The sequence below is a fragment of the Pleurodeles waltl genome, chromosome 1_2 (genome assembly GCF_031143425.1).
Source record: "Pleurodeles waltl isolate 20211129_DDA chromosome 1_2, aPleWal1.hap1.20221129, whole genome shotgun sequence".
Classification (NCBI taxonomy): domain Eukaryota; kingdom Metazoa; phylum Chordata; class Amphibia; order Caudata; family Salamandridae; genus Pleurodeles; species Pleurodeles waltl.
This window is the reverse complement of record NC_090437.1, coordinates 1,190,391,998-1,190,536,176: the sequence shown is the minus strand read 5'-3', so window position 1 is coordinate 1,190,536,176 and position 144,179 is coordinate 1,190,391,998. Positions and strand designations below refer to the sequence as shown.

Genomic DNA, 144,179 nt, shown 5'->3' with positions numbered 1-144,179 from the left:
CTGCAAAAAGAAGAAAAAAAACTGCTTTATTTAAAAGCAGTCACCGACATGGTGGTCTGCTGTCTCCAGCAGGCCACCATCCCTGTGAGTGCCTAGACTTGCTATGGGGTCGCAAACTGCGACCCACCTCATTAATATTCATGAGGTGGGTCTTTGCGACCCCATAGCGAGTCGCAGAAGGTGTCTGAGACACCTTTCTGCATTTACTTTTGCGAGTTCCAAATTGTGAGTCGCTGGGACTCGCAATTTGCAACTCGCAAAAGGAAACCTACCTACATCTGGCCCTTAGCCTTTCTGGCTCTGTGTTAATGGTAAGTACAGTCTGCTGTGATGGCCGGTAAGGAGGCAAACCAGACGATGAGCATAGCGAGCAGCACTACTGCTCACTCTCACTTACACTTTAGTGTGATTGCAGCTCGGTTAGTTTACAGGGTATGCTGAGCAGTGGGTACTGAAAGAGTGAGTCTTTGCAGCGCAAACTCTGAGTTACTCAGGCATTAACACAGACATTTTGATATCAGGGCACACATGGAAAGAAAGAGGAGATACGTGCAACAGGGGAACAGGCATCCAAAATAAGGAAAATGTAAATATAAGAATGCAGCTTAAATTTATTTGTTCACTGTTTTCGGTTTTGAAATGAGGAATATTAGGTTTTCAGTTTTCAATTTTCAGGCTTTCTTGGTAGGTGTTAGCTTTTTTCCACAGTGGGAACTGAATCTGAGGAATACATATATTTACATAGGGCATCAATAGCACTATTGACTGCTCTGTGGTGACCTACTGTGCCTATAGAATTCTTGTGCCTTTGCAGTTCCAATGCCTCATCCCACTTTGGAAGGAGTTACCCATCAAGGATGTCTTCCCCTAACTACCACCTTGATTATGCATCCTAGATCCAGGCGATTGCAAGGAGCCATACATTTCTATTGGACTCCCGGCTGCATTAGATCTTAATGAAGACCCGCATTGAGGTTTCTATTAAACATATCGAGTAAGGGTCGAAATGTCAATGATTTACATATCCTTTCCATGCTAGATTTCAAGTCTGGCTATAAGCAGAAAAGATAAACCCGCACAGTCGGGACTTTGGAGATTTTCTGTAGAAGATGTGCTTTGTGTTTATGGAATTGAATTTCACATAACAATTCTTGACTGATAATTCTGTTTTTATCATTATTCATTCACTCTCTTGACTTCACTGATTCCACTGCATGAGCTCTTTTTGATGTCACTTAGAAGCAGCCTTTCATGTAATTTTGATATAACATGATTCAATATACAAAAGATATGTGAAAAAAGATCCATGTGTGTTTGTACTTGGAATTGAGAGAAAGATGTATTTATTTTTACAGATAAAAAAATGTACATATAAAATTCGTGTTTTTTTTCCCAACTAAACCTGTTGTTCATATATAACGTCCTCTGTGGGAAGCATGCATCTGACATCCTGCAAGGACAGTTCCTACTTTATCATAAAGATTTGCAAACATTTACAGGTAACCATAATTAAAGTGTACATATAATGTTTGCTAACCTCTGCATCAGGGCCGGCTTTAGGACTGGTGGCGCCCTGTGGGACAGTTTATTGTGGCGCCCTCCACCCCATGACCCCCTCCTCGGTTTCACTCACTTCCACCGGGAAAATGTGCCCCTCATCTCTCCATCGCTCCCCTTTCACATACATTCATGTGTTTTAAAGCACTTATAAAGGCTGGCTTTACTAATCCACTCAGCTAGCCACTTAAAATATAGGGGCATATTTAAGAGCCCCTAGCGCCATTCTAACACCACATTAGAGTCTTTTTTTACGCTAATGTGGCGTTAGAAGGCAAAAAACACCGTGCCACTTTGTATCCCTTTGTGCTACATTATGCCTGCGCCAGGAATAATGTATGCAAAGGTGGCATTCCCCCATTAGGGGGGCCAAAAAAATGGCACAAAGAAATCTGACAGATTTTTTTCTGACACTTTTAACGGCTGCTCAGAACAGGCGTTAAAAGAAGGCTTCTGTTGGTTACAATGGGCCTCTGGGTGCCTTGCCCGATTAGCATCAACATTTTTACTCTAAAACTGCAAAGCACAGGACTAGTGTCAAAAATTCTATCACTAGTCCCCTAACTACCACCATGTTGCACCGTATTTTAAATATGAACCACACATGGTGGTGTTAGGGGGTGCTGAGGGGTGCAACAAAATTGGTGCAGCACTGTGTGCAGTGTTACTTTTTTCAAATATGCCCCATAGGGAAGTGCTTAATTTGTAAATAAAAAGGTGCCGGTACCCAAAGCCCTTCTCTAAAACATGCGGCTGCTGCAATTAAATGTGTGAACATGGAATACAGAGGCAGCATAATCCTGAAGCCATAACGGGCCTCTTCAATCCATTTACAGGCACTCCCTGTCCATTCAACTCACTCTTACGGATTTCTGCTTTTTCCCACTGTGATGCTTTTTCATTTTTCTCTTTCTCCGGCTTTCCCATATGTGTCTTTTTCTCACAGTAAAGGCAGAAAAATAAGCGCCGGCCCTAAAAACTAAGCACAAATTGAGCACTGCCATAGGGGCATATTTAAGAGCCCCTTGTGCCATTCTAATGCCACATTGGTATAATTTTTTACACTAATGTGGCGTTAGAAGGCCAAAAACGCTGCACCATATTTACAAAGAGGCACAATGCATGGGTTGCACCACTTTGTAACCCTTTGCGCTACATTATGCCTGCGCCAGACATAATGTATGCAAAAGGGCATCCCCCATTACTAATGGCTAAAAAATGAAGCAAAGAAATCTACCAGATTTCTTTGCATAATTTTTTGCCGGCACTTTTAACGCCTACTCAGAGTAAGCATTAGAAGGAGGCTTCCATTGGTTACAATGAGCCTCTTGGTGCCTTGCAAGATTAGCGTCAACATTTTTTACGGGAATCCTGCAAAGCGCCGGACTAACGTAAAAAATTCTGATGCTAGTCCCCTAACTACCACTATGGTGCACTGTATTTTAAATATGATGCACATATGGTGGCATTAGGGGTGCGCTAAGGGGTGCAACAAAGGTGGCACTGGACTTTGTGCAGCGCTACTTTTCTTAAATATGCCCCATAGTTATGTTTTTTGCAGCAGGCATATTAACCCTCTATGCTACTTTATGTTGAGTCAAAGCTGCCACTAGGCAAAACTCCCATCTCTCTCTCTAGCAGGAACATTATTCACAAGAGGCATCTTGGCATTTTAATTGTTTATTGAAGGCTAAACGCACAATCAACTTTTCAGCAGATGCTTTTAAATCGCAAGTTTCGGAAGGTATTGCTAAACAAAGCACCCCCCAGAGGTCAGCGCGCGGTGCGGTCACACCGCCCAAAAGACGGCCCTGCTCTGCATCATATTTCATGTATGTTAATGTTTGTGATTGGTTACTCCAGCAATGAGTGTAAGTAATGTTCGCGAACATTATAAAACTATCCACACAAAGAAGCCCAGTTGATACATACGTTACACACGTAGGCCGGTAAGCAACTACTTGGAACTTCCCATGTGGGACTAATGGTAAGATGGGTATTGGGTATGTCCCCCTACCTTAGTGGTGTTCAAAGCAAAAAATGGCAAGGGTGCCTCTTGCATCAGTTGCCACCTGTCCGCAATATGCTTCAACTTATCACCAGAGGTTTAAAGCACTACATGTGTATCAACGCCAGATAAAATAATACAGTGCCAAATATGCTAATGGTGTGATGCATCCCATACACCGAAGAACACACAACGTTCCACATATAAGAAATTACTCAATAAATTTGCATTAGATGCTTATTACAAATTTCATGAAACAGCTTGAAAAACAGCATGACAAACTGTAACCCTTATGCATGACTACTAACATTGGGCTCTCACAGACAATGTTTGCTACACATCCTCAAAGTGCTTCAGCAGCTCGCCCAGGGGAGTAAGCTCTTGACCAATGCTCATACCATATCAAAGGTACCCTTAATCAAAGTCTCAATCACATGTGCTTTTAAGTAGATTTTTTTATCTCTCTCATTTTTCCGTTTGTGCCAAGCATGAATGAACATTTACTTTTGTACTACCAGCTAAAATCTATTTTGGGGTGTAGGCAAGCTGTTTCGCTAGATTGAAAATGTCATACACCCGTGTTTCTTATTTCAGAAATGCAAAATTTATGCTCATAAGCCCTTGAGGCATGGGCATTTGGCAGTTGTAGAATACCTAAAGACCAAGGAGGGTTTAGAGCTGCCTACTCCACAGTAGATCACTGTTTTACACTTGGGTGTTGGCAATATAGTAATAACCACAGTTGGTAATCTGTATTGCTGCATTGTTGATTTTAAAGCAGCATTTGATAAGGAGGACAGCTGGATCCTGCGGAATAAATTAGTTAGGCGGAACATCCCTAAGGACCTGCTTACTATGATCTGGAAATTCCATGAAGACAATTGGGTACAGGTTGACCTAGATGGGTCGGGAAACCTAACCAGTTAAATCCTGGCAAGCAATGGCCAAAAAGAGGGTTGTGTCTTTGCACCTTTGCTTTTTAGTTTATGCATCTCTGAGGGGATCAGTTAACTCCTTTCCCACAGGACTGACAGGGTGCACATTCACTGTCTTACGTACACACAAAACGTAGCCATGATGGACTTGACTCCTATTGGACTGAAAAGAAAGCTACAAGCCCTAAATGACTATTGTGTGTCAAGTTCCCTAATGGTTAATGTTGACAATACTAAGACCATGATTTGCTCAAAAAAACAAAGAGGTACTTGTGGTGTCTTAATTCATCACCTTTGGAGCAGGTAAAGGTTTCTAAATATGTATGGATCGCCTTTTCCTGGAATTTACATCGAGGAAACCTTTCACAAAGGTGAGAACTACTGTTGTAAGTACAACAAATGCCCTGAAAAGATTTGATCTGAGGTATGGAGGGCTAGCCACTGATGCGCTACAAAAGGCCATTATAGGAAAACTGGTCCCGCTAGAGAGTCTTTGTTTGAAAATACTTTTATCACTCCTTAAAAATACAATGATGCAGGCAGTGAGATTGGAGCTAAATCTCAAATCCTGGACTATGATTGCTAGAGTGCGGGTTTGTGCTTTGTCCAGAGCCTCAAATATGATCCTACTAGGGATAAGCTACCAATAATGACATTGCAGGAAATAATGCGATCTGAACATAAATTCCCTTACAATGATGTCCACAGTAAGCAAAATTAGTATGTATTTGAGGGAACTGATGCTGATGATCACATCAGGGAGAACCAGCTTAAGAGAGTCCTTCAAGAAAAAACAAAATCAACTCTCTTATTAGTGACAAACGGAATCAGACCTCACAAACTTCTGTTAGTCATACGTTAAAATAATTTGGAGATGCTATGTCTTTTCCACGCCTCAGCCAATTACCGGACAAACAATTAACAAATGTAATTTTGCAGTTCCAGATTGGCATAGACTCGGGATGGAGGATACACAGCCTTGAATGGTTGGTGTCACTTAACAATGCCTACTGTCCCCGTTATTTGAAAATGAAATACACAGTAATATACCTGTTGCTAGATTGTCAGTTATTTTTTGGAGAAAGGTAAAAAATACTATGTCCTTACTTTCTGAGGAATGGTCCGAGGTCCTACTCTGAAGAGTGGGTAACTTTCCTGGGGGTGATGAAATTAGATTGTGTCATTGCTATTGTAAATATATTCTGTTAATTCAAAAAAGAGAATTCTAAATTATATAGGTAATATTGTTTTAGCATTATTTTATGGAGCACTTATGCAGAGCTAATTACCACATCCTCCAACTTAGCTATGATGCACTCTTCAGTCTCTTCATAATCATCTGAATCATTAGAAGCATCATTAACTGCAAGGTGAGATAAGAAATGCACTCTATAATATTTTCCTCCTGCAATGTGGACCACATGAAAGTTGAATTCCAGTAACTTAGCAGTCAACATATACAATCTAGCTGTAGGCTTCTTAATTTTCTTTCCTGATACAATATCCACCAATGGTTTGTGATCAGTTCTTATGCAAAACATTCTGCCACAGAGATAAGGTTTGAATTTCTCTATACCTCAAACACAGGCTAATATCTCTTTTTCTATCAATGAATACCTTGGGCCATATTTATACTTTTTGACGCTAAACTGCGCTAACGCAGTTTAGCGTCAAAAAAATTAGCGCCGGCTAACGCCATTCTGAAGCGCCATGCGGGCGCCGTATTTATTGAATGGCGTTAGCCGGCGCTAGCAGACCGGCGCTGCCTTGTGTGCGTGGAAAAAAACCACGTACACCAGGCAGCGCCGGCGTAGGGGGAAAATGGCGTATGGGCGTCTTAAAATGGGGCAAGTCAGGTTGCGTCGAAAAAATCGTCTTAACCCGACTTACGCCATTTTTTTTCGACGCCCATCCCCCATCAACATGACTCCTATCATTGTAAAGATAGGAGTCATGCCCCCTTGCCCAATGACCATGCCCAGGGGACTTATGTCCCCTGGGCATGGTCATTGGGCATAGTGGCATGTAGGGGGGCACAAATCAGGCCCCCCTATGCCACAAAAAATAAATAAAAAAATACTTACCTGAACTTACCTTAATGTCCATGGGATGGGTCCCTCCGTCCTTGGGTGTCCTCCTGGGGTGGGCAAGGGTGGCAGGGGGGGTCCCTGGGGGCAGGGGAGGGCACTCTGGGCTCATTTTGAGCCCACTTGTCCCTTAACGCCATCCCTGACCCAGGCGTTAAAAAGCGGCGCAAATGCGCCGTTTTTGGCCACGCCCACTCCCGGGCGTCATTTTTGCCCGGGAGTATAAATTCCACGTAAAGGCCTGGGAGTAATTTTTTAAGACGGGAACGCCTCCCTTGCATATCATTAACGCAAGGAAGGGGTTCACGCTAAAAAATAACGCACACTCCGGGCACTTTGGCGCCCGAAGCGTCTAACGCCATAGTATAAATATGGCGTTAGTTGGCGTTAGTTTAGCGTCGAATTTGCGTCGAAAAAAACGACACAAATTCGGCGCAACCAGAGTATAAATACGGCCCCTTGTTTCCACATCTTTCATTCTCCTAGATTCAAAACCTACAGTTACCCCATTCTTACCTTCCATTGAACAGCACCCATAACATATGCACTTGCATCTACAGAAGTGGTTTTCAAACTTTTCAATGTCGAGGCTCCCAGTTGAAAAATAAAAATCATTGAGCCCCCCTCAGAAATTTTCACAATTATTTTATTAAGATGGCAATGTTTAACTATGCCTAGACTTATTCAAACATTGCAGTTAAGTACTTCTTAAAACAAAGCACAGTTATCTGTATAATGCTTATGGCCAGAGCCTGGTACCCCCCGCCCCCGGGATCACTGGAAGCCCTTTTGGGAGGCCTACCCCCCAGTTTGAAGACCCTTGATCTACAGTAACAAATTCTCTCTTTCCTCAACATATGGTAATAAAAACAGAACTGTTACTGTACTACGTTTGATACTTTGAAAACTTTGTTGACATGTGGTGGACCATTCAAAGTTAGAATTATTTTTTTAGCAGAAATCTTAAGCACTTGGTCATTGCTGCAAAATCCTTTATTAACTTGGAATAAAATTCACAAATACCTATGAAAGATCTTAATTGTTCTCTATCCGTTGGGTGAGGGGCATTGATAATGCTATCAATGACACTTGTTTTAGGTTTACCACCATTAGAATTTAACACATGTCCTAAGCACTCTATTTCGTTGATCCAAAAAATACATTTGTCTTTCCGTAAACTGACTTAATTTAATTTTAAAATGGATAAAACTTTTTCTACACACTCATTTGTTCTCTTTGTTTTCTGCAAAAATTAAAATATCGTCTTGAAATAAAACAAAATTGGACACATTCGCAAACATCCTGGTCATAACATTCAGAAAAACAGAAGTGGCTGGGGCCAGTCCAAATAGCATGCATCAAAACTGGAATGTGACATTGGGTGTAACAAACACAGTAAGATGGCATCTCTGTTCATCCAGTTCCACCTGATGATATTCTGCTGGAAGATCCAGCTTCAAGAACCATTTGGATTGGCCTACAGTGTTGATGATATCATCGATTTGTGGTAAAGGAAAAATTTCAATCCAGATGGCATTGTTGACAGACCTCAAATCAATGCATAACCTTAACACTTCAGATTTCTTTATCACTAAAACAATTGGAGAAAGCCACAAAGTAGCATCAACAGGCTCTATTATTCCACCAGGTTGCATTTCCTTTAGGATATTGGAACGCTCCTCACTTTTGCTATGAGGTACATTTTGTAGTTTATGCTTCACAGGCGTAGTCCCTTCTTTGACTTTAATTTTGTGCACATTTCTATTTTTCCTACACTGTTTTGACAAGCTTCTTAGAATTTTTTTTTCAGTCAGTGTCTACTACAGAATTGATTAAAGCTACTGGATGTTTGTGGCCAGGTCTAATCAAAAGATTGCCTGATGCCTGCCTGATGCCACCAGCCTAAAACATTAAGGGCCTGATTTAAGAAACGTAGCACAGCACCCAGTGCAGTGCCACTTTTCTTGCATCCTTAACCGCCCCCTAATGCCACCATGTGTGCACTGTATCTCAGATACGGTGCACCATGGTGGTAGTTAGGGGAACTGGCGTCAAACTTTTTGATGCTAGCTTGGAGCTTTGCAGGATTAGCGTAAAAAATGTTGACGCTAATCATGCAAAGCCCATTGAGGCCCCTTGTAAACAGTGGGGTGCCTTCTTTTAATGCCTGCTCTGAGCAGGCGTTAAAAGTGACAAAATAAATGACGCAAAGAAATCTCTTAGATTCCTTTGCATAATTTCTTCACCCTCCCAATGGGGGAACTCCGCCTTTGCATACATTATGCCTGGCGTAGGCATAATGTAGAGCAAAGGTTACAAAGTGGTGCAATGCATGCATTGCAGCACTTTGTAAATTTGGGGTGGTGATTTTGGCCTTGTTGGGTCATATTAGCGTAAAAAATAATTATGCTAATATGGCGCAAGGTGGCACTAGGGGCTTTTAAATTTGTCCCTAATGTCTTTATGAGCTACATACACTTTGCCTTCAATAGTTTTGTTTCCAATGTTAGATTTGCCCAGAAGTAACCCACCAAATACATTTTGCTGCCCTCAAATACTGTTGCGATAACATCAGGAGGCAGTAAACCTTTGTCTGGCCATCATTCCTTGTATTTATCAATAGATATGATTGTGATTCTTGCCTCAGGATCAACCCATAAAGGAATTAATATGCTGTCATTTCGCAGATCACTGTACTTGTTGCTATGCACACTTCCAGTTTCAATACAGTCTACAGAGATTACCAACTCTTCCACTTTGTTGCACATGTTGTCTTCTTTATCCATAAAAAAACACTTCTTATTCTTACTATTTCATTCCCTCCTCTACACAATTTCCCTAAATGACCAACATTTTTACATTTCCAACATTCTTGAGATACGGCTCCACAGTTCATAAAATTTGACAAATGTGATAATGAACCACATTGATAGCAAATAGGTTTGGTCATACCCTCAGGAAGCATTTTGCCCTGTTAGCTCTAACATTAATCTGTTGTGAACTCAATTGTTTATTGGGGGATGTATGCTGCAGGTATGTATTGTGTAGGTTAACTTGAGTAACGCTAGCTACACAATTTGTAGATTTTTCCTTTTCTATTTGTTTAGAATTCTCAAGTGATGATTCAATAATCTTTGAAATATCTATCACTTCATCAAGAGTAGGATTTTTGCAGGCCAATAACCTTTGTTGATTTTTTAGAGTAGCATCTGGAGACAATTAGGTCCTCAATAAGTTGTGATGCAAAACCTGCAAATTCACAATATCCAGCAACCACCTTTAATGCTGTAACTTAAGTATCAATAGATTCATTAGGAGCCTCAACACGAGTAAAACATGTGTTGTGTCGCACAACGAAGTTGATCTTTCCTTCAAAAATGAATTTCCATTTGTTTGACAGCCACCTCAAACCCATCACATTCCTCATCATCATTGCACCCATATTCTGGTAAATGTTTGAAAACTTTTTGGCCTTCTATGCCTAAATAGTAATAGAATAAATTATGTTTTCTGTCAGGCTTAAATTTCAACACATCAATAGCCCCCAAGTACACATTGAATGATTTGAACCAAATATGCCACTTTAAAGGATGATCACCGAGTTACTGTAAAAATGGAGCTGGTGGAGTGACCGCTTGCATGATGCTAACTTTATATATATATCAACAGAATAATATGATGTTGTAAGTACCCTCAAGAAAAAAATATGGTTTGTGTAAAAATAACAAAGAAGTTTGACCACTTGAGAAAACTTATGAAGAACTACCAATCACTGAAAAGGTAGTAGAGTGGCACACACTGTTGAATCAGCACAAATAGTATGCTAATCACTGTGAAGGACCAGCTAAAGTTTCCATAGTGTGCTGATCACTGACAAGTACCAGTATGAAGTCAGAAGTTGGCAGTGTTAGTCAAGGTTCCTTTGAAATGAGAATGCTTTGGTCCTATGTCTGTTTTGCTGGACGTTTGCTCCAAAGCCCTTCTTTGCTTTTCATTACTCCACAGACTCCAGAGACCTCAAGGCAGCCAGTCTGAAATGGTGTAAGGTGAGGGGAGTGCAGTAATAGCCTCAACTTAAATACCGCACAGAGATACTTTGGCAGAATCCACACAAGTGCTCGTATGCATAGAGCACGTGATACCAACCATGTATTGCCAGAACTTGCACAAGGACAATACAAGGCAATTGTTGTGGAACGGAGGCACATGTATGCTGTTCTAAATTGCAGCTGCAATGTCAAATGAATCCTCCGTAAGTGTGTAAAATTCTTGCACTGCCTGTAATATGCCATTTACAATTATGGTTTCAGTTTCAAATAAAGGCTCAGTGCCAGAACAGGATAGTTGTGCTGCTTTTAGTATGCTGATTGTGGAACACAAGTTTGATTAGATTGCTCCCTCTCCTTTAACATGCAACATGAGGCATAAAATATTGAAAATAATGCTAAAAAGATACAGAAACACAACATCTATAAAGAACTAGTGCTGATGGAACTCTGCAAGAGAAGAGTCTTTAAATGAATGGGCTTTGAATCCTCAAATGTCGAAAATGTGCTAGATAGAGCACAAAAGAGCACCAGTGAGCAATAAACTCAGTTAATTATAGGCAATCCTCAAAAGGGAAAAGTGAAAAGCAAAAAATTCATATCTTGGCAGAATTGTTTTTAAAGTATGGTATTAAACATTCACACACACCTCTTTATCACCCCCAAGAAAATGGCAAAGTAGAGAGATTTATTTAATAGAGTATTAGTAGAGTGTGTGCAGAGTGTCATCAAATCTAAATAGGATTGCGAAGTGGTTATGAGAGACCTGGTGTGGGCTTACAGAACCACTCCTCATACAGTCACTGAAAATGTTCCGTTTGAAAGGTTACGTCTGCCTTATGGCCATTTTAGAAAATTGAAATGGATGGTCAGAGTTCTGATGTCAATGAAGCTTGTGGAAAAGATAGGAAAAGCTAAAAGAATTTGTGATGAATTCAATGTTGCTAGGAGTAAAATTCTTAAATTCTCAAACGATCATCCAAAAAACAAAGTTAAGCTTGCAATAGGTGATATGGTAGGCATCAAATATCCCATTCTTCTAAAAAAAAGGTTCTGCTATGTTTAGAGATCTGGGCACCATCATTGATATCAGAGGAAAAGCAGTTTGTGTTTCAGATGGTCAATGGTGGAACACAAGTAGAGTAGCTAAAATTGACAGAACTAATGAGATGGAATTTGATTCAGAAACTGAAAGCGGCAGTAAGACTATTGGAGCTGGCTGGTTATGAAACGTGATCAAGAATCTGTATTAAGAAGAAGTACTAGAGTATGCATATTACTCAGAACATTTCTGAAATTTAAAAAAAGGGTAAGCTAATATATAAATATTAGTAGTAGTTTGAGTACTTATTTTCTTATCGCAAGATAACCTTACTGTCTTATACTTTTTGTTAGTGTTTTGTTTTTGTGAAAAAAAAGAAAAGAAGGAAGATGTGTGGTATCTACGGCATCTTCTCTTCCTATGGCATCTATGTTTTCCATTGTTTTAGTCTTGGCCATCTCATTGGTCAGGCTGTCATTCTCTTATAGAATGCCTATGTGTGTTTTTCTTTATTGTATGTCAGTTGGGGAAAGGCTCTGGGCCCTTGTGTATCTTGGGATCTGCTGTTCTTATCAAGAAACACTTATGAAAACACTTGGACTGGATTGGATTCTGGCTACTACACTAAATGAATTCCAATATTTAAATGATGTTTTAACCAAATTATTTGTGATTGAAAAATTATCAGTTTTATTATACTGAGTATTTCACATAAAAATTAGATCCATATTTTAAGTACAAAATGGTAATAGAAAGAAGATTCCAAACGTGTAATGAATATGTTTGAAAGATGGTATATGATGTGCTTTTTTAACCAATTGTTACAATAATTGAAATATTCATTATTAGGAGTTGATTTGTATACATTTTACGAATACTTCTATAATCATGAATTTTGTGAGTATATTTATGTAAGACTTTTGGTCTGGAAATATATAGGTATCTCAATTCCATGGTTTTCACTCTCACTCTCAGTACAAGATGACAAATTTATGGCCTCAGCAGTGGGTATATCTTTCTCCCTTTTGGTTTCCAGGTAAGAGGATAAGCCTGTACCCTGTTGGAACTCGATTTATATGGAATGAAGAGTCCATGTTTTACTACACATCAATCGTGGATTTTGATTTGTGAAAGAGTCAGTTTGACCAATTTTGGTTACTTCATTAAGTGATTTGTTTATGACTTTTCCTGGATATTGAGAATATATCTCTTGAAATGGTTGTGTAATAATTTGGAGAGGTTGTGTTAGAGTCAAAGTGATGGAAGAAGATCTTGAATTTTTTACAGCACCTACTTTTGGTTGCTTCCTATACATTTTTGCTTTAAGGTGTTTCCATTTTCTTTGTAACTATTTGTTAGAAGCAGGTATAGTCTCAGTATTGGAGTTATAGGGGGTTTCCTGGATCTTCAATTGACTCCCCTGTCCTCAAATGATATTTCAACTGAATCAAAGTCTGTTTTGTGGGTGTTGCTGCCTTGGGTGCTGCGGCTTGGCAAGCAGATTCTGTTTTTTGGCCATTAGTTGAGTTGCCTGACAGACGTTGCCTGCAATCTTCTATTTATAACCTTTGAAATTTCTAACAATTTTTCCAACAAGGGAATACAATTTTGATTCTCTATACAAATTGGCTAGAATTTGTAGTTAGATTTTTTTTAACCATTTCTTTAACTGCAGCCATCCTGCAATTGATGGCCACTGTAGAAGTTGTGCATTGCTCAGTAAATTCTAATTGGGCATGAAGTTTACAAGACTCTGTTGTAATTTATCCAGAGATTTACACATGACCTTCAAGATGACAGTATCAGTTAATAGATCTTTTATTTTTTTATCTAAAAGAGGGTCACCTGTCTCAAATCTTCATACAATGATTGTCCTGAATTGGACAGATCAAAGTTGTTGAGTATTAAACTCTTCAGTTGTGAAGAGGCCCCCTTGCTGTCCTGCAGCAGACTCTCCACATTTGATATAGGAGAGGAGTCAAAGCACTTTAGGCGCTGGGCAGATTAGATTGGTGGGTTCTGGTTGTATACTTCTTGATATTTTTGTATGGCAACTCAATCGAAGCACAAGCTTGATGATGGTAGCGAAGCAGGTAACTCCAGGGTCGCTGTGGTGGCACCAAGAATCTCCCAAGATCTGACAATTTTCCGATCAAGGCCACTTTTATGTTGCAGTGTGAATCCTGGTGATATTTTTGGTAAAAGTTGGTCTCCTGTTGCTGTTGCTAATACATGAAGAGACGCATTTGTGACCAGAGATGATGTGGCTTGTATTGTACCAGAAGAGCTTTGCAATCCGGGTACTTTCAGTGCCATAGATAACCAGAGTGATCTCTCAGGTGAAATAACTCAGTGATCCTCAAGTATCAAAGCTGTCAAAATGACATTACTGTTACTATAATAGTTCGATAAGTGGAACATCAGCAAGCCTAAAAGTACTGAGTTGGAATGTAGGGGGCATAAGGTCAAAAATAGGCAATAAGGATTGGTTGGTTTTCATAAAACAACACGTCATCTGCTGCTTGCAAGATATGTGGACTTTTGACATCATTGACCTTGATGGATATCTAACATACCGTTTACCTGATAAAAACAACAAAAAGGTAGACCTATAGGAGGTCTGATTACCGGGGTAGGAACTTCGCTGGCTGTTAATGCAGAAGTGGTATATACCAAAACGAATGAGAACATACAAACTGTGGAGCTAAGTAACTAGGAGTGTATATTTTCCCCTGCGAGGGTGGGCCTTAGTTAAAACAGATGTATTGCTATTTAAAGAACAACTTATGGCTCTAAGGTTGGTAGAGCCAAGAAAGATGTCAATAAAAAGTTTAAACGGAGGGCCCTGGACTGCTAAAAATGAATGCACACTACTGTGCAGTGATTTTAATTCCAAAATGCACCCTTTACTGCTGGGTCCTATGCTAAAGGATGAAGACAGTTGATTAAGTATTCCTCCACTTTACAAAGAGCACTGTGTTCATACCAGGAAAGGTGAATCTATCCTTGAAATTCTAGTTGTAGTTGAGGGAGGATTTTGTGCACTGAATGGTAAAACTCTGTCTGACGACCCCCAAAATTTACATTTAGAACAGGTAAAGTGTTATCTACTACATGGCAATTAACATTAAAGCTTGGCATCTGAGAATTGATATGATCCTCTGCTGTTGGATATAGTGAATCTATACTCAAGCTTTTCTGCCTTTCAATCAAAACAACTTGTAGATGGTGTATATGCAATCTTGAAACCAAACAGGAAGGAAATTGTTGGTACCAACCATATATGTGATCAAAAGATTTCAACTTCCAGCATTAAATGGGTGGTACTTTATGGCTATTAACGCTAATTCAGAGATGGGGGAATCAAAACTGAAAATATTTGAAGATCTATTGGCACAGGCAGCTGCAGTAAGAAAAAGCCAAATTCATATATCACATGGTAACTATTTTAAAGATTGCTTAGACTGGCATGATATGGTGTACTTAAAATTAAAAAGGTTAGTGGCATTAGCTTTGAAAGATCAACGGTTGTCCTACAGCAAGCAGCACTTTCATGAAACTCAACATCAGTATAAGCAATTGATAAAACATAAAACGAAAAATTAATCTCGGAGTCTTTGGCAAGCTTTATTTGATGAAATAACTCCAAATTCCAGGAAAATGTTGAAGATTATAAGATGTGGCTGCGAGGGTCTCCCCTAGAAACTAGAGCTGAATATAAGCTCACAAACCTGGATCAATCACTTTGCAACCCTCTATCGGAACGTAGGAGTAAATACAACATTAACAACTAGTGGTTTAGTCAAATAGAACCACTAACAACAGTGGTCTAGTCAAACATAACCAGGTTCTGTCAAAAGGCAATATTCCCTTGAACACGTCAATGTAACGAAAACAAAATAGCGGAAAAGTTGACCTGAAGGTAAATATGATTGAAAACCTAAAATCAGCACATCAAAATAGATCATCCAAAAATAATGCCTGTTACAGCAAACTCCAGTACTTCCCTAATAGTGCCATCAAGTTTTTGTTACCATTATTTAAAATTGGGACTAGCCGATGAAATCACCCAAAAAGAAGTTATTCAAGCGATTCATGCCCAAAAACTCCGCAAAGTTGCTGGACAGGACAAAATTCAAACACATGTCTAACAGAATCACCTATATCTATGGTCAACTGTACTAACCAGGATGTTTAACAACATCTGGTCCTACTAGGAGATACCACTTTCTTGGAGAAAATCCTTAACTGTTCCATTATACAAAAAGGGGCCTAGAGAATCACTGAAGAGTTATCAACCAATTTCACTGCTCGGTGGAGTGGGAAAAATATTTGGGAAATTGTTACTATCTTACTTAGGTCGATGGTTGGAAGAAAACTACCTAATATCTCCACTCCAAGCATGTTTTAGGACAGGCCAGAATAGAGTTGACCAAGTAATCAGATTACATTTAGTCTGTTCAAAATACTAGTTTTTCATCGATCTTCAAACTGTTTTTGACAGTGTTGACCGCATTACACTATGGCAAATCCTAACTGGGAGTTTCTGATAAGCTATTAAAGGTTCTAGCTGCAGTGCACTCTGGAAACACCACCCAGGCTAAATATAGTAGCGGGGTGAACACACTGCCAAAATCACAAAAGAATGGATTGTCAAACAAGGTTGCGCATTAGCAGCAACAATATTTAACTGTTATATAAATGATGCTTTAAAACTACTAACAAACCTTGACTTAGATGCGATAAAAATAAACAAAGAGCCAATACCATTACTGCTGTTTGTGGATGACGCGGTGATAATGGCCCAAACGGAGTTATCGCGACACCGTCTTCTGGCAAGTTTCGAGTAATTTTGTGCCACTAGAAGCCTCACCATCAATGCTGGATAAACCAAGCATACCAAGAAATTAAACTTAGAGCGGCCCTTAAGGATTATAACAAGCCCTTGGATGACGTGACCACCAATGATTACCTGGGAATCTGACGGTATAGCAAATTGCTGTGGGCCCCCCAGTTGTCCAAAAGTAATACTGTGCTGGCTTGATAGGTTCGGCTACACTGGATTATAAAATGAAAGCCATGGCCTCCAACAAATGGTTCTGGGGGCACAGAAAAACCCCATCTATTCAAGAACAATATCTTTAAAAGGCTACCGTATTTGGTTCATGGAATGCCAATGGATGCATTGAGAGGAGATTTGAGCATCGAAAAAAAGGATTACATTGCCTTAGCACTGATAAAATACTGGATCCACAACTGGTGTAGAGAGGAGCTTGGCTCGTAGCCATTATTTGATATTTTGAAGAACCAAAACTACAGCTTTCAATGTTGGGTTGCACATATAGCAAATGTTCTCTATAACATGGATTGGAAGGCCTTTGGCTTCACTCGAAAAAATATTACAAAGGCTAGCCTCTGTTTGATAATAAAAACTTACTGGTCGTGTATAAATCACTTTAAAAAAGCTGCGCAGGTCCACTGATAAAATGTTTATGGTATTTAAAGAAGACCGTGGTTTTGAACCATTCTTGGATGACATTTTCCCAGTGGAAAAAATAGAACTCTTTACTTGAAATTCCGATTGGGCACTTTGCAGGTGGATTCAATAATCAAAAGATGAAAAGATGGCCACCAACGCCTGTTGAGGGAGCAGATTTGTGCCAATGCTCTTTGGGAGGTCCAGAAAAAAATCGTCCATTTTCTGTTGTTGTGTCAGCAGACTTTAAGCATTCAGCAATTTTATTCATGCCTGCCTTTTCTCAAAAATAATATAAGGAAGTGTAATGAAGCCCAAGCATACAGCATGAGAAAAGGCAATAAGAACATTTTCTCTGTCATATCATCTTATATTTGCACTGCTTGGAAGACAAGAGCATGAGATTGGAAAACACTGCACATATTCTTCAAGCAATATTAGAATTTAAAGACATGCACGTATAAAAAGCCTCTATTTAACTTAAAGGTCTTTGTTTAATCAAAACCAGAGATCCCCCAAGCTTTTTACAATGACCCAAGCAAGCAACTGTTCTGAACTTGATTACTTTTGCCATATACTCATGCTGCAAAACAACATATAATATGATTCTAGTGAGAGGTATTTTTTATAGCCTATTTTGGCTGCAAACAATAAAGCTTTGTCTTTGATATAAATATATATAAATATATACATATATTACCTAATGGCGGTCGCCAATAGTTATATTTAGAACCTAGTTTCCATAGGAAAAGCGTTTTCGTTTTGCTAATAACTTTAGCGTTATTTGATGAACCTTCACAACATTTTCTAAACTAATATAACAGTTGGTTCAACTGCTGTCTGGAAAAGTTTCAGAGTGATCAGTCAAGTGGGGGCCAAGAAAAAGGGGGACCCAAAAGGCATTTTTCCCATGCATTTTTCCATAGGGATTTTGAACATCACTACAGCCCGAACTGCTGGGCCGAATTACACCAAGTTTGGCAAAAAGCTAGCTTTTGGTCCAGATAGCGTGCTTTTTAAGTCGAGCGTGCAAGCGCTTTCTGACCTGTTGTAAGCTTTTAACCACGCCCACCTCACGCCCATCACTTTCACTCATTCGTGGCTTGCCATTTTTTTAAAGTCCCTTGATGTCATTGGTAAATGATTTACGTTTGTCCCACCTTGGAGAGGTTTTGGTACCACCTTGCAGACTGACCCTGTTACATGGATAATTTCATGATTGCTGATAAACTTTAGCAAGGGCGAACTACTTTTTTCTATTGTTTCTCCCTTTTGGGCTCATGCTAATGGCGCATTGAGTTTCATACTGCGGGAACTCGTTTTCCGTTCTTGTGGTGACACACAGAGTGGGACGCACGAAAGGGATTTCTTTTCTCCTCTGAAACTTCTGTCTTGTGTTTCTTGGCAGGGGCGTACTCAAGGGAAGGAGGAGGAGGAGGACAGACGCACACACACTGAACTGTGCACTCAAAACTGCCCTTAACCCCTTCTGTGCCGGGGACATAATTGTTACATCCACCAGCACAGTGCTCATGTGCCGAGGATGTAGCCATTACGTCCTCGGCATTGAGCTCAGAGGGAGTGCTAGCGCTCCATCTGTGGGCTTCCCTCCAACCCACCCCCCCCCCAAGGCAGGGATGGAAGGGGAATCCCTTCCCCTTCCACCCCTGTAATGATGTTAGCGTGCAATTGCGAGCTGAGATCATTACAGGGTGCCGATCGCACTGGAAGCCATTTGCTTCCAGTGCGACGAGGGAGAAACAGGTGAGATTCTCCTCCGGCGGGTGGGGGGTTTGGAACAAAGAGGCACCGGGGGAAAGGAAAGGCTTTTCCTTTCCACCGGTGTCTCTTTGAGGATTCCTGCTGCCCGATCGCATTGCGATCGGGCAGCAGGAATGCCCACTAGACACCAGGGATTTTTTAAAATTTATTTATAATGTGTTTTATGTCAGGGAGCGGCCCCTTGGGCAAGGGTCGCTCCTATTTGGGGGGCATGTTTGTTGTGGCCATTTCTGCCCCCTTGGGGGCAGATCGGCCTATTATTTTTAGCTTGATCTACCCCCAAGGGGTCAGCAACCACTAGACGCCAGGGATTTTTTGTTTTTGTTTATTTATATTGTGTTTTGGTGTATGGGAGTGGCCCCTTGGGCAAGGGTCGCTCCCATTTTGGGTGTATGTTACCTGTGGCCATTTCTGCCCTCCTTGGGGGCAGATCAGCCTATTATTTTTAGGCTGATCTGCCCCCAAGGGAGGCAGAAACCACTAGAACTCCAGGAATTTTTTTATATGTTTATTTATGTGGGGGGGCGTCCGCTTGGGCAAGGGTCACCCCCCCCCCCCCCAAGGGGGGCATTGAACTGTTGGCCATTTCTGCCTCCCTTGGGGCAGATAGGCCTATTGTTTTTAGGCCCATCTGCCCTAGACAGGGATAGTGTGTGTGTGTGTTTATGGATGGGGGGCGGCCCCTTGGGCAAGGGTCGCTCCCCCTTTGGGAACACGTGTACCAAGGCCATTTCTGCCCCTGTGGGGGCAGATCGGCCTATTATTTTTAGGATGATCTGCCCCCAAGGGGGGCAGAAACCACTAGAACACCAGTTTTTTTTAATGTGTTTATTTATGTGGGGGGTATCCCCTTGGGCAAGGGGTGCCCCCCCAAGGGAGGCATTGTACTGTTGCCCATTTCTGCCCCCCTTGGGGGCAGATGGGCCTAGGGGGGCAGGAGCCACTTAGACACCAGGGATAGTGTGTGTGTGTGTGTTAGTGGATGGGGGGCGCGGCCCATTGGGCAAGGTTCGTTCCCCTTTGGGAGCATGTGTACCAAGGCCATTTCTGCCCCCCTTGGGGGCAGATCAGCCTAATATTTTTAGGCTGATCTGCCCCCGAGGGGGGCAGAAACCACTAGAACACCAGGGATGTTTTAAATATGTTTATTTATGTGAGGAGGTGTCCCCTTGGGCAAGGGGGTGCCCCCCCCCCCCAAGGGGGGCATTGAACTGTTGGCGGGGCAGATGGGCCAATTGAGCTTTTTAGGCCCATTGCCCCCAAGGGGTGCAGAAGCCACTTAGGCACCAGGGATAGTGTGTGTGTGTGTGTGTGTGTTTTTTGTAATTGTTTTGGGGGGGGGTGGCCCCTTGGGCAAGGGTCGCTCCCCATGGGGACACATTAAAGGTATTTTCTGCCCTCCTTGGGGCAGATAGGCCTATTTTTTAGTAGGCCCATCTGCCCCTATGGCAGAATCCACTTAGGCAGCAATTCCTAAATGCTTGATGGTGGGGTGTTTGTCAACTGACGAAGTATTTACATTTGTGATAAAAAAAAATCTCCTTTTTGTTCTAGTTCAAAGCTTTTGCTTTTTTTGCTGTGGATCCTTGCGGTTGCATGTTTTAGGTAAGTAAAAACAATTTACTCCAAAGGAGTATTGCTGCCATGCATGAATGACATGTTTGTAGGTGGTGTACTAAATGCAGGATTGTGTGTGAAATTGTCCTTAGATCTATGCACAATGATATTTGTGTTGTCTTATTTCTAATTTGCTTTTCTTTCTTTCTTTTTAGTGGGATATCATTGGTGATTGCTGTGTCTGTGCAGAGTAGTTGCTGGTGAGTCAAGCTTTTACTGGCAAGTGAGCGGTATAGTTTTTGAGTTTATGACTCTTACTGATAAAGCTACACTTAATTACTTATCTTACACAGTGCTGGTTGTTGGTGGTGCATTTGTGTCATTGTCTAATCATGATTATGAAACGGACTCTGCATCTGAGGCAGAGGAGGAAGTAAGACATTCTTGCAGTGAAGTTCTGTTGGAGAAGAATCTTCTGATGAGGAAGCCACACTCAGTGCAGATGAAGGGCCTGTTTTAAAAGAGGACACTGATGTGTCATTAGTGCAGCAACTTGGGGCTGAAAGGTTTCCGGTTAGAAGACCTGAACTCTGGGTTGCCCCAAACATGGAGCAGCCAGAGTTGCCTGCCTTTACTGGTCTCCCGGGGTGTAGAGTCAATACAGAGAACTTTTTGCCTGTCAATTTCTTTGAGTTATTTGTGGATAATATGTTTTGGAAGAGATTGTTGAGCAGACTAATTTGTATGCGGAGCAGCATTTGAGGGACAACGCTGCTAGACTTAGGCCACACTCTAGAGCTACCCAGTGGATTCCCACAAATTTGGAGGAGATGAAAAGATTTTTGGGTTTGACTCTCTTGATGGGGTTGATAAGGAAGCCGTCACTGGCTTTTTATTGGTCTACTAGTCCCTTGATGGCAACAGCTATATTTCCTGCAACCATGAGTCGTAATCGGTATTTGCTTCTTCGCAGGATGCTGCATTTTGTTGACAATGCATTAGCCTTGCCACGAGATCACCCTGATTCTGACCGTCTTTTTAAGATTAGGCCTGTACTTGATCATTTTGTAGATCGGTTTTCAGAGGTCTATTTTCCAGGCAAAGAAGTAACTGTGGACGAGTCTTTGGTCCTCTTCAAGGGTTGTTTGGTTTTTAGGCAGTACATTCCTAGCAAGAGGGCACGTTATGGAATTAAATTGCATATGCGGTCTGAAAGTAGTACAGAATATGTGTATAGTTTCAGTGTCTACACTGGTAGGGATTCCTGTATTGGCCCCCCTGGTTGTCCTACCACTTTTGGAGTTACTGAGAAAATTGTGAGGGAACTTGGTAGACGACTGTTCAACAAAGGTCACCATTTGTATGTAGATAACTTTTACACTGGAGTGCAGTTGTTCAAGGAATTGTTTAGAGTGAACACTGTTGCTTGTGGCACAATTCGTTGCAACCGGAAAGGCTATCCAAGTGAGCTTGTCTGTAAAAAGCTTGAGAGGGGACAGTGCAGTGCCTTGCAGAATGATGAGCTGCTAGCTTTGAAATTTTGAAATTTTCAGACAAGAGGGATGTCTACATGCTAAGTACCATCCATGATGAGAGTACTTCCCCCTTGATGGTTTTGGGCCAGGTTGCTGACGTGCGCAAACCTGTGTGCATTTTAGATTATAATAAGCACATGGGAGGTGTAGATAGAGTTGATCAGAGGTTGGAACCTTATACTGCTATTCATAAGTCTTACGTTTGGTATAGGAAGTTAGCAATTCACCTTTTCCACTTAGCAACTTTTAATGCTTTTATTGTGTTTATGGATAGGTCTCCAGAGTCAAGAATCAAATTTGTGAAATTTCAGGAGTCAGTGATAGAGAGCCTTACTGTGGTGGAACAGGCAAGAGTTCCTAGAGAAGCAGTGGTGGAGGATGTGGCTAGATTGAAAGATCGCCACTTTGCTGAGCACATTCCTCCCACGCCCAAAACAGACTTTCCAGCTAAGAAATGTAGAGTGTGTGCTCGAAGAGGTATCCGGAGGGAGACTCAAATGTACTGCCCAGATTGTCCTTCAAAGCCTGGGCTGTGTGTGGGTGGTTGTTTCAAGAATTACCACACCCAGAAGAATTACTGGGAACTACCATGAGTGTAAACTGCCTGTTTTATATTTTGATGTGTTCAGTTTCATGGTTGGCATTGTCGTAGTTTGGACTCTTGCTCTAGGCAAGACTGCTGGTTTAAGGATGACAGTACTTATGTTTGTAGGCGACTATGCCTATCCTACAACAAGTCCCAGCTGTCGTCCCAACCCTTCGGGCTCACTAGCAGCACCTCATAAAAAACCCAAATAGTAAAAGGTGATTTGTGGCAGCCTTTACGCATGGACTCGAGAGTATGACATCTCAGGGAATGTCGTGGTTAAACGGAGATTACCCCTTTCTCACAGATACATCATGTCTCATCCAAACACAGGCAATGACGAAAATGCAGTAAAGTTTAAATGTTTTTTATTTAACACAACTGCAATCTGCGATAAGTTGCATGGGCTGCAATTATTAGGATAATGAACAGTGCAAGAAACAGAATTGTAAAGACAAGAGTCATTATTACAAAGACCCCCACCATCTTGCAATAACATGAAAAGACAAAGTTTGTAATATGTCCTAATACCCTATCATGATAGGCCTAACCTCCTACCTAAAGGAGAGCTGGGTATGTGAAACCTAATCTGCCAATGTCACGTCTATGAGAGGAGCCCCAGCCCTCGTTACCTTGGAATGAGGTCTTTATCTCAGACTCCGTAGGGACACGAAGACTGGGTCAGCGTCAAGATGACGTGCAGCATCGATATCAGCGATGGTGGCGATGCCCTCAGGTCGGAATCCCTCTGATTATCGGTCTAAAATGTGATGTATTTATACAGATCTACTTGGACCCCTGAAGTAGGTGGATTCCCAAACAATAGATAACAGGCATGCTTGGGTCAGCAATTAATATAAACAATTCCCTCGAAAGCATGGAGAGGGAAAGTCCCTAAGTGTGAACACCTACTGTTTGTTTGTCTTTGTCACTTGATCTTGACGCCTTAACGCGGTGGCACTGATAGGCCACTTGTTAGGATTTGCATTAACTATAAACAAGGCAGCCACCTTAGAAGAATTAAATAATTAAATGATCGAAGACAGAGCAAGCTAAGTAGGTTAAAAGTCACTAGGTGACGGGGGCACGAGTCTGCAAGCCAAAGGCTAAGCTAACTCCTGTTATCCCATAAAAACAAACTAGGATTCACTACAGCAATTCTGTCATGTACTTAGAGCTTTTGTATTTGTAGTTTTGTAATTATTTCTAATTAGTTAGTGGTTTCTTTGTTTTAAAAAAAAAAAAAAAAAAGCGATGCCATTGTGTGTGGAGTGGCGCTTGGCTGACAGTGTACATATTGACTTGCTGTTGGCTACTGCAACACACTGCCAGCCAAACGCCAGTCCACACACTCCCATCAGCTGGTGTGATTGTTGAAGCAGGCATGTGGGCGTATGTAAGTGATGGGCCCTTGAGTGGTGCTGCCTGTCGATGCGAGTGTTGTAATGTGCTGGGCCAGTGGCTGGCGGCGTGAATGGTCTTGTGCTTGTCATGTATGAAAGGTGTGTGAATGGACTGTAAAGCGGTTGGTGCCTTGCCGTGACTTTACAGATCCCGCGCTGTGAGTCATTGTTTCAGTTTTTTGGCCTTTCAGTTATTAACAGTGCATTTCATTTTTGTGAAATCTCGTTATTAAAATTTGATACACTGAACCATCACTCACCCTCGTGCCAAATCCAACCAGTATGTGTGGTAAAAATGACAAAACCTGCTCCGTTGTAATCAGGCGTTGCAGCACACCTGTGACACGCTAGGTGTCTCGGGTGGAACCCCGATGATGAAGCATGCCACCAACTTGGTTGGTGGGTGAGGGGTGGGTCTTTTTAACATAACCTAAGTGTTTCTTTTCACAATTTTAGTGTATGGAACATCACATAAGTATGTGGACACACCAAAATGATCTATTGCAAAACTACCTGTGTTTGGGTGGGTGGGGGGCCACCTATGTTTTTGGTCCCGGGTGCGGCCTTCATCTAGGGAAACCTATCACACACAGACATGTTTAAAAAATAAACACCCCAAGGAGATGTGGCTTACCTGGATCCCCCAACATTTTCTTACCCAGACTCCTAGGCAAACCACAAAATTTGCTTAAAAAAATCATATTTTCCTCACTTTCCTTTGTAGGATCACCGCTGCGGCACAAATTTCCTGCCACCGAGCGTTCCCCTCAGCCTCCCAAGTAAAATTATACCTCACTTGCATGGGTCCCCAAAGCAGAGTCAGCCTAAAAGATGTTTAAAAGAAAAATATGTGTTTATCAACTCGCTGTGCTATCCCTTCAATCTCTACAGGTTGTTGGCATTTTTCTGTTGCAGGCACCTGGGCCACCCATACAAGTGAGGTACCACTTTTATTGAGAGACCTGGGGGAACGCTGGGTGGAAGAAAATTTGTGGCTCCTCTCAGATTCCAGAACTTTCTGTCACCAAAATGAGAGGAAAAAGTGTTTTTTTGGCCAAATTTTGAGGTTTGCAGAGGATTCTGGGTAACAGAACCTGGTCAGAGCCCCACAAGTCACCCCATCTTGGATTCCCTATGTGTCTAGTTTTCAAAAATGGGCAGGTTTGCTAGGTTTCCTCAGGTGCCGGCTGAGCTAGAGGCCACAATCTACAGCTAGTCACTTTGCAAAAAACAGCTCTGTTTTCACTGTGAAAATGTGATGTGTCCATTTTGTATTTCCTGTCGCGGGCACTAGGCCTACGCACCCAAGTTCCCGATTTTTATTGGGAGACTTGGGGGAACACAGATTAGCAAAACAAGTGTTATTGCCCCTTGACTTTCTCTACATTTTTTCCTTCCAAATGTAAGACAGTGTGTAAAAAAGACATCTATTTGAGAAATGCCCTGTAATTCACATGCTAGTATGGGCACCCCAGAATTCAGAGACGTGCAAATAATCACTGCTTCTCAACACCTTATCTTGTGGCCATTTTGGAAATACAAAGGTTTTCTTGATACCTATTTTTAACTTTTTACATTTCAGCAAATGAATTGCTGTATGCCCGATATAGAATGAAAACCCATTGCAAGGTGCAGCTCATTTATTGGCTCTGGGTACCTATGGTTCTTAATGAACCTACGAGCCCTATATATCCCCGCAACCAGAAGAGTCCAGCGGACGTAACGGTATATTGCTTTCAAAAATCTGACATTGCAGCAAACAGTTACAGAGTAAAACGTGGAGAAGAATGGCTGTTTTTTTCATCTCAATTTCAATATTCTTTTATTTCAGCTATTATTTTCTGTAGGAAACACTTGTAGGATCTACACAAATGACCCCTTGCTGAATTCAGAATGTTGTCTACTTTTTAGAAATGTTTAGCTTTCTGGGATCCAGCATTGGTTTCTCACCCATTTCTGTCACTAACTGGAAGGAGGCAGAAAGCACAAACAAATAGTAAAAATGGGGTATGTCCCAGTAAAATGTCAAAATTGTGTTGAATAATTGGGTTTTCTAATTCAACTCTGCCTGTTCCTGAAAGCTGGGAAGATGGTGATTTTACCACCACAAACCCTTTGTTGATGCCATTTATTTTCAGGGGGAAAACCACGGGCCTTCTTTTGCAGCCCTTTTCCCCCATTTGTTTGGAAAAAAATGAAATGTTCGCTGTATTTTGGCTAATTTCTTGGTCTCCTTCAGGGGAGCCCACAAAGTCTGGGTACCTCTAGAATCCCTGGGATGTTGGGAAAAAAAGACGCAAATTTGGCTTCGGTAGCTTATGTGAACAAAACGTTATGAGTGCCTAAGCGCGAACTGCCCCAAATAGCCAAAAAAAGGCTCGGGACAGGCAGGGAAAAGGCCTGGCAGCGAAGGGGTTAAAGGAAACTGGTAGGATTGTGTCTTTTTATTACCAGATAAAAAGCAGATAGAGAGGGCTACAAAAATAAAAGAAGCACACTTATATCCCTTGCACTAAAGCAGGTTTGGGGTTATTAGAACAAATCTAAGAAATATAACTTATTGGAGTTTATACATACTTTTCTATTGGAACGTTTCCTTACAAGCATACACAGACGGCAGCTTTTATTATGTATTGGTAAGAGGCTCCTGAAGCTTTCCTTATGCAAAGCAACATTTGTTTTACATATATTTCGCATACTTTTCTGTACGATTAATTATGTTTCAAATAAACTTAACTATATGCACACACATCAAAACAACGTGGCATAACCATCCCACTTGGATACTTAAAGCAATATCAAATTATCAGTAAAATGCGCTTTCCACACAAGTGATCATGCACAGTTTACAGAAGTGTTAGTGGTCGGTAGTAAATCTGCACATATTTTCCCTTATGTCATCATCGAAGTGGTAATTGATGCATCGTTGTTGTAAATCAGGCTGGCGGGAACATCGGGACAGATGGCTAGAGCCCGACAGCTGACAGCAAATTAGCAGGTACATTCATGGCATGCTTTCGACTCCACATTTTCAAAAGGGCTGGCCCCTGGTGTGATGACAAAACAATTTGTTTTTCCGTTCTGTAAATAGACAACGTTCAAAAATATTTATTAATAGGGTTGGAATTGGATTATGCCGTCTATATCCAGGGCCACTGAAATTATGCAGTAAGGTTTTTCGACATGTCAATACTGTTGGGCAAACTTTTCACCTCATTACTACAAGTATAGCACTCAAATACATAAATAAGCAATAGAAAGATGACCACTGAACCATTGTAAAGGGTCTTCCAACAATTTTGAGCTAGAAACTAAGTTTGTTTTGTTAAAATTTGCGGATTATGCAGCAGATGACGGATTATGTGGAAAATGCAGAAAATCCTTAGTTCTGAGGAAAAAGCTGTGGCTGCAGAACCCTATAATTTAAATGGCCCTTTCTATATCAGCCCACAATTCATTCTTGACAACTCTCCATTTTCGTAGGGGCATCTAAACATGCCCAAATGTATCTTTAATTATGTTGATGATATGAATTTCTCAGTATTGATGAGCTGAAAGCGAAATGTATCGTTAGTCTATACATGAATGCGAAGCGGCTTACTCAACTCTTGAGAAAGTGTTTTAAGCCTCAAAAGAGTCATTGAAAACAGTATATAAGTAAGTATCAGTATTATAGAGAACAAGCTTTTAACCATGGCAATCTCATGCCCATCACTTTCACTCATTCATGGCCTTGCCTTTCAAAAATCCATTGATGTAATTGGTAAATGCTTTACATTTGTCCTGCTTTGGGGCGGTTTTGTTACTGCAGACTGACCTCGTTACATGAATTATTACACGATTACCAATATATTTCAGTATGGGCGGATTACTTTTTTCTTTTGTCTCTCCCCATTGTGCAGCGTAGAACAGTGCAAACTCCATCGGCGGTACTGAATGGCTGGTCACATTGTTCACACTATTACCTAATCAGAGTCATTTCTTTTGGCTCTCCCCTTCATGCTCCATAGCTATTTACATTAAAAAAAAAAAAAATCGATAAATGCTTCACCTAATAAAGACAGAAATCCTCACATCCGTACAATTTTCACCACACTCGGAGAAACTAGCCCCGTAATGCTTTTCAAGAATTCTTTTTCAAAACATTTTTGCCCACAATTTAGCCTGTGGTGGTGGGACAATGGGACCACCACCAAAATGTTCATCACAACACACTTTGTTTAAGTCATCCCTGGGTCCCCACACTATGTTAGTGGCGACCCCAAAATACTAACCTCTCCCACCATACAGTGTCTTTTTAGGCCAGAACTTTTGTTTTACAACATAGAGTAGTTTGTGGGCCTTGTTTGTAATATCATTGCAGTAGGTCTGCTAGCCCTGAAAATGTGTAATGCACTATGCCCTCTAGTAGCTAAATCTATGGCTGCAGTGCATTACTTTCTGCCATTCGGTTTTCATGTGGTTATGCCCTCTAAGGGCTTACTATATGGTTACATGACCATGTTTCTTACAAATGCTATTTTTATTGTGGTGTCCTGTAGGGGCTGTTATAAGCTTTACACTCGAATGCCAAAAGTTCAATTCTGGTAAATGTTTTTATTGGTTTTATATGATAATTTTATATGTTTTATTATTCTCTCTTTATTGCAATTATGACCATGATTCAGGCCAACTTAAAATCCTTATTAATTACACTATGACTGTTTGAATGCTCTCAATAGGTTTGGATGACCCTTCTAGTTTATTTCTCTTATTACTCCTCAGTGGCTGTCTTGTGTCTTTTTTTGGGAATTGTTTTAGCCAGCCAGCAACTCTAATGCGTTGGGGTGGTGAAATTGGTATTCTTTTGGAATTAGCATTGCAGATTTAAATTAGGATGCTAATTGGCAACATTTTCATTTTGGCTGCAGGTAGAGGAAGAAGGTAAATGGAAGTGCTTTAATTATATGCAGGGCCACTGGAATTATGTGGCAGGAAAATACCAAATTATAAAATAGGATTTACCAATTTATGTGGCAAGAAAAGTCCAGTTAGTAGGTTTAGAGATATTATTCATCCAGATTAATTATTTTGATGAAAAAGTTAATACAAATAAGGGATACATTTTACATGGACATTGGAGAAGTCTTTTGCTTCATGTGACTGAATTTGGACTCTATTTACTTGTTCATGATTTTTGGTGTGGATATTAGTACTATGTTAAACTTACTGAGTGAAATTGAGGAATAAGTGTATTCTAATTGAGAGGTACATATTGGTGCTGAAACACAATATTTCTAACTTCAACCAGGTATGGTGCAGTCATTTTGGGACTCTGCTTCAGCTGAGTCCCTCACCCCCCACAAAAAAAGAAAAGTGGGCAGGGTAGGAATACCGTAACCCCATAGCCTTGGTGCTTGGGTCCCCTGGGACCCTGCCAGGGCAAAAAGTTAATGGAGGATCCGCAATTCTGCCAAAAATAAATAAATAAAAAAACACAAGTGCGGTCTTCCACGCTTGCTCTTAACTTAGCCCCCTGGTAGGCCAGGTCCCGGGGGCATGTGCCAGTAAAACAAAAAGAGGGGGTGCTTGGGGCCCCTCTCCTGTAGGCTATTTGTCTCTGGGGACTACCACCTGGGGTCCGTGGGGTCCATGGGGCTTTGTAAAAAAAACGAAAAAAAATAAAAAAAGGAGGGGGGGGGGCCTGCGCACCCCGCCCTCCTGGGGCTTTAATATACCCCAAGGACGACCACCTCCCTGGGAATAAATAACAAAATATAGAGGGGGCTATGTGGCTCCCCTGGCCCCAGGGACAAACACCTCCCTGAGGCCAAATACCAGGGCGCACAACTTCCCTGGGGCTGGCCCATGCAAAAGAAAGTACAGAGGCTGCACAGCCACCATTAATGGCCCTAGGGACCACCACCACCCAGGGTCGGCTCCTGCTATCTCCCAAGGTGCCCACACCCTCAGTAGGTACTGTTTGCTTTTGCTTGGCAGGAGCTGTCAGAGCCCCAGCCAAGTTTAAGCAGACAGCTAACTCCACTTCCAGCAAGCAGGAGCCCTCAAACTGCTTCGACTAGCTGGAAGCGGAGTATACATCTGGAGTGGGCAGGGAAAGATGAAATATTGGTCCTGCATGCAGGGAGCTGTTTATTTAGCAGCTCCCTGCGTGTGGAGGCAGGGAGCAGGCAGGGACCACAGGGGCCTTGAGTCTCCCCAGCAGTCCCCATCATTACAAAATGGGTACCCTGGGTGGTGCCAGGGCTCCCACGTAGGCATGGCCAGGTGCTGGGTTCAGTGGGGCCATATATATCCCAGGAGGGGGCCACACTGCCCCCTCCCAGTTTTAAGTATGTATGTGGCACAGTTTTCTCATTATTAATTTGACTGGAGATGTTACAGAGATATTATCAATGATGTCATAGAAGATGTCATGAGTGATGTAATGTGTTGTAAGTAGCAGTGCCTGGCAAGGAAAAATGTTATAGTTACCTTAGGGCACGAGTTATATTGACTTGAAATAACTAACTATATCAGCTGAATTTCTATGGTTTTGTGCATGAAATTCTGAACCTAACTATAACATCCGTGCATTTTTTTCTAAGATTTTTTTAAATTCTAATTCCCAACTATGACATCCCTGCAACCTTTGTTTTTTAAGTGAATTTTTACTTTTTTTAGTGTTAAGTCCTAACTATAAAATCCCTGTAACCTGAGTGGGTGTGTGAGTGATTGTGTGAGCATGTGAGTGTTTGCTGGGTGTGTCACGGTATGTGACTGGCTGTGTAGATCTGGTAGTGGGAGTGGGTTTGTGAATAGGTGTGTGAGTAGATTTGTGGATCCGTGAGTGGGTGTGTGAGTGACTGTATGGGTATGTGAGTGGCTGTGCGAGTGGTGTGTGTGTGTGTGTGTGTGTGTGTGTAAGTGGATGTGTGAGAGCTGGTGTCTGAGTTGCTGTGTGGGTCTGCGAGTGGGTGTGTGAGTGACTGTATGGGTGTGTGAGTTGTTGTATGGGTGTGTAGGGGGTTGTTAGTGTCAGTAGGTGTGTGAGTGATGTGTGGGTAAATGAGTAGGTGTGAGAGTGGTTTTGAGGGTCTGTAAGTGGTTGTTTGAGTGGCTGTATGGGCGCGTGAGGGGTGTGTGGTTGTGTGTGTGAGTACGTGTGTGGGTCTGTGAGGGAGTGTATGTGTTTTTTTTAAATTGGGGTCTGGATCCAGGAATCCACCCGAATCCAGGCGGATCCGCGGATTCTCAAGTGCTTAAAACATTTTTTTTAATTATTTTTTTAAACAATTTCTTGTCCATGAGATGTCTCATTAGTCCCATGGGTTCAGGGTATCTCTACCCTGACCCCTTCTATCACTTTATAATTGTATTTTCCCCACTAGGAACCTAGTCCTGATTAACAAAATGGCAGCTGCAACTTTCCTCTCAAGATGTGGCCAGACAATACCGGCATTGCTGTTACTGCATGGATCCACAAATCCACCTGGGATCCACAGAGGATCTGCGGCGAATCCACTTCCCTAGATGTACAAGTCTATTTTTGCTTTAATAACGTCGTAACTACTGAATGGATTTACACCAAATTACAAAAAAGGGCTCTCTCTGGACCAAGAGCTAACTTTCTGCTAAATTTGGTGTAATTCCAGCCTGCACTTCGGGCTGTAGTCATGTCTAAAATCCCTATGGGAAATTGCATGGGGGAAATTGCATTTGGGGACATTCCCTTTTTCTCAGCCCCTGCTTGACGGATCACCCCAAAATTTTCCACACAGCAGCTGAAATGAGTTGCGTACCAGTTTGGAAAGTTTGTGAAGATTTGTCAAACTGCACCAAAGTTATTAGCAAAACAAAAAACGCTTTCCTATGGAAAGTAGGTCCTAACTATAAAAACACTACTGGCAGTAGGTTTTATATATATATATATATATATATATATATATATATATATGCATAAATATAAATGTTTCTTATGTCATGAGGCCTCCACTTTGGTTGTCCATTTTAGTTTAGTTTGACATTTTACACATTTTAGGCTGACATTGTTTTTAGCAATGAAATTCTACAAACTTTGTTTGCACGATAATATTCTGAGAATAAACTGTACATGCTGCTTGTTTTCAGTAAGTCTTTCTCGCTATGTAATCTGTACAGTCTTGTTCAAGGCTAGGAACATAGAACAAGATATCCTAATGCTTGCGTTGTCCATTTAGAGACAGCTTCTGAAACTTAGACATATTATCACATTAGAGCTGTGTCTCTAACACAGTGTGGTTTTGATTATATGAAAGGTACACTGCCCTACAGGGTTTAGAAGAGCACTCTGGCCGCGATTGTCCTGGTACGAATCCTGTGTTCAACATGCATCTCTGCTAACGCTGATATTCCATCTTGCAGAGAATTGCCAACTTCACTCAAGACTGGCTCCCTGGATCCAATATTCAGGAATAGGGGTCTTAGGCTATATTCCTTGATTGGGCAGAGGGTACACCCACTATGTTCTCAGAGCTTAGGTAGGAATATATAGAGATCAGTTGTCATGGTTGGATTATTTATTTTATTCACTGCTTTGTTTCATTTGCCTATAAATCCCAGCTCATTATCTTTATGCAAAAATATGAGTATTTCAGTAACTCTGAAATCCTTTATTCGTATTTTTCTTGGGTTTACTCTACGCATGCTTGGGTAAACAATAAAAGGGGTAAGATCTGTTTCCACTACTTCCTTGGGAGTCAGAGTTGTCAAGTTCGAGGTTGCTGAAATCATCTGTTGCCCTGGTAAGTTTAGGGGCTCAGGTGAGGCACTGTGAGATAGCTAGAATTGGGCCAACCTTTCCTGATGGTGTAGATGGACCTAGTCCCTACCTCCTGAAGTTCTGTTGGCTGAATTCTCAGTCTTACCTTTTTGTGGGAACTGTATAACAGCATCATTCTCATTTAGTCCCCCCCTCCTTGCCAGTTAAGTAGAAAGTTGCAGGGAGCCTTGTCCTGGGGCCAACCTCACACTAGGCCTCTGGAGGAGAGTCCTTAGGCAGTTTCAGCAGAATCTTGGCAAACCTCTTATTGAACAATTTGAACAGCCCAGGCTGCAAATGGAAAAGGTGACCATGTGCTGGAGGGGTGGTTGAACATTGGAGGTAACCACCATGAAGTTCAACCAGTGGTAAATTGCTGATGTTAAAATTTTCCTTCCTGTGCAGGCCAGAAGGGTTAAACATTGATTTACAAGGATGTACTTAGTTGACACTCTAGGTGCTCAGTTAGCAGACGTGGATGGTAGTGATGTGTGCAACAGCCAGTTCAATGGTGATGTGATCGAGAAGAGGTTCAGAAACAAGCTTTGTATCACGTGAGGGATGGATACATTCCTACACCCCACATCACTAAAAAAATGGGAGTGTTTGGAAAACTTTTCCACTCCATTTCAATTCATATTACAACTTTTTTGGGAGTTGTTAAAAAAAAAAAAAAGATTGTTGCTGAATTTCCACTGCTTTAACAGCAATTCTCAATTATAAAATTACATAAATTCTGACTGTCAATCAGAATGTTAAATATAAGATCGGAATTATATTTTTTCAGCATAACACATGGATAGACAAAAACAAAGTGAACCAGGCCCTTTATCTCTTCTCCAGTCTTCCCTCCATTATGGTGTTTATTTGGACCTTCTATATGCATGATACAGCTCCCTCTTTCTCTACTACTGCTCTTCCTTTATTTTCTGCTGCTTCTTCCTGTATCCCACTTGCCTTTATCTTTAATCTCCTTTTAATCCCACTTCATTCCACCACATTGGTCACCTTTCTCCAAGTAAATGTGTTTTCAGATGTCAGTGCCAAATGAGCACACTTCCTTCCTCCTTGCACATCAGTCCTTTCTCCCAGTCATGCCTTTCACCACCAGTTTTTCATCTCCCTTCCTCACAATCAAGTTATCACTTTGAACGAAGGCACCACAGGTGTTTCTTTAAGCATGAGCCTTTATATAATTGTCATGTGCTACAACTTAAAGTCTGTTTTGTTTAGAACTCCATGTAAAATGCCATGGTTGTTTTGAAGATCTTCTTTAAAAAACATTAATTGAACACAGGAACACAATTTATGTCCTAGCTCCTTGTCATCACTCTGTACATTGGGCCGTAGAGCTCAATTTCTGAAACCCTTCAGCTTTTAATCACTTAGTGCAGAACTCTATGGGTAATAAGGTTAGCATCTACATCTTGTGCTTACTGAAGTGGGCATTTGAGTATGGTTTGTGCAAGGCCCTTGGGGCATATGTGTGTATGGGTATCTGCGAGTTGTTGCTTGCTACATTCACGGAGCCTTTTTTGGACATGTTGAGCCTCATCAATGCTCTGGCTACCACAATCTGTTTTTTGCTTCAAAACAATTAAAGAAAATGTGCAAAAATGGGGGTGACCACCTCAACGCATCCGTAATAAGTACTCGCAAAACCCTTTCTGAAGCAAAATTGCCTGGGATTTTGCTGGCTCAAATGAGTTTTTCACCAGGGTTCCATAATTAAATGATCTTCTATATCAAGAAACTGTTTACAATCCAATTCCAGTTAGAACAAATGCAGCACACAAAAGAAGGTGATTGGTCCTTTTGTTCAATGCTAAGCAGATAGGCTCCTGAAATACAGCTACTGCAATCTGGTAGGATTCTGTGAAAGCTGTACACTTTCGCAGTGGTCTGAAAGGTATTAGTTCTGTTTTTCTTGGGTACGTGCATCACAAGGACTTTGTAATGGACACCTTGTGGGTCCTTTTTCAAAGCTGGATAAGGAGCAAAAATGTGTAGTACTGCGCATTTCAGTTTAATTTGCATCAATTAACTTTTATTCAATTACAATATAGTGCTGAAATGCCAACCTTTTGGGAAGAGAAATAGTACTTGTAGGATAATAATGTGCAGAGACTTTGCTATCCATGTTTAAAATAAAAAAATATAAATTTTGTTCCATTGATAGGCTATAGGTCCTTTGTGCAAGGAAAGGGATTTTATGTTAGTCTAAAAAGGCCTGTTTGTCTGAGATTGTGGGGACCACAGTGGAAACCTATGGGTTCTCTACTAACAGATTTTGGTATTGCAGCCTGCTACTGCTATCACTTGTGTGTCTCACGTCGATGGACCTCCAATAATAGCTTAAGGTACTGCAGCCTGCTACAGAAAGCCTTTGCTGACTAGGGTGGCCTCTAATACCAGTCTATGGTACTGGAGCCTGTATCATGATCACACCAACCAGGGCCAGACAGGCCTTTTTTCCAGTGGGCATTTCCCCAGTGAACTGGAGCCCTTGGAGGCCAGTTATGAAATGCTAGGGCCGCTACCGGTGCCTCTGTCACTGTCACCAGCTCCCAGAAGTTCATTGAAACAAGCAGGGGGATGCTTCGAAAGAGAAAGAGAGAGAGAGAGAGAGCGAGAGAAGGGGGAAAGAGAGAAAAAAAGCCATCAGAGAGGAAGAAGTGAGAGAAGGAGAGGGATAATGGATGGATGGATGGAAAGAGATTTTGCCAGAGGAAACAAAGGGAGCAGGGCTGGTTTGAGCATTTTTGCCAGGGATGCTTTTGGTTATTCAGTCTGATCCTGGCACCCACTGGCAGCTTTTGAAGGGCATGGGAGTATATATGCTTTTTTTTTTTTTTTTAAAGCGAGACCACCTGGCTTTGCCATTGCTCGCTATATATGCTTCGATGATCGTCCATCTTTACAAGAGCCAATGGCATAATAAACTATTGAAAGCCCAGAGCTATTTTAAGTCTTATTTAGGAATAGTTTCTCAATATGGTAATTGGTAAAGCATATGGAGAATTAATATCTGGCTCTGCAGCTAGTCTCATAAGAATCTGTGTGGCAGCCAGAAAGAGCTTCAGCCAAATCCTTTTAAGAATAGAAACGCACATTGAAGGATCGATTTTAGAAAAGCTCCACTTGGGTCACCATGTTTACCAAGCATACACTGCTCAATTATTTAAAGAATGGGCTACTGTTGACTTTTGTATCATAATGAATACATATTCATAGTTTTTATGAACTGCTCAAACTATAAGTTTCTTACCCAGAGCATAGGGAGAGCAGATCATTGTTTTAATTGTTTTGTCACATGGTCATAAAGCAAAGATGAAACAGAAGTAATTAAACAGGGTAGAAGGGCGTTCATGAGAAGGACTCTGGCAGAAAGTGCATTGATAAAAGATAGGTTTTACTACATTTACATCAGGAATCATTCAGTGACATGACATACAATTGGAGGGACCCCACCCCAGCAAAGAACCTGGAGGGACCCCCTCTGGACTCACTCAGGTCAGGTAATGTTCTCATGGGGGGGGGCCTGCACCACAGTGGCTGTGGGGGGCTTTGTTACACCACCAGAATCACTACTTTGGTGGAATGTAATGGTATTTCTGATAATTACAAATATTTAATTTGTACTTTTACATTATATATATGGAAAATGTCACTTACCCAGTGTACATCTGTTCGTGGCATATTCTGCTGCAGATTCACATGCTGTGCACTGTTCCTGCCATCTAGTTTTGGGCTCAGAGTGTTACAAGTTGTTTTTCTTCAAAGAAGTCTTTTTGAGTCACGGAACCGAGTGACTCCTCCCTTTCGGCTCCATTGCGCATGGGCATCGACTCCATCTTAGATTGTTTTACCGCATAGGGTGAGGTAGGAGTGGTAGAATGAGAATACTAAAGATGTCCATGCAATAGAATAGATATGTATGTACATAGTTTGTGCTAAAGGAATGGTTATTTACATATATACAATTTTAATTGTAACTTAAACGGCTACAGGCTGCCGGGGAGGTGGGAGGGCGCATGTGAATCTGCAGCGGAACATGCCACGAACAGATGTACACTGGGTAAGGGACATTTTCCGTTTGATGGCATGTGTAGCTGCAGATACACATGCTGTGCATAGACTACAAAGCAGTAATCCTCCCCAAAGCTGTGGTCAGCCTGTAGGAGTTGAAGTTGTTTGAAATAATGTTCTTAGTACAGCCTGTCCTACTGTGGCTTGTTGTGTTGCTAGCACATCTACACAGTAGTGTTTGGTAAACGTATGAGGTGTAGACCAAGTGGCTGCCTTACAAATCTCTGTCATTGGTATGTTACCTAGAAAGGCCATTGTTGCTCTTTTCTTTCTAGTGGAGTGTGCCTTTGGTGTAATGGGTAACTCTCTTTTACCTTTGAGGTAACAGGTTTGTATGCATTTGACTATCCATCTGGCTATGCCCTGTTTGGATATAGGGTTACCAGCGTGGGTTTTTTGGAAAGCAACGAACAATTGTTTAGTTTTACAAAATTGTTTTTTTCTGTCTATGTAATACATTAGTGCTCTTTTTATGTATAATGTATGCATGCTCTTTCTGCTACTGAGTCTGGCTGTGGGAAGAAGACTGGGAGATCTACAGTTTGGCTTAGATGAAACTGTGAAATTACTTTTGGCAGAAATTTTGGATTTCTGCGAAGAATCACTTTATGTTTGTGTACTTGTATAAATGGTTCTTCGATAGGGAACGCCTGTATTTCGCTAACTCTTCGTAGTGAAGTGATGGCTATTAGAAATGGTACCTTCCAAGTTAAGAATTGCATTTGGCAAGAATGCATGGGTTCAAAAGGTGGGCCCATGAGTCGTGTAAGTACAATATTAAGATTCCGCGAGGGTACTGGTGGGGTTCTTGGAGGTATGATCCTTTTTAGTCCTTCCATAAAGGCTTTAATAACTGGGATTCTAAAAAGTGACTTTGTATGTTTAATCTGCAGGTAAGCAGAGATTGCAGTGATATGAATTTTGATGTATGAAAAAGCGAGATTTGCTTTTTGTACGTGTAGTAAATAACTCACAATGTTTTGTATGGAGGCATCTAACGGTGTGATTTGGTTTGCTTGGCAGTAGAAAACAAACCTTTTCCATTTATTAGCATAACAATGCCTTGTTGTCAGTTTTCTAGCCTCTTTAATGACTTCCATACACTCATTTCAAAGGTTTAGATAGCCAAATTCTAAGACTTCAGGAGCCAGATTGCTAGGTTGAGCGATGCTGGATTGGGGTGTCTGATCTGTTGTTTGTGTTGTGTTAACAGATCTGGTCTGTTTGGGAGTTTGATGTGAGGTACTACTGAGAAGTCCAACAGTGTGGTGTACCACGGTTGGTGAACCCACGTTGGTGCTATGAGTATTAGTTTGAGTTTGTTTTGACTCAGTTTATTGACTAGGAAAGGAATGAGTGGGAGAGGGGGAAAAGCGTAAGCAAATATCCCTGACCAATTGATCCATAGAGCATTGCCCTTGGACTGAGGGTGTGGGTACCTGGATGCGAAGTTTTGGCATTTTGCGTTTTGTTTTGTTGTGAACAGATCTATGTCTGGTGTTCCCTAGCGGTAAAAGTATTCTTGTAGAATCTGGGGATGTATTTCCCACTCGTGAGTTTGCTGGTGATCTCGACTGATATGTCGGCTAACTGATTATGTATGCCTGGTATATATTGCGCTATTAGGCGAATGTTGTTGTGAATTGCCCAATGCCAAATTGTGTGTGCTAGGAGGCATAGTTGTGACAAGTGTGTCCCCCCCGTTTGTTTAGATAGTACATTGTTGTCATATTGTCTGTCTTGACAGGAATGTGTTTGTGGACTAAAAGGGGTTGAAAGGCTTTTAGTGCTAGGGAGACCGCTAGTAGTTCTAAGTGATTTATGTGTAGTTGTTTTTGTTGATTGTCCCATTGTCCTTGTATATTGTGATTGGGTGGGGAGCACACCTCAACAATCATCGAAGCATCTGTTGTGAGAATGGCGTGAGACACTGGGTCTTGAAATGGCCGCCCTTTGTTTAAATTTACAGGGTTCCACCATTGAAGCGAAAAGTGTGTTTGGCAGTCTATCAACACTAGATCCTGAAGTGGACCCTGTGCCTGCGTCCATTGTTTTGCTAGGCACTGCTGTAAGGGCCGCATGTGTAGCCGTGCGTTTGGGACAATAGTGATGCATGATCCATCATGCCTAGGAGTTTCATGACAAATCTGTACTGGTGATTTGGTTGTATGTTTGACACCATAGTTTGAAATCATTGAACTCTTTGTGGGCTTGGAGTGGCAATTGCTCTTTGTGTGTTGAGTGTTGCTCCCAAGTATTGTTGTAGTTGGGATGGTTGCAGGTGAGATTTTTGGTAATTTATAGAGAAGCTTAGTTTGTGTAGGGTATCTATTACATACTGCGTGTGATTTTGACACCGGTGTTGAGTGTTGGCTTTTATTAGCCAATCGCCGCGATATGGGAATACGTGCATGTGATGTCTCCTTATATGAGCTGCTACTACAGCAAGGCATTTTGTAAATACCCTGGGCGCTGTTGTTATCCCGAAGGGCAGTACCTTGAATTGGTAATGTTTGCCCTGTATGACAAGTCGGAGGTATTTTCTGTGAGATGGGTGGATGGGTATATGGAAATACGCATCTTTTAGATCCAGCGTTGCCATGTATTCTCCATGTTTTAGTAAGGGAACTACATCTTGTAGTGTGACCATGTGGAAATGTTCTGATTTGATGAAGAGGTTTAATGTCCTGAGATCTAAAATTGGTCTTCGTGTTTTGTCTTTTTTGGGAGTAAGCAAATATATGGAATAAACCCCTGTTCCTTTTTGGTGGTGAGGTACTAGTTGTATGGCTTGTTTTGTTAGTAGTGCTTGTACCTCTATTTGTAACAGGTCCAGATGTTGTGCCGACAGTTTGTGCGCTCTTGGGGGAACATCTGGAGGGAAATGTGTGAACTCTATGCAGTAACCATGTTGGATAATTGATAGAACCCATGTTTCCGTGGTTATCTCTGACCAATGTTTGTGGTAAAGTGTTAATCTTCCCCCCACTGGTGATGTGTGTTGGGGAAGAGTGACCTTGGAGTCACTGTGTGTTGCTGGGGGCCTGCTTGGTAGGCTGAAACTTTCCCCTTGATCTTGGGAATTGTCCCCTGAATGATCCACGAAACCCCCCTCTCTGGTATTGGGATTGGTACGTGGGTTTTCCTTGAGAGGTGGATGCCTCTGAAGGTTGCTGTCTAAAACCTCCCCTAAATTGTGGTTTTCTAAATGTCCCTCTATACTGGGAAGAGTAGAGCGCGCCCATGGCTTAGGCCGTGTCCGTGTCTTTCTTCACCTTTTCGATGGGTGTGTCCACTTCCGGCCCAAACAGTTGCTGCTGATTAAACAGCATGTTTAACACTGCCTGCTGTATTTCAGGTTTGTATCCTGAGCTTCGTAACCAAGCATGTCTCCTGATTGTGACTGCCGTGTTTACAGTTCTTGCAGCAGTGTCAGCAGAGTCCAGTGCCGAACGAATCGGATTGTTGGAGATGGCTTGCCCTTCCTCTACTACTTGTTGAGCCCGTTTCTGATACTCCTTAGATAGATGCTGAATGATGTCACTCATTTCATCCCAGTGAGCTCGGTCGTAACGAGGGAGGAGTGCCTGCGAATTTGCAATACGCCATTGGTTGGCAGCTTGCGATGCCACTCTCTTTCCCGCTGCGTCAAACTTGCGACTTTCTTAATCGGGGTTGGTGCATCTCCTGATGATTGCGAGTTTGCACGTTTCCTTGCGGCACCAACCACTACAGAGTCCGGTGGGAGCTGCTGCGTAATGAACACTGGGTCCGACGGGGGTGGTTTGTACTTTTATTCCCACCCTCGGAGTGATGGCTCTTCCCATAACCAGCTCTTGAAATACTTGCTGTGCATGCTTAAGCATGACTGGTAGCATAGGCAGGCTTTGGTATGACGCATGCGTGGAAGCCAGGGTATTGAAAAGGAAGTCATCTTCCAGTGGTTCCAAATGCATACTGACATTATGGAATGTCGCAGCCCTGGCCAAGACTTGGGTATAGGAGGTGCTATCCTCTGGTAGAGATGGTTTTGAGGGGTAGCACTCAGGGCTATTGTCCCAGACAGGAGGATCGTAGAGGTCCCATGGATCTACATCATCCCGTGTTTGCACAGTATGTGTGGGTGACTGCAGTGGGCGTGCCAATTGGTGACCCTGTCCTTTGTGGCGAATGTGGTGGCGATATTTCTGAAGAGAAATGGCGAGTTGGTGAGTTCTCTCTAGCCACTTTAGCTCTTGGCTGATCAGTCTCAGTCTCTGTTTGTGGTTGAAAAGCAAACTTTCTCTTAAATTTGAGAGGAGGGGCAGTTTGAATCTTTCCAGTATCCTTATGGATCTGTATTCTTGCTTGAGTTTGGTCAAACTCTTCAATTCCCAGCTCCTCTTCAAACCTGTGCCTCTCCTTCAGTTGTTTGGAGAGCCCATGTTCCGCTGTATAAGACGTCTTTTTCGGCTCCGAAGCCGGTTTTCTCGGCACCGAAATGCCCATGGTGATTGTTGGCATCTGCTCCGAAAGGCTCTTTCGAGGATTAGTGGCTTCGACAAGGCGATGTCGACTTTTTTCGACGCCGGTATCTCGGCTCGAGTCGGAAGACTTTGGCATGATTTTGGCCTTCTTCGGTGCTGAAGTTGTTGCTTGGTCACCGCTTTTTTAATGGGTCGAGCCATGGCCTTCAGGCAGTGGTGTCCCAAGGCATTTTGTTTTTTCAGCTGACTTTGGGGTTGGGTCGGGGCAAGCGTGCTCACTTTTTGGCCCGCTGTCAGCAGTCGGTCTCCGTCGGAGTCGTCCGATTCCGATCCCTGGATGGAGATAGCCATCTCCTCCTCTTCGACGTTGAGGTGTTGCGACGATTTCGACGCCATCTGCATGCGTCTCGCCCTCTGATCTGATTAAGGTCTTTATCGACTGAAAGGCCTTGCAGGCCTCACAAGTATCCTCTCTGTGCTCCGGTGACAGACACAGATTACAGACCCGATGCTGGTCTGTGTATGGATACTTAGCGTGGCACGTCGGACAGAAGCGGAAGGGGGTCCGGTCCATGAGCCTTCGACGACGGGTGTGGTCGGGCCGACCAGGCCTCGGCTGGGTGCGGAAGCCCCGAAGGGCCACCGAAGCGGTTGTCTCGTTGGTGCTGATGTATCGATAGAAGATCTTTCCCAAACGCAACAATACCGACGGTTTTTCGATGATTTTAATACTTTCCCGATTCGAATCACGGAGCGAAGAGGAACACGTCCGAACCCGATGACGGAAAGAAAACAATTTAAGATGGAGTCGATGCCCATGCGCAATGGAGCCGAAAGGGAGGAGTCACTCGGTCCCGTGACTCGAAAAGACTTCTTTGAAGAAAAAACAACTTGTAACACTCCAAGCCCAACACTAGATGGCAGGAACAGTGCACAGCATGTGTATCTGTAGCTACACATGCCATCGAACATACATATATACATATTATTCACACAAAATAAAACAAAGTTTAAAAGGACATTTAAATTTAAATGTCAGAGAAAACATACTATTTTAAAATCACTGAAATTCACCAATGATAGTTATCTCAAGTACCTCTAAGTTGTGCTCTAAACTAACTGTAACTTGCATCCCCACCATTCAGTGTTGTCGTGAATGATATCTTTCCAGATGTTGCAGAGATGTTATCAAGAATGTCATATAACATGCCATGAGTGATGTAATATGAGGTAATTAGCAGTGCATGGTGGGGGTGCGAGTTATATTTACTTTAGGATATGAGTTACAGTTACTTAAGATAATTGGAACTGGTGAATTTCAATGGTTGTATTGGTTTAAAATAGTAAGTTTTAAGTGACAACTATAACATGGCTTTACCCATTATTCTTTTTTCCAGAGAATATTTGTTTTTATTTTTTATTTTTTTATTTACAGTAACATGTCACTGTGGCACGGCTTAGGGTTGCGCCAGGTTCTGTGCCGATCCCCCTACAAGTATGCAACCCCTCACTGACACCTAGCCACACCCCTGTACATCGTATTTGGCCTTGTGCGGCATGGAGTCGGGAGCAAGGCCTGGCCTCAAGCCAGGCCCTTTGCCCAACCCGTTTCAAGTGCCCTAACTCCCACAGGGCACAACAGGGGGTAGCATGCGGCTGGGCACAGGGCCTTGCCTGTGTCCAGGCCCTGCACCCAACCCCCCCATAGGTTATATTTTAAGTCAGGCAGACTTACTTTGTCAAAGGGTCATACCACTAAAGTATAATAAAAAGAAGGCCTATTGGCTTTTTTCAAAGGATGAGCATATCAATATATATAAAGCAGATCTATCATCTTTGTCCAAAAATCACCAATAACTATAATCAAATGTATAATTCACTATTTCACACAATGCAATGTTTAATAAAAGTGAATGTATTTAAAAACATTTATTAAAGTTTTGTTTAGTATGTCTGAGTGTTAAACATTTTTTAGCCCACAAAATGGAATCATAAAACAACCACAGCAGACCAGCATAAAACTCAAGCTAGGATTGCTTAAAAAATATGATAAGTTCTTCTGGAGTCATGGATTAAGTGACCCATGAGAGACAGTTTTTTTCTTGATGTTCCTGTGGGGCTGCTGCACTGTGTGCAGCCCCCAGAACATTACCTAAATGTTTGGTACAGCCTCTGCCTCTTCTAGGGGCACCACCAGCAAGAAAATGTTTATATAAAGCCATAGAGCATTGTGGGCCTCCAATTGCCGGAGAAAGGTATAATTACTGATCTGCTCTGGACGATTATTTGTTATTCACTTTTTTCCTATTTCATTTTCTTTTTGTGGGTGCTCTAGTGCCCACCTGGGGCACTCGCAACTTTATTGTAGCTAGGGGGCTGCCGGCCCCATTGTTGTGCTGGTGGGAACCCACATTTTCTTCTTATTAAGTGGGTGCCCCAGTGCGCACACGCGGCACCCACATCACAATTTTTGTGGGGTCTTAGGGGGAGGGGTGCCCAGGGACAATGTCTCCTTTGAGAAGAAGGACGCATGCTCTCCTTATCCTACATGTGAAAAAGATCCCGGGGATTGGGTCCCCAGGCCCTGAAGAGGCTCAGGGAGGGACCATGCGCTCCCTCCTCTTCAAATGTGTACTGGGCCATGGGGTGGCAACCCTCCACTAAGTAAATTATTCAGCTCTGGGGGTCTGGAGAAAGCCCAGGCGTGGGTGTTGCATGCCCTCTCTCCTTTAAAAAGCATTGCTTTACCCCCCCCCCCCCCCCCCCTCTTTCCCCCGGGCCCAGTAGGAGGTTAAATTTCACCATGGATCCACTGCAAATTTGCTGTTCAATTAAAAAAAATATATGTTTTTGGCTCCAGGGGGAGGGGGCAAGTCCCTACCCTGCCCCATTATATATATTTTTTTAAAGTTTTGACAGGACAAGTCCTAAGATGGCTGTTGCATATCAGTGATGTGGTAGCAGTCAATCAGATCTGATCTTCAGATCTGTCAGCTCCAGGCATCCTTAGGAGGTGTGAAATATCCATTTTTGAGCCTTAATATCGCAAAAAGCTACTAAACGGCTTTACACTAAATCTAAAAATAAAACACACATTCTGGACCAAGATCGAGCTTTCTGTAAATTTAGTGTAAATCTGTCAAGCCATTTGGGTTGTAGCTGTATCTAATTTTCCTATAGAAGAATGGATAGGGAAAACATGTTTAGGGACTCCTGCTTTTTATATGCCCAGCTTGATGGATCACCCCTAAACTTTCTATTTAGAAGCGGAGGTGGAAGAACATCCTTCTGGGAACATCTCCTGAAGTATTGCTGCTGAGGCAGAGGAATCCGTGGATTCTTCATGAGTAGTTGTGTCTTGGTTATAATACAATAGACAGAGGGAAAACTCTAACTGCAGATGGATCCGAATTCATGGTTGGAGCTGTAACAGATCCAAAACCAGCACCACTGTCAATGATGGAGGAACAAAAGGCAAGGCCTGTGTTACCGGGATAGGCTTAGAGTCAGATATTAAAAGTCGAGTTGTAAAGTTGTCTGAGGTTAGTCAGTGCTGGAGAAGGGTCCGCCAGTGGGACTCTGAAGTTGGGGACCCAGCTTCACCTGTGGGGCCAGAAGGAACTGAAGTTAATTTGCAGATCTACAAGTTAAAGGCCTCAACTTGCTGTGGAGTCGATAAGGAATCTCCAAAATCCTGTTAGAACCCTTATCCTATGAAGATTATTAAAAAAATTTAAACAAAGTATTGCTCCTACTCTCAAGGTTCTATACAACGAGTCTTTAACAGAGGAATCTATTTCTTCTTCCTGCAAAACAGCTACTATGGTTCCACTTTAGAAAAAGCCTAAAGCTGACCCCCATGTTTTTGTCAAACTATCAACCTACTTCTGTATAATTTTTAGTCTATTTGAAAAAACAGATGCTCTTAGATCCTGTAGAGGGCATCTTCTGTGGCATAGTGGATGTGCTTGTGTGTGCTTTTAGGCCTATGTTGGGTGAAGTTTTAGTCTTCATCTTATTGAGCCTTTCAGCAGCTTTTGTCGGGTCACCCATTCCATCCTCCATAAGGATCTGTAATGGTTTGCAGTTGAGGTAAGAGGCAGGGCTCAAGATAAGTCCTGGTCTTTCTTAGCTGAAAGCTCACAGGCCACCTCACTCCACCACCTCTTCTTGCAAACACTAAACCACTTACCTGCGAAGTACCACAAGATCAGTGCTCAGTATGACTTTGTTTAACTTATTAAGGGTCCCTTTTGTTATGGCTAATTGGACCTTTTGAAACGTTATTCCATATTCAAGTGGATGACACTCCACTTATTTTCAGAATTTCTGGTAAGGACAGAATCATGCAGAAGTAGTTCAAAGGCTACCTTAAAGCTGTTTCTAGCTGGATGGATGTGAATTATCTTTGACCTCACTACAATAAAACGGAGATTCTGATCTTTGGCAAAAAGCTTCCCCCCGGTCTGATGTATGGCAACTGCTTCACTCAGTGCCTCCCTTGCCTCAGTGACCAATGCTAGAAACTTAGGAGTTGCTTTTAATACCATTTTGTGGTTCAAGGTCAAATTAACAGGATGACATCCTCTGGTTTTCTTCTAAAGACTCTGAAGAAAACACACTGGCTTCTTTCTTCATCTGTGAGAAAATCGGTAGGTCAATCGAGCATCATGCCTAGACTGGTCTACTGCAAGTCTGTCGTATGTGGGATGTCTCAATGCTTGATACAAAAGCTGCAGATCATTCAGAATGCAATGGATTGTTTTGTCTGATTATAGCACAAGCGTCTAAAAGCTTCTATTTCTTCACTCCTAAGGTCTCTTCATTGGCATTCCAATTAGTAAGAGGGCCATATCGAAATGTGCACGGCTCTCTTTTAGGTTAAGTTCTGCTCATCAGCTCAGACCTTCCAAGGCCAATTTACTGGTTGTTGCTCAATATCACAGATAGTAAGTTACTGGGCAGCTGTGTTCTGTGATGGTGGCAAAGACTTGTAATAAGCTTTCTCACAATCCAAAGAGTGCTGAAAAATATCTACACTTTTGCAGGAAAATGAAAATATAGCTTCCTAGTGACTAGACCTTCTGTACCTGTGTCTGTCTACCCCAGGATACTATATACCAAGTGGCAGTGCACTCCAGACATAAATAAAGGTATACTGTGCAACTTATTTTGTTGTCATAAACAAACAGACTCCACTTCAGAAAAATGAATAATTCCAGAAGACAACTAAACAAGGTTTCAATAATCATTTCTTATTTTAATTAAATGTATTAACACCTTAAGTGCAAAATTTACAAAAACAAAACACTTTACTGTGGCCAACAGCTGTTGATTTTACCACAATACCTACTTGGCTCGCATAGGTTTTGCAGTATTTCCACAACAGCGAATAGCTCTCAATCAACACCAACAAATGTCTTCTTGTAAGATGTCAAAGACTTTCTTCAATAGATCTTTTATTGTGGCTCTCAAAGAATATCTTGCAACGCAAAACAAGCGTGGTAATGTTTGCTAGTGAAATCAATGGTGTTTTTTTAGGTTTTAGGTTGAGACTGACCATCTTCCTCCTGATACTTACAGTTTGATGAAGATCTGAAAACGTTCATCTTGATTATGGTAAAAGCATGCTGTACCTTCCTACACAGTAGAATATTGGCATGGCTTATGCAGGTGAAGAGCAGACCTCGCACTAAAATATACTCTTGTATACATACTTTAGAAAACAGGTGAAATTGTGCAAAATAATTATCAATGAAAAGGAATGATCTGTGGTTCCAAAACAACAAAACACTAAACAGTCTTTTAAATATGCCTGTATTTCTCCGGTTCTACTTCAGAGTAATGCATAATTTCCTTTTTAATTAAAAATGCAGCAAACCTAGAAGAGATTTATATTACATGTGAAATCAGGCAAACAGCTCCACTATATACACTTCATGGCAAATTGTAAAGGCTGTAAAACATCCTAACTATTAATATGATAAACTTCAAAGTTCATTGTGTGTTAACCCGCCTCTGGATATTCTGCCTGTTAAGTCTTGAAGGTGCTTCTTTACCTGCAGAAATGAAAATGAAGAAAGTGCAAACAGTTTACAAGGCTGACCCATTAAACTCAGTCTTAGAAAGAAGATAGAATCAATATTTTTCTCAAACAATACAGGAGCCAGAGTCAATAACAGTAATCCTTCACCTGGAAGCACTGATACCAATGGTCTTTTGTAGTTTTAGGATGTGAGAATAATAGGCTACCCCTGAGAAACGTGAGTAATAGGAACAGATTTCGACACTATCTGCAATATTGTACTTCACCGGGCAATTTTCCATTCACACATTTTATCTGCTTTAAAATAACTGAATAGTTGGGGAGAGGGAAACCTTGGACTGGGAATATATGGGCCACAAGCCATTCCTTCTTTGACATATGTGTGCATATGTATGCACCTTAAGGGATAAACCATGCCAGAGTGTGAGGGCCAAAAACGCGTTAAGACAACTTTAACATAAAATATATGGTTTTGTGTTAAAGTACATAAACCCAAGAAAGCATAAAACCATATTACATAAATCCGAGTGTTGTAACATTTAGGGTCCTCTAATTACCTTTGAAATGGTAATGATGTGGACATCTTGTCCTGCAGGAGGACACTGGGGAAGCCTCCCAAGGCAAGAACAAACCACACCAGTAACCATGCAACTCCATATTGAAAGTATATTGACTTCATATCGTCACAGATTTCATCTATATCTGCTGCAGGTGATCGGCCCAACCACATAAGCGTGGTACTGTTTTTATTGGGAGAAGTGAGGGAATAGTGGGTGGTAGGAGGTTTGTGGATACTCACAGATTCTGAATTCCCCTCATTGAAATGTGAGAAAAATGCAGGCTTTTAGCCAAACTTTGGAGTTGGCAGGGCATTGTGGGTGAGAAACATAGCGGGATACACTCCAGTCACATCACCCTACACTACTTTAAGGGCCTAATTTTCAAAAATGTCTGGGTTATGTAGGCTTCCTTGCATGGTGGTTGAGCCTGGCCTAACTTGTGAAGCGGACCACATCACTAAAATAGGTCCATTTGCAAGGAAAAATCTTGATGTCTCTATGCAGTGTAGGAATACAGAATCGTAGAACACTTGTTATTATCAAACATTTCTTTCAATTTCTGGCTTTCAAATGTAAGCTGATGTGAAAGAATGAACGGATTTTGCAAAATTTGAATCAAATGATAGTATGGTTAATAGCGAATTCAGAGTTGCACAAATACCCATTATTATTTAAAACCGATTATTATTTAAAAAATAATCTTAGGCACATTTTAAAAAATGCATAGGTTTCGTTAATACCCATTTTTCTTTCATGAGATTTTACCGTATATTGATGTATAATTAGTACACAATGAAAAAATCATTATAACCTGCAGCTCATTTGTTGGCTCTGGGTATCGTATGTTTTTGGACAACCAACAAACACAATAAATCTCTCCAATCAGAAGGAGCTAGCAGATATAACGGTGTATTAATTTTGTAAATTGTCCACTGGGGCCAAAAAATTACAGATGAACATATTGTCAATTGTTTCTATTTTTGCTACTTTTTTCATTACTTTTTGGTTTTGACAATTAGCTTCTCAGGGAAGACCCTGAGAAAACTACACAAATGACACCTTGCTGAATTCAGAATATTATTTACTTTTCAGAAATGTATAGCTTTGCTGGTTAACCCATGAGTTTCATACCTGTTTTCACCCAAACAGGTAGAGACTACCAAAAACGGAAACAAATTGACTACCAGTTTGAAAAATTCATAAACTAATTAAAAATAACGTTTTTATAAGTCTACCTTTACTTGAAAGTTGAAAAGAGGGTGATCTCAACCCAACAACCTTTTGATGCCATTTTTAGAAATAAACAAACACTTTCCTGCACAACACTTTTTCCCACAATTTAAAAAAAATACCTCAGTTTTGTTGTATTTTGGCTATTTTTGGTCCCCTGCCCCTGGAGAATTCACAAACCCCGAGTACCTTTACAATCCCCAATATGTGGGAAAAATTTTGGAGCAGAGTTGGTCTGGGTACATTTTGTGGGAAATAAGATATGAAGTCCTGAGCTCACAATGCTCCCAACATCAAAAACTGTCTCAGCATTTTAACTCAGCAGTACAGGGGTAAAGCAATGAAGGCAAGATAGAGATCTGCCTTGGATAGGGAGTGAGTGTTGAGCAGCATTGAAATAAAGGGCACATATAAATCTTAAAATCCAATATTAATTAGCGCCAATGTACTAACATTGTGAGCAGCGGCACAAAGTTTTCACTAGGCGGGCAGATAAGGGGCACAGACGAACTTTCGTAACAGCACACGCTGCCAGCTGGCCTACATACCTTATAACCCAGTTCTTTCGTCTTTTCGGCCAGCATGGTGTATTTGTCTTTGTTTCTGAGTAGATGTTCTTTGTCTCCAGTCTTTTCGACGTGCTTTAGTTTTTCATGGGAGATTTCCAGCTGTTTCTGATAATGCTGGTGCTTCTCAACTTTTGCTTCAAAATGTTTTAGCTCCTCCTAGAATGCGATCAAAGAATGAATGTTAAATCAGAAGGAAAGAAAGGCGGTGTGCAAACCTTTCAGAGTGCCCTGCTTTCAAAAAAATACATCAATCCTCACATTCAAGTTATTTCAAACAACCTTCATAGAATATAAATGTAGGATCACTACAGAGTTCGCCAGCAATTAAATCTTATGCCTGTGTGTGGCTGGCCAGCATTTTAAAGAATACTTTATGCAGCAGCAACAATATACTTCTACTTAAATGTGGGTCGATGTATGAAAAGAGGAAGAAAGAAAGATGATTTTTATTCAAGATGTCCTACTTTAGTAGTTGACAGAATACATGTTGATTCTGTTTTCAAACAATGAAGATACAATTTGTACATACCATGATCAAAATGTGAGAGGACAAGTGAGCGGTTGTCCCCTTTCCCCCAAAATGCTACCCCAAGTCTGAGAAGAAGGGAGAGACTCAAACAAGAAACATCTCCTATCTTTGTGAAAATAAAGGCAAACGCCAGATAGCAGGATCTACTCAAAGACCCGTTCCAGGTTACTTGGGGTTCCAGAATGGGTGAAACTGGAATTTCAGCCTGAACTGGGACTTCTCGATTATGCATTAAATTTAACTGTTACCAGAAATAAAGTTGTGCAGACACGCCAATTTTCTCTGTGAAACTTAACATAGGTTATCGGATATCCTTGAATTACTAAACCTCAGGGTATCATTAATTTTGATAATACAGCATTGATATTTCAGACGTGTTGTAATTTTTCAATAAATGTTTGGCAAAAATGGAGCCAAAATCATATGTTTAATTGTGGCGGAGGAATGCGCTTGCCAGTTAAAACCTCGGAAAGGTGTCCACATTCAGCATGCATTACAATGTTACGCTCTTCTAAGGCTGATACGTCTCTGGCTATCAACACAGCAGTAACAAACCCTCCATTTATCACTACTCCCCATAGAGTTCCAATCCATTATTCATTTTGGCAACAGCTTGTGGGATTTCTGATTCAAAGGAATCCCTCCAACTTCAAATTTACTGATCTATGAATACCCTTCGGCATGCCCAGAGATTTGAAAGGGGGTGGGGAGGGGTGACTCCACTGGTTTACCCTCCTAGTAGCATCGAGGTGGTTCATTCCACCCTCTCCACCCCATTGCTCATACTCTGGTTGGTGGCAGTATTTTATGTTTTGAGGTGTAGTAGATTCACCTAGACATCAGCATTGTTAAACATACACAAGGAAAAGTGCACCAGAAGATAGTTTGCGATCAATAGCATAACACTTATTAGGCTTACCCCTTAGCCTGTAGCAAACATCTTTATACTCATGAGAATGATATGAGCAATGTAGAAGATTGTGGCTCTCTAGAAAACAACACAGCACATCCACTATCCTTTCTTCCTCTCCTATTCCTAAGTCTCCATGACCTGCCTGGGGCACTACACAGTGTGTACACCATAGCAGGCCCTGCATGATGCCAGCTGTGACCAGGCAGTGGCTTCTACAGTATATTCTGAGAAAAAGTCAAGTGGTGAGTATTTTTCAAATATAAGTACATATGTATTATCTACTCCATCTATTTGCTCTGTTAGACTGTGCTACCGTACATATGGCCTGTAATTCCCAAGGTTCAATAATGCAACAATCTTGACAAGAGTAGTCCTGGACTTGTCCCAGGCCTAGAGGGGAGCACCAAACATGCCCGCGACAGTGGCAGAGCACACTTCTGTCCACGTCACATGTTGATGCATATAGTGTGATGGTGGTAGCATTCCATGTTTTGTAGAGATCATAACTTGGCCAGACCTTTTTATCTGTGTTAATAGATTGGAGGCTTAATGTCCCACTTGTATAAAGTTCTGCTGTTTGTGATGAACCCGGGTCCTACCACAGAGTTCCCAATTGCATGGATGTATGCATGGAGTGTGATTAGCAGGTTACACACCATAAGATTGCCCGAGGCCTGTTCAAGTGCACAAATGGAAGCAAGGTTATTTTCTCTGAGCATGGAAGAGTATTGCTGACATTCTTGAGTCTAGAGGAAGGGAACCTAGACACTCATGTTGGTGATTAGTTTTCCTATAGACTGGAATTTGTTGGATAGTAGGAGTTTTAGGTGGGACTGCACTTTCTGTTGTCAGAGTATGAATGATTTTAGAAACAGTCCGCCTTTTGTCTTGTTTTGTGATCATTCTCAGGTGTTGCTGTTGATAGCTAGGAGCAGAATGCTCACACCACTGTGTGGCTCTCACACTGGTGCAGCATCCCTCTACACAATGGCTGCATCTGGAGAACAGCCTGAGAAGGCTACATGAACAGAGAACCAACAAAAACTGGTTCTGTCAGCTGAACCTTTATAAGTGAGAGCTGTTGAGCCAGTTGTTCCAGATCCAAGTTCTCTCTGAGCAAGAAGGAGATGCTCCACTGAGTACACAGAAGTGACTGTGCAACTACAGCTGGTGTCTGCTGACATCCAGCTTCCCATAGGTGAGGGGACATCACCTTAAATCTGACCTAGAAGAACTGCTTTCCCTATCCTGGATTGTTTGGAGCGTTATACCTGAATGAAGATGGAAGGAGAGAGCCAGACCTCTATGAGGATATGACTATGGGTGTGGACGAGAGCAGCTGACCACTGTGCTGTGGGCCCATCCACAAAAGACTCAGGGAACCTGTGAATGGTGTGCTCCAGACTCTGAGCCAATCACTGAACTCAAGCAGAGAATCTAAAGCACTGCCGAAGTGTACCCAAGCCAGTATAATATCCTGGCAGTGGTACTTACCAGCATATGCCCGAGCAGCCTGCACTACTGAAGACAGAATAAAAATTGACCAGTAGCACGGGTTCATATGCATCAATGTGACTGCTGTTTACATGTCTGTGGTATCGGTAGAAAGGTACCCAAGCAGTCCAAAACGCTAAAGGGGAATCTTGTAAACCATCTGTGCTTGCCCCAGGTGGCTCAAACAGACTGAAAAGAAAGCTAGCCCTAGCATTTCGCAACAGTGTTCCACGCAGACTACGTCTGCAAAAGAAGCTGCTGCATCAAGGCACATGTCACTGTGTGCCAAAGCATTAACTGGATCCATGTGGTGCTATCAGCACACATTATCGGACCCAGGCATCGCTGCTTGAAGTACCTTGAACTTTTCAAGTTGCTGGTCCAGGATGTGTACAAGGAAGAAAGACTGCATCAGTGCCTCAACCCAGGGAAGTCCAAGTGACCCCAACCAAAACCCAACAGTCCATAAGGAGTAATGCCATCATAGTTTTAAAATAAGTGAAACAGTGAGAAGGACAATCACATTGCTCTGCTGCTGGTTGTCTGCTGAGCTTGTTGTATGCCCACATTGAACTCTTGGAGAAGCCTGTGACTGCTTACTATTTGTACCACTTAAAGTATTAAAGGGCTGTACTCGGCGCATTTTGCAAAGCCAAAGAAAGAGGACCCAGGGACATCAAAGGCAAACTACTCCAGGTCCCACGGCTGTGGCCCCGTAATCCTCCTTGCCTTATGGCTCCCGAACAGTCTGGCAGTATACTGAAGCTCTCCTTCAACTTATACATGAGATTTTGGTGGCCCTTTCAGTCAAAGAAGAAAACTATTCAGCCCATTTCTAAAATATCAAGCTTAGGAGACACATGACTCAATTGATTCAAACTGGAATGACAAAATTAGTCTCACGTCACCAGAATTCACTAATCAGGACCTCTGCTGTCAACATTTCCCATTGAACATATCTTTCTTAACCTGCATTTCTATGTATTGAATTAATGTTCTGCCTAGGAATCAAAGTATCTTAGGTGCATCACCTTAAGGTTAGCTTTTAAGGTTGCACATTCTGTCGCTCAAAATAATCAGTTTCCTCTATTTTCTTTCTTCCCGTTTTCCTGTATGCAAATGAGACGAAGCCTGCCTGCTGGGAACTTCTGCAGACCCACACGACTTTCCATAACACTAATTTCTTCTGCCTCCATTCAAGCTTTTCCAATCACAACTGCATGAAAAACACACTTCTTCTGCAAAGATGTTTCATGGGAAAACGACTAATGTCTCATTGATTTAAAAGTCACTCCAAAAATTGATGTTTAAAAGCCCAGTTGAAACAACAACATATCAGGAACATTACAAATGTCGTTCAGGGGAGTTGTTGTCTCATTGATGTTTTCTCATCCGACTAATAATCTAGTGAGGAAAACTGAGGCACACACGATGCCAGACTCAAAGTCTTCATGCTGTTCCATACTAATCCTACTTGTCTCTGGTGTTAATGTGGGTTTAAGTTATCCTTTTCCCAATCATATGTCAGAAATAGAATTAGAAGGCAGCCAGAGAGGTAGCCTTGAGGCGTAGAAAGAAAAAATAGGTAACACTGCAAAATAATTTAAGAGTGCTGCATATCCTATTTCTGTGAAACCCATCAAAGAGTTCATTTTTTTGTTGGAGTAATGCACTTGCACTGTCTAGCAGTGGGTCAAGAACCCACCTCCACCAAGCTTCTGCAAGCAGTCTTGCAGAAAACCCTACAGGAATATTATTATTTGCTCACAAGATCCACCCTTCGTTTTCATTTAGAGTTCTACGTTATAGGCCCACTAGGGCATACAGTGGAGATTTTCCTTGTTAAGCCTGTGGCATTGATAATCACAAGTAATTTGCTGCACTTCCATCTAAACCAAGAAAAACAAAGAAAGCTGATTGGTGGATTGTTTGAAATAATCTCAGTCCCTGGCAACTGCTATAAAAAAAATAAGATCGCACAAATTTAAAGGGTGGGTTTAGAATGATGTTTCACAGCCAATTAAAACTGCCTTAATGATTAAAATATTAAATTTAGTTTCTGCTAAAATCCATGCATTGTTTCTCAATGAAAAAGGACTGAAAGTCCAGCTGCGTGGTGGAAGAATTTTTTCATAATTAAATATGTTGCGCAAATAACAATAATAATCCGCAACACACAAATATATTTACAATGTATTTTGCATTTTTCATGTTTAATTGTCTGTAGTTAACGTAGGCTGCATATTAGAATGTCCAACATCAAGGTTCAGGTAAGAAACTGTACTAGCAGCTCGAACGATCCATTATTTATTGATGTTTTCTCATGTTAATGTTTAGCTTTATGCAATCCTCGAAGTATCCGCTAAGAAGATGCTGGGGGAGAACATCTTTGAACCAAAGCATCTTCCTATGTTGCAGATTGAGAATCTGGTGGGCGTTTAGCAGAGATTTCTTTGTACTTCAGCTTGTGAAAATAATGTGACCATCTTATCAGAATGTACCTTTAACCCGATTGGTTCCCTTCATGTGAATCGTGGGTAGGTGTAGCAAACAGATGAAAATGTGTTTTTTTAAGTAACGCAATGCAGACTTGCATTGAGATTACTTTCTTGCTCCCTTTAGGGGTGATGCCTTTTTCCTTTGCCTGAATAGTTTAAGGTTTATGCTTGGGCAGATGCCTTCCCAACTTGAAAGATGAATCTTCATTTGAATCAGAGATACTACCTCTCGGAGGCTTTTTTACGCTGACATCTTCTGCTTCACTTCTCCCCAACTTTCCTGACTTTTCCCAAGTTTAGTCGAATAGGGTTTTCCCTTCGCATGAAAGTCTGCTTCGATTTATTTTGAGACAACTTTATAATAGTTTGCCTTTGCATATATGGTTTTGAACTGCTTTGAAATATACTGACTACAGCATTCATTTATTGACTATTGAATTACAACTAATTTGATGACGTCAACTTGTAACTTTACTAATCTTTAATAAACCTTCAAGGTTTGCAATCGTTTTTGCAAGGCCCAATGTGCTTCACGTTCTTAAAATGTGGGGATTGTTGTGTCCGCCTCATTTGGAACTAAGGGCCAGATTTAGAAAACACTTTGCGACTAGCAAACGGCGAAAATCACCGTTTGCAAGTCGCAAATGCGTGTTGGCTATGTAGAAATGCATTTTGCGAGTCGGAACAGACTCGCAAAATGCATTTCCGAGTCGCAAATAGGAAGGGGTGTTCCCTTCCTATTTGCGAGTCGCAGTTGTATGCAATTCCATTTGCGACCGCGTATGCGGTCGCAAATGGAGTCGCAGTTACCATCCACTTGAAGTGGATGGTAACCCACTCGCAAACGGGAAGGGGTCACCATGGGACCCCTTCCCCTTTGTGACTGGACCCAAAAATATTTTTTCAGAGCAGGCAGTGGTTCAAGGGACCACTACCTGCTCTGAAAAAATCCGAAACTAAAGGTTTCGGTTTTTTTTTTCTAAGTGCAGCTCGTTTTCCTTTAAGGAAAACGGGCTACACTTGGGGAAAAAAAAATGCTTTATTTAAAAGCAGACATGGAGGTCTGCTGTTCCCAGCAGGCCTCCATCCCCGTGAGTGCCCAGAGTCACTATGGGGGCGCAAATTGCGACCCACCTCATGAATATTAATGAGGTGGGTCTTTGCGACCCCATAGCGACTCGCAGAAGGTGTCTGAGACACCTTTCTGCATCCCAAATTGCGACTTGCAATTTGCGAGTCGCAGGGACTCGCAAATTGCAAGTCGCAATTTGGGAATTTGCTACATCTGGCCCTAAATGTGCATCTGCCGGAGTGAAGGCTATATTTGATTTTGCACCAGAAATTTGCAGGGTGCAAAGTGCTACATCAGTGGTTTCACCCTCAACTGTTATCCATAAATATTACTGATATCAAAACTATAGATATGATAAACCTCATGACTACAGGTAGTCGATAAAGATATCCATCCAAAATAGTGCAAAATTAGGAGGCTTATTAACATTTCTCTAAAACTTGCATTACAACCTATCCCGTTCCTAAACGGTCCTCCAGTTCATCGCTCACACAACTACTGAGTTATGTTTGAGCTTCCATAGATACCAGCGAACAGTGTTTCTTTCTCACAACTTTGTTCTCTTTGGCAGATCTGGTGTTTAGGCTGCTTTCAGCATCCCAACCATTTGGCATTGCTTGAACTATCTGCCCCATCACTGTTTGGAACCACCTAGTCCTTCGAGCTTCCTTTTGGGCCTCTATTACATAATTTATTTGTACGCTTTCTTTTTTCCCTTAAGCCATCCTGATTTTTGTATTCATCTTTGATGTTAAAACTGCCAGAAAGAACAAAAGCTATTCTTAGCTGGAGACTTGAAAATGTGACAAGTGAAATCTCATGGGACAGAGACGGTGAATTGGTGGTGAAGCCTTCGTTACCAATACAATTAGCTGCTCAATGGTTTCAATTAGCGATTCCAGTGCATGCATTCATCCAACTGGGGTGTACCCATTTAATTATTGCACAGCTTTTTCTCCAACAAGACATTCATATGCAAAATAAACAACAAGCTATAGTTCTTCAGACCCTGCAGGTAACGTTTACCAGATTTCTTGTCAACTTCATTGCATTAATATTGTCTCTGCTTTGTGAGTTGGGGGTCAAAACATCTCTCAAAAGAGGCAGATCAGAAATCTCACGGGCATGCAAATCATTTTACTAGGCTAATATGAGTCAAAGGCACTTCCCAAATTTGCATTTAGGTTTGCACTTAAACAATTATTAGCTAATTCCAATTTTAAAGGGGCCGCAATGGCCCCAACCCCTGTAGACTGAAATGGGTTGACACACAAAATCCTATCGTTTGAGGTCGCATTCTAAATGGCTACAGAACAAACAGCTATTCAAGTCACTATTTGACAATAATAGAAGATGGGTATAACAGTGACTGAGACAGAACGTTAAACGGGGACCACCTTAGTGTATAAAAGCTGGGCAATTCTTTCAGGATGGCTAAAATGAGGCGAGCCTGGGAGGAGTACTAGAGGAATTGGAAACTGTAGAAAAGGTAGCCAATGGAAACTCATCTTCTTGTAAACTAAGTTCTTTGCTGTGGGGATGGTCGGGCTATTTTTCGTTTTTAGGGGTGGGGTCAGGGTAGTTTAAGTTTTAGGGGGTGGGGAGGTTGCAGTAGTTTTAGGGGTGGGGTGGAGCGGACGGGGTGTCTTTAGGGACGGGTGGGGTCGGGTAGTTTAGGTTTTAGGGGGATGGAGGGGTCACAGTAGTTTTAGGGGCAGGGTGGGGGGGGTTGGTGTATTTTTTAGTTTTTAGGGGCAGGGATGGGGGGGTCGGGGTCGCAGTAGTTTTAGGGGTGGGAGAGTCAGGGTAATTTTAGTTTTTAGGGGCGGGGTGGAGGGTTGGGGTAGTTCAGGTTTTAGGGGGTGGTGGGTCACTGTAGTTTTAGGGATGGGGGTTTCGCTGTAGTCTTAGGGGCGGGTTGAAGGGTTGGGGTGTTTTTAGGGGCAGCGGTGGGGGGTTGCGGTAGTTTTAGGGGCGGGGTCACTAGTTTTAGGGCCGGGGTGGGGGGTTGGGGTATTTTTAGTTTTAAGGGGCAGCGTGGGGGGGTCGGGTAGTTTAGGTTTTAGGTGGGTGGGGGGGGTCACAGTAGTTTTAGGGGCGGGGTCTGAGTAGTTGAGGTTTTAGAGGGGACATGGTAGCTTTATGGGTGGGGGTTGGGGTGGTTTTAGGGGCAGGGGGAGGGTCGGGTATTTTTAATTTTTAGGGGGTAGAGGGTCGCAGTAGTTTTAGAGGCGGGGTAGTGGTAGAATTGTTTTTAGGGGTGGGGGTACGATTGTTTTGGGGATGGAGGGTCGAGTCGGGGGAGTCGCATGCTGGAACCACGCATGCCGTTCATGCATGCCTTTACCAGGAATGCGTTTACAATGAAATATCGTTGTTAAGGCATTTGTGGTAACAACGCGGTCGTTGTTCCGAGCGCGTTGTTTAGGCACACGTGGTGCCAGCATTCATGGTTCTGACTCCTTTGCTGTTAAAATATCACACATTTAACACTGAAAGGACAGAACAAACACAACCAAGTGTTCTCTGGATACCCCACAACAGAACAGTGGTGGGGAGGTTTATAAAACACCATAAGTGTGAAGAAGAAAAACAAAATCAAGCCACTGCACAACAGGTATGGCATATGAAGGGAATCCCCTACTATATTACCAGTGTAGAAAAAAATCTTTTGCTCACCAATTTTGAAACTTACAAATTAATTTTAAGAAAAAAACCATATGTAATGCCCAATATTTTTTTTTATTTAATATTGTAACAGAACAACACAGGCGCCAGATAGGATTTCTATTCCCCACCAAGGTACAAGATAAGCACATTAGAAGTCAATGATATAAGTTTACATTCAGATAACTTTCCTCTGTGCTACCCAAACAAACTAAACAAAAGCAAATATTTGCCAATAATACAAATGCACCTTATCACACAATCATTGAAAGGGGGTATACAAGATCTGTGCAAATGCATAATAAAAGTTAGTTATGTGTTTCAGTCCCTTAGGAATGGCACACTTCCCATCACAGAAACCTTGGGCCACTGTGGTGTATTAAGTATGAAAATGTCACTTACCCAGTGTACATCTGTTCGTGGCATCAGTCGCTGTAGATTCACATGTTTTGCATAGCTCGCCATCTGGTGTTGGCCCGGAGTGTTACAAGTTGTTTTTCTTCGAAGAAGTCTTTCGAGTAACGGGACCGAGTGACTCCTCCTTTTGTCTCCATTGCGCATGGGCGTCGACTCCATCTTCGATTGTTTTTCCCCCGCAGAGGGTGAGGTAGGAGTTGAATTGTAGTAATAGTGCCCATGCAATGGAGTGACTAAGTATGTACTTATTTAAGGTTGAAATGATATATATACAAATAGTTGAAGGTAACTTCCGAACTGCTACAGGCTCCCGGGGAGGCGGGTGGGCACATGCGAATCTACAGCGACTGATGCCACGAACAGATGTACACTGGGTAAGTGACATTTTCAGTTCGATGGCATCTGTCGCTGTAGATACGCATGTTTTGCATAGACTAGTAAGCAGTTATCTCCCCAAAAGCGGTGGCTCAGCCTGTAGGAGTGGAAGTAGTCTGAAACAATGTTCTTAATACGGCTTGACCTACTGTGGCTTGTTGTGCGGATAACATGTCTACACAGTAGTGCTTGGTGAATGTGTGAGGCGTAGACCATGTGGCTGCCTTACATATTTCTTGCATTGGGATGTTTCCTAGAAAGGCCATGGTAGCACCTTTCTTTCTGGTTGAGTGTGCCCTTGGTGTAATGGGCAGCTGTCGTTTAGCTTTAAGGTAGCAGATTTGGATGCATTTAACTATCCATCTGGCTATACCTTGTTTTGATATTGGGTTTCCTGCATGAGGTTTTTGAAATGCAATACATAGTTGTTTAGTCTTTCTGATGTTCTTTGTTCTGTCAATGTAATACATTAATGCTCTTTTGACATCTAATGTATGTAGTGCCCTCTCAGCTACGGTATCTTGCTGTGGAAAGAACACTGGAAGTTCCACTGTTTGATTTAGATGGAACTGTGAAATAACCTTTGGTAAAAATTTTGGATTAGTCCTTAGGACGACCTTATTCTTGTGTAGTTGTATAAAAGGTTCTTGTATTGTAAATGCCTGAATCTCGCTTACTCTTCTTAGGGAAGTAATGGCGATGAGAAATGCAACCTTCCAGGTTAGGAACTGTATTTCGCAGGAGTGCATGGGTTCAAAAGGTGGACCCATAAGTCTAGTTAGGACAACATTTAGGTTCCATGAAGGAACAGGTGGTGTTCTTGGTGGTATAATTCTCTTAAGGCCCTCCATGAATGCTTTAATGACTGGTATCCTATATAGGGAAGTTGAATAGGTAGTCTGCAGGTATGCAGATATTGCTGCAAGGTGTATTTTAATGGAAGAGAAAGCCAGGTTAGATTTTTGTAAGTGAAGCAAGTAACCCACTACATGTTTTGGAGTCGTGTGTAATGGTTGGATTTGATTAATATGGCAGTAGCAAACAAACCTCTTCCATTTACTTGCATAGCAGTGCCTGGTGGATGGCCTTCTGGCTTGCTTTATGACTTCCATACATTCTTGGGTAAGTTGTAAGTGCCCGAATTCTAGGATTTCAGGAGCCAAATTGCTAGATTCAGCGATGCTGGATCTGGGTGTCTGATCTTTTGGTTGTGTTGTGTCAATAGATCTGGCCTGTTGGGCAATTTGATGTGGGGTACTACTGATAGGTCTAGCAGCGTTGTGTACCAGGGTTGCCTTGCCCAAGTTGGTGCTATTAATATGAGTTTGAGTTTGTTTTGACCGAGTTTGTTTACCAGATAAGGAAGGAGAGGGAGAGGAGGAAAAGCGTAAGCAAATATCCCTGACCAGTTCATCCATAGGGCATTGCCTTGGGACTGCTTGTGTGGGTATCTGGATGCGAAGTTTTGGCATTTTGCGTTCTCCTTCGTCGCAAACAAGTCTATTTGAGGTGTTCCCCAGAGTTTGAAATAGGTGTTCAGAATTTGGGGGTGAATTTCCCATTCGTGGACCTGTTGGTGATCTCGAGAGAGATTGTCTGCGAGTTGATTCTGAATCCCTGGTATAAATTGTGCTATTAGGCGAATTTGGTTGTGAATTGCCCAACGCCAAATTTTTTGTGCTAGCAGGCTTAACTGCGTGGAGTGTGTCCCCCCTTGTTTGTTTAGATAATACATTGTTGTCATGTTGTCTGTTTTGACGAGAATGTATTTGTGAACTATTATTGGTTGGAAAGCTTTTAGTGCTTGAAAAACTGCTAGCAGTTCTAGGTGATTTATATGCAGTTTTGTTTGATGTACGTTCCATTGTCCTTGTATGCTGTGTTGATCAAGGTGTGCTCCCCACCCTGTCATGGAAGCATCTGTTGTTATTACGTATTGTGGCACTGGGTCTTGGAAAGGCCGCCCTTTGTTTAAATTTATGTTGTTCCACCATAGAAGCGAGAGGTAAGTTTGGCGGTCTATTAACACCAGATCTAGAAGATGACCCTGTGCTTGTGACCACTGTGATGCTAGGCACTGTTGTAAGGGCCTCATGTGCAGTCTTGCGTTTGGGACAATGGCTATGCATGAAGACATCATGCCTAGGAGTTGTAATATCATCTTTGCTTGTATCTTTTGTGTTGGATACATGCGTTGTATGATGTTGTTGAAATTTTGGATTCTTTGGGGACTTGGAGTGGCTACTCCTTTTGTTGAGTCTATTATGGCTCCTAGGTATTGTTGTACCTTGCACGGCAGAATGTTGGATTTCGTGAAGTTGACGGTGAACCCTAGTTTGAAGAGGGTTTGTATGATCTGATTTGTGTGGTTTGAGCACTCTATTAACGAATGGGCCTTGATTAGCCAGTCGTCTAGATATGGGAACACATGTATTTGCTGGCTTCTGATGTGTGCAGCGACTACTGCTAGACATTTGGTAAAGACTCTTGGTGCGGTTGTTAATCCGAAAGGCAATACCTTGAATTGGTAATGTATTCCTTTGAATACAAACCTTAGGTATTTCCTGTGCGATGGGTGTATTGGTATATGGAAATACGCGTCTTTGAAGGTCTAAAGTTGTCATGTAGTTGTGTAGTTTTAGCAATGGTAACACTTCTTGTAGTGTGACCATGTGAAAGTGGTCTGATTTGATGAATGTGTTTACTATTCTGAGGTCTAGGATTGGTCTCAGCGTTTTGTCCTTCTTTGGTATCAGAAAGTACACTGAGTAAACTCCTGTGTTTATTTGTGTGTTTGGTACTAATTCGATTGCATTCTTCTGCAATAGTGCCTGCACTTCTATCTCCAGGAGATTGGAATGATGTTTTGTCAAATTTTGTGCTTTTGGTGGTATGTTTGGAGGGAATTGTAGAAATTCTATGCAATAACCATGTTAGATAATTGCTAGAACCCAAGTGTCTGTAGTGATTTCCTCCCATGCTTTGTAATAATGACCTATTCTTCCCCCCACTGGTGTTGTGTGGAGGGGGTGAGTGACATGTGAGTCACTGCTTAGTAGTAGGGGTTTTGGGGCTTTGAAATTTTCCCCTATTCCTAGGGAATTGCCCTCCTCTATATTGTCCCCGAAAACCTCCTCTGTACTGTCCCTGGTAACTGGACGGTGTTGCCTGTGAGGTGCTGGCTTGTGTGCCCTGACCCCGAAACCCCCCTCTAAAGGGTGTTTTACGGAATGTGCTGTAATTCCCTCTGCTCTGCGGGGAGTAGAGTGCGCCCATGGCTTTAGCAGTGTCCGTGTCCTTTTTGAGTTTCTCAATCGCTGTGTCCACTTCTGGACCGAACAGTTCTTTTTCGTTAAAAGGCATATTGAGAACTGCTTGCTGAATCTCTGGTTTAAATCCAGACGTTCGTAGCCATGCATGCCTTCTGATAGTTACAGATGTATTAATTGTCCGTGCAGCTGTATCTGCAGCGTCCATGGAGGAGCGTATTTGGTTGTTTGAAATGTTCTGTCCCTCCTCAACCACTTGCTTTGCCCTCTTTTGTAGGTCCTTGGGCAGATGTTCAATGAGATGTTGCATCTCATCCCAATGGGCTCTGTCATAGCGCGCAAGTAGTGCCTGAGAGTTAGCGATGCGCCACTGGTTTGCAGCTTGTGCTGCGACTCTCTTACCAGCTGCATCGAACTTGCGGCTTTCTTTATCTGGGGGTGGTGCATCTCCAGATGTGTGGGAGTTGGCCCTTTTCCTAGCTGCTCCTACAACGACAGAGTCTGGTGGCAGCTGTGTAGTGATGAAAACCGGGTCTGTAGGAGGCGCCTTATACTTTTTTTCCACTGGTGTGATTGCCCTACTTTTGACCGGCTCCTTAAAGATTTCTTTTGCGTGCCGGAGCATACCAGGGAGCCTAGGCAGGCTTTGGTAGGAGCTGTGGGTGGAGGAGAGGGTGTTGAATAAAAAGTCATCCTCGACCTGTTCTGAGTGGAGGCTTACATTGTGAAATTGTGCTGCTCTAGCCACCACTTGAGAATACGCAGTGCTGTCCTCTGGTGGAGATGGCTTCGTAGGGTATGCCTCCGGGCTGTTATCTGACACTGGGGCGTCGTATAAGTCCCATGCGTCCTGATCTTGGTCACCCTGGCTCATGGTGGTGTGAGCTGGGGAATGTGATGGAGTTTGTGCTGGTGAGACGTTAATTACAGGTGGAGGAGAGGGTGGTGGAGTAACCTTTTTCACCACCTTTGTTTGTGGTGTTTGTTCAGTTTGGAACTCCAATCTTCTCTTTCTTCTAATAGGGGGAAGGGTGCTTATTTTTCCTGTCCCCTCCTGTATGAAAATACGCTTTTGCGTATGGTCTACATCAGTTGATTGTAGCTCTTCCTCAAACCTATGCTTTCGCATTTGGGAGGTTAGCGATTGCTCTTCTGTATAAGAGCCTGAAACTGGGTCGGTTGCAGTCTGTTTTGGCACCGAAACCCTGTCTGCATCTTTTTTCGGCTCCGAGGTGACTTTTTTCTTTTTCGGGGCCGAAACCTCTCGGCGTCGATCTTCGTCGGTGCCGCTGTCTCGGCGTCGAGCCGTGTCTACACCGGTATCTCGGTGTCGATGCTTGTCTCCAGCACTTTCTCGGTCCCGAGAAGGCTGCGTGCCGGTGTCTCAACCGGAGTCGGACGATCTCGGCACTGTTTGGGCCTTTTTCGGTGCCGACGGTCGGTCACCGAATTTATGGGTCGAGCCATGGCCTGGTGGCAGTGGCGTCCCCTGGGCCTTGTAAATCTTCTTCTGAGTGGTTTTCGACGTCTTACTCACGGTTTGTGTATCGTCGAATCCTTCGGAGTCCGATTCGTGGATCGAAAAGGTTCCTTCCTCTTCTTGTTCCTCGAACTCTCGGTGGGCTGTCGGCGCGGACGCCATCTGAAGTCTTCTGGCTCGACGGTCTCGGAGTGTTTTTCGGGACCGGAACGCACGACAGGCCTCGCAGGTGTCTTCACTGTGCTCAGGTGACAGGCACAGGTTACAGACCAAGTGTTGGTCTGTATAGGGGTATTTATTGTGGCATTTGGGACAGAAGCGGAACGGGGTCCGTTCCATCGGCGTTCTTCTGCACGCGGTCGGGCCGACCAGGCCCCGACGGGGGATCGAAAAACTACCCCGAAGGGCACCGGAGCTCTTCGATCTTTCGACGCGGTGTTGAATCTAACTACGCCGATCCCGAACGCAACAATACCGACGAAAATCTTCCGAAATTAGCTATCTTTCCGTTCCGAAACTCGGAGCGACAGGAACACGTCCGAACCCGATGGCGGAAAAAAAACAATCGAAGATGGAGTCGACGCCCATGCGCAATGGAGACAAAAGGAGGAGTCACTCGGTCCCGTGACTCGAAAGACTTCTTCGAAGAAAAACAACTTGTAACACTCCGGCCCAACACCAGATGGCGAGCTATGCAAAACATGCGTATCTACAGCGACAGATGCCATCGAACTAACGTATTATCAATATTATTTCTACACAGATGAAATCTATTGTTAAAAGGTTCTGCTCACCTTAAATGATTCAAGTTCTGACTCCGTGAAATTGGCCATTTTGGCCATGTCCCACAAGTCATTCACTCGAGGCTCTTCAAAGTCTAAAATGAAAGCAAAATAAATCGTTAACGGTAAGTCTAAGACTGGTCCACCACCTACAACTCTGATCTGTATGCTCAGTATTTAATAAGGGAACTTTTCAAATTATTTCCAAATCTCAGCTCTCCATTGTGGGTGCAATGGATATCCATCCCTCACTGATGCTCTTTGATAATAAATTAGAGGTTAGGGGAGATATTCAGTCTTTATAATCCCCACTCTGGGCTCCACTAGGTCTACCAGTGTCTTGTATTCCTTATGTGGAACCTTATACTGATCACTCAGAAACAGCTGCTATCTTAACTCGTTCGGCTTGCATCTGGATCCTCACCTCGATGTAACCCTCATTTCCTTCTAGCTTTGGAGTAGTCTACTGTATATGGACCTGACCCACCATGCATCCAGGAATATATTAGTAGTGCCTTTCATTCGGAGCCTCACCATGCAAAAAAGTTCACTATTCCAAGCCTCACTACAGCAGGAAGTTTGGGGTGGGTGGCAAGTTGTGTTTTTTAAAACACACAAACACTCGCCAAAATTGTGAAAGTCTCAAAAGGAATGTTGCAATGTGGAGTTACCAGTGCTTAACTTGTAAATAACAAGGTGCCGGTGCTCAAAGCTCTCCTCTTAAACACGCAGCTGCAATTAAATGTGGGAACACGTAATACTGAGGCGGCGTAACCCTGAAGCCATCTCGGGCCTCTTTAATCCATTTACAGCCCCTCCCTGCCCCTTCAGCTCACTCAAGCAACTTTCTACTTTCTCCCTTTGTGACGCTTTTTCTCTTTCCTCTTCCTCTGTCTTTCCCACGTGTGTCTTTTGCTCACAGCAAATGCTTTAGGCAGAAGAAAAAGCCCCAGCCCTCAAAAATAAGTGCTGGTGCTCAGCACCGGAAACAAAAAGCACAAATTAAGCACTGGGAGTTACTCGTAAAACAATATTACTTGGAAACACAAACCTGACCCACACAAAATCAGGGCACATAATCCATGTTTAACAGTCCATCACATTCTCCACTTCTACAGAAAAGTACTAGGCCGACACTTTGTGCTTCTGGCAGCCCTGCCTTAGTTTTAACATTTTTTAACCTGGTGAGAAGCTGCCAAGTGTGTAACTTAATGGACTAGATTATGGGCTCCAACTTTGGGCAAAGATAAATGACATTTAAGGAATTATTTTCTACAAATGCGTGAATCGGAGTGTGCAAGTTTGGAAGTGTATTTAGGGAGCTTGGATTTGGATTCACCAAGCCCTATGAGATGGCCGGAATAAGTGCAAAAGCACCTACAGGGATTCTGGAAGTCCAACTCGAGCGTTACAAATTTTTTGTATTTTTCCTTGAGTTTTTACGTAGACTAGATTTTACATTACTCCACGTATGGTTATATCTAGGATGCCCCTGGCGTATGCGTGGTCGCCCACCCATTTCAATATTTAGAAAGGCGCAGGTTTTTACGGTACGTTTTAATTAAGTTCTTCAGCAGCATGATTTGAAAGGGAAGATTCATTTTTGCAAATCACAAAAGGTGAATTTGTCCTCGTAGCTATTTAGTCAGATGTAAAATTAACCAGAACGGTGTGATTATTTAGGAGAAAATCTGCTTCCCTGAGCAGGGAGTGGGCCTTCTGGGATGGGATGGTTTACAAGCTTTGGCACAACTGCAAACTTATGGGTTTGGGGGTATTCACAAACCTTTTTTAAATCCATTCTTACTCTGGAAATCACGAGGCTACACTGTCAGTCTGTGAAGGTACTAGAACACAAACAGAAGTATTTGGTGCACGAAAACGATTTCTTGATAGAAGTAGAGATTTTCTTCATTGAGAGTAAAAACGTTTCAAAGTGCAACTGGGCTCATGAGAGACCTCTGTGTAATTGTAAACCAAGTACAATTACAAATGTGGAAACGTATTCACATAAACCCAAGGGCCTGCTGCAGTTTCTAAAGAGTACTCGTAGAAACCACCGAGAAATCCAGGAATATGAAAACGTACACCCAGACACAAGCGAAAACTTCAGTGGAGATGATCAAATTCCTTTGTGAACAAAGCCAGGCACAGATCAGGAACGTAATCACACCCATCAGTTCTGCATGAAAGGCCAAATGCACGTTTTCTGGCCATTTGTGTGCAGTGCACTAGGGCCTCCGGGGTGAAGGTCGCTGAAGGACAGAGCTACGACACATTCTCGGGGACACCCCAGGTATATATTAGCGGTGAATCTTTTCAGCACACACTTTTAAATGTCCCACTGAGAGAGGGCCGAAGGCTATTGTACATTAGGAATTAAATATTGTGCATTGGCTTAACTTAACTCAGCATTTTATCTTCTGTCATTAGTCCAATTTTGATTTTATTTATTTTTTCCTTTTGTGGTGTTAACTCACAGGCACTGATTGCTTTTTAGACTGTTCAAGCTATAAATATTATCGAGCTGCCTGCATCTGCCCGTGGTTTTAGTTGATTATTTTTTAAAGAACCATAACAGGAAAATATATGTATAGCAAAAACCATCATGGTATTGGCATTCACAATTCGACATTACATCTCACTCCATTTCTGTTTTATGCAGGACTTTTTTTGATGCCAGCAATCCAGTGAGGCACGTGGGGTAATCTACCCAGCTGGTGCACAATTTAAAGGCTATAAGAAAGATTGTAGCTTTACCCAGGCAGATGATAAATATATGTATTTCATCACAAAACTACGCATGGGTTCCTGAGAATATTACGGTCTTGTAAACGAACTATGTAATGCATACCCGTAAATACTTCTACTCCCAGCATCAATAGGCTGCCTTTTTTATTTAATATTGTAAGGCCGCAAGGGGGAGTTGAAAAAGATGTTAACACATCTGTGTATTTAATGAGTGTGCTACGGACAGGTTGTTGGTAATAACACGGACTTCTACAGAACAACATACAGAACATACCAGTTGCAACTTCGTATCCCTCGTGGCTTAATTTTCGAATTCGTTCAAATCCCTGGTTAATACTCCTCAGTTTATCCTTCAGTTCTGCGTGTTTGCCATGCAGCACCTCTTCCTTAACTTCATATTCCGAGGGGCTGATCACATTTTTGTGGATTTCTGTATTGAAAGCAAACACCGGTTGTTACAGTACAATATAATTATAAGAAACTGGATTGCTAAACTACAGGACAGAAGGACACAGCCTTGATATGAGGAGAGGAATCACAAACAAAGCAATCTAGCACATAGAAGTAAACAGGTTTGCATGAAAAATCAAGCGCTTTCCCGTCGTAAATCTGAACAAGAAGCAAAGCCTTCCTTAAAAATACACTACAGGTGGTACGTGTGTACGAACACCAAAACATTATTAAGAGTTTAAAATTTCCATACCGTTTAGTTGAAAAGGAAATAATGCAATGGTTTTGAGAACACAAAAATGAAGCAAATGTGGCATAGAGATCAGGAAATATGAATAGAAACAAAGTGGCATGGTTTTTGCAATCTCTCTGGAAGTAAACATTTAAACACACTAAAGCTCGGTCTTTGTTTCTCAAAAAAGTACCACTAGTACGTAGCAGTACGTTCGTTTTGGCACTGAAACCGGACAACCTCCCCCACCGAGGCTTTAGAGAATAGTTTTCTAAAACAGAATACTTTGAGGGAAAAGTTTTTTTTTTCAAAAATACAGTTTCCCTCATTTGTATCACTAAACACCTTACTTGTAAAGATTGATAAATAATGTGTCCAGCTCACCAGCACTGTATGGATCAAATGTTCATAAAATTCCATGATATGATTAGACTATGGGTTCAACTGTGAAAACGTTTTCATACAATTCCTTCAGGTCCACATCCAAAGGATCAGTCATCACCAGTTTTTCCTCCATGCAGACAACGCTTCCGCTGCTTCTTGGACCTTCTACACTTCCCTAAGCCATAGGGACTTGAGTCTTCAGAGCTGGACCTTCACACTGTTGTAAATCTCCTACCCGCAGCGCTGCACCGGTGATTCCCTGAGGGCTGTCCATCTCTTCTGCCCTGACTGTAAACATTAAGGGCACCATATCTTTTCCCACCAGTTCTCAACTGGCTTTTTCATCTTTCATAACCACTCATTTTCTATGTAGTAGTGTCAGTCTCCCCTACCTTATACAAAGTTATGGGATCTCGGCAAAAAGGTTTACTATTTTCATTAGACCCTCCTCGGTGTGTCTCAGAGTGTCCAGTTTGAAGGGGACCTGCTCATCTTTCTGGTGGTACCTCCGCTCTTGAGGCTGTTTGACCATTCTTGTGCTGACCCACTCATTTCATCAGGCTTCTGCCCAGGCTGTCTAGGGTCAGTGAAGGCAGGGTCTACTATAGCCTTAGAACCCGCCGTTGCGGGCTCTACCGGCTATTAAAGGCCCGCTCCCCGCGTTAAATGCCCGAGCCGAAGGCGAGGGCATTTAACAAGGGAGAGGGACTTTAATAGCCGGTAGAGCCCGCTACGGTGGGTTCTAAGGCTATTAGAACATTCTGCCACTCAGGGCAGAATGTTCTATTAAAAAATAAAATGTTCACGGAGCCCGAGGGGATTAAAATCCCCTCGGGCTCCGTGAGGCTTTGTTCACAGCTGTTGCTGTGAACAAAGCGAACATTGGAATGTTGGCGCTGCGGGCTTTTACCGGCCAGTAAAAGCCCGCAGCACTCCATTGTTTTCAATGGAGCCCCAAGCATTCCAATGTTCTAATAGGTGGTACAACTCCGGGAAGCAGTTAGTTTAAAATTGCTTTTTCGTGATCAGGTGTTACAGTTCACTATTTTCACCCTACAGCCATTCACCCGGTTCTCCAATGCAGCATCTGCAAAACATGTCTAAGTCTCGCAAAATACTCTGGTGGTGTTCCTCAACTTGTGCATGATGAAATATCAAAAGATGTTCCTTTATCCGCTTAAATAGTCACCTTGTGCACAGTAATGCCACATGCAGTAAGAAATTGTTTGTCAGTTCCTCACTTCCAAGAGGTTAAAAACATCAGCTACCAAGGTCATAAAAAGTCTAGGAGAAAAACAGCCAAAACACGGATGTCCTACAAATGTGGGTTTTATGAGCCACCCATTTTATCAATCAGTGAAAGGATTAAGTGTTGTCAAAAGATCAAATATTATTTTAATAGTAATATTTGCCCTGTGCTGAAATTAATCCAGAGTACACCTATATAATTCTTTTATTTTATTTAGAGTGTTAATCTCTATTGACTCAACATCTATTTGTGATATCATTCAAGAGCCATACAAGTATCAATGTATTATTATAGAAATAAAATATTTTCCAATTCTATCTTCAGTTAATATTGTCTTCCACTAGCTTGACAACCTTCAGATAACACTTGGAGCAAACTGTGCCTTTTCTTCAGGGCAGGGCTGACATTCAAGAACAGTCAAATGCTGATTAGGTAACACTTCTGCAAAACCAAGTCCTCTTCTAGAAGACTGGTAACAAGGGACATTTTTACAATAGAGACAAAATCATTTTGTTAAAAATGTCTTGAAACAACGTACTTTCACTCTCTCAATGCAGTTCCCTTTCATCTATTAAAGGGAGCTTGAAGAACGTGGAGTCAGAGCAAGGTACTTTTGCCTGCCACACACTTAGGTCTTCACCACTTCTATGCTCGCTGACGGCTTTCTGTGCACTAATGCCCCAGTTCCTGGACAATGTAGCCTGGAGTAGGATGTAGACAAATTCGTGAAATATCTTTGGAAACGTAATCCAGTGTAAAAGACTAGTGGTCATCAGCTCAGAATCTCTGGCGAGAGGCCATGAGCTATTTTCCCAAATACTATCTTTCACTGAGCACAGAGTGGCTGAAATCAGGATATCTACATTTTATGAGAATACAGCATGGACAAATTAATTTAAAAAAAAGGTCCGATACTTCCCTGGCTAGTGCTATGCACAAATTAAGATACATTAACTATGGAACCCATCTTCTATTTCTCCAGCTGCTGGCTTATACATTTGTTAAACGTGTTCTATAATATTGTCAATTTAGAACTATACCTAAGATGCGGGACTCAAGGCTGTATGAAGGTAAGAATACAGGGGACTTCCCTTGACATAAGTGTGACTACAGAGTTTGCTCCCCCCCCAGAGTATCCATGATGTAAAAAGCCATCTGTAAGAAAAGTCTTCAATGGAGTAGATCAAAGACCAGAAATATCTATAATGGGGACAAGGTCGTAAGTTACACTTGTGTGGTGATCGCATGCCTTAGACGTGCACGCAAATAACTGGCCCTGACAAAAGCCATACTGACCTTTGGCAGCTTAGACAACATGACTGAAACATGTCGACTCACAACGTGAGTGTAAGAGGTCATGGTATCCTCAATATACATTCACCATTGTTTTTAATCTTTGTCCACATTCACCATAATTAAAGTATACAATATTTGGCTAGGGGGCCGTTAGACAATTTGAACTTCACTTCTTCACCCTAGACAAATTCCAGCTCCGCTGTAGTCAGGCTTTGTAGCACACCCTTGTCATGTTAGGTGTCGGGGGTGGGACCCCGAAGATGAAGCTTGCCACCAAAAAGGTTGGTGGGTGAGGGGTCTTTGACAAAACCCGAAAGAGTTGTTGCGAGTAAGACCCAAGGAGATTCAATAAACTCTAGCTCCTTCTTTAGTTTTATTCACATCAGGGGGGCATTGGGCATTAGATATATTGGGTAGTGTGATTGTTTTTCACGTTGTGAGTTTATAATTGGGAAGATAAGCAAGCTTTCTCTTCTCACTCTCTTCTTTGATTATTCTAGTTGAAATTATTCTAGCCAGAATCCATTGCATTAGCCTATTCTTATAGACATGATCCCAATAGGTGCTGGCATGCCAGGCATATTTAATTATGCTTTTGATGAGTTACTTCAGACATTGATTAAGGAATATGGACAGTTACACTATATTTGGCATCCCTCTTGTACAGTTATGCTGCACAGCAAAATGACTGAATGAAGAGCATGTCTCTTCACAAAGGACAATAAGAACCACAACAGAGTTAGGTAAAGACCAGTAGATTTAATGATGGTAACATATTCAGTGGTTGAAATAGCACTAAACACACAAAAAAGGTTATTTAGAGTTTGGCAGAGAAGGGTTCAAAACATGGATTTCTTCAAGATTTCAGTTTTACATTCCAGAGAATGTGTGCTGGCCGTCTGAAACAGGTTACCATCTTAACATTTGAAAAAAGCGCATGAAAGGGCACACTTCACTTGTCTGTGGAAAGAGTCTTTGTAAGGAAAAGCCTCTTTTTATGTGGTCACCCCCAAGTTTTTTCGACTGATGCTGCGTTTTTTTTTATTCAGAGTGCACTGAGGCCTGGTAACCAGACCTCAGAGCCAGTTCCCTGACCCTGAAGTGTATGTCAAATTGACTATACCTTTTTGGAAATGGCTAGCTCCCCTGCAACTCCATAGTAAATGGTACCCTGGTACCCAAGGCATGCAAGTTAGAGGGATACTCCAGTGCTTGCTGCACTGATTATGCCACCCTAGAGGACCCCCAAGTAAAACAAGTATCCCAATCCACCACTGCAGACTGATAGAGCAGTCTTGCACTGCAAAACTGACTTTGCCATTGAAAGCATTGGAAATGTCACCACTCCCCCTAGACGTGTGTAAGTTACTCCTTTGGCAAGCCTATCAAGCCCTGGAGGCAGGGCGCAACATATGACACAGGCAGGACATGTACTTTACATGTCCTGACAGTAGAACACACAAAACAACAGTTTTCACTGTGGAAAGGCTTGCTTGCCCGATTGGCAAGTACAGAGTTGCATGCTGAGCCCTCAGATGTGCAATCCTGAATTGTGTGACTAGTTGCAGTGTGCAGCTTTAGCAAAGTTGCTACTTCGTCGCATTTAAAACACAAGACAGCTTTCTGCCCTTCTGGAGAGACATGCTGACGACTCTCAGGAAGGAGAACAATGAGGGGTTGTAGGCCAGGGAGGGGTCATCTTCCTCCTGCAGGAAGCCACTTGAGCCTTAGCCCCAAAAGGCAGGCTTCAAAGGTGATCCTTCCTTTGAAGGGCAGATGTGTAACACAGGGGGGCTGCCTCATTGTTGAGGTAGACAGGCTGGTACAGGGAGTAGAGAGGGGCAACAAGTTGCCAAAGTGGTTTCCTCAGGGATGTCTAGCCCGGATGTAGACAAACCCTGTGGTGGGCTAATGAGGTCTGAACACAGAGGGGACTCACCATCTTGGAAGTGGCCATGATAATGCATCCTGGGATAGCCAGATGCCACACTCACTAGGAACTATTCATCAGGTGGGAGGGAACCAGGTAGACCATTGGCTACCAACTGCCATCATGCCCTGAGGGCACATTCTGAGCAAAAATGGGGCATCCTTGGCACCTAGACAAGCTTGGAAGAAGGACTGCCCTGCCACACTGAGGGACAAGCAAAGAGGCTGCACTGATGAGGACTCCACCTACTGCACCTGGTGGCTAGCGAAGAGAAGTACAGTGCATGTCATGTCCTGCTCGAGGAGAAGCTGTCTCCAGAGTCCAGAGCCTAGCAAAGCCTCCTAAGGCCAGCTGACTGACCTCTTTTTCGTGGCCTAGGGACACAAGCGTGGAAGACACCTGCTGGGGCACGTTAGTAGCTCAAAGTCTTTAAGCCACTACCACCGCCGCTATGCAGCCCCGAGGACCAAGACCTTACACTCAGAGTTGCACCAGAGTTAGCTGAGCCTAGTCGGGCTGTCGGAGTGTTGCTGGGAACCTCAGAAGGCAGATTATTGACCCAGGAAGAATTGGCGTGTGACCTTGACACCGTGGAAGTTGTAGACCAGTGGCAACTGGACTTCGGCCAGACTGACAATGATCTTGTGGGTTGTTGACCCTGCAACCAGGACCCACTCTCTATTTCATGGATTGAGGAAACACTGCAGGTAGACCCCCATCGACCGCAATCCTTAGAGCATATTCAACATCCTTCATCCCTTGCATCAGTACCCCTTCAAAGGAGTCCATTGCAACATGGATAAAGTGCTTGGAACTGGTGAAGGACTGCTTCTTCTGTGAAGATAACTGCTCTTGAGGACCTTGCTGGTCCCCCTGTCTAGCTCCCTGCCGGAGCTGGTTGCTCCAAGTACTTCTAACATACCGCATTGACACTTAAAAGCTTCCTCAAGGAAAGTTGGGTACGAGTCCAATTCATTGACTTTGCCAAGGCTTGTTCGTGGTCGAGTAAAATTGCGTTGATTTATTATTGTTTGTAAAATCTAATCTCCGGCACCCTTTGGTGGATCTTTTTCATTCTAGTGTCTAAATTCTTATAAAATTACAGTCTATTTTAATAAATTGGTGTTCGATTTCGAGTGTTGTGTTGATTTCTTCTTCAATTTTTTTGGTGCTGTTTAAATGGTTTACACTTGTTCCTCTTTGTAAGCCTTGCTGCTCAGTGCCACAGCTACTTTGGGTTGAGCTGAGGGTTCGACAGACAACACCTACTGGACCTAAAGGAGTTGGAATGTTTATTACACTGTGAAGCCACACAACCATACCATATAATAACACCCTATTTCCTCACAGTCTTGTTTGGGTTTTTCTTTATGATGTGATGTGATGTGTCAATTTTGGCTGTTTTTCAAACACTTGCTCTCTTGAAGTCTTGAAAGTGCACATCAGTTTGTAAGCATATATGAAGCTGCACTTACTGTCCAGCCTGATTTGTGCCGTCTGACTTCCATTAAGCAATGAGCTTGATTTTTAGGTCTCGGCTAGACAATGCATGTGGTGTCTCGAATAAACATATTGTATTCAATATGTGAGCTTCAGCCCGCCCGTAGACTTCCCATTTGCTGGCTTTACATTAACTCCCATGTTCTTGCTCTCCATTAGTCAATGGCATGCATTCAGCGTGCCTCTTCCCGTGTTTAGTCGTACCCGAGAGCATAGGCCAGTTACTCTTTTCCATCCACGGCTCCCATTTTAAGAACTCTTTTAGAAACTACTTTTTTCTTCGTTTTTGAGCACTTCACAGGAGTGCTTGTGTTTTCACTCTCTCTGAGCTCCGTTTCTGTAAACAGACCTGTAAACCTTCTTCTTATTTTGTCACATTTACTGTGCATTCAAGGGCCGAGATCAAATGTCAGATGCTGTTTTCTGAGGGTGCCTGTTTACTTTTCGTTCTCTGACTTCAGATCATTTTTTTTGTTAACGTCCCATTGTTGCTTGCTCATCCCTAAACTCCTCCCGCTTCACCTGCTTGACTCGTCCTCCCACCCCTTCCCTCATTGCTGCTTGCCCTCTCCTTATTACCTTCTCTGCATTCTTGCTTTCTAATGGCAGGCAGAGGCCGATCCACAGCTCTGTGCACTCGGCCCACAGCTGCCCTCAGCCTCGGGCTTCAAACAGCAAGGGAATGTGGAACTGCCAGAATGCAGTAACTGCAACCAAAGAAACAATCTCCCCGACCCATTTCCTTCGGCTTGTCTCCTTCCTCCAATTCCAGTTCACTCCCATCCCAGGCCTACGATGGAGAGTAGCGATCGTCACCACGGAAAAAACACTAGCTGACTGTGCTCCAATGAATACCATTTTGTAATCAAAATGCCGGGCATTTTCAGCACAAGATTTCATTTTTGAAAAACTACCGTTTACAGATATCTCTTTATAAAGACATGTATCTTATTCAATAAACACAGCGTGTGATTGCTTGCATGTGCTGTTTGCTTCTCTTGCGGACCCATTATCTGTCATCTAATACTTTTTCCACGGCACCCAACATACATCTTGGATGAGGGTCTTCGGGTTGTCAGGACTCTGTCGGTTTCCACTTAATCCCAGTTCGCTAGACCACCCGTAGGAACTGCAACGCCTGTGTCCCACATCCACATATTTGCATGTTTTACTGTGAAAGCTGCCCAAGGCCAAGAGAGTTTGCTCTGCCATGGATCTCAACTGTCTTGCAGACTAAAACCTTTAAAATTACAATTGCCAACGTATGCTTTTACACTTAATGCAGATTATCCCTACAATTTTGTAAAAGTGTTTTCATTTTTAGGGTCGAGCCTGCGTTGCATGCACTTGCGCATGCGTATCGCAGCGAGACGCTTTAGTATTTAGAAAAGGGCTTGGAGCCCTGTCAACTTCACATCAGTGTTTTTTATTGGTTCGTGGGCTTGCCTAATAAAATCTGCTTGCTTTCATTAGTCGAAGGCACGCATACGTCATGCCTTTTCTGGTAGCTAGCCCTCCTCGAGCGCAGCGACCAAGTACAGAAAACATGCGAGGCTCGCTGTTTTCCATCGGGCTCGAGGACTTCTTTTTCTCTAATTTACAAGCGCGATCTCGCTTAGCAGAAGTCGAGCGCTTTACATAGTTAATTTCACTTTTTCGGGTTATGTACATAAATGCACTTTTAACCGATAGGTGAAAAGTCGGGTTAGGAGTTTACAACGCGATCAGCTCTAACATGAGCAAACGCGAGACCCGTTGCATTGTAAATGCTTGTTTAGGCGTGGTTTTGCCAAGTCTTTAACCTTAACCTCCCCTGTTCCTGTTTCTTCCCTGACCAGATCCAATTTCTTCTCCCCCATCCTGTTTCTTCTCCCCTCCCCACTCACACACGTCTGTTTATTCTCCCCTCTGTCAAATGATGAAAGGAAAAAAATGCTGTAAAGCGGCCAGCGCTGGTTTCTGTATACAAGTTACTACCGAAGTTCTCCTACTTCTAAATGCTGCAATTAGCAGGTATTGCTAATATCGTGATAACATACCAGCCTCGGACAGGTGAAAGCCTTTACTGGCTCTGCAGGCTTTCGAACTAGCGACTTGCAGTTTATCAGTACCCACATATAAGCCCTCATTCCACGGGCCCGAGGTATGAGCTGTGAGTAAATATTTGGGGTTCTGGTCACAGTTACGATGGCGGGCTCAGCCTGGGGCTCTATGTAAAGTCACCCATCTCTGCCTCACTATATCGGCCTTTCTTATCACGTGGTTTTCTCCATGGTATTCTTTTGCACGGCACATGCCCCTGGGCAATGGTTCATGCACTCTGTATAAAGGGGCTGAGCTGATGATGGCATTTCAGATCCGACTCCTTCTAACATCCAGTCAAGTCCATTGCTGTCTTGGGACGGTGCTGGCACTCTGTGCTACAGACAGGGCACTGCCAGCAAAGGTAGGTCTTACAAAGCCATCTCGTGTTTCAATGGATGATAATCTGGTGATGCAGTGTGGGACAGCTATGATCTCCAATTATTGAATGCTACGGGGCACCATCAGGGCATGTGTGTCAGTCTGCAGTGGAGCACTGTGACTGCATGTGAATCCATGACTGCAGCATGTTCTCCTGTTACATGCACTCCACAGCATGTTATCCCCAACCACAGCATGTCCTCTTATCACATGTACTCCCCGCCCACAGCGTGTTCTCTTTTTAAAATGGATTCCTCACTCATTCTTGGTTGAGCCTGCGACAGTGAATGCGCTGTATGTGCTCTTGCTTGAGAGAATTATTGTTTACAATAAAGCACTTGGAGTCCACCTAGTGCTTATTTGTTGGCTTAATTGTCACTCTTCTTTGCGGACTTCTAATTGGTCAGCAAATGCCAAGCATTACTTTATTTCCTTTCTGTGGAGCAGGGACCAAGCACAGACATTCAACAATGCCCGTCCACTGCTCGCTCTGTGATGATGGTACTATGCCCCCCCCCCCCCCCCGAGTCCCCCTTGTGTGTGGGGCTTCTTTCTGCTCCCATCGAACCCTTCTCCCCCTCTGCAGCTCTCTCCCTCCTAGCTCGCCCCTCCCTTGTTTTGTTTTCACAATACCCTATCCTCCAGCTGTCTGTTATTGCTGCTCCCTACCCCTTCCCCACAACTCCCTCCTATTGCTTCGCATCTCTTCTTCCAGTGTGCTGCGGTGGAACACTGACAAAGCCAACATAATTCGCATAGGCGAGACCTACTGACTTTGCCAATGCTTTTTGACACTGCTGCCGTTTGCATCTTACTCACTTTATCAGTTCTACAAAGTACACCTGCACTGAAATGGACACTTGAAGACAAAATATTGTTTTTTTAGGGGTAATTAATTGGTCTACCTATTAGAAACCACCTGAAATCAAATTCTTAAAAAACACAATAAAATATGTCACTAAAAGTTGTTGATGGAGTAAATGTAATTAAATTTCCGTCCTACAACAGCTTATACCACGCCATGTAATGTATCTTTCAGTCCCAAAAAAAACCCCGAAATGTCGAAATATGAAAACTGTGCATTTTTTGTTACTAGCTTCCTCTGGAATAGAAATTACAATTTCACAATTTGAGTCATATTTGACATTGAGAAAAACTTGCAGTGCCATAGAGAAAGCGAAAAATCTAAACATGTGCAGTTCTTTCCCGTCAAGTTTTGCACAGTGCTCTTATCTGCACACTCAGGAGACAGGCTTAAATCCCCAAACACAAGAAAAGGATTGTCTGCAATGTTTTGCAGAATAAAGTGACATTTTCAGCTGTCTGCCGAGCACGGGTAGAAAAGCCAACAGCAAATGGCTTAACAAACGCATTGCTTCATGAGGCTATTCTATTCAGTTCAGTTCAAGAAGGGGTAGTCTATATGAATAAGTACGTCTAGAAACATCAACCAACACAATGTTTTTGTCTGGCATTTGTAAACTGTGCCTCAATTTAACCTGACATAGAAGAAAAAAAACTACCAGCCTATGGTTGGAGATAGGAAAGATACAACACTGCTAAACATACCAACAATTCCCATACATTTATTCGCACTTTACCCAAGTACCTGCAGATTGTTGAAACAGCAAGAAAGATACACAGAAGAAGTCCAGAAAACATAAGAGCTGAGAATTCAGCAAGGTCCGAAGTTCAGACCTTCCATGATATTGTGGAGACAGCACTAGACAACTAAAAGCCTACTTTAACAGTTCGGCTTTCAATAGTTTCCAGGACGGATGATAACCAGTTCACAGGGGTTGTTCCAAAGTCTCAGCCTGGGCGCAAGGGGTCTCCCACCACACTTTAGTCTCTCAAAAGAACAATGTTGTGTCAAAAGGTCAGAGTATCATCACAGGTTCATGACTGGAGGATAGAGCCAGCTTCTGAAGGCACCGATGACCTATACCTCAAAATCCTTAGCGTCTTAAACCAAATATTAAATTGTAATTAATTGCAATCCAGGACCTTGAAAACTTCAGAATTGGGGAGGGTAGAGCCTGGCTTCGGAAATGATGGCCAGCCCTTGATCTGCTCAGTTTACCGCTGCTCCCTAAATTCAGAATTCTCTGTCTCTTGGGAACCCCAACTCTGGTGGAAAGCCATGGCGCTTCATACTGCTTTGAACATGGTGCAGATAAGACTTGACGCAGTACCTGAATTCTAGTATCCGGTGGCTGAGAACACACTTACCAGTGGAAGTACTGAAGCTGTCACTTATGTTTAACAGCAGTAAGCTGCCTTCCAGAAGCACACGGAGCATTGTCTGCCCACTGAGAGTCTCGGACATACCGGACTTACTGGAAGGCTTTTCTCAGCGGTCCCTGAAGGCAGCCACCTTGGATTGGTACCGTCATCACCAGAAGAGGTCTCAGTACACTGCCATGGTTTACTGGATCAGGGATTCAACAGTTTGTAGTGCTACCATCTAGCAGTGCTAGCATATAAAGACACCTATACTTGCTCCAGCGATGCAACTTTGCTGTAATGACTGACTGACAGGCTTCTAACGTTTATAATATATTTGCTACCCGTTGGTTAAGGAGAAATATGTGACTCTTATAATTGTTTTTTTCAATGGCTGGAAATAAAGTATCTATGCAGCTCTCAATTACTGAGCACAAAAGGAAAAGTAGGACAGACGTTAGCATAGAGCAAACAATGGCATACCCTCTTTACCAGCCTTTTGCTTGGATGGCTTGTATTCATCCATTGCTCATTCTTACGGTACAGTTTTTCTTTTTCTTTCAGCACTCAATGACACTAGATCACAAATCAGAATCCTGGCAGAGTTAACTCAGCACTTCATCCTTCCAGCGCTGATAAACTGAGGACAACTGAACTCTGCAACGCTTTTTATTTACTGCACTTAGTCATCATGGCAAAATTGCTGATAGCATAAAAAATAGTGATACTTGAGAGTTATCTATTTAAGAGGTTTTCTTGTGCATAATTTGCAAGCGAGTAATACAAAAAAACATTTTATTTTGTCCCTTCGCAGACTGTTCACAAGAGCACTCTTTCGCAGGGCACATCACACCTCACCATACAACAGTACACATTAATACAGAAACCCTCACAAAACATAGACATAATAAGACATTATCTGACAATTATGGCACTCGAAAGAACCCAAAGACACCAACTCTTACACACACAAATGCATCTGCCAGGCAGTGGGCCTGCCTAGTAGCTCACACAGGGAGTGGGACTCTGTGCACTTTCTCCTCCAGCTGTGCAAAGTTTGCATGTCTGTTCGGCCAGCTCAACATGGCTGACCAAACAGACATGCGCACTTATGGTGCACATACCACTCCTTCAGATCTCCCCCAGGCCCCTCCAGCCCCGCCTTAACCGCTTTCACTGAAAAATAAAATGTTAATAAGATTTTGTTCTTATCATTTTATTTTAACTTTTACTTAATGCAATGGCGCAAAGCTTCTCCACTTTAGCGGAGAAGCCGACGCTGAATAGTACTTAATTTATAGACTTTGGAAGGATAAAAGGCTGCGACTTCAATCTGTGGGCATGCGGTCAGACACAGGTTTTTGGAACGGACGTATTAGTCCACTATGTCATTTACAGTCAACTGGAAGAATCATAGGATTTATGCAGAATTAAGACAAAGCAAAAGATGTGGCAGCTTGGTGAAAGCCAGATCGAGTTACTCCACCTACTGCATGAAGGGATCTCAAAGAAAGTGATAAAAAAAACCTTCTAGCAGGACAAACCAGCAGTTAAAATGGTGGCAGTCTTAAAACAAGCATTCTGCTGAGATTGCCTCTGGCCTAGTCCTTTTTAGTACTACATTAGTACTACATTTAAGATCCAGTTTCTCACTCACTCATAAGAACACATTTTTTTCTGGTAGAGATTCTGTCTAACTGCAATTCCTCACATTTTAAATATACCCAGGCATCAGAATGGATCCAGAAACGTTTATGTGGCAATTCATCCTCACACCAACAGGTGGCATTGTTCTATATTTTGCTGCTCCATCTCATGTGAATGTGATGTCGGGACCAGCAAATATACATATATATGCCAACTGCTAGTACTGGCATCAATTTCATTGTGCACCAACTGACGCAGATCTGGAGTTTAACTGTAATTTGATAGATTGTACACTGAAAATAAAATATGCTCAAGAAAATTGCAAAGACGTCATCTAAATTTGCAGGGTTTAAGCTGTATGCGATCTGTACCCATCAGATGTTGGTGACAAATCTGCATTATGGTTGCCTTTGGTATCGGTCAGGACTCAAAGTAGTGTTCGTCTACCAACAAGAAGACCATACGTGAATGTGAGGCAAGCTCACCAAGCTTGTGGTAAGTCGCACATATATACTGGTTCTGACATCACATTAGCGTGAGCTGAAGTAGCATGAGGTAGAACGGTGCCGCACAGCATCATCTGTCGATGCAAGGGGTAATTGCTATACAAAGATTTCTGATTCAAGTCTGATTCCTAGGGATTTCCATAAGGTGAGGAATCTATAGTTAGAAGTTTCACAAATGCCAACATGTATCATTTCCATGTGCAAACAGCATCATCAAACATTCCTAACACCAAGCTCTGTAGCAAAGGAGATAGTGCATCACGATATGGTAGTTGAAACGGTGGACTAAGTTAGGTGTCTCTGTTATATATGAAAAACATTATAAAATCATCAATTCCTTTTGAAAATAAATCTCATTAAAAATAATTAACAGCTCCACACACCATTGGTCTCAGCAGGCTGCCTTCCATGATAGACTAAAATAGCATATAAATACACTAACTTACTCAACAATGGTGACTCTCCTGTAGCACATTCATCCAATGTCTTTGTTCCAACTTTACAAGAGCACCGTACACCTGTGGACACCACACTGTGGAAAAGCTGAGGTGAGGAAGGACCAGGCGTGCCGAGATGAGGCAGGATGGCTGCCCTAAAGGACTGTTCCACCATTGGTAGTACAAACTGATCAACTGAACTGTAGGGAAGTAAAACTACTGAACTGTGAGAGACTAAGTGCAAATGCCTTATTGATTGAGATCTGCACCTGAGCCGTAGTCACGCTATTGCACTAATCCTGTGCTATGTGTTTACTTTAGCGCCTGGCTTGGGCACACATTTTAGCTTAGGCCTGCAGCCTTTTACCAAGTTATGTGCTTCATTTTATTTATTCATTTTAATTCATTTTAGCATAACTGGTTTTAAGCGGGTATGTTTTAGGTTTCTAATCAGTTGCTATTGTGTGAAAGTGTTGTTAATGCTTTACTTGCACAACATTTTACTGTGTACCTCTGCCCAAGGTTGTACATGATAATCTATCTAGTATTGCTGCCACAAGAGTGTGCAGCCAACCTCAACACTTAGACACATGATCGCTTCAGACCGGTTTCTAAGAACACAATACATAATGTTATAAAAACATCACACAGACCAAAGAAGGTTAGAGAGCTCATTTCAGCCAGAGGAGCCATCCTACGCTTTATGCTACTTTATTGCCCCTTTGCTGACCTCAGCCATGTCTCTACAGCCAATTGAGAAGGCGGGCAGACCCCTGCTTTTCAGGTATAGGGGAGGATGTCCCTTCCATGGACTAGTACGGGAAGAGAACGGCTATCACTGCTATGCTCTCATGTACAAGCTAGAAAGTGTAGATCGGAATCTTTAGGCACATGGTTATTCAGATATGCTAGGATTGGTAAGCTGCTTTTCACCTATGGTAACAATTCTAACTGTGTTATGTGTCATCATATATTTTGTCAGACTGCAGTTGTTTCAATAACTGCATTGAAAACTGCCCTGCATCTCTTTGCTTGCATGAGAGAAAGGGTCTGGATCTGCCAGCCACGACTTCCCTGAGGACTCAGTGTCATGTGTCAGGCTGCCACAAATCACCTTTACGTCCTAGGTTTGGGTGATGTGCTGTTAGCAGGTCGAAAGCGTAAGGCCGACAGCTACCAGATGGTGTGGAATCAACTCAGTTCCCTACTTGCGGTCACCTGAAACCAGCAGTCTTCTCTCCATGGTAAGAGTCCTATGACATTTGAGTTAATCCACCTAAACCAAGCGGGGCTAAGGAGACATGTGGATGGAGGTGCAGATCTGCAAAACAGCATCCATAACACTAAACTGTACTTTGCCTATGTTTGGGAGAAGTATTCTATTCTAGTAAGTATTAAAGTTTTAAAAGATGAGCACTGGGCTAGACATTCAGTTAATACCTTGCTGTGTGACCAGCTGCCGCCCGTCCTGTAGGGCAGAGGGGCCACACACCCCCACCTTTTGCCCCTCATGAAGACTGTCTGTCAGGCTGAGCAAAGGTCAGCCTGACAGACACTCTTCATGTTCAGATCAGGCAGTCAGGAGTGAGACATGCACCATTTGCACAGACTCCTGGCTCTCTGAGCTGAACTTTGCTGGGCTAAAGAGGACACAGCTCCTATCGGCGTGACCCCCTCAGCTCAGCAAGGGTGCCTTGAGGCCCTTCCCCTTGGTGGTGAGGGGAAGCGTCACCCACTGACTTCTACCTGGGCACTTCAGGTTTAAGCCCTGAAGCGCCCAGGGCGAGTGTCAATCAGTGACACCTTGTCACAGAGTGAGGAGGGGTCAACAGTCTCACTGACCCCAACCCACTCTGTGATGAAGTTAGGACTGCTGCCTTCCATCACTGGCTGACCTATGGTCAGCCAGTGATGGAAGGCAGCAGTTCCAACCCTCCTGGGACCTCAGAGGCTGAAGGTAAGTGTGTGTGTTTTTTAAATGAATGTTTGGTGCATGGGTGTATGTTTGAATGTTGATGAGTGTTGTGAATGGATGTGCATGCGTGTGTGAATGCATGTGTGTGTGCTGCCTGCCCCCTCCCTCCTAAAATTACCAGCCACCACTGTGTGTGACTGCCGTGCTCTGCGCTCTACTGCCCCAACATGACCTCCCTGAGAAGCCTGTGACTGCTTGCCATCCCTACCTTTAAGAGTAAAGTGCTAAGGGGTTATACTTGGCCTAGTCTGCAAAGCAATAGTAAGCCTGAACCTAGGCATCAGAGGCAAACAACCTTTACCCGCCACAATTGACTCCCAGGAGCCCCTGCTTAAACATTCATCTTCTAATGTCAGTGTCAAACTATTATACACAAGAATAAAAACACTAAACATCAAACATAGGTTTTATGCGGATCACATGAAAATAGCATTCGGACTATATTAAAGTACCTTCAGTCCTGCTGACGGTGTCCAAAAGTATGTTGTATTCTTGAGTTTTTTCCTTGTGATGTTTAAACTCTCGCCAAAGTTTCTCAAGTTCTTCTTCAGAAAACTTGCCAGAGGTCTTGGCCTAATAGAATATTAATTAAATGCAATAAGGAAAAAAGCAATTAAAGTGTTTAATCAAGCCTAGGTGAAATAGGGAAGCGAGGATAAGCCAATTGCCATTAAAAGTTCATCAATCATGTAAACGCGGAATTGGATGAGAGTTTCATTGGCAACGCTATACAAAGTGAAACAGCCGGACGATCTGGGGGCAGGGTCTGTCATGTACAACTGCAGACTTCAGACTCCATCAGCCAGGGAACAAACCACAGACAACACCTGCCAGGCCACAACGCGGTGATTACTGGCGAATGCTTCAGAGCTGTGCGTGCCTGGAAGACTGCACAAAATATATCATCATTTCATGCTTGAGCTTTAAAACGTGAGTCATCCCGCGCTGATGCAAGTTGCCACTTTAACCTTGACCAAAGTTAAAACTTCTTAAATTATCAAGAAACACGGATTCCAAGTTTGATAAAGGAGCTATCCATATTTTCTCTCTGCAGAAACAGCAAGTGCGCAGGGTGAGACTCCCGTCACAAAACCAGAACTGTTCTTTGCTTTGGCACGCTTTCTTATTTGTGCCCTAGTATCGCCTAAAAGAACAGCAGCTCCCATCTGATAGCAGAGAACAGACTAACATAGTAGGACCCTAGTTCTTCATTGAGCAACTCTGTCAATTTAATATCAGTTGCGAGCAGCCTTTTATTGCTGCGGACAACACAGGAATACATGGCGTATAGTATATTTACACAGCATAGTTGTTACCGCAGCATTCCGTGTTTTGCACTTCAGAATAAAGCAAAACTCCTTAAACCGCAGGTTTTTTTTCCTCCAAAATATAAAAACTGTGTACTTATCCTCACATTTATTTCAAGGTTTATCAAATGAAATGTGTTGAAAACAAGTACAAAATGCGTGTACTGTCAATAATCGTGACTCGATGTCAGACTCCTGCTTGTGCACGGACCAGGATTCTCAGGGGCAGAAGGGTCTAAGAATGAGGGCTTCAAATCTGTCAGTTTTAGCTAACACGCCAGCTAGCAACAATACTAGTCATATAAGCACCAAAAAAGCGACGAAACCCTTACAATTTCCCTCTCTAAAAAGGTTAATAACACGTTCGTCGTGCATGCATGTATAGTTTATAAAACACAGGAAAAGACTGGGAAAAAATGTCTAGCCCGCTTCTTTTCCAACAATTTAATTCTCTCTCTCTAAGCCTCACGCCCAGCGGCTGTATTATTTCCGGGGACCTTCGATCAGAAACAGAGGAGCCAGTAGCGGCCCCAATCTTTTTAGGGTCCAGCCTGCGTTGCATGCGCTCGCGCATGCGTATCGCAGCGAGACGCTTTTGTATTTAGAAAAGGGCTCGGAGCCCTGTCAATTTCAGGTCAGTGTTTTTTATTGGTTCGTGGGCTTGCCTAATAAAATCTGCTTGCTTTCATTAGTCGAAGGCAAGCATATGTCATGCCTTTTCCGGTGGCTAGCCCTCCTCGAGCGCAGTGACCAAGTACAGAAAACATGCGAGGCTCGCTGTTTTCCATCGGGCTCGTGGACTTCTTTTTCTCTAATTTACGAGCGCAATCTTGCTTGGCAGAATTCGAGTGCTTTACATAGTTAATTTAACTTTTTCGGGTTGTGTACATAAATGCACTTTTGCCCGATGGGTGAAAAGTCGGGTTAGGAGTTTACAACGTGATTAGCTCTAACATGAGCAAACGCGAGACCCATTGCATTGTAAATGCTTGTTTAATCTGCCCTCCAATGGCCCCAGCCCTTCGGGGAGTGCCCAATCACATGAACGACCAGTCCGACCATGAATAAATGGCGTTTCCCGATTGGCGACTCAAACTCATTTCCTTCAATGTACACAACTGAAGAGATCGAACGAGGTATCAAAAATAACTATTGGGACAACTCTACTCAAGTGGTAGAGGCCGCGGAGGGCACGAAGAAAGCAGGGATATCGAATAGAGGAGAAAAGTGAGGATGGAGAGAGGAGAAGGGGCTCGGGCAGGAAATTAGAGAAGGGGGAGGATCAAGAGACTAGAGCAGGAATGTATGGAAGAGTCGATGGAAAGACATACAGGGAAGAGTAGGAACGTAGTGCAAGGCAGAGGATGCGGAAGAGAGGACGATGGAAGAAAGAGAGAGGAAGCCAAAATAAGGGAGAATGGCAAAGATGTTACACAAGTGAAGCTCTAAAATGGAAAAGAAGTGAAAGGGAGGAAAGGGAGGAGTGGGGGGGCGAAAAGGTCTAGAAAGAGACACATGAAAGCAAATTTGAGGGAGCTGGGAAGATGGCGAGGAAGGGAGCATGGAAAGGTATGTCTGGAAATTGCTGCAGGGACAGTTTATGTATGGGAAGATGAAAATGAAGGAAACAGAAACAAAGGGCAGGTAAGTAAAGCACAAAACAAATGAAAGGGGGAAATATGGAAAGAAGCGGGGGAGAGGTGGAAAGGAAATAGAGAAGGGAGAACGGAAAGGAGTGAATACAATTAAAAAGGAGGAAAAAACTGAAATGAGCACAAAATTACTGAAATCAGGGAAGGCAAAGCAGAGGGCATAGCTGTCGATCAAGGGCCCATACAGATATATTTATTACTTGATGCTATTTTAAATCCAGGGCACAAATAAACTCCTACCTTATTGATGATAATATAAAACAAGCATTTGCAATGAAATGGGTCTCGCATTTTTTCGACTTAGAGCTATTAGCCTAACCAGACTTTTATTGCCACATAAAATGAAAATTAAAAGTAATAGTTTTACATAAGTGAGCCACAATTTAAAGTGCCATGCCATGAGCATTAAGGAGCACACAAAATAAAACAGAAGTTAATTCGCAATCAAACGCATCGGCAATTGTGCAGCGAGATTGCGCTGCGTAGGAAATAAAAATAAAATGTAGTCTAGAAACCATGCTGAAAACATGGAACCTCGTATGTTTTCAGTAGTTGGCTGGTGTGCTTCAGAAAGGTTAAACACTGGAGAAGGCATGATGTACGCATGCCTTTCACAAATAAAACCAAGAGATTTTTAAAAGGCAAGCCCACGAGCCAACGAAAGTGACAGGCGTGCAGTAGGCGTGGTTAAAAGCCCACAGAGAAATTACAGCAGGTTAGAGCGCTTGCGCACTCAACTAAAAAAATACACTCAAGTTTGCATGCACGCCAATAGACCAGATTCAAGTAAGAGACACCCGATCTCTTAATCCAAAAATGGTTTTATTTTAGCACTCTGTTGCCTAAAATAGCCTTTGCTTCAATGAACGTCAAATGAGAAAATGAAAGCCCCCACATTTTTTTCATAATTTCCCTCTATGTAGTTTCAAAATGTTGCCATGTAGGAGTTTGTTGCATCTCTAATCAACAATCAGTACTTCAAAACTTGGTGATGTTTAGACCCATTAACGGAAATAGGCAGTAAAGGATTGTTTTGATCATGGCTGTAGGCTGTACAACTAGGAAGCAGTGCTCTGCTGTGTCACTTTATAAGACAACCTGATATCTCCTGCTCTTACAAACAAACACTGCAGCTATATTCCCATTACTTATCTTTATTGAGATGAACATATGAAATCAAAAGTATACAATTCACTTACTTTGTTCCACAGCTTGTCCAGCCTTGGATCATCCAGAACATCATTTTCAGTCTCGCCTTTGATGTAGTTGCCATCTCCTACTTGAGTTTCTTTTTTGCCATCAAGACCATACTTTGCCAAAATCACTGCAGTATTCAAAATATAAAGTCAAAACAGAAAGCAGTGTGCAAAACACAGACCCAGCAAGGACATTTGATCTTCTATTGTATTCATTTAAATTGTATTTTGTGTTGAAACATGTTTGCACATTAAATTACTGGTCACATATTTTAGATTTTATCTTACTGTATTTTATTATGAGGTTGAGTAGACTACGTCCCTGTGAACACAAGAAGTGGTCACAACTGAACTATTGTGCTCAGATAGTCGAAAGAATAAGTTAGATTTTCTTTTGCTTAAAGATAGGAGAGTTTACCAACCTGAAGCTGCCGCCCTTGGGTCCCAGGGATATGAGCGAACTAGAAGAAAGACATATGCACCAGTTTTTGCCTGTTCCTGCATCACTGTGACCCACACAAACAAGAGTAAATTCTGGAACCTGCAGCACAGAAGCCCTTTTCCACCAGTCTTCCTTGGGTTTGTAGCAAACCTATCAAAAAGATAGGTGACTGCATAAGCCAGAAGCTTTTTGGGAATGATTAACACTCTGCAGCCTGACAGAGCTGTTGACCTCTGACCTGGCCGATTCGTGCTCTGTTGCCTTGCGTGGAAGACCATCAAACCCTGTGAGAGACTGGAAAGGCACGAAAGGGACCACAATCCCGCGGGGGGTGAGTAGGATGCAGAAGCCAGAAGATGGGCTCAAGGCATGTATGTATATGGGGAGGCTCATGATGTTGGTAGGAATGGGGATGCACTTGGACCAGACACTAGCACAGACCATTGTTCGAGATATTGGTATCACAGGAATGTACAAAAATAATCTTGAAATTATTCAGGTGGGGGATTACAAGCTTGCAACTGAGACAAGGCCAACAATAAGATGTTCAGTATATGTAACAGGTCTCAGAGCACATTCCATCTTCAACATAAAAAGCAAGATCAAGAAGTGATTTCACACTGGACATAATGATCACACAAGCAGTAATCCAGCATGCACTCCTTAATACCAGCAAAAGCCACTATACGTCAAAAGAGGACATCACTAAAACCCGGAAAGCGCACGCAGACAAAATGACAGGATTAAGGCATGCCAGGAGCTGACACAGATGCCTTTCAAGAAGTATAAAACAGACGCAGGAGAAGAAAATGTCGCTAGTGAAGCAGCCATTGCCAACTTGTCCACGTGCCAGCATTGGGCTAAATATTAAGTGAAAATGACCAATACTTTTATAGGGCCACCTGTTGTGTGTTTCTGCCCTACATGGACTTCCAATCTCGAGGGGCGGGGGAACTGAGATCCCCTGCAAACCATTCTGATCAGAAGATGGCATCAGAACTTTCAGCGCAAGTGCTTTGCTAATGCTCCTCTAAAAATAACTTACCCTAACTCCCTGAAAATTAGCACCCATATCTTTTAAGCACTTTGAGTTTCAATGCTACACTTGCAAAAAATCATTGGATTTTTGTCATTTGGGCCCAAGTTTAACCAGATAAATATTTTATATTTTTCTAAACTGGTGTGGAGCATTTTTGTGGTGTCTTCACTGTGTTACTGTAACTAAAGTGGTGTGCAAATACTTTACGCATTGCCTCTGAGGCGAAGCCTGACTGCTCTGTGGCAAGCTACCAAAGGGTGAGCACACACAAATTTACGAAGTGTAACTTACTTACCCTTGCTGGGATTGTTGTCCCTACTTGGACAAAGTGCATACTGCTGCCAACTACAGACCCCATTTCTAACACAAAAGTAGATAACAAACCATCAGGGCATCTGCCTGACATTAAACAAAGAATATTGAAACAAAACTGTAGTGTAGTAATATCGTGGCTCCACCAGAAGAAGGGAGGTTTGTCCCATGTAGGGTATAATTTCTCCGTCAAGGTGGAGGTCTGGCAAGGGAAGAGGTGGAGAGGATGGGACAGCCACGGGGAACCAGGGTGGGGTGGAAGTAAGGAGGAAAGAACAGCCGTAAAAGACAGAGAAGCACTACACGCATATGTCTGCTTGTACACCCATATTAGACTGTCTGAGCATGGGTCATTGGGGGCAATGGGAGGGGTCTCTGCTACTTTTCTCAATCCTTCAGCCTTCCAACCCATGTGCATGCATCCTGTTCATCACAGTCACTCATCTGGTCTATTCTGACAGTCGGTTGACTCTGGAGTGGGCTGGGATGTCGTGAGTGTGTGTGTGTGTGTGTGTGTGTGGGGGGGGGGGGGGGGGGTGAGGGGGAGGGGGGGAAGCGGGGGTCATCGGGAGGTAACGGAGATCCAGAGGTTGTGGGGGCTGATTTATCCACAGTTGTCAGAGAGTCGAGAACAAAACCGTCAGTCTCCTCCGCACCATTGTTACCCAGATGATCTACCATTTTACTCCTGCTATCTAGGTCTCTTTCCACATTCTCAACAGTGCAGACTCTCCAAATCTAACATTCCTGTGCCACTGCCCACTCCAGTAATACAGCCCTCCATTTATTCCCCACCAGCTGCGCCTGATTCTCCTAGTGAATTGCACTGTGCCACCTGGCAATTAGTAGTGCCAGCTGGCCAAACGTATATCTTCTCTTGCTTCCCCTTTTTGGGAGTGGCAACGGTCCCAGTAGGCAATGTCGGATTGTTAGATCAGCCTTTACATCAGTCACTCTCCGTAGTTCCTGCACTATTTCCTCCCAAAATGTCCCAGTTCTTTGGCAGGTCCACGATAAGTGTGCAAAGTCAGCAGGAGAGGGCCTGTATCTCGTGCACTAGACAGTAGCAGCAGTGTCAGGTACGCCCAGTGTAAGTAATAGAATTGCGCCAATTTATACCCGGCGTTACTCGCCACTTCCTGCATCAGCGCCCAGGCGCGCCTCCACTCTCCCAGGTCCCCGTACCAACTGGAGATCCTTTGATCTTGTGCTAAACTGTTTTTTTGGCAACCTCTCTGTTAAAACTCGACACGTGGAAATAGTGGCCCTTCTCACGAATTTAATGCAGCTACACCTGAGGCTTCTCCTTGTACAGTTAAGTGTATGAAATGTGTTTACAAATGTCAAAGAGACTCCCAACATTACACCGCAGTAGGGATTCACCACATCTGCATGGGATTTCGCTGAGCACTGCTCTAAAACAAACGTGGGGTTCCCATGAGAGAAACTTGATGAAAAATAACCTTAAGCATGCGTAAGTTAAACCACATGAATAAATTGCACACTCCTATTTCGCTGATTTACAGGAGGTTCTTGAGCTTTCACAAGAGTTTAAAAAGTCAATTACAAATCCAAAGCTGTATTTCGCAAATCATCGCCTACGATCCTTCAACTAGTTAAAGCACTGGAAGTAGTTGAACCCTTTCAGTATTTGGACAGAAGCTCTATAAATACTTGTTTTATTAGATCTTATGTCTTCGGCCGTGAGCTCAGAGCACTTCAATGGATTGACTCACAGTGGTACACGGTTAGTACCTGTTCTTTAAATATGTTAATTACATCTCCTCTTTCTTTTTACTGATGGCGTCTTTCATCACTGTGACTGCCTGCATTTGCTATATTATGTGTATTTTAGATGCTCTGAACATGTAGAGTGCAATACCATTTTTGATGGGCAGTTGAATGTACAGGTTGCTAGTCTGGCTAGTGTCTGAGCCACAACTTGACTAGGACTCACCTGACGATTGCTTTTTAATCTTTGGGAGCATTCAGGAGCTTGAGAGGTGTTTGGGGTATGAACCCCTGCTCAGGCTTTTTGCTTCCTTTTGCCTAGCAGGAGTTGGGGGATCCGGGCCTTTTTAAGATTGTCAATTTTCTGCTCAGGTTGCCAGCCTTCATTGCTCTTCTATTTCTTTCACATTCATGGGATACATTTGTTCAGCAGTAAGCAGTATCCTTGCCTATTTTTGTCCATTTGGCATCCTTTTACGCAATGACATTGTATCTGCTTGGCGTATGTCAGTGCAAAGATTATAGGCCTTCTCTGATTACCCTATTTTTTAAAAAGTGTTAGCATGCCTTCTCCTGCTGCCCCCATGGCTAGGCTACAAAAGTGTTTTTGACCTTATTACAATTATAATTTGTGCACCTCTCTCGTCCACACCCTCATCCATAATACTGCCAGGCGCAGACATGTAAGAAGAGGACCACAACTCTGTGGTCATCACAGACAACATTAAACCACTTCTCACACAAGCTCAAAATAAAAACAAAATCCTTGCTACCACCCAGTGTAACTTGCTATCCATATGAGAAGGTGCTTGAGTGCCCCGCATATTTGTAGTAGGTGCTACACATGAGCTCCAAATTCAATTATTCCTTGATAGCTTTTAGGTGTCCAATTCACATCAAATGAGTAAATTAATGGTTGCATGGATGTATGCCTATGATTTTCAGTGTTTCGCTTTTCTTTTTAAAATACACTCAATTTCCTATGTAATATATAATTTTCTTTTGTCTGTTTCCTTTGTATCCCTGGCATGTGTTCACCAAGTGAAACTGGACTTGATTTTATTGTGTGCCCTATGGATACTTCTCTGGCAGCTTAGAGAGGAAAAATTGAACCACAGCATTTAATGTAATCATCCTCTTCATGATGTGAGTTACAGACTGTGGTCCTATGTTACACGAGGTCTGCCTGTTGATTAGATCGCCCTAGGGCTCCCATAGCTAAAACAAGATGACGCATACTTGTCTTGGTATACTCCAGGATCCACTGTGAATGGAAGTAGCTTACCAATAGAGAAGTTAATGAACTGTAGGTAGAATGCATTATGAGTTCAAAGTCTTCACAAGAAACATCACTTTGACGTTCGATATAAACAGGTGGTCACTAGGACAATTGCAGAGGATATATTAAGATGGCTTTTATTTTGCCACTTGTGCATTTTGCAGGCCGTACTGAAAGATAATATTTGTAATCAGCCAAGCCAAGGTGTGCATGCTGAGTTAGCACTGGATATTCCCAGAAGGTTCAGAGTCTACACTCTTGGAATTCTCCAGTGAGGGCAAGGCTGTGTGTCTCTCAGGGGCACTCAAAATAAGATCCAAGAGGAAGGGAGAATGATTTTATTATCTGGGCAGTAGGAACCGGAATACAGACACCCATGCTTTTTTAAGTTAAAATGTTATGATTTCAGTGGTGTATCCAGCAACTGAGATTTGATTTGTTTGCCTCCCCTACCAACGTTTGGCAGTTTTGTCTGGTATCTTTAAGGTGATGATTGATTGCTACTGTCAAATTATGGAAGTATGAAGATCAACATGATCACACAAGCCTCAAAGGCCAGCAGAAGAAACCAAGGAAATAACGGTGCTGCACCTGTACCTGAAAATAGAGGATGCATTAAGATCATGCTAACCATGTTGGCAAAGGACAAGAACTTTAGAGCACAATTTAATATGAAAATCTTGCTGACAAATAATGAAACCTGAAACCTAAAAATAAGTTCAAAATTAGAAAGAGATTCAAGTCAGAAACCTAAATTGCCACTTTCCCACACAATTGCTGCACTTTCCCGCCTAGATACTCTTTTCTGGTCCTTTCTTCTGAGAGAGATATTAGAGACTGGCTACACCGATCTTTTGATTACAGATGTTCTTCCCTATGTTAATCCGTGGAGTTGATCAGAGGTCATGAAACTTTCTTCAGCTATACAAATGATCTGCTCTCTCTTTAAAAACATTTACCCCACAAGTCCATCCATGGGATTCAAGGGCTCTAGGTTCTGCTTAAGGCCTGACAACGATGCCTTCTGTCCAGAGCTTTTTCCTCACTTCATAGATCCTTCAAGTTTAGCTTCTCATGATGAATCCCTCACAACACTGCTTGTACTCAGTTTCAAAGTTTCTATAAGTCCTGAAGAAGAACGACTCTTAGCTAGACAGACCTGAAGTGTAATAATGACCTTGTCTGCTTGTGACTATAGCCTGTGAAACAAGACCAATTAAAAAGACCGACGCAACTGAATTAACTTTAAAACTGTGCTATGAGATGATTTTATAGGACCCTACGATAAAACCTACTACATATAGAGATTATTTTGTATTACAGTTGCAGATAATGTTGTTCAATCCTGTACCAGTAACTATTTATTACATAATTACGTTACGTTGGAGTTATGGGTGGTGCACGAGAGTGCCTTAGGACTCACTTTTATTTTGCAGTTATACCTTGCTAGGTACCTGTTCATATATTATGAACAAGTCTTAATTAGTGAAAACAATCAACCTCACAGAAGTTCGTGGACATAGCTAACTTTCAAACACAATCGGCCACCGCAGCCCAGAAAACAGTTATGAATGTCACTTTGTAAATCAATGGTCCTAACATTTAGTTTGTAGTTCAATACTATAATAAAAATATTTTGTGTGCACTCTATTTTGGACATGTATATAGTTTAGGAACTTGTGAAGAATCATGACAAATTCATATCTCTCGGAAGGCTGGCAATTATGAAGAATATAACTGCAGAGTCTCTGGTCAGCAAAATCACCTCTCAGGTACCATTGAGAAATAGTAATACCCGTAGTTATTGTAACCATTTCCAAAGTTGATGCCTAACGTTATTGCACTGAAGTAGTAACATACAAATATTTGACAGAGAAAAAAATGAAACATAGGCCTATAAATGCAAATGAAATTTTTAACCGGAAAGTAATGCACAAACACTAACTTTAATTATCACAAAATAAAAAGTAAAGTGAAAGTCAGGTGGCCCAGGTGGAAAGGAAATATGGAAGCTGCATTTAGCACCGTGGATCAATAACTATTCCAGTGTCTGAAATATAAAGTCGCCTTGGTGCAGTTTCATATGCCACTATATTTGCATACGTCCTATGACACGATTCCTTCCAAGAATATTTCGAACTGAAGTAATTTTATCTCACCATTTAAGTTCCTCCTCAGTTTTGCTTCTTTTTCTCCATCCTCATCTAATCCCTCTGCCTTAAGTTTCTTCCAGTTCAGCTCGTCTTTTTCTTGTATTTTTAGGTCGCTGTGCAATTCTGCTATTTTTACAGCTGAGAGGTGTAGCTGGAGAGATAAAAACAGCCAAATAAGTGCTGGTATTAGAGTTTATTCAATGAAAATGAATGAATATTCAATTACTTAAGAGAGAGTAGAAGAAACTTTTCACTTTCTTTGTAAGTTTTGCGTTACATTTCATTTGGGGTTTGAGATTCTTGCTATATTACTAAATCACTAAACAGTACATTAATAAACGTATGCAGGACAGTCAGACAAGCAGACACCAGGCTTAGTGATCGACTTGCAGTCAAAAGCAACAGCTTGTGAAAAAAATTTTTTTAATGTAATTTGCCATTTCACAAATGTTAACATATTCTACATGCTAGCTTCTTAAATAGTTTGACATACCACCTCGTAAATGGGAAAGTTTCACCCAACAGTTATATTTCTGACGTTCAAAGGCCCTCAATTCAAAATCCAAGGCTTACCTTGTATATCATTTTGACCAGTGTACATTTTTAATTGTTTACAACTTTAACACTTAGCACCTTCGCCATCATTGTCACCCTCCAATACATTTCAAATTGAAAATAAGCCCAAGTTACTGTGCTACTTTATGTGGATGCACTGCATGGGAGCTGTCAATGCCATTTTACAAGTTCAATAGAATACAATGGAACTTGTAATACGGCGGGTGGGATATCCGTCACATTTGGGACAGAGTAATCCCCTCGGTCAAGGTCGTACTCAGGCCCATAGTCTTTTCAAGTAAAATAGCTGGATTGTTTCATTAAAAACAAAGTTTTATGTCACATGACCCGGCTGTAGTATGTGGTTGCTGCATGAAACACTGCCACTAGAATGGTCATCACGTTTTCACAGTGTCCTTCACAACTGCAGGTAGGCTAACCCCAAAGGACCGTGAGGAGAATGCTCTCATCTAAGATGGCAGCCACCATGATGTGGAATCCAGCATAGACTCCAATAGCTCCAACTTCGTATTGTTAAAGGCAAAGACAGCCATAGGTCATGATGTGAGACACATCCTGCTAAGGGGTTAAATGTCTGGTCTTAAAACAGTGGAAGATCTGAATCAATCCCCTCTGCAAGCAACCATCTCCCAAGTCCTTGTGCAGTGGTTCATTCTGCTGTGCTTCTGTTGGCTCGCTGACACAGTGCATATATTAATAAGAATTAGGTAACACTGATACACCATGCATCATAGATCACAGGATTATATTTTCTCAAAATAATGTTGAAAATTATTATATAAAAAGCCTGCTTAGGAGCTTCTCAGGGAAAAAGGAGCTTCAGACATTAACGAAGGAGTATCTATGACTAATAATCTGCATGAAGGTTGCATTCTCACAGTTGCTATCTGGTCCTCTCGAGAACAATGAAATAACAAAGACAAAGCGTGTCCTTATCTATCGGAGGGCAAAAGACTGGAAAAAATATAAACGAAGATTAGGAATGAGTTTAGGAAGCCCCTATTAATTATAAGAATTTGGGGCTAATGCAGCTAAAACTTGGGAAAAAGGAAGTGATTCTAACATAGGTTACATCAAAGTTAGTCGTGTTGTCAGTTTTCAAATTGTTTACATGTATTGATTATTGTTTTCTCCCCCTAATGTTTATATCTGCAAATGTGCATGTTTATATATTCAGCATTAATCAGGCTTTAAAATAATAATAAAGCCTTATATAAGTATGGTGCAGATTTCTTGTGTGTGCATCCTTTGTGAAAAAGGAGCTGCAGTAACCCACTAAATTAAAAATAATTCCCAATACTCTATCAGAATCTGATAATTTTCCAATACACATTTTCTTCTGGTAAATAAAGGGAGAAGCCCAGGCTACAGTATTCTCCCACTCAAGTTGGTTAATTGGTACTAACCTGTACTTCCCCGAGGGCTAAAAAGAATCTACTGGACCGTGAATGCAAGCACACTTGTGAAAACACCAGGTCTCCCTTCACACATTTTTGCGACATTTCAAAGAATGTGCTCCTGCAGCCAGCAGCTTCTGAGCGGCCCCTAGCACCCGTGGCAGGGGAGCCTGTGCGAAAGCCTCCACTGTGATAAGCATTGGAAAAAAAGGTTTCCGCGTGACAATACACGCGCACCACATTGCCCTTAAGCAGCCCCCTCTTAGCCCTCCTTCATTCCCCTCAGCCGCTAAAGAGGTGTGGTGCCCAGATTAACACGGAGAATGTAAAGACACACCTAGAGAGATGCAGCCATGGCATGTCAAGCTGGGGAGTCGAGTGATGTATGGGATGAGGACATCACTGCCGATGACCCGGAGATGCAAACGCATACCTCGGGTCCTGAGGGCAGCGACTGTTGTTGCCATGGTGACCGCACGTTTGAATGCTTGCTGCAGGAAAAGGAGCCTGGGGAAATCTCAGTAGCAGTCTTAAGAGAAGGCAGCAGAAATTGACGAATTTTACGTCAGTTTGTGGTTCATAACTGGCGCGTTAACACATTAGCAGTGTTATAAAAAGCTAGCTGTCCAGGGTTAGCTGACCAATGGCATTGTGAGGAGTCACCAGTCCTGCATAGACTCAATTGCTGTTCTGTAAGAAATGAACAGCTTCTTGGGGCTAAATAGAGATCTTATGAGGAGCTAGCAGTCCCAGGCCGACTCAATACTCAACTTAGCCCGCAGTCCAGGGTGAACTCATAACCGTCCTTATGAGGAGTCAGCATACCTGGGTGAACTCAACACTGGTCTGAACAACAAGCACTCCGGGGCTGGCTGAATACTGGATATCTGAGGTGCCAGAAGTCCCATGTGGACTCAATGTCTTATAAGGAGTCATGAAGCCGGGAGGAACATTTCACTGATGGACCCAGCACTCCCAAGCAGATTCAGTACTGGCATAATGAGGAACCAGTTGTCCGAGAATAAAGTGGTTACTGAACTTGTGTTGGCACACTCAGTATTTGGACTCATAAGGAACCAGCAGTCCTTCAGTGACAAAATCTGCTGTTTATACCATAATTAGGGATCCCGGGTTATAGTATAGTATTGTTTTTTTTTTTTTTTAACATTTCCGTCTGTATTTAGCCATATTTAAATATCAAACCATATAACAGTGTATATGCTGCACAGTCAGTCTATACCAAATGCAAATAACAGTGGACTCCTGAAATTTCTGTATGTCCATCATCAAATGCTGCATCTATTTGTGTGACTTTAATGTCCCTGGTAGTTGCGGTCTGTTATGTGAATTTGTGCTCTACAACCCTCACCAGTAGAGCAAGTATGTGGGATCTTCAGTGAATTCAAACCTTTCATGCTTGAGAGGCCTGCAGTTCCACATCATAAGAGCCAAACTATCTTATATACCTTCAATATCTTCTGAGATCTTGCAATTTTTGCAGTAGATATCCTAAGTTACCGGTATGCATAGACGCTGGTGCTATAGGCCTTAAACAATACCTCAATGATGAGACCCAAGTAGGTCGAAAACCGGTCTGGGGTTGCTTCTGTTCCCTTCTGCAGGAGACATGGCCTGGCAGGTCAGCCTGGACTGTTCCCATTGAAGCAGGAACACAAATGATTTTCCTAAGATGGCTGTATGAAATTGGATTATTATTTGTAGTGGGTGACTCCCCATCACAAGGAATAATTACAACCCTTGTCCGGGTGAATCCTCAAAGCCACTAAATTATCCTGAGCTCAGTTGTATGGCATCTACGCCACAGAGAAGACATGCTTAACTCCATCTAGTGTGTAAAGTATTTATGAAGTGCCAAAACAATACCAAAGTCAAAAATGTAAAACAACAGAATTCCCAAACCAATTTAGAAAAATAGAGTACAATTAAAGAAACAAAATGGCACCAAAAGGACAAAAATCCAAAGAGGGGAACCAGAGATAAGAATTGTTAAAGTTTTAAGTAGAAATAGCACCAGAAAGCACAAAGTGCCAATGATAGGACCTGGTCACGATAGACCAGGACTCAGGTGCAATATGAGGCAGGCTACAATGGAGCACACCTCGGACATGCCAACCAGATTCATCCTGATCAAATAATTTACCTTCTGATTTAGTCCTTTAAGTCTAAACCCACCACAGAACCTCAAGGGAGGCACTTGTAGGGTGTGAGGCGCAGGCCAACAACAGGGTCTAGTCAGATCAGGTCTAATTGTCACTGGCCAGCTGGATATTTGCAGGAAAGGCCTCTTGTAGCTTGTTGTATCCCTGTAACTTGAGAAGGAGGTCATCCTAATGACCCTTGGAGTTCACATCTGTGTCCTGGGTACAAGAGCGAGCAGGTCCAGTCCTTCAGTGGACAGCAGGTTAGTCCTCTTCTTCTCTTCCTTGGGAGTGGAGTGTTCTCAAGTGGGTGCCTGGAAATGCCACATGTATGCTTGGCACAAGCGAGTGGATGGGTGGGTAAAACTCCTGGGCACATTGAAACCAAATGAGTAAAAGTTCCCGAGGCCAGCCTTACCCACTTTACGCATTTTCAAGAGGTTAAAGTCAAAATCCAGTTTGAGACAATCACAGACTCCCCCTCACCCAATAAAACCAGTGACAGGAGTCTGGTAGAAGAAAATAAGGGTCGCCCAGTAACCAGACAGTGAACACACAAGAATTGTTATGGCATCCTGTCTCCCTTCCTTCCATGTAGGCTCCCAGTATTATATGTAAAACCCAGAGACAGACATTTGGTAGGAGAAAGTAGGGTTCATTAGCAACCAGCCAATCTAAATAGAAGAATTGTCTTGCCATCCTGTTTTCTGCCTTTCAATTACACCCAAAGTGTTATATTCAAACCCAGCAGATGTGTTAAGCAGGATTTGACACCGAAGTGTCAAAAAGGCTGTGGACAGCACTTCACCCTATATATTAAGTGAGTTTTGGAGGAGTCATCTCTGACTACTGTTTTATCCTGGTAAAGAATTTCACACAATCACATGCTAATACATGGCTACGAGAAGTTTGAGAGCAAATGCACATTAGTCTCCAGGAACTTAAGGCATAGAAAAAGTAATTTCTAAAAGTTACCTTCCTTAATAGTTAATAATCTGACTACATCATTGTATTGGAATTTAACACTTATAAAAATAGTTGCTTATTTTTCTAGCCAGTGCCATTCCAGAGGTACAGTATTAGGATTTTAATGTGTACCCTAGTTTTCTGCATGGAACAATTAGGCCTGACACAGAAAAATATAGTTTTTAGGTGCTAATCACTGTAAGATCACTGTAAGAATGATGACATTACATTTCTACATTTCCCACTTTTAAATACCTTCTCAGCTCCAAGGCCTACACAGGACGACTTATTAATATTTGAAAGGGAGGTTTAGAACGGTCAAAATGGTTTGACAGGTCGAATTGCACTGTTTACACTGCTACAGTCAGGCTTCACTGGTAGGCCTGAAGCCATGTTGGCACTGCACTGTAGAGGATGGCACAATAGGTGCTGCTGTCCACTAGTGACATTTTACTTTTAGCTTTGGATAAACTTTGAACCATATACTAGGGATGTTTAGGTAATCTACTTATTCTAATTAGTTGTATACCAATTTCATTATGTTGAAAGAAGCAAAGCCATTTTATCTCTGATAAGTAGGGGTAAAGTGTATAGATTTCTAAAGCCAGCAAAAATAGAGATCAACAGGATGCGGAAAACATGCAGTGAGTACACAGAAAATGCAGATTTCCAACAGCGGGTCTCTGTCAAGGATGGCACAGTGGGTAAAAAAATGACGGTCTGGAATTAAGCAGCGATTTATTCAAGCATTTCTTCCATCACCTTGTAGTTTTTGCATAAAAAGTGTGCAGCACACATTGACCAGATGAGACCATGAATGGTTGAAAGGTGGGGTTTTCTAGGTATGTAACCCTACAAACGTGTTCACCAAGATTTACTCACTTGCGGATAAGTGACTAACTTAAAAAAAAAAAAAAAATAGTTGATGAATTATAATGCGCATTGCTTTATAAAGCTTTAGAATATTACAAATGGACAGTTTGTTTTTAGAAACAAATTGGAAAACATACTTCAAACAGTGAGGACTGAAAAGAGAAGTTTAAATTTCTCTCTGAGCACAGGATTCAACATCCTATACAAATGCAGGCGCAGACGGGCCGCAACCCTTCGGGCCCCCCATATACGGCCAAGGACAATGAACGTGTGAGATATGGGAAACTCGGGAGCCCCTCGTCAAATTCTGCTGGGGGGAGGGAGGGAGGCACATCATTTTTGGGTTGCGCCACTGAACAATTAGCAGCTCGGGGCACCAGGCAAAAAGCTACAGGAAGAAAGACCAGCGCACAAAATATATAATTTCTAGCTGTAAATTAGCGGCTGCGTTCGGACCCAGAGCAACATATGGAAATGCTACACTGCGTTCACTAAAGAAAGTCTCGCTTTGCATGTAACATAATCCCACTGCATTACAGTCTGTATTTCAGTCACGAGCCAACAGGCACCCCAATCCTAATCTGTGGCACTCGAGCCCGGAATAAAACCATATTGTTGTTCTGAACTAGGCTGGTTTTCCTTTAAATCCAGCACGGAAAGAATATCTCTGCAATCCCTGGAGGGATTTAACTTCTAATAAGCAAACCTTAATTTCGTTTTCAGACTATTGTGGTGCCTCAAAGTTTCCACTGCTAATAAGAGTCCACTGACATTCTCATAGCTTCAACCCGAATATTTTATTGAAAAGCAGTTGACTGAAGTATTCACCTGGAGAACCAGGCCTGGATTTGTTTAATTTAAAAATCACTGGAAAAATGTTTGACAGATAAATTGCATAAGGGTCACTCTTTGCCTACTGGTGTGGAAATTTTAATAATCGAGAATAAAATGGACAAGTGGTAGGTGGTTTTGTTTACCTTCTGCCGTCCTTGTGTGCCAGTGATTTTACATCTTTAATAGCAGGAAAGGCACCGCAAAAATCTGTCGCATTCCAACAAAGCCGGTGTTAATCCACAATGCTTCGGAAGGAATGGTGCACCGAGGGGCATTGTGTTAAAGAACGTACTTCAATTTACATCAAAAGCGTAGTTTCAGTTTCTAAGGTGACTAGGGCAATCGATGCCCTTGTGTTGGCAGTTAAATGCGTCTACAGGTAAAGTAAACGTGCAAAATGCATGGTCAAGCAAAACTAAGGAATTTTAAAAAAAGTATCTTTAAGCCAGGATCAGAGTCATGGCAAAAGATGCCCTGAGCCACTTGCTAATATATCAGAACCGAATAAGGGCAGTCAGAGACTGTGGATAAGAATTAGATATTTGCGTTCAACAGGCCCAGGTCCTTCGGGGCAAAATATATGTAAATAAAACAGCAGGAACGGCTCGCGGGGCGTGAAAGGGGGAAATAAACATCCCAGCCTGCCCTGCGGCCAATCCTGACGCTGCTCAGAGCAGCGTCAGGATTAGCTGGGAGCACCCAGGCAGACTGGGAGCCTGTACATGCCCTCTCCAGCCCGGCAACTGTGTTGCTGGGCTGAGAGAGCCTACTGTGCATGTGTTTGGCCGGCCAAACACACATGCACCTTGAGAGGGAGTGCTGTGCACTCCCCCTCACTGCTCTTCACCCCGTGGCCCCACCCCTTTAAAAGAAATCAATAATAAACGCTGCTGGTGGGGGGTGACTCTCTTCCGCCCTAACAGAGTAGCCGCCCCTGTAAAACAGTAGGGTTATCGAGCATTACACTGCTAAGAAAAATGGCTTAAACTACATGCAAACAAATGGTAATAAGTGTTTTAAAAGAACTGGGAATATAGGAGCAATACCAGAGGTGGCTCTTCCGCTATGGTGGAGGAGCACCCCCATCCCTCCCCCCCACCCCAGCCAGCAGCAGCTGCAAAACTTTTAATAAACGGCTTACTATGTTTATACAGTAAAAGGGGTGGGGCCACAGGCGTGACAGGAACAGAGGGGGAGTGCACAGCACTCCCCCCGCAGTGCGCATGTATGTGTGGCCGGCCGTCTCGGGCCAAACATACACCAACCCACAACGCAGTGCCGGGTTGCAAAGAGCAAGCAGAGGCTCCCACTCTGTCTCAGAGCATCCCTGGCTGGGCGCTCTGTCCAATCCTAATGCTGCTTTCATGCTGCTGCAGCATGAGCAGTGTTAGGATTGGACGCAGCACAGGCTGGGAGCCTGTGCCTGCAGCAGAGGAGCGTCTCAGTGGTGGTGCAGCGAAAAAGGTACGTTTTTTCAAATTATTATTAATATATATATTAAACATATATGTTTTGTTGACCCACCCGCAACACTCCGCCCCTTTTCCCTCACGCGAGCTGCAAATGAGCAACACGCGCTGTGTGTTGACTCACAAAATTGACAGGAGGCCTGTAGTAATGCAGGGATACCTCAATTCCGAAACGTGTCACTCGCTGACACAGCCAGTGCCTAAAGTGTGCAAGTGGTCCCCACTTTTAGGGCGATCGCCACATTTTTCATCAGACTTTGATGAAGAGCAAGAGATAAAGAAAGAAAAGGGAGAAAAAGCATGCAAGATAGTGAAGTAGGAGGACCAAACAGGTGAAAATAAGCACAAGATTCATTACTTCATGAGCAGAGCGGGTGTAACCTGCAGCTTTGACTAAGCAAACCTCAAATTGACAAGATCATAACATCCTGGTTGATGGGAATTTACCTCACCGAGTCCCAACACATGATCCCCCAACATGTCCAGGTACTACTGGAATGCACTCATCAAGAGTCCTAGGACCAGTCTCCTCACAGCCAGGTTCACAAGCTGGTGTCTCAAGAAAAAAATTACTGTCATCATACATAACATTGCTCATCACGCAATTCAGAACTTATGGATATTTTGTTTAAATTCTGGATTTGACCACCCTCTACTCTCATTGCTTTGCTAAAGGCTTCTACAACCATAACAGGGTCAGACAATTTAGGGAGACTCTCCCAACTCAACAGAAAGTGTAAGCAGAATCTTCTCACCAAGTCTGAAATGCTCATAAGATGGTTTGCCTCTTTTGCTGTACACATTTTTAAAAAATAACTTTTCCTGGTATTTTGACACCAATTCCCGGACTCTCATAAAATCCACAACACTACCATCTCCACCAAAGTCTTTGAGCCACCACTAAATAGGTTCATCCCTCTATGTACCTTGAATGGAGAACTGCTGGACGCAGAGATGGGTGTAGTCCTGTAGGTCAAAAAGGTAGTTGGGGCTACTTCCCTACTCACAAACTAGGAGTCATTAGCCAACTTTTTCTTACAAGGCATATCCTCCAAAAATGTAATTACCACACATGGAGTGACTTGGTAAAACAGCCAGGCACAATGAATGTGAAAGATTCTCTCCTTGGTACCACACCAAAGGTTCTCAATTTATCAAAACCGAGCTCTCTCCACAGGCCCTGAGCACAGGCTACTGGAGAACACTAAGTTACGCATGGTTCTGCAGATTTATTGCTACTCACACACATTGGGCAAACCTATGCCCACCCATGCATCATCCTTTCAATCACAGGCCACAACTAAAATTCACTAAATGTCGCTACGTACGAGACATTCTTAAGTGTCCTTTGTCTGCCAAATTAAAAATCCTCCTTCTTACACCCACGGGGGAATAATCTTATCTCCCCTCAAGAAAATACCATTATGCCTCATTAACTCATCTTTCTTCTAAACAAATTAGCCAAGTCTGTGTGCTTCCAGACAGCCATTAACCATACAATCCAACAGCACATTCATTTCTACATCTTCCTCTATTCTAAAATTCAATCTATTTATTTTCCAAAAGACATCTCACAAGAAAGAAAGCAAGAAGATCCTGTCTTTTACCTATTAGTTTAGTTTCCTTGACATAACACTTTCGATCCAGTGTTGACATTTCTATTAACTTGTATTGAAAGAAAAATGTATAAAACTGTGTCTGAAAAACATGGATTTTGGCATTTATAAGCCCCAAGTGGATCTTGAGAGGAAGCTCCGATCTGTTGAAAAAACAATTGTCGCAGTTGTTTTACTTGTTTATTGCCATGTTCGCATTACAAACGTTGGATATTAGGCTTCCCTCAAAGTGCTGTTTTATTTTTATACAATAAATAGACTCCTTATGGAAATTTTTATTCAGTTCACAACAAAAAAAGACACAGACTGAAATATTAATGAAAAGGATGGACCGTTTCAAAATGTCGTTCTATTTAAAAATGAAGTGCTTTCCTACAGTCTAGCACATCACTTTGTCTTTTTAGGTTGAGCATAGCAGCGCGCAAGAGCTGCTTTTCCGACGTGTTGGTACGTATCTGGGCTTTTAACCACATCCATCACTATCACTTGTTCATGGGCTTGCCTTTCATAAATTCTTTGTTTTCGTTCGTAACTGCTTTACGTTTGTCGCTCCTTAGGGTGGTTTTGTTACCGCCTTGGCCATCAACCGTGTTACATGAATAATTGCACTTTTGCCGATAACTCTGACTGCGAGCAAACATCTTTTTCCTTTTGTCTCTCTCTTCGCAATCAGGGTGGCGCTTTGATTCGGCTCGCTTATGTCAACTGTTTTACTTTTTATTTTCAGTTTATGTGGCAAGAAAAGTCCAGTTAGGAATTTACAATGCTAATAGCTCTACCTCGAGCAAATGCGAGACCCATTGCATTGCAAATGCTTGTTTGCTTTTAGTTAGCACACACCAGGGTGAAAATTGAGGCCCCCGATCGTCCATACCAGATCCTATTTGCTATACTAGCGTTGCTCCCACAAATCAAGCTTACGATACCATCTTAATTTTTTAGCCCCCAATTCCAATTTCCTTCCCATTTACAGAACGATTTTCAAGCTTAATTTTACAAACAGTTTATGTATATACACTTATTTAAAATGCAATTATTGAATTTTAGAAACAAAGGCGGCCTCCACCATGTGTATGCACTGCTAATCCCCAGGATCCGTGGGCTTCAGGTTAAGAATCGCTGTTCTAGTGAACGGATAGTCCATAATGGTTAATACCACTGGATCAACGAGGGACGAAGCTGAATTTACGGCCACGAGCATTGCCAGGTTAGATGTCTCTGCTCCAATTACCTAACTTCAGGGTCCAGAGGGATGAGGTATCCAATGATCTTTTAATATCTTCACTATACCTTCCCAAAACGAAGATTATTGGGGGAACTTCAACCATATTTGTAAAGTGACCCCCTTGTTTCACTACTGCTCCAGCATTCTTGACTGGCAGTGGGATACACATGGTGAAGCCTCCCGAGTATACTGTGCTAAATAAAGATAATTTTATAGTGTATGTCACAGTTTCTAACAAGAGACAAGCTTTTAAGTATGTCTTTCCTCAATGTCTACTACTATTGTGGCAGGATCTGTTCATTCACAAATTCTAAGCTGTTTTGTGCACCCAGTTATGGGAAGGGGAACGGCCCATAAGACTCGATATTGGAGATTACACTTTTAGGACCCATTAATCTAGGCAGAATGTTACGAAAAAGTGATTCACTGCTAGTGGCTACTTGCTTCATCTGAGGGTGAGGGTTTCGCTGTCTCTGTTTGAGCACACAAGAGACAGCCTCATCCATGTGAAACTCCAATTTGCATTGTGTCAAGGATTGTAGAGTCCCCGCCTTAACATATCAGCAATCGTACTGCATTAACCTTCTCTCCACTTAACAGGACACTCCCAGTGCACTCACTTGTAACATGTGTTGTGTGTATGGTGAGAGAAAGGTTGCAAATCCCCTCTGTACCACCAGCTTGTCCAAAGAGACCAGGTCCCAAGCCAGTCTACCTTCCATGGTCCATGAGCACCCAAATCGTGCCTCGAACCCACTAAAATGTCGGGTTACCTCAGGTCACATTGCAAAACAGCTTCCAACAGTCAGGAGTGTAGAGAGCCAAACAGTTAGCTAAAAGACTGTCTGTACGTTGGGTTCCTAGGGGCCAACATGGGGTTGCATTTGCCATAGGGATTGTGAACCACCAGGCGGGGTTTGCAGCCAGCAGCACGGACCCCATGATTTCAAACCAGGTCGTTCAACCCCAGGTCCTTGAGTCAAGCAAGGGTTCACAAACCTTTAACTGAGGCTTGCCTCTGTCTTGGGCGACAAAACTACTCCGATGACTCTCTTGGGTCCAGCAGACTCAGGTGCACCTTTTAAGTGTCAGGTCTTGGTTTCCCATTGGTCAGTGGTGATCAAGCGACTGTGGCTACCAACTGGCCAAAGTGATTTCTTCAGATTTTGCGACCCTGGAACTGAAACTGAAACTGGAACTGTAATAGGAAGTCAGCCAACTGACTCTTGGAGTTTACCCTTTTCTAACTAGGGCTTGGGGATGACTTTCCATGAGCAGGGCTTGAGCAGTCCTCTCTTTGCTAGGCCAAGGATTAGCAGGTGTAGTCCAATCTTAGGTGCAGTTGTTGCTGTGTCTCGGGAACAGCAGGGCAGCCCTTTGGTTCTTTCGCTTGTGCAGGTGTGATTTGAGGTCTGGATGCTGCTTTTATGACTACAACTTGCCCTCGAGGATGCTGCGACTACTAGCCAGTTGGCTACCAGGTCCCCTTTCGCATAATGATGTCTCACAAAAAGCCATTTCCTCACAAGCCACAAAAAATGTGATGCAGGACAGGTGGGGGTCACAAAGAAGGGCTAGAAGGGTGTGGTGGCGGCAGATGTCAGCCCACACAGAAATGCAGGGAAAGAGACGTTGCAGGGTGCTAGGGACACAAATGAGGGGAGGGAGACTGGACCTTTTGGGGGTGTAAGGGTAAGGCATGTCAGCATATAGATAGATGGTCTGCAGGGCTGATGGGGAGTGCACACAGAGTATGTGAGGGGCATATAGAGTGGCATGGTACAGGATAGGACACAGGTGCTGGAGTTGGGCAGGAGCAGAATAAACGTGAGGCACAGAGGTGCTTCAAGTGGTGTGAGGGCCACATAAGTGTACTATAGAGGTGCTGCTGAGAGGCACACAGACTGGGGCACATACTCCGTATAATATGTCCACACAACCAACATCATACATCTACGCACCCATTGTCACAGACCTGCCCACTCATCGTCCCAGGCAAGGCCAGACTGGTCGTACTGGTCATCGGGCGCTTTTCCAAGAGACTGGAAGGTTGGGTTGGGCACTGTTGTTACTGGGGGGCTGATTTTGTAGCAGTACATGAGTTTTAAGTGCAATGCAGAGTTCCTTGTATATCCAACAGTTTTTTTGGCAACAATAAAACTGCTATAATGATGGTGATTAATGTGTCTGCTTGAGAGAGAGAGATCAGAGTTTTGTCTAGTGGCAGTTTTGACTCATTTAAGGTAGCACAGAGGGTTAATATGCCTGCTGCAAACAGCAAGTACTAAGCAGATCACAGAACAATATTTTATTTACAATGCTCAGTGGGATACTGTTTTTGTAAAAGAGATCCCTTTGTTACTGTGCAGTTCATAAGTTACAGTCATAATCTAGCACAGTGAGCTATGAACTGCCATCAAAGATCTGCATTCAAACTCAATAGTACAGGTTAGAAAGTTGTGTTTTTTTCCCAGTCTTGGACTAATTTTGCTTACATGGGTTTGTTTGATTAGAAATAAATTGTTATTGGTAAAGTCAACCCTAACCACTGTGTTACGTTCTGAATCCTGAGCTTATGCTTCCCTAGGCCAACCACTCTTAAAAACACATGCCTACCTGCATGGATGACAAATGAATCCCACACTATGTAGTCCCTAGTTTCTATACACTGGTTTACACTCATGATTCATTGAGTTTGTGTGTGTTATGTAAAGTGCTCCAACACCCCACACAGTTAAGAGAGGTGCTATAAAACAAATGAAATACATGTGAGAGAGGGGCTATGGAGCGATGGGAGTCACCTTTAGAGGGTGATAGTGAGGGAATCATTGAAGAGCCCCAATAAAGATTGCCGTATGCTGGTGCACTCTAAGGTCATCATTTACTATTCTTTAAAAACAAATACAGTTCAATATATCATGAAAAATGTTTTGTAGACTGTACCATTTAAAAAAAAAAAAAATCTGGGGCGGGGTGGTTGGTAGGGGAGAATTACGAAAACCCCATTGTAGTGGTCAGGCTCACTTACTATGGACCCTATGGAGGATGGTGGGACAAAATTTGCCAGGGCTGCGTTGGGTTTCCAGTTTAGCCCTGGTCACAGGCACTACACACCCATCATCACAGGCACTGTGCACCCATCATTATACACCTCAGCCAATATCATATGCCAACAAACCTACCATAATACACGAAGACACTCTCCTCCAAGTATTTGTGCCTCCAACATTGTATGACAAAACACCCACCCATCATAGGGATATCCACGCCAAATAAAATATTACAGTTTCAGACTCCATATAGGGAGCAACAGGCTAAGCAGGAGCTAAAGGGCCAAAGCTTTTCTGATATCCTAGGGCCTGTCCTACTATGGCTCTTCAAGCTTGTCCAAGTACAGCCCTTTGAGCCTTGGCTGTCAGGTGAAGCAATGGCACACAGTCACAGGCTTTTCAAGGAGGTAAATGCAGGATTAGACTGCCTCAACACCACCCCCGCCCTCCCAGCAGCACGATAAGATAACTGTACAGCCCACTGCTTCTGTTTAAAAAAGACGAGTATTTTACTACACAGAAAGAAAAATATTACACACTACAGAAATGCTGGGATACCAATCTTGCGGGTGTGAGCCTCTTATGTTTCAAAGTGAAGATTCTCCCTCCCCCCCCCACCAAGCACTCTTCCTACCCCTTTATACCTTTGTCTCAGTATTAATGCAATATAGTCTTGATTCGGTGAGGTGCACTCCCCCACTTCTTTGAGCAACCTGTCTCAAAAGCTATAGGCACATTTCAATCTCCCACCTACCTGCGCTGGTGCGGCTCGGGGTCTGTCTGAGCTGGACCTTGCAGCAGCCGGCTGCATGGCAAGTCTCAGAGAGACTGTAGCAAGAGTCATCGCAGTAATTCCTGCCAGGTGCTATTTCGAGCACTAAGTGCCACAATGTGACTACCTCAGGTCTTGAGAGTAGGGCTTGTTACGGGCATGTCTGGGGCAGTGATTAGTTCTCTACTTGTGGAGAGGTATCCAGTAAGGGCACCTCTGGATTTCAGTCTTTGCTTCCTTGTGGCAGTTGGTACCAAACAGCATTCCTTCTTCAGTTGGACCAGACAGTCTGGCACTCAAGCTGCATTGCCCTAATGCAATGATGGGGACAGTACACGGAGACCGCCGGGCATACTACATCAGTGGTGCATCTCCTCCAATGAAGCAGCTGGGATCCATCAGCGGTCTTGACAGTGCTGATCACTCAGGTTCCAAGGACCCTTCACAACCCGACAACAGATAAGTAGACCTACCCTTATCACTACTATCTATGAAATGGCAGCTCTAAAAAGACTTATCAGCAGTCTTTTGTCTCAAAAAGGATTTAAGTGAATTTCAAGGGGACACGTGTCCTCTTTTATAATTTCTCTGTTTCGGATCACTCCCTCCAGTCTCAAGAATGTCAGCAGTACACCTCCACTGTCTGGGAAACCAACTTACCTCCATCTTGTGCACATGAATAGGCCAAGGGCTTCTGAAATGGGACCCTTAGGCTTGTTTCCCTCTAGTTCACTCACAAACCAGTTTACTACACACTACTCCACTAGCATACACACATGCTCCAGCATATAGGATCTTGATGTTAGGATTCTGGGTTCACTAAGAGCAGTGGAACCTTTACACAAGTAGGCCAGCAGCCTCCGCGTAAATGGCATAGGAAAAACATGACAAAGGTAATAAGAATTGGTCAGACAATATTGAATTGCCTAAAACACAAACAGTGAAAGGCAGGCAAGGTTGACACGTATGTTTATTGTGGCCTTTCCATAAAAAATGAAAATCTCAAATTTCCAATCGAAAGTGCTACCTTTGAACGTTTCCCAAGTGAATCTTAGCTCCCAACCCCAGCACACTGTATTCAATGAATCAGATGTTCAAACAAAATTTAAGACACAACATAATATAACACATCATTAAATACATCATACGGCAAAACAACCACTTGTATAAATTTCTTCACATAACCAACCAACCCACATCATGCCTAAATCCACCTGGCACACCCACAATCATACAACCTGTAGTATATTTCACATTTTTAGGTAGAACTAATTAGTTATTTAACTAGGTTCTTCTTGTTTATTTTAAAGTTTATTTAATTGTTATAATGTTACAATGTTTCTTGGTATGCTCCACTCTCCCCATGCTGCTCCAGGCATGAGAGAATATGGAATGTGGAGAGGAGGCAGTTGAGATCTTGCCGAGCAGCTTGAAGGTGTGGCTGGAGTTTCTTGGATTTCCAACTTGAAGAATAAATACATCACAAGTATTTATTTTGGTTTCCTGAATCTTTTCTTCTACATCTAATGAGAAATTACATCATTTTTGGCGACGAGCTGAACCCCTTCTTATCCAGGAACTCCAACTCATCTTTGTTCGTGTCACTATCAGAGGTAATTTTTTCTTCCCCTTTGATTCTTGTGACATTTCATTTTTTTTTACTCGGCTGCTACTACGTTTCTTATTTTTTTATTATTGCTAATGTTTTTTATTACGATCCGTGCCTTCTACGGCACAGTTTCGTTTGTCTCAAGCGCTTTGGTTGCCGTAGCAACACTTTCCTCGAGCAGCGCCAGAACAGAAGCTCTCTTTTCAGACACGCGTGCGCTATTGATTTATCGGCGCGCTGTCTAATTCAAGCTTCCTGCTGTGAAAGCTTTCTCTCCGACACACACGCGCTGCGCTGTGCCAGAAAGCTTAAAGATTCTTGGAGTTCCGGCCTGTTTAAACTCCCGTTCAACATCGTGTAACAGTCCAATTGTTTTGTACTCGCTTCGAGTAGATTTTGCTTAAAACAACATTTGATTATAACATACCTAACTTCAGTGAATTTGGAATGGACAAAGTTACGAATGCATGAAGGTGACAGGAAACAATTTTTAACATTTTCCGATGCATTGTTTTTTGTTGCTTTTGCGTCACCAATTTGTTTTTGGGAATTTCAAGCTTTTTGATGTTTTGGACTTACAAATCTCTACAATACATTGTATTCAACATTTTTTTTTTTTTATCTTGGTGACGTAAAGGTACTGGTGCTCACATTTTTTTTTCTCATCAAAAATGCAGAACATTTCTCCTCCACCATTTTTTCTTTCAATACCTGGTGATCCACCTATTCCCTGGAACAAATGGAAAAATGTTTTTCTGACTTACATAAGAGTTTGTGGAAGTAATTTATCAGCTGAGAGAAAGACATTGCTTCTACAACATTGTTTGGGTGCGGAAGGACAGGAAATTTTAGAGACTCTGACACATATTACCCACCCTGATGGTGCGGATGGCGACTCCTCCTTAAATGAATTTGAACTAATGTTACTTAAATTGGACAGACATTACTTACCAAAGATTTCTATAATTCTTCAACGATATTATTTTGGGAAGTGTAAACAAAATGATTCGGAGTCTATTGAAGACTTTGTTACTAATTTACAGAAATTAGCTGCACAGTGTAAATTCGGAGACAATTTGGATGAACGCATTCAGGATCAGTTCATGCTAGAATGTAAGAGTGACAAAGTAAGAGAAGCCCTGTGGTCTAAAGGAGATCCTATGCTGGAAGAAGTCTTGATTGTAGCAAAACAGATTGAACATTCTGAGTCTTGTATCGAAGATCTGAGGAAGTCTAAGAAAACGGATTCCACAGTGCATAGTTTGGATACTAAATCTAAAGTGACGCAAAACACCACTGTGAAGGGAAAATTATTTTGTTTCAGGTGCAATTCACCATCCCATTTAGCAAACAACAAAATGTGTCCAGCTCTTAATGCTGTTTGTAACAAGTGTGGGAAAAGGGGACACTTTTCTAAATGTTGTAGGGCCATGGGAAAGAAGAATGTTAAAGTTAATGAAATTGAATGCACCGACCGGGAGGAGGGAGAGCACAGTTTTGTTCTTCCAATAGTTAATGACGTCAATTGCATTTCTGATCATCAATGTGTGTACCCTTCAGATATTGTTGAGGTGGGTGGTGTCGACATATCGATGATGATGGATTCAGGAGCGAAATTGACTCTCGTTTCAAAATCTGATTATGTGAAGTATTTCTTGGGTAAAGTTACATTACATGATCCAGATGTTACACCTTTTGGTTATGGTGGTAAGCCCATTGAGCTAAAGGGTTATTTCAATGCAAACATTAACTTCAAAGGAAATAGAATTGTAGGTAAAGTTTATGTTCCAGTTGTAGGAGACACGATTCTAAGCTGGCCCCATCAGAAGTTATTGGGAATCATATTGAATCCTAATTCGGATCCTCAGGTACAAGTGCAGGAAATAATAAATGTAGGTGATGATTTGGTGAGAGAATTTCCCTGTGTTTTCAACAATGATGTGGGTTGCATCAAAGGGTATAAACACCGTATTGTTTTGAGAGATAATGCCACTCCCAAAACATGTAAGGTTAGGAACATTCCTTTTAGCGTTTGAGATAAGGTTAAGGTGGAACTACAGAGGTTGTAATCTCAGGGCATAATTGAAAAGGTGGAGGCTACAGAATGGATTGCTCCCATTGTGGTTGCTACTAAGACTTCAGGGGAAATCAGATTGTGCGTGGACTTGAGAAACCTTAACTTGGCTGTAGTTGAAGACAGATTTCCCCTGCCAAATATATCAGAGATGGTTAGTTCTCTAGGAAATGCTAAATTCTTCACCACTCTTGATCTCAGTTCAGCTTACCACCAGGTACAGTTGTGTGATGAGTCCAAGCCCCTTACCTCCTTCATTACAACATTTGTTGTTTTCATGTTCAACAGAATGCCTTTTGGTCTGTGTTCGGCAGCTTCCGTTTTTCAAAGGCTAATGGATGATATTTTGGGGGGCATTGAGGGCGTACATTTTTTCCAAGATGATGTTTTAATTTTTTCAGAAACGTTTGAATTGCATAAAGAATTAGTCAGAAAGGTTCTCAAAATTTTTCAGTCACGTGGTATTACATTGAAAGGTAATAAGTGCAGATTTTTCAAAACAGAAATTTCTTATTTAGGTCACATCATATCAAAGGATGGAGTTAAACCTAAACAGGATTTAGTAATGACTACTGTGAATTTGTCTGCTCTGGAATGTAAAAATGAAGTTCAAGCCTTCTTGGGGATGTCAGAGTTTTATGCTAAATTCATTCCTGATTTTGCCAAAAGAAGCTCTTCCATAAGGAATTTGCTCAAGAAGGGTGTTGATTTTGTCTGGGATGCTGATTGTCAAACGAGTTTGAAGACTTAAAACAAGCTTTGTCTAGTGCTCAATCTCTCAGCAGTTTCCGTCCTGGTTTACCTTGTTATCTTACCACAGACGCTTCCGAGAAAGGTTTAGGATGTGTTCTGAAACAGGTAGACAATGGTAAGGTCAACAATATAGCTTTTGCCACACGCAGTCTGCGTGGGGCGGAGAGCAAGTATTCCACTATAGAGAAGGAAGCTTTGGCAGTATTCTGGGGCATCAAAAAATTCAAGCAGTTTCTTTGGGGAAATCGATTTGAAGTGCATACAGACCATAAACCTTTACGTGAAGTGTTTGAGAAGAAAGGATTGGATAATATTTCTTCTCGAATATGTAGATGGATTGTGAGTCTCCAAGATTTCCATTTCACAGTCAAGTATGTACCTGGGTGTGATAACAGAACTGCTGATTGTTTATCTAGAATGAAGGTGAGGAATTTAGCTGAGGATGATTATGAAGAGTCTTGGTGGGTGGAGGATGAGGTGAAAGTTTGTAACATAACTGATGGGTGTGTTTCTGAAGCAGAGTTGAAATTAGAGCTAGACAATGATGAAGAATTGAAAAAAATCTAAATTATGCTGTCTGCTGATAGGACTCTGTGCAATAATGATAGGTTTAGTGAACAGTTTAAAAAAATTGAGCTTTCAGTTTACAATGATCTAGTTGTGAGAGGTAGTAGATTGATACCTCCTAAAAATTTGCGTGGACGTTTGATGGATCTTGCACATGAGGGTCATCAAGGGATTTGCAAAACAAAGGAAAGAATGAGATATGTATATTGGTGGCCTGGAATGGATTTAGAGATTGGGAGAAGAGTTCGTGAGTGTGTGGAGTGTAGAGTTGCAGATAAGAGTTTAAAAATTAGAACTCAACCAATGTTTTATAAAGAAATACCTAAAGAAGTGTGGGAGGAAATCTCCATTGATATAATGGGTTCTATAGGTACTGGTACATCTTCAAAGTATGTCATTGTTGTTATGGATGTATTGTCACGGTGGCCGGAAGTATTGATCACACATGAAGTTACCTCATCAATTGTTATTTGTTTTTTATCAGATGTGTTTGGAAGAGAAGGTAACCCGAAATGTATTGCGTCCGACAACGGGGTCCAATTCATGTCTAGGTTAATGTGTGATTTTCTGAACTCAAGAGGGATTGTACATAAGAGGTGTGCACTCTACCATCCAGAAACTAATGGTATAATAGAACGATTCAACAGGACTCTAAAAGAAACTGTTCAATTAGCTAAACAATTGGGTGGAGATTGGGTGAGTATGGTTAGACGTAAAGTTGAGGATTATCGTTTAACTCCTCATTCCAGCACTGGACAATCTCCTGTTTGTTTTGTTCAAGAAATGTTTTCCTCATACTAGATTGGATCCTCCCTGGATGAAAAAAATATACTCAAAAAGAACTTGATTATGAGGTGCAAAAGAAGATCGCTGTTGAGAAAGACTTGCACTGTCAAAAGGAGAGAAAACGCATTTATGACTTGCGAAAGTCTGTGAAGAAAGTACTAGTCAATGTGGGGGATTTTGTTAAGATTAAACTGCCGGGGAAAACAGGAGGTGGACAGTCTCATAATAGTAGAATTTTTAAAGTTGTTAAAAAGTTTTCCAAGGAGCGATTAAAGTCGATGATGGGCGTATTTGGAATTTAAATAGAGTTGTTAAGCTAAGATGAACCATTGTTATATTCTATTTTTTGTTTTGTTTCTCTTGTTGTGAAAAGGGAGGTAGTGTAGTATATTTCAAATTTTTAGGTAGAACTAATTAGTTATTTCACTAGGTTCTTCTTGTTTATTTTAAAAGTTTATTTAATTTTTATAATGTTACAATGTTTCTTGGTATGCTCCACTCCCCCCATGCTGCTCCAGGCATGAGAGAATCTGGAATGTGGAGAGGAGGCAGTTGAGATCTTGCCGAGCAGCTTGGAGGTGTGGCTGGAGTTTCTTGGATTTCCAAATTGAAGAATAAATACATCACAAGTATTTATTTTTGTTTCCTGAATCTTTTCTTCTACATCTAATGAGAAATTACTTCACAACCATCATCCCAAAATTATACATGACGGCAGAAACAGCATTATATAGGTACTCAAGCATCAGCAGATGGCCACACATCAAACTATCATACAATCACAAATCCACACTTCTACACCCACACTCACCAACTTACATTTCTAGATAATCAACAAATGGACATATAGCCACACTCTTAAACCCCCCACACACAAATGTGTACTATTACACATGAATACACCTACATTCATATGCCCATACACACACAACAATATATGTTCACAACTACTATAAGATAGCAACACAGACACACACCCTCATATGCTAACAGCAGCAATCATGCAACCACCATTTAATCCACCACTCATTTGTTGGGTTCCAGAGTAGCGTGCTACTCACTGAAAAGTGCTTCAACACCATGTCTGGGGTAGTAAGTGCTATATAAATACAATTACAATACTGTACGTGTAAATGAAAGTACTTAGGAGCACAATCACACACTCTTACAAACATAATAAATGCATCAAACATCAAGTTAACATAGGTGACGCAACCCCCATCATATTACTGGTCTCAAGGAGGATACTGGTGAAAGTCATGGAGTGTTGTGTATACAGTAAAACATAACTGACAGCAATGGTGCCAGCATAGTTATGTTTGAGTCAGAGTTTCCATAGGATAGGCATTTTTGTTTTATTATTTTTATACCATCAAATAATCTTCACAAAATGTCCCACAAAAAAGTCCTTCTTTCATGGCACGTTTTCTGCAGATCGGTCAAGCGGGGGGCTCCCAAAGTGCTATTTCCCCTAGATTTTTTTGCTCTTCAATACAGAAAATAATTGTCCAACAGAATTAAACCAAACCTGGCACAAAGTTAGAACTTTATTCATGGACTGTACTTTTGGTGTGGTAGAGAAATTAGCCCTTAAAGAGGTTCTTCGGTTGGGTGTGAAGAGATGATAGTTGGAAACACCTTGACAGTTGGAAAGATGCATTTAATTGTCCATAAATTTAGCTCTGTTTGACCCATTTGCACACAGTTTAGCAGACGCTTAGCATATTTAGTTGACTACTTGTATTTATAAACTTGTTTAGATCCATCAAAGGGGAGGTAAAATTAAAAGGGGCCGAAATCGATTTCAAGTGCAAATAACTTTGGTGTGTTGTAATGAATCTGCATGAAATTTTTCAAACTCTTAGCAAGTTAAGCCTGATGCAGGATCCATGAAGATCTGAGAACGGTGGGGGTCAATAAAGCTAAATAGGGAGGTGGCAAGGGTAAAAAAAAAGTCATCGATTTCCTAATAACTTTGGCACAACTTTACAAATATGCACAACACTTGTCAGACACCATGTTCGGGGTTGGACTGGCCTACAGGTGTTTTGCTTTCACTAATGACCGAGCTGACAAAAATTTCTGGAATGCACTTCTCAGTTCAAAGAAGACATTTATTATTACTTCACCACGAGGTTCCTAAAAAGGAGATTAGTAGGTCGAAAGCACACGTTTAAAAATAGTCACAGCAATGAAAAGGAAAATATATCAAAATGATTCTCAACTGCAATGTACACAGCAAATATATGTGATTATATTATAGCATAATTGCAAAGCAAATAATAAAGTAAAAATTCATCACCGTAGGGCCTGCCAAGCTCTTCATCTTTCTCATGCCAGCAAGAAGATGACCCCCTTCAACTGTGAGAAAGAGATATCCACCCTCACAGGACAAATGTGTGCCAGGCATTTGACGTCTAATCCTCACCGAGGTCTTGGAAATTCCAGCGCTACTGAGCAGGGCCACCTTTTTATATCTTAAAGAACCAAAAGGGCTTTCTGGAGAAAACCCCTTCCATGAAAGAGAAATATTCAAACATGCTGGCACTGTAGGTCAGAGTTGGAAGAAAAGCGTTGAGAACTGGCTAAAATCTCAAGGCACTCCTCACAAGGCCGAACCGTTCCCTGCACTGAAAAAACATGTACATTCTAATCATGCTGACTGACTAACTGTTCGGTGAGAAAGAATATGAAAAACAAGTACAGTTTACCATGTGGAAAAACACAGCTGCATTTAACAAGGTCTCAACTGCAATGTCTAACGCCACGATAAAGTCAATAGGCAGCTAAACGGAATACAAAATGTAATCTGCAACTGGTGAACACTGAACAACTAATTCAGATGCAAAGTGGTGCCAAGTCAGTGGTCAAAAATATATATTTCATTACAACAGGGCAAACAGGCATCACCCAATGTGCTGGTATGACCTGTTAGTGTGTAGGACACTTGCTGGCTCCTTGCGGGCCTTTTTTATGGTCAGCTGGGCCATTTTTAACTGTTGATTTCCCTGATGCTAATAGCAAACTTGCCTGCATCAAGCTCAAATCGATGCAGTTCTCAAAAACACTTATACAATGCCTTCACACGTTCACAACTGCACCAATTTGGAAATACGGACCACTTATTTTAGCTAACTAATTCAATTATGGGGCCTACTTTTAATATGGTGCCCGGGCCTATTATTGGTCTCCCAGTCCAACCCTACTCCTGTTTAGTTTACTTGTGATATTTTGAGTTTTGGGCTACCTAATTAAGGGAGAGTGCACTCAAAGGGTAAAAAAAACAGCAGTTCCCATTTTAATATCCATAGGAAACCTTGCTCTCCACTACAAAAATAAACTCTGAAGGGAATTCTAGCAATCTTGGAATGAAAATAAAGCTTTACCCAGGGAAGTGCCATTGCTTGGTTTGGAGTAAATCCATTCAGTAGTTCTAAAACAAATTGCGTTACAATATTAATGACACTCCTCAAACTTAAGTTTGGGGACTTTCAGTGAATCTACATTTAAAAATAAAATCCTTCATTCGATAATGAAGCTTTTAGCTCCTGCTGTCCATTTCAAGGCAACAGTATCAAGGTTTGGTGTGTAAACCAGTTAAAACAGGGTGACTGAATAAAAACCTGGTACAGGCTAAATGTCAGATCCTACAGCCAAACCCATGCCACGCATGTTTGAAGGCCATATGCATTGGGGACTGGCAGTTTGAGCCAGATTATCAAAGGGACACATTTTTCTACTCCCGGAACTGTGCCCCCTGTTGATGGATTTGCATGAACCTACAAAAGGGTGATGTGACCATGCTGTGATCCTACCAAATTTCATACTAATCCCCGATACAGCACCAAAGATATTAACAAATAAAATAATTTTTATCCCCCATTTTAACTTTTCCCAGTCGACAGATATGCCTGAAATCTGAGATTCCTGTACTGTGCTCGACGTGCTAACAGTCTATCAAATATCAATTTGTTAACCAGCACTGAATAAAATTACAAAATGAACACTTTTGACTTTTCCCCATTTGACTCTTCCCCTCACTGATGGAGCTGCAAGAAACTCAAAATATCAAAATCATGTGGAACATGAAATGGGTCAGCCAAAATTCATGCAGATCTGATATAAGGCACCATAGTTATTACGATAGGAAATATTTGTAACCCCTCCCCTGTTAAATTAGCTCCCATTTGATTGGTCTTCACATAACTTGATACAACAAAAGAAAAGCAAATATGCTAAAGATTTGCCAGATTTCATACAGATTTATCAAGGTTGAAGGCCAAGTGCAACAAGGGTTGGCTGCCTCTCAAAGGTTGGGTACAGGACCTGGCCCAGAGCCCCTGCTCAAAACAACGACTTACAGCCAAGCTTTGCTATGCAGAGCCAGAGACTGTGTGCAGTGGGGGATGACTGCCAGTGGAAGGTTGGGTGCAAGGCATTCTTTGGGGGGCGGTACACATTTTTTTTTTTTTTTAATCCCAAACATTCTCTGAAGAAAAAAAAAAAAACTGTAAAAGTAGAGTCATGGTTGGTTTTGCTATATCTAGAAGAAACATTAGCAATTCACCTAAAATCAACAGTTAAAGTGCAGTTGCGGGTTCGAATTAAAACAAAAACTGACATTTGTAAATTAAGGTTAGGACCAAAATACTGTCTCTCACAAAGCAGCCACACCGACCACAATTTATAAACAATATGCAATGTTTATGACCTCACAACATTTTCTACCAATAAAAACGAACACCTAACAGGAAACTGTAGTTAAATAATAATACAAGTTTATTATTTTATTTATTACTATTATTATTTTATTATTTAGTAATTAAATCTGTTGCATTAAGGGTGAGGCATAGGTATAGCAGCTGGTGTGTGAGTTAAGGTTTGCATGGTTGCTCTGAATTTCAGTAGTTTTAAAAAAAATCATAACTGCATTTATACTGTTTTTAAGCTGAAAAATATCAAATATGTATTTTTATGTGATAATCACAATTCAGCTCAACATAATTTTAAAAACTTAAAACATATTTGTTCTTTCCAAGGACCAAATTACATCTTTTTTGGTTGGTAAAAAATAAACACTGCCCCAAAAGGATACAAATTCCTATCCGCATGACTTACCTATAAGAACTATTGCTGAATGATATGTTTCTGTGAATTTATAATCCACTACAGCCGATCAATCGCGTTGAAAATAAAAACCCATCAATATACAGACCTATAAGCCACCCATCTATCAACTAATATGTGTTGTCGACAGTATACTGCTGTGTAACATCAGAGCCAGGGATGTGACCTGTGCATTGCCTACATGTCTGCTGACTATTACATCCTTTAGGGCACTTGCATACACGAGTGCATCGGTCCATACACAATTTGAGTAGTTAACAGAGAATAAACTTTAACTAATCAATGGCACACTTGGTTTTCTTAATGCAAGCTGTGAAAAATAAGTAACAAAGCACACACTGTTAGATGGGCTGAAGTTTGGGGCGAGGATGCCCTTCCACATTTCGGAACCATGTATGGCAGTATTGGGCGAAATGCAGGGTCTGTATGGCCTCCCTAAATTGCACTGGATTGGCTGACTGGCCCATAAGGAACTGCCTACTACAGAAGACATATTCACCATTTAAAGACCATTGCAAATGATTTACAATGGCTAGACTAGCAATGACAGAACAATGAGTGTGTGTTGAGCGCTGTGGTCAGAGGGTAGACCTAACCTGTGGCCTGCCCAGTGAGTTACACATAAAACCTTATATTTCATTCTGTATTGTTCTGGCAGCCAATGGCAGTACCCAAGCACTCGAGAGCTATGTTCTCAAACTGAAGTCTATACTGCAGTTGCTGCTACTTTTGTCTCAGGTGAATTGCGGTGCTCAATTCTATTCTGATCAATATGTAGCCCATCACACTGCTTGTATATAAACTGCAAAGCAAAGTACACATTTTATCTAACCTCTTCCTAGTTGTACCATTCAGATCATGGCTCGCATGTCCCAAGGCTCAACTCTTAGCTGTTGTTCCAAGTTTGCCTCTGTTCTGTGCCTGAACCGATCTCCACACTTAAGTTTGCTGCTACAACTACGTCAATGAATTCCTTATCATACTGAATCTTAACAATCCACTGCATCTTGATACATGTACAATTGGATAATACGTACAAGCAACTGCCCACTGGATGCCAGTGCACTACCTCAAATTAAATACCTAACAAAACCTAGATATTCACCTGTGTCAACAGACCAACCATAACCCTTTGCTAAATCCAAGTACCAGAACTAGGGCTAATGCCATCATACGCAAAAGATGCGAGTAATTTAAGGTCATTATATACTCCAATTTCTGAGTTATACATTACATTGATCAAATCTAAATAATAAGATATCTTCTCAGAATTTTCCCCAATCACTGATTATCTGCAAACATTTTAAGCCACCATCTACTAAGTAGTTTTTCATCTTGACTAGACCAACAGGCCTCTCTGTAAAAAAAAAAAAAAACACTTTCAAAATTATAGAGAATGCAGCTGTGAAAGACAGATTCTAAACTGACCCAAAAATCAAATCACAATCAGCTTAATATTCTTACATATCTGTGGTTTCATGCATTCGTCTTCCCTCCCATCTTTTCTTCCTGCCCTTATTTTTTCTTTCCCTCCATCTATGTGTTATTTTCTCACCCCTCGCCATCTTTTTTCTTCCTTTCTTTTATTTTAGAATTGTTTGGTATTGATGCATGTATTGCAAACAGCATTTGTATCTCAATATGCGTTTATGCTGGCTTGCATGTCGTATTTGCTGATTTGTTTTGTACTTAATTTATGCTAATTAAATAACTGCTACACAAACATAATTAGCTTACTTCGCAATCCACAGGATTGGAACACTCATCCTTCAACAGAAAATGTGCACCTATTGCCATTAGGTTCTAGACTGTAGCCTCTGTAATTTTCTTTTTTTAAACCACAAAATGGCACGCAGTTTGGCAAAGTGGAGTAATTTTGGGAATTTAATACAGGTGTAATGTGATTTCAATTTCACCCAGGCCTAATAAAAACATCAGCCTGAACAAGAGATGTACCATAAGCAAGATATTTTTTTGCAGCAGAAGATTCCAGTAAAAGGGAAAAATAACCTTCCCTCTTATCTTTACCACATACCCCACTTTCTACATGTGATATATTGGAATGATGACTGAGTTTACTGGCAAACGTATGCTAAGGGGAGAGGACCGCTTTCTGATTCCAGCCTTGAGCTGGCCCGCAATTGTGCACGCAAAAAGCTAAAGCACAAATACAACCAAAACCACATGAATTGTTCAGAAATTACGGTTCTGAGAAAAACGCTGCTGATTTTCATATTAAGCAAAAATTACCAACATGCAGAGGCGAGATGTGGACTGACTCATTTTTTTCCTGGGCAACAGAAGAGTAACACTATTCTGCTCCTTGGGGAACCTCTAACTTTTGAAAACACCCAGCTAACTAAGCTAAAAATTGTTGAAACATTTACTCTAATGTCAAAACAACCTTTCCAGTCCAACTGACACCTCGATTTCCAGAGAAATTACTACATTTTGATTGCCTTACCTTGCCTAAGGAGAGAGTTTATTGCAGAAATCCTTTGCAATGCTATCTTTGGCAGAGATAGTGACTGTTTCCACTTTGTGTTGTTCCAGTAGCAAAGTTGACTTAGGGCTTCATTATGAGTTTGGTGGTTGGAGGAGCTGACCGTCAAACTAGCGGGGAGGATGCCACTGTCATAGCAGTAGTGTCCCCCCAAGCATATTACAATGTTCGTGCCGGGCTGACACGTTACCGCCGGGGTCACCGGTGGGAATAGTGCTACAATATTGGTCTCGGCTCCTTTAAAGGGGCTGAGGCCAATACCATAGCACACCTACACCATCGGAATGCACAGTGTCTGCAAAGCAGACAGTGCGTATTCCGATGGTGTTGGGTGGGGGGGGCTGCATTGCCCATGCCATGGGCATTAGCAGTGCAGGGGCCACCCTGTGGCCCGCAACACTGGCTTTTCACCAGCCTTTCTATGTCTGGGTGTCCACCATGGAAAGGCTAGAGGAAAGCTGAGTTGTGATCAGCATGGCAGCGCCGAGTTCAGCGCCACCGTGGCAGAGTACAACTCAGACCACCGTCAGCCCATCTGGAACGATATTCCTGGCAGAGACAATGGTCCCCTGTCAGGTCCGCCCACTAGGGTTGTAATGTGGCAGTCAGACCGTCACCACGAGTGTGGCGGTCCCCAGACTGCCACAGTCATAATGAGGCCCTAAATGTTTTTTTCCCTTCACTGAAGCTCAGAGATAGATTGTGCTTTGGACCCGACATACTGGTTTCAAAATACAACACTGATGAAAGCAAAAAATGTGCTCTACCACATTACTTGAGCGCATGCCCAAACCCAACTTCAACACACACATTCTGTGAAGTAATTTTTTTTTAAATGGTTGTATGGCCGTTGAACTCATGAAGTTATGGAAAGAAAAAGAAAACAACTAAATGAATCATCATTTGCTCATGAAACTCAGCAATTCAAAACCTGCCTCAAACTCGTTTTGAACTGGATGTCCAGGGCCCATCTAAAACTCAACCTAATCAAGACGGAATTCTTACATTCCACCACAATTCCAAGCCCGGATCTTGGAATTGAACCTGGACAGCTTGACCTTTCCACCTGACACAAAATACCTTGTTGAGAGGAGTGTCACACCACACAAAGGCTGTGCCTGGAAAGCAGCCTGGAGAGGGCAGGCCTCGAAAAATCCAGACCACTAATAATCAGGTCGAGCTATTTTTAGGACCTACTGTCCCTTCTGACAGGTTGACAAAGAACAGGTGTTCTGTTCAGTCAGAAATTGGAAGAGCAATAGAGAAGCCTTTAAATCTTCTTCTTGTCACATCTGCTCTGTGTTCAGACAGAGGTTAAATGTCAGTTTGTCTTACAATTAATTTTCCTTCTCACTGCAGAGTTCCAGGATTTTGCCAGGTTTTTCTTAACACACAACATTTAAATAGCTAAGTCAACTGCACAAACATTTCCAAAATATATTTCAGTAGTTGTGAAAGCCCATTGTACTTCTATGTGATGAAAAGAAATAGAAATATTTTAATAGGATAAAAACAAATCAGAACACTACTTGGTTATGTGTAAGGAATAAATATGTTTTCTGAAACCAGATTTTCACAGGCTGTTAATACATTATATAGTTTTATCAGTAAAGCTGCAAGTTAGTGGAAAGGCTTTTGGACATTTCTTAGAAATGTTCTGTCTGCAAATGAGTGTGCAATCACATCATGCTTTAGTAATATAGAAGTGAGTGTTTAAACATAAACTGAGGAAACACTCCGGCCCTTATGGCAATGCTATTAGTAAACTAAGAGGCAAGTAATGGATCATGTGTTCCATATATGTGGGCTTGATTCTTTTGATACATGCCGCAAACATTTAGTCTATTTAATCAAAGACATTTTTTGTACAGCAGAAATGCTGAGCTCACATATTTAAAGGTGCACTCATATGTGACAATGAAGAAAAAGGCAACTCTGTAAACTAAAATATTTGACTGGGATCACAAAATTTGAGACCCGTTCACAGGTCAAGTACATTGGAGTAATGGGCGAGCAGATTATTGAAATTACTCGACCTGCAGGTCTAGTAACATTTGTTTTATTTTTCAAGGCCTGGAGGGCATCTGAGAAAAAAATCACTCCAATCTGGTTCTGGGGATGCAGACAACGAACATACATCTTCTGTCTTCTTTGATTGCTTTAAAGTGGGAGCCACTAACCCATTTGTTGTGTTAGCTCAGGGTTCCTTTTGACCAAGGAAGGGAGTTTTCTGCAGAGTATTCCAAGGTCTGGTGTGCAACTACAGCACATATCTGCCCGGCAGCCAGCTTCCTAGAGGAGAGGGGATATCACGAAGTCTTGCTTTGCTGCCGAGCTGCACCCTTGATCTGAAGCACCTGGATGTCAATCTGTCTGCTGAGAGAAGGAAAGAGTCTGAAGTAGCCAGAACCCAGTTCTTTGCGTGTATCAAACCGAGGAAGATTGCAGAGAGTGATCTTCAAGCCCTAGGAATGTAGGAACAACCTTTACGAGTCTGGGTCCAAGCAGGAATCGCAGAACAACAACTGATCTCCCAGTCGTACAAAAAAAAAACTGATTGTGGCTGATGTTTAATTTTGTATGGTAATTATGCATTTATAGTTTCAATTACTTATATAAATTATAGGATGTTACTGTTTTTTTCTCATTGTTGTTTAGGTTGCACTGGAGTAGTAAATGTAAGCTCTCCAAGTCTCATTGTTTCAAGTCTGTTATTTTTTTGAAATATTTGTACATATTTTAATTAATTTTAAAGTAAATGATTTGTATTATATATTTAAAAGTCATTTATGATTAAGTTATGCTGATGTTATCGTATAAGACTTCAATTTATTAATACTGATTTTGTAATTATAATTAGTATTTCGCTTTTTATTTATATTTACTTTTTTAATGGTTATTTGTTGTGATTATTTTAAAGTATATATTTTTATGTTTGTGCGCTCATATAAATGTTGACATATTTTAAATGTAATATTTGTGATGCTAATATATTTTAAAGTTAATAAAATGTATAATAGTACAAATTCGATATGCTTACCTATTTTATGACAAAATTTAAGTCTTCTATATTTTTGTGGTCAATATTTTTAACTTTACAAAGTATGTAAAGTTGATATTTGTGTCCTTGATATTTTCTCAGTAATATTTTTGTCGCAATTTTTTTTCATCTTACAACCCTGCAGGCAGTAGCACCTGATGCCCCATCCTGCTATGACATCCCTGAAGTAAAAGCTGAATCTGCCACTAGCGCATCTCCTCCCAATATCAGCAGTTAGGATATGAGTGTTGCTGGTATCCTGCCACCAGCCAAAATGCACTCAGAGGCATGCGTGTGGTAAGAGTGCTTAAACAAAAAAGAGGGGTGTGCATTGAACTGACCACAGTTGCTATTCAACTGGGATATCTGCACCTAAGCCTTGATTCATGTCGCACATTGACTCTTGCCCTAACAGGGGACCTGCCTACAAATATAAAAGGAAGGAAACCTGGGAGAAAGAGTGTGATAGCCCAGGTACAATAACCCAAGCACCTGTTTAAGTCTGTATCTGCTGCAATCTACGTAGTATTGCATTTTAAATGCATGTATTAATGCACTTTTCTTATTAAGTAAAGCAATGGGTTGGGCATTCAGTTATTGAGATACTGGGTGGTTGTTGAGTCCTGAGTTTGCACATCCCCACACCACTACCCTCAGTAGCCTGTGACTAACTGTCATAGCTACCACTGAGTCAAGTACTAAAGGGGGTGAATCTGGCCTGATTTTAAAAGCTATAGTAGAATGGACCCTGGGACACTAAGGGCAAACGATCCCAGCCCCCATGGCCACCTGAAATGAGTCAGACAAGGACTGGCAAAGACTAAAGGTCTGCTGGAATCTCAAGTCCCAAATGGAACATTAAAAAAAGTCTGCTACAGTGCAAAACATATAGCACCTTGTTTTTGGTATATATTGCGTCCATGAGATACAACATTTTATGTGTGGCAATTCAAAATGTTTAATTATCCCTCATGCAATACAATGAAATCAGTCCATAGGAGATGGAATGATGCACCATACAGCCTATAGCAGGAAAAGAGAGGGAAATTATTTATTTAAGGATAAGTTTACACACACTATTAGGGAATGACAGGTAACAAGAGAGATGTGGTCAAGCCAGACCTAAAAACAAAATAAAAAAATAAAAATAAAAAAAAACACAACTGTTGGTGGTCAAACAGACTATCGTATTACAAGTTACACACCCAGGATGGCCAAAACCCAGCCAAAAACCGACCCCAACAGGACTCTGGTGGGTAGGAAATAGGAGGTCTGACCACTTCCACCCTTAGCCCGTCACCCAAGCACCAACCGTATTACAAGTCAAAAATCGCAATGGCTGCCCTGCCAGGTTGGTCTTCCAATGCGGTCCGAACCTGGCATTTCACGGTCACCACAGTAATACACTACACCACATTGGATGCATTTGAAAACTACACAGGGAAAAAAGCTGTAGGGGGAAAACAAAAGAAGGCAGGCCTTCTTCATTTATGCGTTAACGTTCTGGAACAATACTTCTATCAACAACAGAACTGCCCCAACCCTATGGCAATTCAGTAAGGCCCAGAAGACACACATCTTCATATAATTCTACATCGAACCACAGCTCTGGAAGACTTCCTCAATGTAAACGATTCCTAATATCCCTGGGCTTCCACCTATGTTTATTGCACTGTTAGTCGTCAGGACGCTTCAACCTATACGAAGACACATAAACAGCACTCTGGAAAAAATACACAAATGAAGGGGAATCACTGTTATTCCATCTGCACTATCACCGTCTAGTATTCAACGGTGAATGTTTTTTAGAGTTAGAGATTTCGGATTAAGTTTTGGTTAATCACTTACATACAGCGTGATTTTAAGCAAGCAACAGTTAACTAACTATTAATGATTAAAAGTGTGTCCTGCCAAAATAAATGAAGGCTATCTACAATCTTCCATATGTTTGTCACTGCCACTACTTAAGGAAAAAAAAAAATGTCGTAACTTTTTTAAATTATTAAACTTAAGCAGCGCTGAAGATATATTGCTCCGCATCTCACTACATCAGAAAGATAGGCTTACAGTCCATTGAAGTTTGAAAAAGCCATTTCACAGCTGTCTTCCAAGTTAGCACAAGTTAAAACTCAACAATGATGAGTCTAAGTTGTGTTCTAGGATTAGTCTGCAGCCTGCTGGACCCCGAGGGGTGATTATAGTAGCCGTACAGCTGCGTTCGGTGTGTTCGCAAAAAGATATTTAAGATATGCACAGCTTTAAACTTTGCTGGAGGGATTCCCACTTAGGTAGAGCAATGAGACTTCCAGCTATACCCGAGGAAAAATCAATACTTTTGATGCAATATTTGTCAGGCTATGATAGTGAGATTACAATTATTTTAGCGGCAGTCAATGCACAGAAGCCATTTCACGGGGACTTCCGACTGACACTAGGTCCAAAATCACGCATAAAGTAATATATAAAAGTAAACTCTTGCAAACAGATAGGCATGAGGTCAATACACACTCCAAGCAGGCCCTGTAGAGGGTAAATGCAAAGCCCTTAAGAACGTGCCAAACATGCGAGGTGCACTATGACGAAAGTAGCTTTGTACATAATATTCTGCGTTTTGCTAGAAATTCGGTTACATTTGCCGAAGAAAGGGAAACTACCCCCAAACTCTAGCGAATTGGTATTTCCAATACTCCCCAAAAGCATAAATCGCAGGCCATGTCACATAACACCCTATGCTTCTGTTTTCAGTCACCTTTGTTTTATGCAGCAATTAGGATTTATTGTTAAATACTGCGCCCCCTGAGGTTAGCACTCCCTAATCCAGGCCAGCACCCGGTGCGGACTCACCGCTCGCTCCGCATAAACCGGCCCTGATTTTTGCATGAACAATGAAGAGCAAGATTATCAGCCACGCTGCAAAGACACCTGTGCGTACAGCACACCGTTATGAACCTGCCTCTCCATCTTGATGACATCAGTGGCGTAACGATACTGGAAGGCGTGCAAAGAGCCTAGAAGGGGACACCTCTCCAGGCCCACACCCCAACGCTGCGGCTGCTGCGGGAGCCCTTTTTACACCCCTGAATGACATCCCTGAACTACGCGTTGTTGTTCTCACTATTCCATCAAAGCCCAGCTTGCTTTGGAAAAACTCACCCTCTGCGCCTTCTCCCAGACCTGGTTCAGTTTTACAATCCGAAACTCGCCCGTCTCACCAGGATTCATCCTGTTTTCATTTAGCTCTTTGGAATATTTTCCACCACCTCCTGCAAAAATGCCTAATAGCATGCAAGAGCATAAGAACGCGAGGGCGTACCACCGAGCAAACATGTTCTGCGATGAAAGAATCTAACAGTGCAGGAGCAGCTTCCGTCTCAAAACTGGTGTGTGACTTTCACCGAAAATTGTGCAATTTCACTCACTTAAAATAGCTAACGCTGCAACACTGTTTCTTAGCAGGGAAACAATCTCAGTTGCACCGCTCTAATAGTATTCATATACAAGTCACTCTCTGATTGGTCACTCTAAAGGCCGTTCTGGATTGGATACTGAAACCCCTCTGTCGATTGGTTTACCGCAACCGTTCTATTTGTCCTCTGATGAAGAACTATCTACATTATGAAAAGTGCATGTTGACTGAGCTATAGTGAAATTAGCGTGGCTGACTATTTCAACCCAGCTGTAGCAGAGATACTATGAACACGTATTCTCTTACGGTACACGATTGAAACGAGTTATATTAAGAAAAGGATACGTTTAATCACTCCTATAAAATCCATGCCTCTCAACCTTTCAAAATCTTTTTTTTGAAGTCAGAAGTGTGAGGCACGATGTATATTTGTGGATGTTGCTGTACCGTGTGTATGCCCTTCCCCAACCTCCTTTAAAAATACTGAATTCACACATTTGTTTCTTTTTTCAAGTTTACCTCTAAGGGGTACTCACCAGTCCAAAATGTTTTTTCTTTACCCTCTCCCCTTCCTCCCTCCCGCCACAGGCAAAAAAAAAAAACAGACCGAGCAACAACACTTAATGTGGAACACTATGTTCTAGGACATTTTCTTGGGACTTGATTTATAGACAATTGATTTTATAGAGAACTGTATGTTCCAGCTTTTTTACTCCCGCCAGATCTTCACTTCCCATTCTGCTGTCCAGCCTTATCTTGTGCATTGTGATTGTAGCATTATCCAGTGCTGATGAAACTACTTTTAGAGTAAGGGAGCTGGGCAATATTGCCACTTCTCTACAGGAATCAGGGTTGTGAAAAGATGATGCACGAAACAGACATACATGAGCAAGAAAATGGAGATACTGTGGATGGTCTATTGGTACATTTTGAAACACTATTTCATAGTGGAGAGGATGTGGCGTTAGAGCCAGAGAGTTGGCTCAACATCCTTTGATTCTGAGAAAATCTCTTTATCTCCCCATGCCTTTAAAACAATGAACGTGGCCTTGAGTAATGTAACTAGTGCTCATGTAAACAGCTCCAATACCTTTTAGTCATTCTCGCTCCATATATAAAAAAAAACTCCAAGCTACATGGCTAAATGCTGTGTGGTATGGTAATATCATCAAACAACATTCAACTAAATCAGCAGAAACCACCCCTGAACGGGCACCTCAATTTTGACTGGTGAAGAACAAAGCCTTCATCAATTTCACAGATTAGAGAGGCTTGTTATAAAGACTAACCTGTAGAAGTGTGGCATCTCAACAAGACTGGACTCTGTGCTTTAAACCTTCCACGTCCAGCCGACCATATATCACAGCCTCCAACAAGATTAAATCACATAGGTGTGTGAAATCTGTAGGGTGATTTCAGCCAGACTCCCCTAACCATAAATGCAACTGAAAACAATTTGATTTATTTTTAGTAGCAACTAGCCAACGTTTACCTAGCAATGGAGGTTCAAAAATGGTACTGGATTTTGGTAGGTTACAGCGGGCACTGTACAGACTATACAATATCTGAATAAGAGACACATATAACATAATTCAAAAAATTGCACTTATCATACCCACCACAACTTTTTTGCATATTTAAATACATTTTACCTACACGTATGTCACCAGTATTACCACAGGTAGAATTGGGGCACAATTTATGTATGCCTAGATGCAGTTTTAAATTTGTCACGATTTGGGTAAAACGTACCATAAAAGTGGTTAACCGCTAAATACATAATCCGTTCAAATGATGATATCTGTGGTTATTGGTTCTCTCTACCTATTGTACAGAGCTTTTAATAACTGCCAATATGTATAATGGATGATAAATGGCACTGTATCTCAATACTCCTCTGGACGTATCTGTTACATCAAAAAATAGAGTACATTTCTATGTTTGCAATAGGTTCATTTTTAAATGAAAACATTAAACAAATGAAAAAACAATAACATATTTTCCCACCTCACACATCCGGATGAAGGTTTCTGTTCATTAAAATTATCAAACATTTGCAACTGTGGGTGACCACTTCAATAAGCTGGTGAATAATTGAGCCCTTGCATTATTATAATTACAATTTTATGTTTTTATTCTCCACAGTGAAACTACTTTCCCTCATCAAGAAACTCCTTTCTATATACTCCCTCCTAATGTGTGGATGTGTCGATGAATAGGAGTAATTCTCTGGATTTTTCAATTTTGGAAATGAGTCATGGGAAAGTTTGTGAATACCAGCAAAACTGTGTGTTGGTGTTTGTTGCCAAACTTTCAGGGCACCCCTGAAATTACTATTTCTTACCCTATGGAAAAGATTAAATCATGTGCATATTAAACCATAATCACGTGTAATCATGCATGAAAAAAATCCCTTTATGAATGCAGATACACTTTATTGTGAAGTAAAAAAGTAAACCTGCACTATAAAGTGTTCACTTTACATGTGAAAATTATTTTCTGAAATAAATCAAAAAGTCAGTATTGCCTTGAAACACTCACTCACTCACTTGTAAAGTTGACGACTGTTTTATGTACAATTGTACTGGAAACATTTGACACGCTATAGCCTTCACCTTTCACACAGTCCTACACAGTGGGACTACGTTCAAATTAGAAAATATTCTCACTTTTTAGTCACAGAAAGGAAAAATATAAGATTGTCTCAATGTAAAATAATTAGAAATAAAAATAATCACATCTGTGACAAAATAAGTACCGACTTAAGAAAAACACTTGAATGGCAGCCATTTAAACACTTTCAGGCTTTAATGGGGATGCTGCAGCACGTCCCACATCCCTAGTTCCAGCACCCATAGTCTTGTATATCTGTCTCACAATCTGATTGCAATGTATTCTGTAGTGCTGATTGAACCCCTCTCACGTTCTGATATTAGCTGTCACGGTTCCCTCTCCTTTCCCATGTAATTTTGCCTTGTCAATTTACCATGCTAATACAACAGGAGTTGAATACTCATCCCCTCATTTCAGTTATCACTTCCAACAAATGTCCATGTTGTTTCTCTGTGCAGCAGGGCCTCTACTACTCGGGTCTCTTGTGGTGAAAATTTGAAAACCCCATTTGCAGCCACAGCTTTGTTAATCTATAAGCCTGGTCTCAGCTTCAGTGCAACAGTTCCTGCCCTGTGATGAGCTGCATCCGTCCCAGGGCGTGGCTGGCTCTGTCCTTGTGTTGCTGGGAGATAACTAAGCCTGGTGGCCTGTTCTTCAAGATGACACACCTTAGTGGCACAGCCTGGGCAGAAAACCTGGCTGGGACAATCACAAGAAGCAGCTAGCACATGTCGGCTCTGACCGTGACCCAGGGGAGGCCTCATACTATGGCGCTACCATGAGATAATGGCCTTAATCCTTCATTAACTGACAACGGAAGAAACAAAGGGACAGAAACCGGCTACCTCCCTTATGTTCGAAGTCCTCTTCACCAGTGAAACAGCTGCCAGCATGGGTCACAAAAGCCATCAGCCTGGTCCCTACTTGCCACACCTGCATGACAAATAATACAAGGATAATACTTATATTAAATCTGGACGAAAATAATAAATACGTCTCATAGTCTGATTGCCATGAAGGAGGGTGACCCATTCTTTGCATTCCTCTAAACAGTTGACTCTGTGGACTTGTTGCTGGGATGCTAGTAGTCGCCTGTTTTGGGAATGTGAAACTCAAGGCAAGTGGCTATCCTATTCCTATCTATGCTTGAGGTGCGCCCATCTTCCAAGATTTCCACATTGCATTTTAATTGTTTGATCCTCATTGGTTCAGAGAAAGTCTTGAATTTTTGTTTTGTAAGGTTGCTGTGCTTTTTAACAAGCATCGTCCTATATGTTAATTGCAGTGTACATCACCCTTTTCGTTGTTATACCAGTTGCTGTACTTGTCTTGATGCAGTCTTGCTTTGTTAACAACTGAATAGCTTCTTTTAACACCCTGTTAAATCTTTCAACAAGGCCACTGACTTTGGGATAGTAAAGAGGAGTTTTCACATGACATATGGACAACTGTTTTAAGAACTTTGTTATCACATCCAAAAGTAATTGTACCCTGCTGCTGGAATGTTTTCCCCAGCGAAATTATTAGATAAAACATCTAAAATACATAGGCCCTCATTAAGAGGCTGGAGGTCATGAGACCTCTAGCCTCGCCGTGGCGATCCTACCGCGGCAAAGCTGGCAGTAAGGACCGCCACTTTAAGAGTTGTGAGGCTTGGCAGATGCCAAGCCTTCACAACCCTGTCTGGCCCGCCGGTGCAGTGAGCACCTCCAACCAGGCGGCAGGCCTCCGCCTGCTGTTCGGATCACAAGGCTGCAAACCGCCAGGCTTTCCGGGGCAGTCACCCTGCCATATAAGCCCTGGTGGTCACGCACCCTGAGACAGGAATCTCATTCCTGTCGCCGGCACACACATGCACATATGTCCCCACACATGCACACATCCCCCCTACCCGTCCACACACTCACAAACACCCTCCCACCATTTCACCCACACATGCATTCACATACATACCCATTTAGCATATGGATACATGCACTCAGACGCCCCCACTCACTCACATTCAACAACACAGACACCCCCACTCACTCACATTCATCCACAAAGATACCCCATATGCGCACACACACATTCACATTCACTTGCATACATGCACACATTCACCACCCTCTCCCCCTTCACAGACACGCACCCATGCACCCCCACACACAGGCACCCCCCCTTTCGGAAACCCACATACGTTCTCTGTCGAGGAGGACATCCGGGAGGTGATGGGTCCTGGCAGTCTTGCATCACCAGCACACCACACGGGCAGGACTCTGCCAAGCTGTATTATGGCTTGTAATATGGCGGGCGGAGTCCTGCTGCTGTGGTGGTGCTAGTGATGCATCCGCCTCTGCACCGCCGACAACTGACCGCCAACCGCCAGCACAAGTGCTGGCAACTTTCCACTACAAATATGGCAGACAGCTTTCAGCACTCGTAGTATGGTGGTCTGCAGACCTTCAGCACTGGCCGTCCAGTGGTGGGTTTGGCTTTGTTGGTTAGGGAAATTGACAGTCAATGTCAAAATAAGGGCTAAAATATGTTGATATTATTAACAGATTTAGTGGTAACCCAATGGGAGTAGTAGTCCATCATTACAAACATATACTTGTTATGCGATGATATGTGCCTCCCACTCTGCTCTTCAATCTCCAACTGCCATCTCCAACACCTCACACCAACATTCTATTTTCTATTTGAGCTTCACTCCAATATTCCAATTGAACTTCCCTGGCACAGAAACTTCTAAGGGCCTCATTACGAGTTTGGCGGTCTGGCGGTAAAACCACCGCAGTTGCGCCCGCCAAAACGACGCCATGTGCATGTGTGTATGTGGCTGTATGTGAGTGTACATGTCAGTGTGTAGTAGTGTGTGGTTGTTGCCCTCGCACCCCCTTCCCGATGGTATACCATGTGAGTGTACATACATTGACAATATATAAAAGTGTGTGTACTTACGGTTGCTGTCGGCGGCGGCGAAGATTCCGTTGTGTTTGTGCGAGCAGGAGCAGCGGATTGGCATGTAGTTCTGGTTCCATGGCGACTCCGGACAAGTATGGCTTCCCGAAGGTGAGTGTCTCCTTTTATGCAGTTTGTTTCTGCCTGGGTTTCCGTAGTGGTGCGACCTCATCAGAAATCCTGGTGGTATGCTGCCTCGTAATCTGTCTGGCAGTAACAGGGTATCTGCTGGCCTGCAGGTGCCTACCGTCTTCCGTTGCGGTCTGACCAAAGTGGTGGTGCTTTGGCTGTATTCTGTGGAGAATAACTCCATGGTCATCATTTGGCGGTCTTCTCCACCAGCCTGTTGGTAGTACGACCGCCACCGCCAACATGGCGGTCCTGAGACCGCCAAACTCGTAATGAGGCCCTAGGTGTCTAGAGTTGGAAACATGGAAGTAGAAGATACTATAACAAATTAAATTACAATAAGGCTCTACACTCTTCCAAATATAGACCACCAAATGCAATGATACCTGTGACAAAGCTTTTGGTACTCGCCAAAGGTAGTAGTTTATTTTGATCTCTTTTCCAGTATTCAGCCATAAGACATGTACAGGAATACACAAATAATTTTAGACTGTTTGTTTTAGATTTTTTGTTTTCATAAAACAGAGCATACGAATATGCATACACCCTGTCAAAACAGGCTCGTCCTGCCAACATCACTGTTATTTCTTTTCAAGGGGAGAAAAAGAGTATGCCTAAAAAGGCCCCAACCTCAGCAAACAAAGACAGCTGCTTACCTGGCAGACACAGCCTTCGTGAGAATAGCTCTTATCACATTTCACGCTAAAAACAGGCATCATATCAGCATAGCAGTAGAGGCAAAATATGGGTGGCCTTTTAAAGACCATGCATCTAAATGCAAATGCTCCCTTCAGCCAGGTGCTCCACAGTCACTCTCTACCCCTAAAGACTAAAGAAAGTGCCACAGCTAGATGGCCCAGATGGCACCCTTACTCTGCTGCACAAATGTCCCATAACCATACGGTTGACATAACATTAAAAGCACAACACATCTTCAAGAATGGGCTCTTAAGGCCTACGCACAGCACTTCCTAATTTCGCTGTGTCTCAGACATCCAGCATGGAAAAAGATTTGAAAAGTAGAGCTGATCGAAGGAAGCCCTTTGTATCCACCAGAATCGAAATAGAGTGATAGCTAGAATAATTTGCTATGATTTTAGATGCCTTTATGGTTGTAGTAACTTTAGAAGGGTTTGTGAATAGCAATGGGCTTACTCTTTTGTGGGAGGGTGCAGGTCCTGTCCTAAGCCCCTCCCTAGTCTCCGCTAAACTTATCTTTTTCTCTCCCTACTCCCCTCTCTCTTAGTCACACATATACCCCATTTTCAAGCCACTCCTTTCTGTCCTTCATACATTTACTACAGAAGCGTATATCTATGTGTGTGAAGACTCTACAGTTGGATGAAGATATTTTCACAGAAAAAGATAGAGGAGGCAGAACCTTTGCAGGTAACTTGTGAATAGAATTTTGTAGTACATTAGTTGTACTACTATAGTAGTACAAACATACTAAATGTACGCTATATGTTTTATCCTTCTTCAGTAAGAGATTCAATTTGAAACCTGTCTGGTTCTGCTGACCTAGAATGACTGAAACACTGTTATGGCACTGTGAGAAGGTAGCCTCTTTCTAGCCTTGTTACCCCCACTTTTGGCCTGTTTGTGAGTGTATGTCAGGGTGTTTGTCACTGTTTTCACTGTCTCACTGGGATCCTGATAGCCAGGCCTCAGTGCTCATAGTGAAAACACTATGTTTTCAGTATGGTTGTTATGTGTCACTGGGATCCTGCTGGTCAGGACCCCAGTGCTCATAGGTTTGTGGCCTATATGTATGTGTCACTGGGACCCTGTCACACAGGGCCCCAGTGCTCATAGGTGTGCATGTATATGTTCCCTGTGTGGTGCCTAACTGTCTCACTGAGGCTCTGCTAACCAGAACCTCAGTGGTTATGCTCTCTCATTACTTTCAAATTGTCACTAACAGGCTAGTGACCATTTTTACCAATTTACATTGGCTTACTGGAACACCCTTATAATTCCCTAGTATATGGTACTGAGGTACCCAGGGTATTGGGGTTCCAGGAGATCCCTATGGGCTGCAGCATTTCTTTTGCCACCCATAGGGAGCTCTGACAATTCTTACACAGGCCTGCCACTGCAGCCTGAGTGAAATAACGTCCACGTTATTTCACAGCCATTTTACACTGCACTTAAGTAACTTATAAGTCACCTATATGTCTAACCTTTACCTGGTAAAGGTTAGGTGCAAAGTTACTTAGTGTGAGGGCACCCTGGCACTAGCCAAGGTGCCCCCACATTGTTCAGAGCCAATTCCCTGAACTTTGTGAGTGCGGGGACACCATTACACGCGTGCACTACATATAGGTCACTACCTATATGTAGCTTCACAATGGTAACTCCGAATATGGCCATGTAACATGTCTATGATCATGGAATTGCCCCCTCTATGCCATCCTGGCATAGTTGGCACAATCCCATGATCCCAGTGGTCTGTAGCACAGACCCTGGTACTGCCAAACTGCCCTTCCTGGGGTTTCACTGCAGCTGCTGCTGCTGCCAACCCCTCAGACAGGCATCTGCCCTCCTGGGGTCCAGCCAGGCCTGGCCCAGGATGGCAGAACAAAGAACTTCCTCTGAGAGAGGGTGTGACACCCTCTCCCTTTGGAAAATGGTGTGAAGGCAGGGGAGGAGTAGCCTCCCCCAGCCTCTGGAAATGCTTTCTTGGGCACAGATGTGCCCAATTCTGCATAAGCCAGTCTACACCGGTTCAGGGACCCCTTAGCCCCTGCTCTGGCGCGAAACTGGACAAAGGAAAGGGGAGTGACCACTCCCCTGACCTGCACCTCCCCTGGGAGGTGTCCAGAGCTCCTCCAGTGTGCTCCAGACCTCTGCCATCTTGGAAACAGAGGTGCTGCTGGCACACTGGACTGCTCTGAGTGGCCAGTGCCACCAGGTGACGTCAGAGACTCCTTGTGATAGGCTCCTTCAGGTGTTAGTAGCCTCTCCTCTCTCCTAGGTAGCCAAACCCTCTTTTCTGGCTATTTAGGGTCTCTGTCTCTGGGGAAACTTTAGATAACGAATGCAAGAGCTCATCCGAGTTCCTCTGCATCTCCCTCTTCACCTTCTGATAAGGAAACGACCGCTGACCGCGCTGGAAGCCTGCAAACCTGCAACATAGTAGCAAAGACGACTACTGCAACTCTGTAACGCTGATCCTGCCGTCTTCTCGACTGTTTTCCTGCTTGTGCATGCTGTGGGGGTAGCCTGCCTCCTCTCTGCATCAGAAGCTCCGAAGAAATCTCCCGTGGGTCGACGGAATCTTCCCCCTGCAACCGCAGGCACCAAAAAGCTGCATTACCGGTCCCTTGGGTCTCCTCTCAGCACGACGAGCGAGGTCCCTCGAATCCAGCGACGCTGTCCAAGTGACCCCCACAGTCCAGTGACTCTTCAGTCCAAGTTTGGTGGAGGTAAGTCCTTGCCTCACCTCGCTGGGCTGCATTGCTGGGAACCACGACTTTGCAAGCTACTCCGGCCCCTGTGCACTTCCGGCGGAAATCCTTTGTGCACAGCCAAGCCTGGGTCCACGGCACTCTAACCTGCATTGCACGACTTTCTAAGTTGGTCTCCGGCGACGTGGGACTCCTTTGTGCAACTTCGGCGAGCACCGTTTCACGCATCCTCGTAGTGCCTGTTTCTGGCACTTCTCCGGGTGCTACCTGCTTCAGTGAGGGCTCTTTGTCTTGCTCGACGTCCCCTCTCTCTTCAGGTTCAATTTGCGACCTCCTGGTCCCTCCTGGGCCCCAGCAGCGTCCAAAAACGCCAAACGCACGATTTGCGTCTAGAAAGGCTTGTTGGCGTCCTTTTGGCAGGAAAACACTTCTGCACAACTCTCCAAGTCGAGAGGGATCCGTCCACCAAAGGGGAAGTCTCTAGCCCTTTTCGTTCCTGCAGAAACCTCAGCTTCTTCTGTCCAGTTGAAGCTTCTTTGCACCCGCAGCTGGCATTTCCTGGGCATCTGCCCATCTCCGACTTGCTTGTGACTTTTGGACTTGGTCCCCTTGTTCCACAGGTACCCTAGATTGAAAATCCACAGTTGTTGCATTGCTGGTTTGTGTCTTTCCTGCATTATTCCTCTAACACGACTATTTTGTCCTTAGGGGAACTTCAGTGCACTTTGCACTCACTTTTCAGGGTCTTGGGGAGGGTTATTTTTCTAACTCTCACTATTTTCTAATAGTCCCAGCGACCCTCTACAAGGTCACATAGGTTTGGGGTCCATTCGTGGTTCGCATTCCACTTTTGGAGTATATGGTTTGTGTTGCCCCTATCCCTATGTTTCCCCATTGCATCCTATTGTAACTATACATTGTTTGCACTGTTTTCTAAGACTATACTGCATATTTTTGCTATTGTGTATATATATCTTGTGTATATTTCCTATCATCTCACTGAGGGTACACTCTAAGATACTTTGGCATATTGTCATAAAAATAAAGTACCTTTATTTTTAGTATAACTGTGTATTGTATTTTCTTATGATATTGTGCATATGACACTAAGTGGTACTGTAGTAGCTTCACACGTCTCCTAGTTCAGCCTAAGCTGCTCTGCTAAGTTACCATTATCTATCAGCCTAAGCTGCTAGACACCCTATACACTAATAAGGGATAACTGGGCCTGGTGCAAGGTGCAAGTACCCCTTGGTACTCACTACAAGCCAGTCCAGCCTCCTACATTGGTTGTGCAGTGGTGGGATAAGTGCTTGAGACTACTTACCACTCTTGTCATTGTACTTTTCATAAGAGAAAAATATACAAAACAAGGTCAGTGTATATACACATAGCCAAAAAGTTTTGCATTTCCTCTTTTCACTCTTTTCTAAGTGCTGAAAAGTACTTCTAAACTTTCAAAAAGTTCTTAAAAGTTTAAAAAGTTTTTTTCTGTCTTTCCAAAAAGTTCTGAAAACTTTTTTCTCTTTTTCTATCACTTTAACTCTCTCTAAAAAATGTCTGGCACAGGCCAAAGTGTTGATCTGTCCAAACTTGCATATGACAACCTTAGCTGGAAAAGAGCAAGGAGTCTCTGTATAGAGAGAGGTTTGAGTGTAGGGAAGAATCCTTCCTTGGAACTGTTACTTAACATGCTTAGAGAACAGGATAAGGCCATAGGTGCCCCATCTGTTGAAAAAGTACCTAATAGTTCCCAATCTGATTCAGGGACTCCCCCAGGAAAAGATTTAGGAAAGAAACTTCCTAGCCTGCCCATTACTAGACAGTCTAGTATAGATGGTAATGATGATGAGCCACACCATAGAAATAGTGTTGTCTCACATCATAGCAAAAGCATATATTCTCACCATACTGGTAGTAATGTTTCTGTAAACCAAGCTGTTAGGGTGGCTCCTGTAAGGGACAGGTCTCCTTCTGTTCATTCCCATCATAGCTCTGTTTCTAGAAATGTCCCTCCCACCAACCCTGATGACAGAATGTTAGAGAGGGAACTCAATAAGTTGAGGGTGGAACAAACCAGACTGAAGCTTAAAAAGCAACAGCTGGATTTGGATAGACAGTCTTTTGAATTAGAGAAGGAAAGACAGAAGTTGGGTTTAGATACCCATGGTGGCAGCAGCAGTATTCCCCATAGTCATCCTGCAAAAGAGCATGATTCCAGGAATCTGCACAAGATAGTTCCCCCTTATAAGGAGGGGGATGACATTAACAAGTGGTTTGCTGCACTTGAGAGGGCCTGTGTTGCACAGGATGTCCCTCAAAGGCAGTGGGCTGCTATCCTATGGCTATCATTTAGTGGAAAAGGTAGGGATAGGCTCCTTACTGTAAAAGAAAATGATGCTAATAAATTCCAAGTTCTTAAGAATGCACTCCTGGATGGTTATGGCTTAACCACTGAACAGTACAGGATAAAGTTCAGAGAGACCAAAAAGGAGTCTTCACAAGACTGGGTTGATTTCATTGACCATTCAGTGAAGGCCTTGGAGGGGTGGTTGCATGGCAGTAAAGTTACTGATTATGAAAGCCTGTATAACACAATGCTGAGAGAGCATATACTTAATAATTGTGTGTCTGATTTGTTGCACCAGTACCTGGTAGACTCTGATCTGACCTCTCCCCAAGAATTGGGAAAGAAGGCAGACAAATGGGTCAGAACAAGGGTGAACAGAAAAGTTCATACAGGGGGTGACAAAGATGGCAATAAGAAGAAAGATGGTGAAAAATCTCAAGATAAGCATGGGGATAAGGGTAAAACCAAAGATCCCACTTCAAATCTTAAACACTCTTCAGAGGGTGGGGATAAAACAAATTCTTCCTCTTCTTCCCAACCTGCACACATTAAAAAGCCTTGGTGCTTTGTGTGTAAAAACAGAGGCCATAGGCCAGGGGATAAGTCCTGTCCAGGTAAACCCCCTGAGCCTACCACCACTAATACATCAAGCTCTAGTGCCCCTAGCAGTAGTGGTACTAGTGGTGGGACTGCTGGCAACAGTCAAGCAAAGGGTGTAGTTGGGTTCACTTATGGGTCCATAGTGGAAACTGATGTAATCAGTCCCAAGACAGTTTATGTCACACCTAGTGGCATTGGCCTTGCCACACTGGCTGCTTGTCCCCTTACAATGGATAAGTACAGGCAGACAGTTTCAATAAATGGTGTTGAGGCCTTGGCCTACAGGGACACAGGTGCCAGTTTCACTTTGGTGACTGAAAACCTAGTGCCTCCTGAACAACACATCATTGGACAACAGTATAAGATTATTGATGTCCATAACTCCACTAAGTTTCTTCCCTTAGCTATAATTCAGTTTAGTTGGGGTGGAGTTACTGGCCCTAAGCAGGTGGTGGTATCACCTAGCTTACCTGTAGACTGTCTCTTAGGTAATGACCTAGAGGCCTCAGGTTGGGCTGATGTAGAGTTTTATGCCCATGCAGCCATGCTGGGCATCCCTGAGGAATTGTTCCCTCTCATTTCAAGTGAAATGAAAAAGCAAAGGAGAGAAGGCCTGAAAACTCAGGATCCCTCTCCATCAACAGGTAAAAAGGGTATCACAGTATCCCCTAACCACCCTACCATTCAGGATACTATTCCTGTGGTGGGAGAAACCTCTCCTGGGGTGGCACCTGTTCCAAGGGAATCATCAGCTGGCAAAGCTGGACTCCCTGAGGTGGAAGTACCTCTCTGTGGGATAACTAACATTGGTGACAAAAAGAGCACCATTTTAGTTAACATGGAGCATCCCTCCAACCCTCCCAGAGAAACTTTAGTGCAGAAACCCTGTACTGCCTCACAACACTTAGGACAGCATCCCTGCCCTAGTGTGGAGCTCATAGGACAGCATCCCTGCCCTGCTCCAACTCAAGAGAAACAGCATCCCTGTTCTCTCTTCCAGCCAAATGGACAAAGTTTTTGCCCAGCTATGGCTTTACTGAGACAGCATCCCTGTCTGGCATTTCCATCATTACAAATAGGTTTAGTGGATAATTCCCACTGCTCTAAACTAAAACTTACTGATAGAAACTCTGAAAATACATCTTCACATTGTTGGTTAGCTAAAAAACTTCAAACAGGGTGGTTTACATCCCCACAGGGAAGTAACCATATAGTGGATGATAAAGGGAGTAACCAGTCTATTGCAGAGCTACTCTCTACTTATCACCACTTAGACAATAAAGTCTCAACTGGCCAAGGTTAGCCTTATTGTCCTTCGTTTGGGGAGGGTTGTGTGAGAAGGTAGCCTCTTTCTAGCCTTGTTACCCCCACTTTTGGCCTGTTTGTGAGTGTATGTCAGGGTGTTTGTCACTGTTTTCACTGTCTCACTGGGATCCTGATAGCCAGGCCTCAGTGCTCATAGTGAAAACACTATGTTTTCAGTATGGTTGTTATGTGTCACTGGGATCCTGCTGGTCAGGACCCCAGTGCTCATAGGTTTGTGGCCTATATGTATGTGTCACTGGGACCCTGTCACACAGGGCCCCAGTGCTCATAGGTGTGCATGTATATGTTCCCTGTGTGGTGCCTAACTGTCTCACTGAGGCTCTGCTAACCAGAACCTCAGTGGTTATGCTCTCTCATTACTTTCAAATTGTCACTAACAGGCTAGTGACCATTTTTACCAATTTACATTGGCTTACTGGAACACCCTTATAATTCCCTAGTATATGGTACTGAGGTACCCAGGGTATTGGGGTTCCAGGAGATCCCTATGGGCTGCAGCATTTCTTTTGCCACCCATAGGGAGCTCTGACAATTCTTACACAGGCCTGCCACTGCAGCCTGAGTGAAATAACGTCCACGTTATTTCACAGCCATTTTACA

At 42.4% G+C, this 144,179-nt stretch overlaps 1 protein-coding gene across 2 annotated transcripts; it reads right to left on the bottom strand.

The window, feature by feature from the left end:
- Nucleotides 1-46,582: 46,582 nt before the first annotated feature.
- LRPAP1 (LDL receptor related protein associated protein 1) lies at nt 46,583-130,279 on the bottom strand. 2 transcript variants are annotated; one of them, XM_069203465.1, is made up of 8 exons: nt 129,956-130,279; nt 95,413-95,557; nt 88,454-88,578; nt 84,748-84,868; nt 68,275-68,430; nt 65,262-65,344; nt 49,733-49,909; nt 46,583-47,407 (listed from the first exon to the last, which is right to left on the bottom strand). In XM_069203465.1, the coding sequence occupies exons 1-8, from the start codon at nt 130,127-130,129 to the stop codon at nt 47,339-47,341; spliced, it is 1,050 nt and encodes a 349-aa protein (XP_069059566.1). In that variant the 5' UTR covers nt 130,130-130,279; the 3' UTR covers nt 46,583-47,338. The 2 variants fall into 2 exon arrangements, with proteins under 2 accessions (XP_069059566.1, XP_069059568.1); XM_069203467.1 differs by lacking the exon at nt 129,956-130,279 and adding an exon at nt 129,647-129,697.
- Between the last annotated feature and the right edge of the window lie 13,900 nt (nt 130,280-144,179).

Coding starts and splice junctions, on each gene's coding strand:
- LRPAP1 (XM_069203465.1), bottom strand. CDS start 130,129: ATGTTTGCTCGGTGGTACGCCCTCGCGTTCTTATGCTCTTGCATGCTA. Junction 95,558..129,955: donor TCTGGGAGAAGGCGCAGAGG/GTGAGTTTTTCC, acceptor TTATCTCTCCAG/CTACACCTCTCAGCTGTAAA. Junction 84,869..88,453: donor TGGACAAGCTGTGGAACAAA/GTAAGTGAATTG, acceptor ATATTCTATTAG/GCCAAGACCTCTGGCAAGTT.